Raw genomic sequence first — 144,179 nt, forward strand, 5'->3', positions numbered from 1 at the left:
ATAAGTCATGTTACATTGTTGATGAAGGTGTGACTGATGATTCTGATGAGGATCCAGCAGACAACGAATGGGTCTTTGTTGCTATAACAGAAGATCAACCGGTACCTATTGCTCCACCGGTAGAACAAGCCCTAGCAGCTAAAGTTGAATCAAAGGATGAATGGATTATTGACTCAGGATGCTCACATCACATGACTGGAGACAAAGGCAAATTCTTAAACTTTCAAGAATACAATGGAGGTTTAGTAAGATTCGGAGATGACAAAGCCTGTTCAATCAAAGGTAAGGGTTCAATATCTCTTGATGGTAAACATAACACTGACAATGTTTACTATGTTGAAGGATTAAAACATAATCTTTTAAGTGTTGGTCAATTAGTTGAGAAAGGTTTTCAGTTACAATTTAAAAATGGAAAATGCAAAATCATGAATAGAACTGGTTTGGAAATTGCAACCGGTAATCAGACTAGAGGTAATATCATTTGAATAACAGTGAAAAGGCATGCTTAATTGCTCATATAGATGAAAGTTGGCTATGGCATAAAAGACTATGTCATGTAAATTTTGATTGCATGGTAAAAATCAGTACTTCTAAGGCAGTTAGAGATCTACCTAAAATTGTGAAACCTCATAATACAATTTGCAAGGAATGTCAATTTGGAAAACAGGTTAGAGCTAGTTTCAAAAGTATTCTAGAAAAATCCAATAATGCTCTTGATTTAATTCACACTGATTTATGTGGTCCGGCTAGAACTAAAAGCTTACAAGGTGATAGATATTTCATGCTAATTATTGATGATTATTCTAGAATGTGTTGGGTTACTTTTCTCAGAGAAAAGTCAGAAGCACTTGGGAAGTTCAAACTATTCAAAGCAATGGTTGAAAATGAAACCGGTAAGAAAATTAAATGTTTAAGATCAGATCAAGGAGGAGAATTCACATTTAGAGATTTTAATACATTCTGTGAAGTGAATGGAATCAAAAGATAGTTATCAGCACCTCAGACACCACAACAGAATGGAGTTGTTGAAAGGAAAAATAGAACTATTTTGGATGCAGCAAGAAGTATGTTATCAGAAGCAAATCTACCACATGTGTACTGGAGAGAGGCAGTAAGCACTGTTGTCTATACATTCAACAAAGTTCACATCAAAGGTGAAACCGGTAAGACCCCTCATGAACTATGGTTTGGTAATACTCCTACTCTTAAGTATTTCAGAATTTTTGGAAGTAAATGTTATATTAGAAGAGATGAGTATATTGGCAAGTTTGATCCTAGAAGTGATGAAGGAATATTTCTTGGTTATTCATCTAAGAGTAAAGCTTATAGATGTTTTAATAAAAGATTACAGAAAATTATTGAGAGTACAAATGTAAAGATTGGTGAACAATTCAGAGGAACTTCAAGGTATATAGACTCTGAAGCGGTAACAGAAATTATGACAAATGAACCAACAGTAAATCCACCGGTACAAAATGATGACTCAGTTACTCCAGTATCATCAGAGGATACCACAGTAATTGAAGAACAACAACAGACCAAGACACCTCGGTATGTAATACTGAATCATTCTAAAGATCAGATAATTGGAAGCAAATTTAAAGGAGTCATGACAAGAGGAAGATTGGCAAATGAAGAGGTATGTCTTATTTCTCAAATTGAACCATTATCTATCAATGATGCATGTGAAGATAAATTTTGGATTAAAGCTATGGAAGAAGAATTAGGACAAATTGAGAAAAATAATACTTGGACATTAGTTCCCCGGCCTGAAAATAAAAATGTAATTGGAACCAAATGGGTATTTAGAAACAAACTCAATGAAGATGGTAAGGTTGTCAATAATAAAGCAAGACTAGTGTGTAAGGGATATTCTCAGAAGGAAGGAGTTGATTACAATGAAACCTTTGCACTGGTAGCCAGAATTGAAGCAGTTAGATTATTCTTAGCCTTTGCAGCTCACAAGGATTACAAAGTTTATCAAATGGATATTAAATGTGTATTTTTGAATGGAGATCTTGAAGAAGAAGTTTATATTGAACAACCTGATGGATTTTTTTGACAGATAACAATGATATGGTTTGCAGATTAAGAAAAGCTTTGTATGGACTAAAACAAGCTCCAAGAGCCTGGTATGCAAGATTGGATAAGTATCTCTTAAAAATTGGTTTTACTAAAGGAAATGCAAATAGCAATTTATATTACAAAGTAACTAATGATGACATTTTGATTGTGGAAGTATTTGTTGATGATATAATCTTTGGAGGAGAAGATGGATTATGCAAAGAATTTTCTCTTAAAATGCAGCATGAATTTGAAATGTCTATGATTGGAGAAATAAAATTCTTTTTAGGATTGCAGATTTTACAGACTGATAAAGGCATATTTTTGAGTCAATCTAAGTACTTGAAAGAACTACTCAAGAAATTTGGGATGGAGAACTCTCAACCGGTAAGCACACCTATGACTACAAATGACAAATTATCTCAAAGGGATGAATCTACACCTGTTAATCCAACTAGATACAAATCTATGACAGGAGGTTTACTGTATTTGACACAAACCAGACCTGATATTATGAATGCAGTATGTATAGTTTCTAGATTTCAGAGTAATCCCAAGGAAAATCATGAATCAGCAGTAAAAAGGATTTTCCGGTACTTACAAGGCACAGTAAATCTTGGAATATGGTATCCTAAAGATGAAAATTTTGATCTATATGCATACACAGATGCAAATTGGACAGGAGATGTGGATGATAGAAAGAGTACCACTGGAGGAGCATTCTTTCTTGGAAAGAGATTAGTTTCTTGGTTAAGTAAGAAACAGAGTTGTACATCTTTATCAACAGCAGAATCAGAATATGTTGCAGCAGCAACAAACTATACACAGGTACTTTGACTTAAGCAAATGTTGAAAGACATAAAGGTAAAATGCAAGGAACCTATTACTATATATTGTGATAACACTGCAGCAATTGATATATCTAAGAATCCAGTATTACATTCTAAAACAAAACATGTTTCTATCAAACTGAATTTTCTAAGGGAAAAAGTTGAAGAAAAGGAAATAAAACTGGTTTATGTGAATACTAAAGAACAGCTTGCAGATATTTTTACAAAACCTTTGCCTAAGGAAACTTTTGAGTATCTCAGAGATCAGCTCAGAGTATTACCTCCACCGGTAGAGACTTAGACAGTTGATGATTGTCATCAACCGGCAGAATTAAATGGACAAATATTTTATTCCAGTATTTGATGAGAAAGCTACTTCTCAGGGGAAGTAGTTGGTATATTGAATTGATTGGTATTTTATATGAACTTGACCTTTTTGTGACTTTGGCATTTGATGTCAAAGGGGGAGAGATATATGGAAAAACATTGGGGAGAGATATATGGAAAAATGCATTATCTTTTTGAGGAGAGATTGGTATGAGAGATTGATATTGAAAATAAATCTTTGGGTAAACACATATTACTCCCAGGGGGAGAATTGGTTTTTGTACTGGGCATTTCTATTTTGGCACTTTGATGGTTTTTCCATCTTGTGTTGCCATCAATGCCAAAGGGGGAAATTGTTGGTATTTTGGTATGGTTTTGTCATTGATGTCAACACCTGCTAAATACACCTACTTTGGAGATCCAGCAACATTCACCAACAATCAGTAAATTGTTCAACAATCACCGGTATATGGTTAACCGGCAGGATATAATGTACACCGGTACATGCAATGACATGGAAGACACTTGGTAATGTCGAAGACATCATGTGGACACTTTTCCTTGAAGTAATATCATTGGTATATTCTTATTTGCATATTTGCCTTTACCGGCAAATAGGTCCAGGTTATCTAGGGTTACACCGACAAGTTTATCTTTTCCAGATTAGCATGGCACGCTATGAAGATGATTTATTATTGTTGTAAATGCATTAAGCCAACATGTTCAATCGGTTATTGCATCGGATATTGTATTATTTGTAAAATGTTTTATTGTAATATCTTGTAGAGCCGACCTACTAAAATTGGTCTTAGGGTATGGTATAAATGTAAGATCTTATTTGTAAGATCAAGTGTGAAATACGAAAAAGAATTGTAAGAAGGTATATGCGAGATTAAGCAAAGGTATACACGAAGACATCATTTGAAGGTGAAGCTAGGTTTTTGTAAAAGCATATCAGCATTACACCGGTACTGAATCCAGCATATGAAGATGCTATTTTGTGTAGTACATTCTCATTGGATTTAACCATCCAACTGTAGTCAGTGTGAATCCCATTTGTGTTTGAGCAATGAGCTCTAGGCTGTTGGCCTTTCTGCATGTGCAGACCCCTCTTGTACACTTACTATCTGCAGTAGTATCATCTGATTGTGGGTAAGGTTTCCCACCGTGGTTTTTCCCCTTACAGGGTTTCCACGTACAAATATTTGTGTCATGTGTTGTGGTTGACATTGTGCTTATGTTTCATGCATTAATTCTTACCGGTACAACATTTCCTGTTAACACTGTTTACCTGCACAATTAACTGTCTTACCGGTATTAAGCAATAAGTTGGTTAATAAGATTTTGGTTTGAATTTATTAGACAACTGAGTCACCCCCCCCTCTCTCAGTTGTCCCCGGGACCTACACAACCATAACATTGCCTCTCATTATGAACAAGGACAAGCCCTTGTGTAAGGAGCCCTCGATAGATAAGGTTTGGCTGTCGATACCTTGCATTTTTGCAATTGAAGCTCCATTTGATAAAAAGGCTAGGGACCTACATTCTTTGGCGGTGTTAATTCAGGTTTGGGGTGATAACATTTTGCTCTCCAAGCTTCATCATAAGATTCATTCCCTCTGGTATGGCACGCTTTACTTTCAGGTTCTTTCTTCGAGCTCTTTCATTGTTATCTTTGATTATGTGGATGCTAAACGACGGGCTCTAGTAAAACTGTTCTTTTGGCTTGGTCGTAATTTAATTTTTGTTGAAAATTGGAAGCCATTTTTTTCTACTTTGCAAGACATTGTTAAGACTATCCCTACTTGCTTCCCGTTGCATGGGCTTCCCTATGAATTTTCTAACCCAGACATATTGCAAAGAATTGGGGATTCCTTTGGGAAATTTATTCATTCGCATGTGGTTTTTGAGGATGGAGTTTTTAGGGTTAAAATTTGTGTTTTGCTTTCTTCATCCTCTGTGGTTCCTTGTAATTATAATTTAAATCCTATTGATGGGCTTTGGCGACAAAGTATTATTCGGGACTCTGAATGGTTTGTTAAGTCTTTTGTGGTTATGGATTCTGCTTTATTTGCTTCCCTCAAGGGTTTGTCATTTGGAGATAAGGTTCGGCCTTCAAAGTCTATCAATTTAAATTTTGAAAACCTTGATTCTAATGTTGGGCAAGAAAACCGCGTTCCCATTAATCTTCATCCCGGGTGTTTGTCGAAAACACCTAATCCTCAAGGGGTTTCTACTCTGACTTCCATCCCTGTTGGGGATGCAGTTCTCCTTTTGGTAGATGAGCAGAATGTTGAGGGGATGGTGGGAGTAGGTTCTCCTTTATGGTCTCCCAATGAGGGGGGTTTGGATATGAACTCTACTAGTCTTCCTCCGAAAGATGCTCACCCTTTGGTTAATGGATTTGACACTTCATTTCTTCCTGATGAGGGTTTAATTTCCAAAGTTCAAAGGTTGGTTTCTGAACATAACATTACTTTGAATTCTGATGTTACTCATAAGGTGGTAGATGTGATTGACCAGGATTTGGTCAAACTGAACTCTTCTTTAGTTATCCCCCCGACCTGCAATCCATTTGAAATTCTCTCTTCAGACAAAGTCCAGGATTGTGAGAATGCTTTGTCTGTGGTCAATAATGTGGAATTTGACCCTGTAATTAATAAGTCATTGGTTCATTTTCCATTATCTCCTTCCTCTCCTACTCCTTCTCCTGCTAAGCAAGGTAGGAAGCCGAAGGCGTTTTATACACAGTTAGAAATAGATGTGGATCCGACCACCAGGTTTGCTAACGGGGACAATGTTCAAGATCCAAGGCGAATAGTCAATAGGACGAATAAAACCAACCTTTAAGAGATTTTCTATCTCTATCTTGACTAATAAAGCCACCTTAGGGTTCATCTTTCAAATCTTCTGCTTCACAGGTTTAGCATCAGGATTGAGTACAATATTATGTACCACAACTGACTCATCAATGTGTGACATTTCTTTATAAGACCAAGCGAAGATGTCAGGAAACTGATATAGAAGATCAAAACATTCCTTAAACTCCTCAAAAGATAAACACTTCCCAAATTTGATGACCTTGTCAGGAGTTTTATCACTCATAATGACATGAATAGTTTCTCCACTAAGGAGTGCACTATGGTCTTCCAAATGACATGTGGGTATATTCTCTTCATTATAAGATAAGGGTGCCCCCTGCTCAACGGATTCCCCAAAATATGCTTGGGTACTTAAATAATAAGGGAATTGGTGTTTATGGTGATAAGAGGGTAAATCCCCATAGGTGCCTAGAAATTCCTTCAAGGATTCTTTCGAAGGAAAAGGTCCAAGGGAATTTCATTAGGTGATGCAACATCGTCAATATGTTTTGGATGAATAAGCTTAAGAGGAAGAGGATCGACATAAACCATGTTAACAGCTAACCATGGCTTCGACCTCCGACCTATATGGTGATATCCTAATCCAGTGTTGCAGTGAGGAGGTTCGGCTTCCAAAGGAATTTGAATACCTTGTTCATTATGTCCACAACCTTTTCCATCATAACCGAATTATGATAGAAGCTTATATCCAAGACCATAAATATCATGCAACTCCTTGAAGGAAGGAGGCATTGTATAGAAAAGATGACCAGCATGATAAGCGTCACCCAACTTTATAGATGCATAATCATCTCTTGTGGCCAAGGTGAATGAAATCTTAGGGAACTTCAAGTGGATAGGATCCACCTTGTATTCACTGACATGAGAATCAATGAAATATAGGGAACCCCAATCATCACCCAAGCATCTATTCATTTTAGATGGACAAGGTGATTTGTTAGGAGTATACTCCAAGGCTTGTACCTTGGGGAGATCTATTTTTGGGGAGTCTTTTTCTAGAGAATCTCGCTCCCTAGGTAGTTTTTCCTTCATAGAATATTGCTTCTTAGAAACTTCCTCCTTTAGGACTTCTTCACTCTTCTACTCTTCCTTTTTAGGGGATAAAACAAAAATAGAAGTCGTTACCGAAGATGACAAGGTAGGCATACAATTTTGAAAATAAGGTGCAACCGAGGCTTGACCAACTACCACTATTTGACAAAGGTGCATAGCTTTGGGGTCATCCTTGATTACGACAACCTGGTTGTTAGCTACAAACTTTATAGATCCATGAAGAGTAGGATACAACTCCCAAGGCATGAAGACATGGTCTACCCAGAAAGAGATTGTAAGACAAAGAACATGGCATCACATGTACAAGGGTTGGAATAGTGACAGGTCCAACCTTCAAAGGCAATATTACTATCCCTACAACGGTTTTACCTCTGGTAAGTAGGAGGTATTTTCCACAGCAAGTCAAACTATGATATTTCTATCAGGGTTCAACAGTGTAGTTTTTGAGTCAAACTCATTGACTTGTGAAACATGGGTCAATGAGTTTGACTCAAAAACTATATAGTTGAACCCTGATAACAATATCATGGTTTTACCACTGTTATTGAATCCTAAAATAAACAGGGAAGAATTTGCCAAGGTGTTCAGATCCACCTTGATTTTTGGTAACAAATCCAAGCTACAAACATTGAGTGTCGAGCCTATATCAACAAGCGTTTGTCTAATATCAACACCATTTGCATGATCAATTATCATTAGAGGATCTACCAAATTTCTCACTTCTGGAGGTGGAAGCTCATGAGGATAAAAAGTGATATTTGATGAATCCGCACGAATATGATCCATCAACGCATTCACACCTGTTGGTCTTACAAAAGAGGGTAGTAAAATATTTTGCAAATCTTCCTGTAGCATACATTGATACATCGAAGCAATCTGAAGCAAATACCATAGTGATATCTTAGTGGGAGTAACCTTACGTTGCTCAATAAGATCATAATCACTAGTTTGCTTATCTGTCGATAAAGGTGCTTGAGGAAGACTAGGTTGAGAGGGTGGTAAAGAAACTTGTGGTTGATCAAGAGTTTATTTATTTCTCTGAGTGTTATAGGTATGAGAAATGGTATTGTAAGATAATTGTTTAGATTGCATAAACTTAGTATATAAATCAAAATTTTCTCCTCTAAAAGGTTTCCATTAATAGTTTTAACTTTCTTTGGAGAAGGACTTGTTGCAGTCACATGAATGTAAGGTCTCTTAGGCCTTTGAGGGGCCACAGAGACAACAATAACATTCAACAACTTATCATTTTCAAATGAGGATGTTGTGGAGGATGATGCTTATTTTTCATCTCTTTTGGAAAGAGGTGCTTCAAAGAAGTCATCTAAAACTTCATCCAACATATCAAAATCATCAAACTCTAAGAGAAAGAGATCCGACATTAGGCATTCACGTTGGGTTGACCAAAATGTAGAGGAGGAAATTTGTTACCTCTAAGATGACAAATCCTAGAGAACAAATCAATCCGCTGCTACCTCACTTAAACTGGTGCTAAGGGTGAGCCAAGGGATAGCAACAAAGTAAAACTATACTAATAGAGAAGTAACTAAACAGTTAAGATGTGGGAACAATGAACCATGAAAATCTGAGCTAATAAGGAGAAATAGAACTAAAAAATAAATTATACCATAGAACTAGGAAGGTCTTAGGTTTTGGACGCCAGCACAGTGCGTTGTCATCTATATGACTAGAGAACATAAAATCCAAGTAAAAACGCACATCACCTCTCTGTGACTGCACAAAACCTGTTTGCCACCTGCACACATGGAGACGGGGGAAAATTTTGGGGGTTGTATAAAGGTCTACCTCAGTCAGATCCCTACTTTGGTGTTTCCACATCCACAGACAATCGGATAGATAGATTGGATAATAGATAATAGATAAAAATGCAAATAGAAACTATACTCCGCTTAATGGAAGCAAACCCCTATTGTAAATAGATAAAAATGATTAATGATAAACTAAATGCACCTAGATAATAGATACGCTTAGAGATATGATAGATAAATTGCATGCAATGATAAAAGATAGATAAATGATAAAGAGAAGACAAGACATGTAGCCAAACCTCCCTTTTCAAGATACGAGCGTGATGAAGCTCAAGATACGTGCTTGTTGTTGCAAGATGATTACAAGAGTGTTGTAGATAGATGTAGTTTGATAATGCTTGTAGAGTATTCAAGAGAACATCAAGAGCGAGATAAGAGAGCCAAGAATAAGGAGTCACTCAAAGAGTAGAACCCTTTCAAATGAGAAAAGAAGAGGTTTTAAGGCTAGAAAGGGGCACAAAGGACCATTACGGCCGAAAGAAAGCCTAGGGACATGTGTCAGAAAGTGTCTGATTAACTATATGATGCGAGATTCTGCAAATCTAATAGGATGTTAGTGTGGCGCACAAATGTTTGCGTGACGCACTTTCGTCTTCTCAAAGATAGGCCCAAATAGGGTTTTAGGGCAAATGGGGGCACTTTGTCTTTGGGGCCCATGGTGTCAAAATGATTGGATTTTGATCATGGTCTTGCCATTAATGCATCATGCACCATGCATAAGTGTCATAAATGCACTAAGCGCAATTTAGGACATTACAATATCCCTACTAAATAATTGTAAGAATGAAGTAAAAAAAGAAAAGAGATAAAAATCTTATACCACTATAAAAGAAATGCTCACCTACCTATAGGTTTTCACTAACTTCCTAATGTAATAATTCTTGTAGCCATAACTTGCCTAAGATCTAAATCAAGAGCTCAAAAGCAAACAAAATGTTTTAAAATAAATCAAGGTTTTGCTTGTATTTATATCAATCTATATTTTGTGAATTCCATGGGATTTTTAAATGTTTTATTGAAAATTTGGCAAAATTTGTGGGATTTTTAAATGGTATAGAAATTTTTTGGTGATTCCTGCATGATTATAAAATGGTACATGTAAATTTTGGGCAAATCAAAGCTTGATAAAACACATTTATTGTGATTTTCAAGTTGATTATGGACCTACAATTAGCATGAAATTATAATAGTAGTGTTGATGTGGGTCCTCCTACACAATTAATTTTTAATGTCATTGGCGAAATGATTCCTTCAATGTATTAACCATTTAATACTTTTGGCAAAATGGGTCCTCGTACATAATAATTTTTTTATAGTATTGGTGAATGTGTGGGTGAATTAATACATGCATATGATATTCTAGGTAAAAATATTAATTACAACATTGAAAACACGTATTTGTTATTGGCAAAAATATTCAATAAATATACCTTATTAAATAAATTTAAGGTGAATTAAAATGCATTGAACTGATAATTCATAAAATTTGGGTGATTTCACCACCTTGAGCTGAGAAATGTATTTTCCAATTTCAATATGGCCAATATGAACTTGTAGTGTCATAAAATTGCGACCCCTGCAATTTTAACCACATTTGAGGCCCTCACATTGGCGACAACATCTTCTTTCCCAAACTAAGATCTCTCTCTACATCTTGCCCCATGAACCCTTTCTGTTAAAGCATTGAGATAGTCTCAGGACTTTGTTCGAGCCCCAAGATAGGGCAGGACAGGGGCATGGTGCCCATAGGGGCGTGACGCCCCTGTCCCCACCTCTTAGGGTGGCCCTAAGATGGGTCTGCCCGGTCCCTTTTGCATAATTGGTTCTTCAAGGTTTGCATTCTTCTTTGTCGGCCTTCGGTGGATGAAAATTAATCCTCTAGGCATGTATAAAAGGAGTTTCAATTCCCTCATTCAACAACAACAGGGGATATTGGAGTACAATACAGGAATTCAAGTAGAAGGTCTTCATTATTATCATCAAGCATTCAATCATTCAAGTCTTGTTCATTCATCCCTTGGAGCAACATTACAACATTCATTTGCAAGCATATGTGTGTGTTAGGGTTTTGTCATGTTACATGCCATTTCATGCAACACTTGTGATTTCATTCAAGAAGCAAAGCAATCATCATCAACAAATTGTAGATCTACAAGGTATACATTTCCATTGTTTACATTCAAGCATTTGTAATTACTTTCTTTCAAGGTTGATTCCTCAACCGAGGTTTGACTGAGGCAAACCCCTATCCACAACCCTTCTTCCCTTCTTTTCTATGTGTAGGTTGCAAGTGTGCAGCTATATTTTCAGATTTGGACTCCATTACAGAGGCGGAAAAACCCTTTTCATTTTGTGGATTTTTCAAAGGACTATGTACACTTTCAACATGGTCCTGACGACTTTTCTCCAAATTCGCAGGGCAGATCCGTGTCAGTCTAAATATCTCAGATCCAAAGTTACAACGCGATCCAGAACCGGTAGTTCCTCATTTCACTCATTTTATCTCTTTCCTACATAGTCAACAAGTTAACTTTCCCATTTACAAAAGAGGGCAAATCACACTTCAACTCTTGCAATCCACTTGGAACTCACATCTTTGGATTTGGATCTCATGGATTCAGCCTCTCTTTTGAATGTAAAGTTCCTCCAAGCAAAAATCATCCTAGTGACTTCCTTTCTCTCTCCTAGGTGGGGAGTCACTAGGGTCCAATTTTCCACTTTACATTTTGGTGAATCCGACATCTTACACATTAATTCTAAATTCTCATTATTAGATCTGAATAAGTGCAATTGAAATTTTAAAATTTCATTTCCAAGTTTGATCTATTTGCAAATTTTAGAGGTTAATTGCATCAAAACCCTAATTTTTCATTTTGAGGAAGTTAAGCTTGTGAGGTGTAAAAATTTAATTCCTTGTTTGAGATCTAATTTCTATTTCAAAATTGCAACTCAAATCTGTCTTTTTGTTCTCAAAATTCAATGGTTAAAAAGCAAAACCCTAATTTTTAAGATCCTTTTATTTTTGACCTTTGACTGCCAATTTGACCGATCTAGACATCTCCAAATCAACTATTTTTTTGGATTTTTGCAATAAAATCATAATACCTATAATCCCTGAAAAATTCAAAAAAAGTTGGTAAGATTGTATGCACTTTCAACATGGTCCCTGGGTTTTTTCCCGAAATTTCGGGAGACGGAATTGACTGTATTTTTCTGGTTAAATCCAGAAAATTGGCATACTTTATTAATTTTAACACCTCCTAAGGTCGAACACAAATTCAAATTTCATCAAATTTAAATTTTTAAATTAATTTTCATAAAAAGATCCTAATTTTAGATCTTCTTTTCCAGCAAATTAAGATTTTAATTAAGAGACTTTCAATGACAATTAATAAATTGGATTTCCTTGCTCTTTCGCATATGATTACATTGTTTTTCACATATATTTACTACAATCATGTGTCGGATAAGGATTTCTTTCATTTCATGTTACTTCTCTTCATTCATAATACTTGATCATATTGTGTTGTTAAGAACTCCAAATTATTCTATTTTCAATTAGATCTCAAAGCTTTCATGTATCATTTATGTTGCACTGTGGTGATGTTAGCAAAATGCATTTCCTATGTTAATCTCCTTAAAGATTTTGCAGATCCCAACCCTTGTATCTATCTTGGGGTATCTTGTGTGGATGAGATGAGACCTAATGCTCTCTTTAAACAAGTGCAAGCATTGGAAAGTGACAAGGACCCATATTCTTCTACACATACCCTTGAGCAAGGGGGGAAAAATCAAAACGTTAACATTCTTACATCTTTAGATCCTCCTTATTCTCCTAAGACCTATCTTCAACATCAAAGTATATGTAGGGAGGATGATGTCATGCATTTTATTCATGATATTTCCCCTTCCATAGAAATAACTAAAAATGAGCTTCTAGATGATGATGTTGTTCATCCTCAATCTCCCAAAAAGGATAAGCTTGATAAAGGAAAGGAGATTGTCATTTCACATGATACTCCTTCTTCATCTACAAATCCTTTTCTTCCCCCTTTCACATCAGATTTCAAATAAATTCATGATCATATTCCTCCATCTAGACAACTGCGACATTCTTATAGTCGTGGCTTTCATATAATAACAAAAAAAGGTTTTAAGGGACAAAGAATTGGGAAATTTGAGCATGGAATTCGTGTCCCTATAAACCCTCCTACACAAACTACTAAAGGCCTAGGAAATGATTATTCTCTTCCTGTGGATAAATTCCTTAGGCTCCAAAATTTTAAAAATTATCTTCAAAGACAACAAATCAAAATAGCTTGCAAGGATGCTTCTTCTTCAAAATATCCTTTTTGTTCATTTCATCAAACCCATGACCATAATGCTTATGATTGCTCTGATTTTCAAAAATCTATTCAAGATGGCATAGACAGTGGCAAAATTAGAGTTGTGGATAATTATCCTTCTTCTTCTAACAATCCTTCTCCTTTATGTCAAGACGATATCTATCATCTTGAAAGATTGGCTGCAATAATCTATTGGAGATTGAAGTATGATAAGAACATTTCCTTCCCTCCTCAAAATAAAAACAAAAATCTTAAGCAAGTGGAAGGAATTGAATATTTCCTTTTTCATGATTTACATTCACATTCTCTTGGGAAATATTTTTGGTTAAGGGAAAACAGGTTTTGATGGGCCCCTGAAACCCATTACAACAAAAGATCAAAAGATAGGCATTAAAGCACTACAAAAAGCCAGAGACAACAAACATAAAAAAGACGGTTGACTAGAAGACAAAAGGCCAGCAAAAAAAAGACAACAAACAACAAACAAGACTGACAGAGAAAAAGCCAAGGCTAGGTAAAGTTCTTAAGCAGCTCAACCGCTTCCAGTTCCAGTTGCTCCATGTTATCAGCAGTCCGTTTGATTTCCTCAATCTCCCTGCTTTGGCTTTTCTTTTTTTGGTGCTCGCGCAAGTTCTTCTACCATGACCGGTCTCCTTATCTTCAGGGGTGTCTTCCTTCACCTCAGTAATGTCTGCAAAGGCCTTATCCCCTTGGTCACTATCAAGCTTATTGATAAGAACCTTCATACTTGTAGAGGTGGCCTTTAAGATCTTATGACTCTGCTCCCCTATCTTCTTGAGCATGTTCTCAACCCCTTGCAGCCTTTTTCAATAGCCCCGGCTCTGTTCTCCAAGATTTGGAAGCTATTATGTTGAGCGTTAATGATCTCCTCGGAATTACTGATTTCTTTGGTAAGTTCACTTAAACAATCAAGGAGGGAGCTATATTTACCAGTGTCAATAGCCTCTAAAGTCTCAATTTTGTTGGCTTCCTGGGTTTGGTTGGCTTTTATGATTGTAATTTCCTTCTGAACCCAGAGGAAAACCTTGTTGAATCTATCCATGCCATTTTTTATGCAAAGGTCAATATCCAGATGGGAGCCTTCCTAGGTCTCATCTTTCGCAAGATCCAAATTCACTTCCAAACCCACCTCCCTCACATCTGCACTCTTAGCTTCCTTCATGGCGGTGTCCTCCCCAGCCAAACCCTTGTCCTTAGAACCAGTCGAGAAGGGAAACTGGTTCTTAGCTCCCACATCCTCATTTTTCAGAGTTTTCCTTTTTTGCTTCTGGTTAGAGAGGATTTGGACCTCCTCACTATCAGTATCCATAACATCGTTAGTCTCATCTTTCTCCTCATTCCATCTATCATCATCCTCCCCCTTCTGCTTCCTTCTGGCCGACCCTTTTCTCTAATTCTCTTGCCCTATTTTTCTTCTTCTCTTGCTCGACCCAACGATTTGGGGGTCGTTCTCAACATCAACTTTCGTGTCATAACCTTCACCAGCATCATCATCTGAGTCTTCCCATTTTCTCTTTCGACTCAGAAACCTCTGCAATGTTCAGATGGATGGTGGTATTCTTGATGTGATTGTACAAAATCACCATCAGACCCTCATGCATAGCAGGATTAGTTTTGGGGTTGGAGATAGCGTCCTTTATCCCAACATTGAGGACACAAAACAAATAATATGGGATGGAAATTTTCTCTTTATACCGAAAATGGTTGAGAATAGAAAAATGATAGTTGTAAACCCTAGTAAATCTCCCATCTAAAGTGATAAATTCCATAATAGAAAACAAGACCCGTCGCCAAATCAACTTAATTACCTTCAGCGAGTAGTAAGTATGGCTTCCCTTCACCAGTCTGGCTTTCTCCTCCTCATCCTTAGGGAATTTCTTCACTGCAGCATCAAACAACTTCCTATCCCTATAAAACTTAATGTCATCTATCGATAGACTCGTAGCCTAAGCGATCATGGTTTCATTATCTTAAGAAATGTTATGCATTTAAGAAATTTGTTCAAAACAAATATGATCTTACGTGAATTTCTCTCATGATAGATCTAGCTATCTTTCTTGACATCAAAATAGTGCCTTAGCACTTTCTTTCTCTTCATGTTGCTCCTCACCCATATCACATAAATAGTCAACTTAGGTGGGGGATTTTTATCATTTGTGGTGGTGTTGTTTCAACTTTACATACTTTGGGGCAGCAACATGAAATTCATTTTTCTTCATTCTTTCTATATATTCATCTCTTCTTCGTGCATTATTCATTATTAGATCTATTTTCTTGCATAAGAATCATTCCTATGTGAGCATACAATTATTCTTGGGTTTTCCTCTTTGCTTGAGAGCATTTTCTTTAATGAGTAGTGCACTTCTTCTCTTTCCTTCATTCTCTTGGAAAACTTACCTCATCTATGGTCTTGATTATTCGCAAGTATGATATGTCCCTCAGCATGGAATGATCTCCTTGAGAAGTATGTACCCCTTCCTTGCAAGGATTTATTCCACTAGGAAGGCATATCACTTACCAATACTCACCATTAGAAGATGTGTAATGTTTCTCCTTGTTCTCCTCACTTGGGGGGCAAGGATTTTTGCTCCTTTCTCTTTCTTTTTATCTCATGTATCACTATTTCCTTTAGGGGCTGCATTTTTCATATGTGATTAATATTTCTTTTACAATGGTATACTCTTATGATTAATTCCCCTTGGAGAATATGTGATACTCTTTCTCTCTTTGCTTAGAAGATTGCAACTTCTTGAGACGTGTATTTTACATATATGAATGTCTTTTCTTGCATGCAAGTACATTACGCATTTGATTATGTTTAATCTATCTCTAGAAGATTGTGTAAGTTCTTCTCATTGTCCCTACACTTGGGGTCAATGATCCCTCTCTCTCTCTCTCTTTCTCTAGGGATCCACTTTGCCCTATTATGTGGGTGGTGTGAGTTTTATTACTTGATGTCATTCCTTGTGCATAGTTGTTGGTTGTTGGCTCAAGGATTCTCTCTTATACAAGAGGTGTAAGTCTTTGACTACAACCTATTTCACACTTGGTAATGAACATCTATAATAAGATCACCCATCCCTCTGGGGAGCTAAAAGTGTGTCATCCTTCATCAAGACTCCCTTTCACTTAGCAAAAGGAGGAAGAATTGAATTCTTGCTCTCTTCTTTACTTTATTCTAGAATATGTTATGTTTATCTAAGACAAATCCTCTTAGGGAGTAGATGTCTTTTGAACAAAGATCTCTTATCCTCCATTGATCTCCTTTATACTTACAACAAGATATCTCTTTTCAACTATCTTATCCTGGCTTGAAGAGTATTCCCTCTCTTGCTTGGATTTATGATGTTGTTGCATAGCAGATACCTTCTTTGTGATGAAGGTAGGTATCCTTGTTCTACTTTCCTTAAGATATCGACATCAACCTATGTTGACATCTTAAGGTGGGGCACCCACACTGCTCATTTGTACTATATTTCTCTCGTGCATTGTATAGTGGGATATTCTTGGAAGTAGAGGGAAACCTCTTAGAGAAAGATGTCATCACTTTTCTTGTATAGTGGGTCATTCTCAGAACTAGAGAACAACCTCTTCGAGCGAGATGTCGCCACTTCCTGTCCCTTGTACAGTGGGTCATTCTCAGAACCAAAGCACATACACTTAGAGCGAGATGATGTTGCTTTTCTCTTGTACAATGGGTTATTCTCGGAACCAGAGCACAGACTCTTAGAGTGAGATGTCACACCTTTCTTGACATTTGTACTATACATACAGGTTGTAGCATACTCGGGCATAGACTCTTATGAGGTGCTTTGAACCTTACTTGCACACACTTGAGGTTGGGTGGAACTAACAGTGTTCTCACTCTCCTCCCTTACATGGATCACCCAGACAAACTCTGGGGGCTAGATTTCCATGTCCTTCTCTCCATGGATCACCTAGTTTTAGGGGCGAGATGTCCACGGTCTCTTTCTTGTTCGCCTTTATTCTCATGGATCACCAAAGTGTGTATTCATGCTCTCTCTCTTCTTCCTCTCATGAACCCATAGTTTTACTATCAATGGTTCATGGATGATGTCATATTTTCTCTTTTATGTGATCACTTGTATTTATGTAGTGGCATTTGTCTTTGTGTTTCAATTGGTTGTTGAGGCATATGAGTATCGAGGTCTCTTCGACTATTTGGTTTGTGGTCTTGTGTTGTGTGTCTTTTATGCTTTGTCTTGTTTTGTTTGTATTGTTCTTTCATTTTGTGTGCTCTTGCATATGTTTGAGTGAGTTAAGATCCTGAGATTGGGGGCTTGGTTCCTCGTGATTAGTGATTTATACTCCTTGTGATCTTACTTCGTATTTCTCATCTTCATCTCTCTCCTTCTTCTACTTTATCAACAGTATTGGCATAGGCCATACTCCCGCTAAAGTGGGGGCTAAATGTAGTGTCATAAAATTGTAACCCCTGTAATTTTAACCATATTTGAGGCCCTCACCTTGGCAACAACATCTTCTTTCCCAAACTAAGATCTCTCTCTACATCTTGCCCCATGAACCCTTCTTGTTTGAGCCTGAGATAGTCTCAGGACCTTGTCTGGGCCCCAAGATAGGGCAAGACAGGGGCATGGCACCCCTGTCCCCACCTCTTAGGGTGGCCCTAAGATGGGTATGCCCGGTCCATTTTGCATAATTGGTTCTTCAAGGTTTGCATTCTTCTTTGTCGACCTTCGATGGATGAAAATTAATCCTCTAGGCATGTATAAAAGGAGATTCAGTTCCCTCATTCGACAACAACAAGGGATATTGGAATACAATATAGGCATTCAAGTAGAAGGTCTTCATTATTATCATCAAGCATTCAAGCATTCAAGTCTTCTTCATTCATCCCTTGGAGCAACATTACAACATTCATTTGCAAGCATGTGTGTGTGTTAGGGTTTTGTCATGTTACATGCCATTTCATGCAACACTTGTGATTTCATTCAAGAAGCAAAGCAATCATCATCAACAAATTGCAGATCTACAAGGTAAACATTTCCATTGTTTACATTCAAGCATTTGCAATTACTTTCTTTCAAGGTTGATTCCTCAACTGAGGTTTGACCGAGGCAAACCCCTATCCACAACCCTTCTTCCCTTCTTTTCTGTGTGTAGGTTGCAAGTGCGCAATTGTATTTTCAAATTTGGACTCCATTTACAGAGGTGGAAAAACCCTTTTTGTTTCGCGTATTTTTCGGAGGACCGTCAACACGGTCCCGACGACTTTTCTCCAAATTTGCAGGGTAGATCCATGTCAGTCTAAATATCTCAGATCCAAAGTTACAATGCGATCTAGAACTGGTAGCTCCTCATTTCACTCATTTTATCTCTCTTTCCTACATAGTCAACAAGTTAATTTTCTCATTTACAAAAGAGGGCAAATCACACTTCAACTCTTGCAATCCACTTAAAATTTACATCTTTGGATTTGGATTTAGAGGATTCAAGCCCCTCTTTTGAATTTAAAGTTCCTCCAAGAAAAAATCATCCTAGTGAATTCCTTTCTCTCTCCTAGGTGGGGAGTCACTAGGGTCCAATTTTCCACTTTACAAAATTATTCACCAATTGGTGAAGATTTGCCACTAAGAAAATCCATGTGCCCAACTATCTCTCACAAGGCTAAAACCAAGGAAATTTTATTCTAATTTATAAAAAAATTTAATCTTTCTTCCATGTTTCTTTGTTTGAATCAAAATTTTAATTTTGATCTTTGATTTTCTTTGTATTACCTAGACAAGGTCCTAACAACATAAATAATGTTAGCCAAAAAGAGGGAGAATACAAACTAGATTTTTGTGCCACAAGTATTCTATATCATATTTATACCCCATACTCAACAGTAGGATAGGAATCAATAGTTAATTTAAATGCGAAATCTGACAAGGTAGAATAATTAGTTATAATCGGAAAGTAACGAAAAATCCATAACATGGTACACAACTATTGGTAGACTCCATTATATAAATATTATTTGTATTATGTTCCCATTACTCTATTTCATTTCAACCATTTATTATACATTAATTCTTTTGTAGTATTCTTCAAGTTATCTATTCTTTTCCTCTATATGCTAACACATACTCCACTACTATCTTCTACTCTACTTTGGTACGTTTTATTCTATCTTATACACATATTATCCTATTGGGATGTCTCCCTTACAAAATACATATCTTTCTTTGGGTGCCTTTTCACCTTGGAGCTCTACAACCCTTCTATGGTGGTTTTCGGTAGGATTTTCTACAGTGTACCTCTATTTTGTCATTTTCCTTGCTAACACAATAATCTTTTCCTTTGATTAGTGGCTAATTCAAGGTTGATTCTTGGATAAATTTTCCTTCATAGTAAGTTAGATTTTCTTGTATCTCAAAAACTTGTATAGCCTTAATTTTTATTTTAGCCCCTTGAGGTGATTGAAAACTGGATGCTTGAATAACCATAGAAGGCCATTCACTCTCCATTGCTATTATTTTAGATATTGTATTATATGCCACTAAATTAATATATTCATTTAATGCTTCAACTTGATTGATACTGAAAAAATCATTTTCATACCAATTTATTGAACTAAACTCCATTTGTTCCTTTTCTTGCCTTATTACTCCTTTATTCTTGGATTCAATTTGTTGTTCCAGAAGTGTTGATGCACTTTAAACCATTAGAGATTGACCAAGAAATCTGAATTTTGGTCATGGGGTTGATTATATCAGTAACACCATTCATGGTTTGAACTAAATTTTGCACTAGAACAATGAATTTGGATGAGTTACAATAGTTGGACTTTAGGTATTCAAAGGAATAACATAGATTATTTGACCTTGTCCATGAACGTTTACTTGATAAGGCATTCAATTGAGTTGATATGCTTGATTAAAAGGTCGACAAGGTCTATAATGGTAGGATTCTTGTATTTATAAAGCTACTAATTAATTCCCAAAGATTTTTAATAATGTTTTGACCTCATGCAACTAATTGGAAGGAGTATCAAGAGGGGTTGATTCGCTGATTACTATAAGAAGAGGTGTCAAACTTGGTTGAGTAGGTGGAATCGCAAGAAGTATAGGCATTGGAGGTCTCAGAGCTATATTCCTATCTTGTATTAGGTAGTTATCAACTCTTATTGCTATATCATAAGTATTAGGCAAGGTTATTCTTCTCTTTTATCGTATCATGAAAACTACATCACTATTCAAAGCCCTCAAATAGTACAAAATGCATTGTTTGGAAAAGACTTGACTAAAGGTGGAATTATGTCCCACATATTCTAAAACCTAAATTTGAAGTATTCCATGAATTTATGAGGAGTTTTCTTGATAGTAGTTAGTTGTTCCACTAGGAATAGATGATCACTCTTATATTCAAATTATATACAAAGCTTCTCACCCAATTCATCCCAAATATGTATTGAATTTGGCAACAACACATTATACCATTGTAATGCCTTACCTTTTAAAGAAGTGGAAATGAGTCTAATAGCTACACTATTTGTTATAATACTATGGACTAAACATATTTTGGCAATGTCTTGGATGTGTCCCATGGGAGTAGTAGCATTTTCACCAATGAAATAAGGGATACTTTTTAGGGTTGCTACTGGAATGTCATTACAATTAGCAAGGATAAGAGGATTTCCTCCATTAGAAGTAATATATAGTTTTATTCCTTTGAGAAACCATAAGATATATATGAAATATTCTTATGTTTGACCAAGAGAGCCTACTAGAGGGTGAATTCACAAAGCTGGTTCCCACTTTTGCCAACGAAGGAATTTGGTGAAAGTGGGAACTTCGATTTTTTAGGTGTTCGAGCGAAATAGGGGTGTTTGCTCGAACTACCCCTTGGAGTTTGAGCGAACCACGTTGCGGACCTGGGTTCACTCGAACTACGGGTGACTTTTTGGTTCGAGTGAACCCCCTAAAATATTAATATTTTAGGGGGTTCCCTCGAACCCCCCATTCGCTTGAACCCTTTTTCAGTTAGGGTTTTTTAAAACATTTATAAAAAGCGAAAGTGACAGTTAAAGGGTCATTATCAAAGTTGTCTTTTTCTATCTGGTGGGGGTTGGATCAAACCAGTCGTCAGCATCACGTCACCGAGCTTTGTCTGCAACAGCTAGCGTCTTTCATATTTCAGTTTTCAACCTTTATTATATAAGGTGCACAAAATAACCCTTTGTTTAGTTTAATAATGTGTTTTTTTATTAAATTAATAAATAATTTGTTTGTTAATTTATTTTTTAATTAAATAATTGTATATAGTTATTGTTTTTCAACATTTTAGAAAAATGTTTAATAATTTATTATTTTTCATTATTTTAGAAAAATGTTTGATAATTTAATGTTTTGACTGAAATGTGTCAATTTGTTTTTAAAATTACATAATTGTATATATGTATATTTTTTTCAACATTTTAAAAAATTGTTATGAAAAACATAGAAAACTAAGGTAGTAAATCAAGAACTTAGAAAAACATTAGCAAAAAAAGAAAATTAGAAAAATGTCGCAAACGTAAATATAATAAATTAAACTTTAGAAAAATTAATAAATTTTAATTTAAATAAACATTAGAAAATTTGGATGACAAATTTAAACAATTTAGAAAAAATAAATCCTCTACAATGTGACCCATTTTCACATCCTATTACACGCACAACATGACCCCTTAAGATCAAATATGCCCTGATGACACTATACATTCCCTTAGGAGGTCATAGAGGATCACATATAACATACTAGTGTACATATGACATTCCCTTTAGGATCACATAGTGTCCTAAGGGGTCATACGTGGTCCTAAGGGGTCACACATGTGTTATAACACATGTGTGACCCCTTAGAATTGCATATGACCCCTTATAAAATTGTAGTGTGAACGACATACCCCTTGGTCCATCAAATAGTGTCTCAACACATGCGTGACCCATTAGAACCGCATATGACCCTTTATAAAATCCTAGTGAGAACGACATACCCCTTAGTCCATCACATAGTGTCTTAAGGGGTCGTATGTGGTCCTAAGGGGTCACGCATGCATTAACACATGTGTGACCCCTTAGTAGGTCACATAGGACCCCTTATAACATCCTACTATACATATGACATTCCCCTTAGGATCACATAGTGTCCTAAGGGGTCATATGTGGTCCTGAGGGGTCATGCATGTGTTATAACATATGCATGACCCCTTAGAACCGCATATGACCCCTTATAAAATCTTAGTGTGAATGACATACCCCTTAGTCCATCACATAGTGTCTTAAGGGGTCGTATGTTGTCCTAAGGGGTCACGCATGCATTAACACATGCGTGACCCCTTAGTAGGTCACATATGACCCCTTATAACATCCTACTATACATATGACATTCCCCTTAGGATCATATAGTGTCCTAAGGGGTCATATGTGGTCCTGAGGGGTCACGCATGTGTTGTAACACATGCGTGACCCATTAGAACCGCATATGACCCCTTATAAAATCCTAGTGTGAACAACATACCCCTTAGTTCATCACATAGTGTCTTAAGGGGTCGTATGTGGTCCTAAGGGGTCACACATGCATTGACACATGCGTGACCCCTTATAACATCCTACTGTACATATGACATTTCCTATGTGTCCTAAGAGGTCATATGTGGTCTTGAGGGGTCACGCATGTGTTATAACATGTGTGACCCCTTAGTAGGTCACATATGACCCCTTATAACATCCTACTGTACATATGACATTCCCCTTAGGATCATATAGTGTCCTAAGGGGTCATATGTGGTCCTGACCCATTAGAACCGCATATGACCCCTTATAAAATCCTAGTGTGAATGACATACCCCTTAGTTCATCACATAGTGTCTTAAGGGGTCGTATGTGGTCCTAAGGGGTCACACATGCATTGACACATGCGTGACCCCTTATAACATCCTACTGTACATATGGCATTCCCCTTAGGATCATATAGTGTCCTAACATGTGCATGACCCCTTAGAACCGCATATGACCCCTTATAAAATCCTAGTATGAACGTCATACCCCTTAGTCCATCACATAGTGTCTTAAGGGGTCGTATGTGGTCCTAAGGGGTCACGCATGTGTGATGCATGCGTGACCCCTTAGTAGGTCACATATGACCCCTTATAACATCCTACTATACATATGACATTTCCTATATGTCCTAAGGGGTCATATGACACCTTATAACATCCTACTCTACATATGACATTCCCCTTAGGATTATATAGTGTCCTAACATATGCATGACCCCTTGGAACCGCATATGACCCCTTATAAAATCCTAGTGTGAACGTCATACCGCTTAGTCCATCACATAGTGTCTTAAGGGGTCGTATGTGGTCCTAAGGGGTCACACATGCATTGACACATGCGTGACCCTTCAGTAGGTCACATATGACCCCTTATAACATCCTACTGTACATATGACATTTCCTATGTGTCCTAAGGGGTCATATGACCCCTTATAACATCCTACTGTACATATGACATTCCCCTTAGGATCATATAGTGTCTTAACATATGCATATGACCCCTTAGAACTGCATATGACCACTTATAAAATCCTAGTGTGAACGACATACCCCTTAGTCCATCACATAGTGTCTTAAGGGGTCATATTACATTCCCGTTAAGATCACATATTGCAGATTTAATACTTTTATAATCATATGGGCCCAAATATAATCATATCCAAGCCCAAATGTTATATATCATGTTCTTGATTTTTTTATGTATGTCAAAGATTTAAATATACACGTGTTAGATCTCTCTATCTCTCTGAAATATATGTTATCTCTAGATCTGAAATATATGTTATCTCTCTCTCTCACTGAAATATTTGAAATTTTTACATGTATTTTTTGAAAATGAAAATGATCTCTCTCTCTCATGAAGATTTATATGTATAATCTCTCTCTCTCTCTCTCTGCTTATGTATTTATTTTAACTTTATGACATGTACCTAGATAGATGGCATCCCAGGATATACCTTCGCAGGCTCCAGATCAGGATCCACCTACGCAGGCTCCACATCAGGAGCCACACATTGATGATGTTGATCCTCCACAGCAGGATCCCCCCTTGCTCGACATTGCTACTATTTTTCAGTACAGTGATCAGGAGTTGCATAGGTTGAGGGCCATATTAGATGACCCTCGTACTGATGGCATGTACAAGAGTACATGCACGTCCATTTTTGATAGTTTGTGGACATTAAGGGACCACTTAGTTTCTCATACCTCATTCTCACCTGAGGTTATAGAGGATATATATAGACAGTTGAGGAGTGAGGTGAGGGGTCCTCATTCTTTTGCTGATGTGGTGGGGGTGGTCTCGAAGGAGACCATCAAGGAGAGATGCTTTCCACAATATTAGGAGAAGAGTAAGGTGAGGGGATATCAAGTTACCAGATGTATCGACCCACAGGTTGCATCACTGATTTACCCATGCTTCTTAGCTTCCCATGGTCGTTATCCTAATAACGACTAGATACCATTATACTTTGCACAGCAGGTATTTGCTGAGGTTCATTGTCAGATGAAACCAAACTACCTTGATATTCCAGGATATTATGGATAGGGGAGGGGCAGGATTGCTAATAGAGATGCATATCGTAGGTGTGATAGAGCTCCACCTAGACACAGGGACCTTGTTGGCCAAAGATTTCCTGCAGTAGTCCCAGCCATGGCACCCATAGCGGATCACATTGTGATTGCTTCTCAGAGAGAAGAAATTGATAGGATTGGACAGATTGCATCAATAGCAGCCACCATATCTTCTGAAAGGGTGGGCAGATATATGATGACTCGACCACGTTCACGATTATCCACAGATCATGCATCTTCTAGTCGTGGGAGGGCTTCAGATTCAGATGATCAGTATATTTCTGTTGGCATCCCCTCCCCAGATGAGGTAACAGCTATAGTCGGAGGTAGTAGACATGTACAGATGTCACAGTATTTAGCCGAGGACCTACTACATGCTTATAGTTTTATTTCATCTCGACTTGGGATACCATTGGCTGATGTTAGAAAGGAGATTCTCAGAGATGGTTAGGCTACAGTGGTATCGACGCATACCCCGAGGCAGTCACATCATTCTCATCACTCTACGCATGCTCCAGGCACTGACCCACCTACAGATCACTCTGTTGCTGCAGAGGAGGAGCTACGAGTTGATCAAGTCCATATCACAGATGAGGGCCACTTGGATTCATTTGAGGAGGAGATACGAGCTGATCAGGTCCATATCACAGATGAGGGTTTGGACTCATTTGAGGATCAACTAAGAGATTTGAGCTAGACTAGATTTATGGACATGCTACTATAGTCAGACACTTCATCCACGATGCCCACTCATCTAGTTAGCCCCTTTCACTCCTCAGTGATATGTATAGCTAGAGAGAGATATGCAGGCACAAGTGATGTTGTTGATATGATCACGGGACAAGATCAGACTATACAGCCTACTCTAGGTGATACACAGGTATGTACATGTACATGTGCGTTTAAATTTTTAGAAGATATGTATACATGTTGAAAATTTGTAGGATAAATCTATATATATATATAGATCATGTTTAATAAATAATCTAGATTTCTAAGTTTTAATTTGTAGATCATTTAAATTGCTCGTGGACTAATCCTTAAATTGATAGTTAGCTCATGTCACTCCTTCCTTGAGCTCTAAGCGTGTGCGTAGGAGAGATTCTTTAGATGTTGTTAGTGTACAGGTTAGTTATGGTTTTTGGTACATATATGTACATGTATGTATACATGCACGTTACAATTTATATTTAAACTTTTATTTAACTCTACTTGGATTTGATGTACATGCACGTCTAGAGAGATAGATATATTATATTTAATATTTAAATAAATTCTACTTTTGCAGGACTCCCCCTCATATGGTCGCTCAGTTCGTAGCCGACATGATCCCTGTTGATTTGCTCCTGACTTTATAGCTCATTTACATTTATCTTTTTATAGACTTTCATATTATATATATTCATGCACGTACATGGAGTTTAGACTAGATTATACTTTATACCTGGTTTGTGTTTGATCAGATTATACATACATTTGATTATATTAGATTTATACATACATTTGATTAGATTAGATTTATACATGTTTGATTATATTAGATTTATACTGTGTTTGATTAGATTAGATTTAAATACATGTTTGATTAGATTGTATATTTCACATGCATGTATGTAATGAAGTTTAGACTATCTATTATACTTTATATCTCCGTTGTGTTTGATCGGATTATATAGATTTATACATGTTTGATTATATTAGATTTATACATGTTTGATTATATTAGATTTATACATGTTTGATTAGATTGTATATTTCACATGCATGTACAATGAAGTTTAGACTAGATTATACTTTATATCTCTGTTGTGTTTGATACTAGGATTATATATATTTCCATTGCATCATGTGATATGAAGTTTAGACTAGAGATTATATATATTTCATGCACATGTACATGTGTTAGATTATATATTCCATGTGCACATGTACATACATGTTAGATTATATATGTACTTTATGTTCGATGGACTGGACTGGATTTTATATATATATATATATATATATATATATATATATATATATATATATATATATATATATATATATATATATATCACGTGCACATGTTAGAAATACAAGTAGATATGCATTAAAATTTAAAAGAACATGTTCAAACAAAAGAGTATGTATGAAATGAACAAACTAAACTTAATAGGTCATGTATTGAATAGTTCACATGTGGTATGTGAGCTTCTAGGTATGTATACTATAGCTAAATAGTTGACAACATGTACATGTCCTAATTACAAATGTCCTAATTCCATATTATATCAATTTTGCAAATGTACATATTACATTCTAATTTAAATATGCATTTTTTAATTAAATTATTTTAACTAGTGGTCCTTACAAATTAGATGCATTTAGAATTAGATACAGTACCTTATACATACAAATTAAACATGCATTTAAACATGTACATGTACTTGAATTAACTTTGAATACATCCTAATTTGATATAATGTATTTAAACTTAAAAAATATTTATCCTTTAGTTTCAAAACAAGTTAAGAGATCTAGAATTTATCTTGAGTATTAATTCAATTCATGTGGGCTGAACCACATGTGTACTTTGGATTACTAAATATATATATAGTTCATACCACATCAAGTGGTTCAGAATGCTCTTCAATAACACTTAATATTTTGTCATGATCTTCACTATCTAGTCTCCACTTTTGAGACCGCCCTCGACATGGAACTGTTTGAAGAATTAGGCCAACAACAATGACCAAGTGACTATACTGATATACCTTGTTGTCAATTTTAACTTGTTTGAAATATGTCCCTTGCACTACAACTGATCCTGCATGTACATGTATATAAGAAATGTGAGAAATTAAAAATTTCCACGTAAGGAATTTGTACATGTACATATTCAAATCAGAACTCAAACCTGTGGGAAATGACATTCCATCACTCATCTTAGATTTCGATAACTTCTTTCTCTCTTATGTGCAATGCAATAAATAATAACTAACACCTTCTATATTTCCATCTTCTGCTATGACTGCAAAAATATCTCCTGCATTTTGACGCAAGTTAAATAAATTCTAAGCTATATGTCATTTTTAAGGAAATATTTACATGTGTATGTCATGTATGTACCTTTTGAAGAGGGGAAAACAGATTAGAAGGTTAAATGATCAAAACATAACAAAATAAACCTGCAAAATGCTAAAATAGCATGAAAAGACCATTTCACCTTGCTATTTTACCTTCTCCTTCAGATTGAGCTTGATGAAGTGAAGGCGCCCCTTGATAATGCTCCACTTGATGTGCTCCTTTGATTGCTAGATGTGGATGGCTCTCCAATGATGTGCACAACATGAAATGGATTTCAGAAGGATGATAAGGATGAAAGTGATGAAGCTGCCAAGATGATTTCCTGAGCTCAAAAGGGCAGCATAAGCTTACTGGATTTCAAGATGTTTTGAATGAAGGGATGGAGCCCCATTTTATAGGAAGAGGAGAGGAAAACGAATGGCTAGGATGAATTCGAGATGAAGGGATAAGATTTACTTGTGAGCTCACACAAGGTCCAAGAGAGGGTGTGGAGACCAAGAAATATGCCTTAAAGACATTTCGTATCTCCACACTCCACAAGATGCATTGGAGGAATTAAAAATTCTCCAAAAAAAGATATCATGGGGATTGGAGGAATAAAAAGGAATTAAAAATTCCTTGGGAGAGGGGATGCCTAGAGGAATGTGTGATTTCAAAAATCTTACATTCACCTAGGAAAAGAGCATTTAAAGCTAGTGGTTGGATGAAAAGGACAAAGAGTTGACTTTGTGGCTAATCATGATGATTAACCATTAACGACTCATTAGGAGGGGGATTAGAGGAAATGTTAGGTGGGATTAATATTTGTAGGAGAATTTGACTAGGAGAGAGAATGAGTGGAGGGAATAAAAAATTAGAAGAATAATGTTAAGTGAGTTTAGGGAGTTTCTAGAAGAATGAATTAAGAAGATTTGTAGGAATCATGTAGGTTAACTAATTAATTGAAATTAATTATCTAAGAGGAAGATTTGTGAGGATTTGATTTTTTTAGAAGAATAAAGAAAGGGATTGATTTATTAAATAAATCAATCATATGCTATAGTGACAATATTAATTATATTTAATTAATATTGAGAGGAATTTGAATTAACATAATTAATTAATTAATTATGCGAGGAATAATTAAAATAATTATTTTTAAGTGTCTACACCTTTTTTAATCAATCCTGAAATATGATCGTAATCACCAGAAATCAAAGGAATGACTTCAAAGTTTTCATCCTCATTTGAATCCTCGTATTTGTCAGAAACATCTAGTGGCACCATTTTCCATTCACTGACATATCCAAGCTCTTGGTTCTTGCAATCAACATAGTTTTCGAAAATGCATTCAGAACAAAAACATGAATAATCCCTAGTGTATAATGTCCATGGGTGATTATCTGTACTCATGACACAATGCAAAGATCTTGTCCTCTCCACGCTCTTGCATCCATGCATTGATTTTCTATCCACATCTATAAAATGTACATGTGTACAAGAATGTACATGTAGATCAAGTTGTTAAATTGAAACATTTGAACTAGGAACATTTTTTTTTAAATTAAATGAAATACTAAAAGAGAACTTGTACCAGTTATCTCCCAAAACACTCTATATGGAATGGGTTTGTATGTTCTCGATGATGATTCCCCAGGATAATTAGGTTGCTCAAAGTGTTTCTTACACCATTAAACAACATCATGTGCATCTTCTATACGTTCTCCTGTGTACTTTATTTGATGCTTTCTTAGAGCACGTTTGATACAAGCCCCTGCACCATCATGTTCACCCTTTCCATGACCACTCCCAAAAAAACTCCAAACATGTGGTATTTTGTCATTTAGATGATATCTACATAGTACATAAAATGGCCTCGAAGATTTGAATTGTGTCACACATCCATCAGACCAAACAAAATGTTTAACTATTGTTATGCCTCTATCTTTCAAATATTCAAAAAACTTCTTAAAGCAATGTTGTACAAAAAGTGTGGCATGCTCCTTATCATCACTGATATAGAAGTGGTACTCTTTCTTAATGACACAATTTTCAAATGTACTATCAACACCATCCAAATTCATCTGTGCATGTCGATAACACACATGCACCAAAATAGTGATTTGCTTTGAAAAGTAATACTCTGATTGAATCTCTTTTTGATGTGCAAAAGAGTAATTCTCTGCGAAGTCAACTACAGATAGAATAGTTCCAAGTGGGAAAGTGTCTCTTAATCTTTTAAATTGTTTTGCTTGCCACTTGGCAAAAAAACCATGGCATATGTATGGTTTTATCAACTTACAAAAAATTTCCATAAATGTTCCAATAGGTATTTCCTCTTCTACATAATCTAGCCTTGTAGATTCCTTTCCAAATTTTGTTTCAAAATTTTTGTACTTGTAACTCTTGCAATTTACCATCTTCCTCGTGTCAGTATCTTCATCTCTCAAAGGCAATTTAGCCAAGTCCCCGCATGTTTCACAAATTCCTCTTATGCAATTTATTTGACTGGTTGCATTATCATCTGATTTATCACATAAGATGGATGCTATGAATTGACTTGTTCGTTTAGGAGGAGTATTTTCAAAACCATCACTATCTTCTCTAATCTTTTGAAACACCTGATAGTACAAGTCAAATTCGATGTGATAACGACAACAACAAGTTTCGAAAACTTTGTTTAACTTCACATAATATGGCCTTAACCGTTCAAACATGGTTTGTCCAATCTTTATATGAGGGTTTGTTTTAGTAAACAATACATACAATTCATGTTTTGTTGTGTCTATCCAATGTTTTACATGGAGATCATAACGATCAGGACCAATCCTTTGCTTGATAACATCTCTACTATTTGATGAAGGGTGAGTATTATCATTCCAAAAACTTGTCACAAAGTTCCTAACAACATCTTCAATTCTATCAGAATGAGGAGCTCTACACATAATTGCCCAATTCCCTTCTAAGGTAGTATCATCCAAAATCTTTCTCCTTTTAACATATTTAGATATTGTCCTTCTACTAAAACCAAACTCAGATGACAGTGAAGAGATTTATCTTTTTTGAGACAATCTTTCATTTACTAAAGATGTCAGCATCACTCTTCTTGAAATAGTCTTATCTAGTTTTCGAGATTTTTTACCAATGTTCACCAAACCTTTCTTAACGTTATCAACAATAGATTTTTGTAGTTGAGAAGTTTTCCTCTTTTGACTTGTTGTATCTATACCCAACAATCTCATTGGATCTATTAAGTCTTTATGAGTAAGTACAATTGATAACAATTGAGCTTTTTCTAGTGTAGTATCAAGATTGTTGAAATGAGACATTATTTATTTTCCACTTTTATTCATTGACCTCCTTTTAGTATGTCTAGGTTCTTCACTGAGACGTTTCAACTCATCCACATCCATTTCAAGTAAATGATCTAAATTTTTATAAGAAATATTTCTCTTCACCTGTTTAGCTAGATCCACAATATGCTCATCCATATCGGTGGTAGGAGGTAAGGAGCCTGACCCCTCTCCTTCAAAGGTCTCCATTGGTTCAACTTGGACAATCTCCTCCCTATGTTCATCAACTATATTGTGTTCTTCAATAGGTTCATTTGCCTCGACTCTCGCTTCATAACTCCCTTCTTCTCGAGCCCGTTCTAAACATAATTTAAGAGTTTGTGTAAGGTTCTTGAATTAATCAGAGATTATTCAATTAGGTTTAAGAATAGGGGTGAATTTGGCTTAAAGCTTTGTAACATGTTAAAATTAGCCCGTTCAATTTGGTTTATTAAATTTAATTACTTCTAGGACCTTATTATTATAACTCTAAATAAATTACCTGTTTAGGTTTAAAGTTCAATTTGTTCTCAGGTTAGGATTAAAGTTCAATCTCTAATTTTGAGCAATAATTTAACACATAAAATAAAATTTTGATAAATTAGAAATTCCAATTTTGAAAATTAAAAGTACAAATATTTTGATGCATGCATACGATAAAGGTGATCTCATATTAATTTGTTAAGGACCATAATGTAGGTGGACTATAATTTGTCACATCTGTGTATATTTAAGACCTATTATTGCATAATAGACCTCCTAATCTGAAATGTTTTTGCATGTACGTGAAGTCACATAAATAGTTCACCTAAATTATTCAACATGTTTGATAGACCTTATAAATTTATGTCACATTTAAGACCTATAATCAATGTAATAGTCCTAATAGGCCTTATTATTAGAATCAATATGACCACGTATGAAAAAATATTTCACAATTAATATACTTAACTCCCCTTAAAATAGATATATTATGTGATATTAAAGGACCTATCACATGAAATTACTTGTACATGTAGATTAAATAATCAATATATATATATATATATATATATATATATATATAAAATTTAGAACCTAGAAATTATGACATAATAGGTCTTATTAATTTTATGACTTAATAGGTCTTATCTATTATAAATGGACTTAATTCTATAGGAGAAAAATGCAATTACACAACGAGCAAGTTGATGGAATTTGAAATTTGCAAATACACATGTATTATCTCAAATTAATTATGTTTTTCAATTAAAACAAGATTATTTTTAATCCTATTATTTCCAATTAATTTAATTAAGATTTTTTAAATTAATTTTCATTAAAAATATTGAACTAATTAATTGTTACGTAATACATATTAAATTAAATAGAAATAAAATTAAAAATACATACTTGCTTCAAGATATCTTTGTCTTCTTTGTTCTCAATATCTTTCTTCCGTTTCGGGAGAATAATTCCTTGAAGTCTTATTTTGCCTTCTCTTCTTGTTCCCCATGCTTTTACAAAAAACCTTCAAATTATTGCTCTCAAAATAATTTTCAAATGTCTTCTCTCATCAAAAAATGTGAATTATTTTAATCATTTGTGTGATAAAAAATGAAAAAAATTATGGACATTTATACAACTCCGCAAATGAAAAAATAAAATAAAATGCGTCGGCTAGAGTTTGAACGAAACCCAATAGTTAAAAATGGTCGGGTTCGTTCGAACATGACCGTTACAAAAAAGTACGGGCCAAAATCAAGCCCAATGGTTCAAGCGAATGGGGGTTTGCTCGGACCCCTTATGGTTCGAGCGAACCCCATTTTCTCGAAATATTGTTCATTCGAACCCTCCAATTAGAAGTTTTTCCCAAAAAATTTCAGAGTTCGGAAGAATTAATGACTTCGGAGCTCTGGTTCAAAGCACGAATGAAATAATCTTGATAACCCAAAAATTTTAGATGGTAGTACTTGGAGCAATCTTTCCAATGAGTATAATTTTGTTATATTTTGAATTTATTATGTTCTTGTTTTTTTAATTTTATGGAAAATTGGTTTTTCACCGAACATGAACTTCTTTGTTCAATGCATTGGGAAAAATAAGAAACTAATTCAAAAAAATTCTGAAAAATATCTATGCCCCTGGTATTGATGTCTTCTTTCTAACAAAAATAAATAAATTAAATTTCGATTTATATAGAACAAGTTATGTGTTCAAACGTAAACCTATGTCTGAATTATGACTAGTCGGACTTCAAAATTTTATAAAATAAAAAATATTGAACATATCACTATAAAACCAAATGCAAGCCCTGGATATTGATGTTACAAACCAAAATTCGAAAGAATTGAGTTTTTATCATTTATAGAAAAAAAGTTATGCATTTCGGGAGGCACATCACTCTTAAAAAATGTAGTTTGTTGTAAAAAACTACTTTTCGAGGGAGATGGAAAATTTAAAAAAAAATCCTTCAAAAAAATTTGAAAAAAATGTATATAGAATCTACAAACAAAATTCTAGAAATCACTAATTTACATCATCTTCAAATTTTTAATAGTTTAAAAGTTATAGTTCTCGGAAGTTGAAGATTATTTTAAAAATGTACATCTCAGTGTCAAAAGTGGCAAAAAAGTGGGAACCATTATTGTGAGTTCACCCTAGAAGTATGTATAGGTTATACTCTTGGATGAACTCTTTAATATGGCGAGGGTTACCTATTATGTATTTTTATTTTTGATAAAGATAAAGACAATTCAAAAAAATCAAAATGCTTGTCTTTTGAAGATGATCTTGTTTATATCTTTGACATGAATAATCAACACTATCTTGAAACCAAGACACTTTGGAGTTCCTAGGTGCTTGTAGAATGTGTTCAATAATATAATATTTATAAGGATAGCACTAATTTTCTTAGCTAAATGATGTAAGGTTCATTAAAATGGTCCTACTAGGCATGCAATAATTTATTATCACTATGTGATTACAACTTGTAAGTTGAAAACACATTTGAGTTGCAAGATTGAGTTATCCTTCGGTATATGTATATAAAACATATGCATATCCTCAATTTTTGCTTCATGCACTCCATCACTACCACACTTGCACTTACATTACTATGCACGCTCCATAAAATCACTTAGTTCATGATGTACTATTAAATTCTTCATTAAATGTCTTGTGGTTTCTATCATAGCAACATTGGGCTATAACAAATTTCCATGTCATACCACAACGTCTAACTCTTACCACATACCACATTCTTACTACATAGGTTTCTAACACCATATTATTGGTCTATGATTAAACTCTTTAGTAGGAACTTGGATAATTCTATATCCTCTCTCGCTTGGATCTCCTTACTAGCGAATAGCACACCAATGTTCTAACACTTGTCATGTAATGCCCCGCCAGGAACCCTAAAGGAAAACAACACAACTAGGCAACTAAGGGGTGAAATAATTTTTTTTTTAAAGACTAAGTGCACTAACTAAAACCATTGCACGTTTAATAACACAGCGGAAGTCTGACATATGTTTTCCTAAGGGTAACCAACGGAGATTAATTTGTAGATTATATTAACACCACAGTTAATCCATTTAATTAGATAAATTGAATACTTAAATTTAAAACTACACATACATCCAACTTCCCTAATAAAGAAATAAAGGTATTCCAATGTATCCAATTTCCATAAACCATTTAAACATAAGATCAAAGCAATAACATTCATTTCACTGACATAATATTTACAATATCCACAAATACATGGCTTCCAAAAATGCCACAGATTATAAAGTTACATTATCAAGGTTACATAAAAGTCTGATACAATGACCACAAGGTTTCAACTGAACAATGATCTCGAATAAGAGCTGGTACATAAACCCACGAACCAAGAAACACCAGCGAAGCCTTTCCTCGCCTGAAGATATAATCCATAACATTTGATGGAAAGTGGCACTACCACCCGACCATGTGATCCCGAAATGGAACCACCCCACTGTGCTAGGAGATAGTAGAAAACCCTCAAGCAAGCAAAGTAAGACAAGTACGAAAGGACTACAAGACTCTGCAAACATCCATGTGACTCAACTCACAAAACACTAGTGACTCTAAGAATGAGAGTGTCATTGCATAGCTTGATGGTTACCATGGTACAACCTCCATAGGTTCCGACCCCCAACCTTGGGTTTCTCCTGGTAACCTCTCCCGAGCCTCCGGTTCCAACTAAGTCTCATGCGGACCCTACCAATCCTTTTGTGAAGACAAGGTGGTAAGTTTGCCATTCCAGGCCTTCTCGTAACATTATGAGCCCTGTACAAGCACTCACCTATGCATGAGGTACACTTATCTTAATTAATATTTATCTCACTTCCCCCCAATATATTATTATGTTATCACTTTTTAACCAACTTTCGACGGGTTACCCTGTCATCCACTTTGGGCACAACCCCCACTCGAAAGCCACTCTCTCTCATAGGACACTAACAGGAAATGTTTCTCTCTACGAGAACTCTATGGTGAAACAGACAACCATAAACAATCTTGACAAGCATAGGTGAAGGATACACAAATACCAACCCAAGATTGACCATTTGGACAAAAACACACAATGGCTCATATCAAATAGGTTATACAACAACACCTGGTCTAGGAGAAATAATAACATAGGACACAATGACAATTCAACCTGAATACCAATGAAATTTAAGCTTGACTGAAAACATCATTTACACAAGATCCTAATACAAGCAATCTTTTCTTAAAACAGCCAAAGCATAAATTAGTTGCAAAGAAAGATTTTTCCAATAATAAGAAAATACAACTATTTAATACAAAAACATCCACCTAGTCATTTGTCCAAAAAGATTTAAAATAAAAATAATTCTCCTAATGTATTTTTAACATATTTATAAAAATTATAAGCTCTATTTCTGAAACATTCCAAACTGTAATTAAATAATATTTAAAATACATTAAAAATATTATAATAACTACCATAAGAAAAACACACACACACACACACACACACACACACACACACACACATATATAAACACATATATGAATATACATATATCTATTTATATACATATATAATATAACACATAATAAATTTTATTTATCCAACCCCTGGGTACAAAACCCGAAACAGTCATACAACAATACGCACAGGAGTTAGAAATTTAATTAAAAATTAAAAAACACGTTAAAACTTGTTTATAACCCTTGGCATGGTAGCCTAAGCTACCGCCGGTAGCTAGTACTACCGTCCGGTAGCACTGCTACCGTCGGCAATACTGTGTACTACCGCCGGTAGCGGATGTTACCGTAGGTAGCATGCCCTACCTTTTTATATATATATATTTTTTATATATTTTTTTTAATATTAATTTCCAAATTCCAAAAAAATCATTTTATATAATTCCCATAGAATTTTAAAATTTCATATAAATTGAAAACTCCTTCACATAATTTTATTTCAAACACAATTTTTTTAAAATTTAGATAATCAAATAAATTTAATTCTAAGAAACCACAAGATTTATTTAAAGGACTATTAATACAAATTAATCTAGAGAGAATAAATTAATTTTCTCAATGTTTTCAAAATTACATCCTTCCCATAAACTAGAAAAACACATCAGGTATGGATTTTAAAACAAAACTTGAATTCACCAGAAGAGGGTTTATACTCGACAATAATTTTATACACACACATCAAATAGAGAAAAATAGAAATATCTACTAAAACCCACAACTAAGAATTCATCCAACCTGGTATAGCTTTCCTGGAAGAAATCTGTAGAAGTGCCCTAACTTTTTCAATAAACTTCCAATAAATTCCTTCACCTAAATTCCAGGCCTGTTCCTCTGTAACTAAAATAAAAACCTATTCCCCTATTTAAACTAAAATTCTAGGTTCAATAATTTTTTCACAAAAAACCTAAATTTAGAATAATAGTAATTTTTATTATATTTTCTAAATTTATCACAAAAGATGAGCTAACATGCAATAATTAAAAAATATTATTCTTTCTTTTCTTTTCTCATGCACATTAATTAATTTTCTAAATAAAGAATTAAAACAATATTTTAATTCTAATTAATCCTTTTATTCATTTATTTAATTATAACTTCAGAAAATAATAAATACAATTAATCTAATGTATTTTTCTATTTAAATAAAAATATATTTCTAATACAATGCAACTTAATTTAATAATTTCTTTATTTAACTAAATTTATAATCTCAATGCATAAACAATACAATAATGAGATAATTTCATAAACTTAATTAATTAATTAATTAAATCCACTAAAACACTCAAATTAAACAAATCTCAAGCAATTACCCATAAAAGATAAAATGACAAAATACGAAGACCGAACTAACTGACAAGACGACCAACTGACGACACTCATACGAGTGTAACTGAGTAAAATAGGGTCAACTACTATCTCCTCCACTTCCATCGGAAAATATAAGGCACGCTCAGACTTGTGAAGCCAAGTGGAGATGATACCCCGTACCTACTTGGTACTTGTACCTGCAATATCCTGCATCACCGAACCACGCATGCATATATATAATATAGAAAACACGACATACACACCGATGAAGGAGAATCACGATGTTCCCTGTCTCACCGAATTGAGTGAAGGAAAATCATCCCCTTGCATCCAATACACTCGTAAACACACAACATATAATTACACATTGCATAGATAAAGTAAAATGTCAGTACATAGCAATAATCCATAAAATGCCATAAATCACAAGTACTGAAATACTGCAAATAAAATATACATCTCATCTCCAGTTAAAGCATAATGTTATAAAAATCTGAATAATATATCATGGTAATGTATCCATTGAAAACAACCAGTAATAAAATATGAGTTTAATGAGTTCAAACAAGTAGGGGTACTACATTCTTCCCCCCAAAACTAGGCTTACTCTTGGAAGCCTAAAATAAATAAGAATACAACTCTCTCATCTTCGTTGCATCCTCCCAAGTCACTGAGGTCTCATCATTTGGGTCCCATAGGACCCTTACCTGGTCGATGGTACGACCCCTGAGGATCAAATCCCGACACTGAAGAATGCGCACAGGCTCAATGGAAAGTTGCCCGTCCTCGACCTGCAAAGACTTCCAATCAAGAACATGTGTCACATCTGGATGATAAGGTCAAAGAACTGAAACATGAAAGACATCGTGGATGCGGGATAGACTCGATGTCAAGGCAAGACGGTAGGCAATAGGTCCTATCCTCTCAAGGACCTCAAAAGGTCCAACAAACCAAGGTGCCAACTTAGAACCCTTTCCATAACGGATTAGACTCTTCCGCGGACACACTCTTAAGAACACACAATCGCCAACAAAAAACTGACGATCTACCCTATGAGCATTTGCATACTTCTTCTGTCTATCCTGTGCTACTACTAAATGCTCACGGATCCGATCTACCCACTGCTCCATCTCCCAAAGAATATACGGTCCTATAAGCACCTTGTCCTCTAACCGATCCCAACTCAAAGGAGTGCGACAAGGATGACCATATAATGCCTGAAAGGGGGACATACCTATGGAGCTATGATATCCATTGTTATAAGCAAACTCCACTAGATATATATAGTCCTCCCAGCATGACTGTTGGTCCATCACATACATGCGAAGCATGTCCTCTAATACCTGATTCACTCTCTCTGTCTGACCATCTGTCTCTGGATGATAAGTTGAATTGAAGTTCAACTGAGTCCCCAAAGCATGCTGAAGTGAGGTCCACAATGCTGAGGTAAAGACAGGATCTATATCAGATATGATCCGCCTCGGAATCCCATGCAATCTCACTACTTCTTCTAAGAAGACTCATGCCACCACTGCTGCTGTGTAGGAAGCTCGAATAGGAACAAAATGAGCAACCTTAGTCAATCTGTCAACTATGACCATGATGGCATCATGACGACGTGAAGTGACAGGCAAACCAACAATGAAATCCATGGAAATGATATCCCATTTCCAATTCGGTACTAGATTAGGCTGCAAAAGCCCTGCTGGGTGCTGATGCTCTGCCTTCACTCGCTGACACTCTAAACACTTCGACACAAAATCAGCAATGTCACGTTTCATACCCGCCCAATGATAAATCTGTCTAAGATCTGCGTGCATCTTCTTGACACCTGGATGTGCCGAATAAGGTGCACGATGGGCCTCGATCATGATCAAAACACAAAGACCCTCCAAAGGAGGTACATAGACCTGTCCATGGTGACGAAGAAGTCCATCTACCTCAAGGTTATACCCAAAAAATCTACCCTCTAAAGGCCTTCCGGACTCTATCACAACTCTAACATCCCGATACCAAGTATCCTAAGGAGGAACTCCAAGAATTCTCTCTCTTAAGTCTACTCCAAGGGATAATGTTGAAACTTCATGCTGCCTACGACTCAAAGCATCTGCTACTACGTTCTCTTTCCCCTGAATATAACGAACCTCAAAATCATATTCGCAGAAGAATTCCATCCATCTTCACTGTCGAGCATTCAAGTTTGGTTGTGTGAATATATACTGCAAACTGCAGTGATCACTATGCAGCTCAAACCGATGCCCTAACAAGAAATGTCGCCATCTAACCAAAGCATGAACTACAACTGCCAACTCTAAATCATGAACTGGATAGTTCAACTCGTGGTTCTTGAGTTTGCGAGATTCATAAGCAACCACACGTCCATCCTGCATAAGTACTGCACCTATACCTTCCAAAGAGGCATCTGTGCATACCATAAAATCTCCAGATGGATCAGGAACTGCCAAAATTGAAGCACTCACAAGGAGTTCCTTCAAGGTCTTAAAAGCTGCTTCACATTGTTCTGACCAAACAAACTTCTTCCCTTTTCTCTGAAGAGAAGTAATCGGGTGTCCTATTCGGGAAAAGCCTTCAACAAAGCGACGGTAATATTCGACCAAACCCATAAAACTCCTAACCTCTGAAACGTTGGTCGGTGCTGGCCAATCAACAATGGCTTGGATCTTTGAAGGATCCACTGATATACCTTTTCCCGAAACCACATGACCAAGATAGTTCACCTCAGTCTGGAAGAAGTCACACTTTGCTAAATTGGCATAGAGTTGATTTTCCCTTAAGCACTACAGTACTTGACATAAGTGACCCTCATGCTCCTCCACAGATCTAGAATAAATTAGAATGTCATCCAAGAATACAATGACGAAACGATCAAGGTAGGTGCGAAAAACCCCATTCATTAAGCTCATGAAAACTAAAGACGCGTTCATCTGAATGGCACCACTGTGAACTCATAGTGACCATATCGAGTACGAAACATTGTCTTGTGAATGTCTGCATCCTGAATGCATAACTGATGGTATCCAAATTTCAAATCAATCTTAAAGAACACCTTGGCTCCCTTAACCTGATCAAAAAGGTCATCTATATGAGGCAATGGATATCTATTTCGGATGGTTACCTTATTCAGTTGTCGATAATCAATGCATAACCAAAGAGAACCATCTTTCTTCTTAACGAAGATAACAGGCGCACCCCAAGGGGAAACACTAGGACAAATGAATCCCTTGGCCAATAATTCTTCTATCTGCAATTTCAACTCACTTAACTCCCGAGCAGTCATCCGATATGGAGCTCTCAAAATAGGTTCTGCACCGGGAACCAAATCAACACAAAAGTCTATGTCTCGCTTCAGAGGCATACCAGGAATATCCAATGGAAACACATCTGCATACTCTCTAAGAATAGGATGACTATCAAGAGTGATTTCTCGACTCTCTGACTCATCCAATTCCTCAAGAGAAATTGCAAAAAGCTAACATCCTCTACGCATACACCGCTTAAGTTGCATAGCGGAGATCATACGCAGGGATATTGGCCTCTGTACTCCAACAATCTCCACTTCTTTTCCCAGGTCATCTAAACACTCCACTGTCTTCTTGCGACAATCTACACGAGCACTATGAGATGATAGCCAATCCATCCCCAATACAACTCCATAAGAGCCCAAAGGAATAACCCGAAGGTCAACTACAGTAATTATGGTTCCTATTTTCAACTCACAACTAGGAATAAAGACATCTACAAAAACACGGACACCTGTAGCCAACTCTACTTGCCACCTATCCGCCTGCTTAGCAGACGCAAGTTCGCATCGCTCCACAATGGATGAAAAAGAATTAGAAGCTCCAGAATTGAAAAGTATAGAGATAGGGGTTCCATGCAACATACTTGCTGCCTCAATGACTGTACCCTGATGATCAGCTTGGCGGTCATCTACCACTGCAAATACTCTATGGGATCTCCCTGCATCTCCTACTGTAGGTTTCGATGCTGCTGGCCTCTGACTACCTGTGTTGTGGAAATTTTGAGGGCACTGCGCAACTCTGTGACCAAACTGCCCACATGAGAAGCAAGCTCCTCTATTACCTGTCAGTCCACTAGATTGCTGGAAACTTCCCTGGCTAGGGGCGTAAGATGCACTCTGTGAGGCCTGCCCTATAGGGCCCTATTTGCCCCTCTGCCAGTTCCTGCCCTTCTTATATTGAGAATTGCCGCCTTGTTGGCCCTGGAACTATTTTGGTTTTGACTGTTGCTGCTGTTGTTGCCCACTCTTAGCAGGTGCTTAAGGAGTTCTAAATGGTGCAGCAGACTGGGACTGATTTCCCCAAGCTTTATTTCCACTGGTAGGTGCACTTCCTATCTGCACACCTGTCTGACCACCAAGTGCATGACTAAGGTTCAACTCAACTAATCTGACCTTCGCCATGGCTATCTCCATTGAAGTTGGCTCGAATACTCTCACACCTCCACTGATACGGTTGTTCAAACCTCTTAGGAAATGTTGGACAAGCATAGCCTCGTCATTACCAATTAAAGCGTATTGTTTGAGCTCATAGAACATGTGCTCATACTGGTCTACTGTCATCCCATACTGATGCAAGGCATAAAACTCATCTGCTCGAGTCTGCCTCCACTAGGGTGAGAGAAATCGTGCCTTGAATCTCTCCAGAAATAGTTCCCATGTGATGGTGTTAATGCATACACCGATCTTCTCCTCCTCTAATCTCCACCAGATTGAAACAAATTTATTGAGACGCATAATAGCACATCTCGCCTTAGTGTTGCTACTGTATGGAAACATAGCGAAACACCGATCCCAAGCCGATAAGCCAGGTCTCTGCCTCAAGACTAATACCCATACCATCAAAGTAAGGAGGATTGGACCTCATCAAGTCCTTTATGTGACCCAAGGAAGGTGGACCTCGGACAGCTGGAATCTCCCCTCTCCTTGGTGATCTCTCTCTCTCTCTCTCTCTCTCTCTCTCTCTCTCTCTCTCTCCTTTGGAACCTATTGAAGCGACTCCTCAACCTGAGCATGAATAGGATGCTCAAACTTAGGCCTTTGGCCTAACCTAGCCAGAACCTCCTGAAACATCTGTCTCAACTCTTCCCTTTTCGAAACATGTTCTCCTGCATGCTGAGAGTTTTGATGAACAGATTGTTCCTACTCCTGATGAACTGACTATTCCGGCTCAACACTCACATGAGTGGGTGGTGGTGAAGGACTGTGATGGTCAAAACCACGACCCCGTCCTCCACCTCTGCCTCCTTTGCGACCACCCGTACGACCACCTCCTCTAGCTTTCCTAGCCATGACTTGGTACCATAAAAGAGAAAACAGTTCAGATCCATAGCAAGGATAAGACAAGAGAGATACAAACATTATGACCAAAGCAAGATGGTCAACTAAAAGGCACACTACAAACCCAAAGTACCCAGTGTTGAAACTTGGCTCTGATATCAAATGTAATGCCCCGCCAGGAACCCTAAAGGAAAACAACACAACTAGGCAACTAAGGGGTGAAATAATTTTTTTTAAAAGACTAAGTGCACTAACTAAAACCATTGCACGTTTAATAACACAACGGAAATTTGACATATGTTTTCCTAAGGGTAACCAACGAAGATTAATTCGTAGATTATATTAACACCACAGTTAATCTATTTAATTAGATAAATTGAATACTTAAATTTAAAACTACACATACATCCAAATTTCATAATAAAGAAATAAAGGTATTCCAATGTATCCAATTTCCATAAACCATTTAAACATAAGATCAAAGCAATAACATTCATTTCACTAACATAATATTTATAATATCCACAAATACATGGCTTCCAAAAATGCCACAGATTATAAAGTTACAATATCAAGGTTACATAAAAGTCTGATACAATGACCACAAGGTCTCAACTGAACAATGATCTCAAACAAGAGTTGGTACATAAACACACAAACCAAGAAACACCAGCGAAGCCTTTCCTCGCCTGAAGATACAATCCAGAACATCCGATGGGAAGTGGCACTACCACCCGACCATGTGATCCCAAAATGGAACCACCCCACCGTGCTAGGAGATAGTAGAAAACCCTCGAGCAAGCAAAGTAAGACAAATATGAAAGGACTACAAGACTCTGCAAACATCCATGTGACTCAACTCATAAAACACTAGTGACTCTAAGAATGAGAGTGTCATCGCATAGCTTGATGGTTACCATGGTACAGCCTCCATAGGTCCCAACCCCCATCCTTGGGTTTCTCCTGGTAACCTCTCCCGAGTCTCCGGTTCCAACTAAGTCTCATGCAGACCCTACCAATCCTTTCGTGAAGACAAGGTGGTAAGTTTGCCATTCTAGGCCTTCTCGTAACATTATGAGCCCTATACAAGCACTCACCTATGCACGAGGTACACTTATCTTAATTAATATTTATCTCACTTCCCCCCAATATATTATTATGTTATCACCTTTTAACCAACTTTTGACGGGTTATTCTGTCATCCACTTTGGGCACGACCCTCGCTCGAAAGCCACTCTCTCTCATAGGACACTAACAGGAAATGTTTCTCTCTATGAGAACTCTATGGCGAAACAGACACCCATAAACAATCCTGATAAGCACAGGTGAAGGATACACAAATACCAACCCAAGATTGACCATTTGGACAAAAACACACAATGGCTCATATCAAATAGGTTATACAACAACACCTGGTCTAGGAGAAATAATAACATAGGATACAATGACAATTCAACCAGAATACCAATGAAATTTAAGCTTGACTGAAAACATCATTTACACAAGATCCTAATACAAGCAATCTTTTCTTAAAACAGCCAAAGCATAAATTAGTTGCAAAGAAATATTTTTCCAATAATAAGAAAATACAACTATTTAATACAAAAACATCCATCTTGTCATTTGTCCAAAAAGATTTAAAATAAAAATAATCCTCCTAATGTATTTTCAACATATTTATAAAAATTATAAGCTCTATTTCTGAAACATTCCAAACTGTAATTAAATAATATTTAAAATACATTTAAAATATTATAATAACTACCATAAGAAAAACATATCTAATATATAAATATATATATATAAACACATATATGAATATACATATATCTATTTATATACATATATAATATAACACATAATAAATTTTATTTATCCAACCCCTGGGTACGAAACCCGAAATAGTCATACCGTAGTATGCACAGGGGTTAGAAATTTAATTAAAGATTAAAAAACACGTTAAAACTTTTTTATAACCCTTGGCACGGTAGCCTAAGCTACCGCCGATAGCTAGTACTACCGTTCGGTAGCACTGCTACCGTCAGCAGTACTGTGTACTACCGCCGGTAGTGGATGTTACCGTAGGTAGCATGCCCTACCTATATATATATATATATATATATATATATATATATATATATATATATATATATATATATATATATATATATATATATATATATATATATATATATATATATTAATATTAATTTCCAAATTCCAAAAAAATCATTTTACATAATTCCCATAGAATTTTAAAATTTCATATAAATTGAAAACTCCTTCACATAATTTTATTTCAAACACAATTGTTTTTAAATTTAGATAATCAAATAAATTTAATTCACAATTAAATTTATTTCTAAGAAACCACAAGATTTATTTAAAGGACTATCAATACAAATTAAACCAGAAAGAATAAATTAATTTTCTCAATGTTTTCAAAATTTCATCCTTCCCATAAACTAGAAAAACACATCAGGCATGGATTTTAAAACAAAACTTGAATTCACCAGAAAAGGGTTTATATTCGACAATAATTTTATACACACACATCAAACAGAGAAAAATAGAAATATCTACTAAAACCCACAACTAAGAATTCATCCAACCTGGTATAGCTTTCCTGGAAGAAATCTGTAGAAGCCCCCTAACTTTTTCAATAAGCTTCCAATAAATTCCTTCACCTAAATTCCAGACCTGTTCATCTATAACTAAAATAAAGACCTATTCCCCTATTTAAACTAAAATTCTAGGTTCAATAGCTTTTTCACAAAAAACCTAAATTTAGAATAATAGTAATTTTTATTTTATTTTCTAAATTTATCACAAAAGATAAGCTAACATGCAATAATTAGAAAACATTATTCTTTTTTTTCTTTTCTCATGCACATTAATTAATTTTCTAAATAAAGAATTAAAACAATATTTTAATTCTAATTAATCATTTTATTCATTTATTTAATTATAACTTCAGAAAATAATAAATACAATTAATCTAATGTATTTTTCTATTTAAATAAAAATATATTTCTAATACCATGCAGCTTAATTTAATAATTTCTTTAATTAACTAAATTTATAATCTCAATGCATAAACAATACAATAATGAGATAATTTCATAGACTTAATTAATTAATTAATTAAATCCACTAAAACACTCAAATTAAACAAATCTCAAGCAATTACCCATAAAAGATAAAATGACAAAATACGAAGACCGAACTAATTGACAAGACGACCAACTGACGACACTCATACGAGTGTAACTGAGTAAAATAGGGTCAACTACTATCTCCTCCACTTCCATCAAAAAATATAAGGCACGCTCAGACCTGTGAAGCCAGGTGGAGACGATACCCTGTACCTACCCAGTACTTGTACCTGCAATATCCTGCATCACTGAACCACACATGCATATATATATAATATAGAAAACATGACATACACACCGATGAAGGAGAATCGCGACGTTCCCTGTCTCATCGAAATGAGTGAAGGAAAATCGTCCCCTTGCATCCAATACACTCGTAAACACACAACATATAATTACACATTGCATAGATAAAGTAAAATGTCAGTACATAGCAATAATCCATAAAATGCCATAAATCACAAGTACTGAAATACTGCAAATAAAATATACATCTCATCTCCAGTTAAAGCATAATGTTATAAAAATCTGAATAATATATCATGGTAATGTATCCACTGAAAACAACCAGTAATAAAATATGAGTCTAATGAGTTCAAACAAGTAGGGGTACTACATGTGACATAGAATTTGAAACATCTACTTGTATGTAATGTTTTGGCATATTGCTTAGATGTGCACTTATGATATATGCAAGGGTGGATAATTTGTTTTACCTTGTTAAGAAAAAAAATAGCATGAAATTTCAGGGTTGTTATTATAGTTTTCTAATATCCAAGTAGATAGGTCATTACATATTGATATCAATCATCTTCCTCCCAATATCCTTTCCATTAATGCTACCCACATGTTTAAAATAAATATTCATAGAAGTATCAAAGTTGGGATTTGCAAAGCCTACACAAAATTAAGTTAAACATAAGCAACATAACTATTACCATTAAAGATTCACCACCAATTAAAGCATATATTTATATAGAAGATGGATGTTAATTCCTCCCAATTACACTAGGTTTTCTTTTAGTTTAAGATTACCTTTGGGCCAATTATGGGCATGCTCTCATCACCTTTGAATGGAATCAAAATATTTTATGTTAAGAAGATCGTCACAATTGTAGGCTTTACAATATGAGCAAAAATATAAGAGCATTTTTTATTTAGATGTTGGTGTATTATGAGATTTGAGACGGACTTTACTACCTCCTTAGAGAAAATCATAGTTCTCTACATGACCTAATTCATTATAAGGATCACATATATAAAATTCCATTCATCGAAAAAATGACTTGGAACACATAATCTTAAAGCCTAAAGAATTGTCAACACAATTTTTTATGTCAATGTTTGCCTTTACATTCTTTTCTTCAATCTCAATTATAAAAATATAAATAAACTCATTATAATTTTTCTCTCTCCTCTTTACAAACTTTTAAATATCTCACTAATCTAATTCATAATAGACAATAGCATATAAATTCAATTTTTTTTTCAAAATACACCAAAGTCATGGATTGAAAACCCCAAGTCCTTAGCTTCACACTTCTTTTGTTGTTACCTGACCAATACCGGTTTACTCTGAAACAGCGTGAGTCAACCTCAAGACCTATATGGGACGAACCCAAAGCCCTTAACCAACCATTCTACACTGTGGGGCTAGCTCCACACTTTGAAAATAATAATTTATAATATCAATTTTGTAAGAAAACTTGTTTTGAATAGTAAAAATGGGTGCAAGGTTGAGGAAAAAGGTATTTGGGGTCCAAATCTTCATAATCTACTTGTATTTGAGCGGAGCACGCTGCACTAAACCAATTCAAGCGGCTCTATATGGCGATTTCTAGCTTTTCGTCCACGGGCAGGTCTCTTGCACTCCTTGCTTCCAATCCTTCTCTGTCATCACCACCCACAACAAATTCAAAATTTCTTAGTAGTCTTTCTTTCGCCCGTACAACTGCTTCTTTCACCTTACAGAAAATTACTGTAAATTGTAAAGCTACAGCCCAGACTGGGCCGATAGAGGGGAAGCATGCTGTTGCAGACACACAAATTGTTCATCTCCAGCCCTCGGCAGCACAAATTGTGAAAGAATTCTACGCTAGGATTAATCGCCATGAAGTAGAATCAGTAGGAGATCTTTTAGCAGAGAGTTGCGTGTACGAGGACCTCGTTTTTCCCCAGCCTTTCGTGGGCAAGAAGGTAATTTTCTGTCCTTACTGTAATAAGTTTACTATCAGTCTGACGGGAAGCGAACATAATGAGCTGGGTTTTGATCGTAAAGTGGATTTCATGTCTCATGTATGCAATTAGCATTCTGACATATTACTTTAGGGCTTTGAAGAACTTATTTGTGGTGATGTTTTTGTAATTTACTAATTTTAGACTTTTTAGTGAACTCCAGGACTAGTGGAATTGCCTTATTCTTTCCATCGTTCCTTACTTTCAACCTCCCATCTTGTTCTATTTCCTTATACTTTATTTGTTTGAATTGCAATTCACAGCACTTAACACACTGTTCCAGTATACCTATTGCTTAGAACCATTGAAATCTATTACGAATATCTATTTCGAAGGATCTTACGTAGTTGGACGTTAGAATTTTTGCTTTTGTGAAATACAATGCTTCCCACATTGAGGAAAATAGGAGCGGGATGTCCTTTTTTAAAGCTAGAGAATAATCGTTCACAATGCTTCCCACATTGAGGAAAATAGGAGCGGGATGTCCTTTTTTAAAGCTAGAGAATAATCGCCGAATCTCTACAATTTGTAAATAGATTGTTTTAATAAAAGTTGGCTAATATTTTTGGAAATATCTACCTTTTGGCAATCGATTTATGAAAAGACCCTAAGAAGTAGCTCGCAAATTGGTGAAAGAAGATGATCTGATGTTAGGATCTATGACTGTTGCATGTGAGATGTTAACTCTTACAACAATTAAATGAAGGTCTTAAAATTACAATCAAATTGTTTAAATAAACATAATAATCAAATAACGATAGATTGAACAGAAGAGGGAAAGAAGAGAGAAGACAAAACACAAGTTGATAACGGAGTTCACCAATTGGTTACGTCTCCAGGTCCCTCCAAAGGAGTGGCCGATCCTTGATTCAGCTCCAGAAAATGGTTACAAAGCACCTCAATGGTTACAAAGATTCCTTATGTCTCCTTGGACGATAATGAATTACAAAGTCCTTCTCCCACGTACAACAAGCTTGAATTCAAGCTCCCAATGCACAAAGATGAACCATTCACTATCAAACACCCAAAAGAAATTTTCTCACCGAATCTCCAATCTTCAATTCTCTCCCAATTTCCTCACAATTCACTACCCCCTCTAGCTCACAACTTACCCCCATTTTATACAATTTTACATGCTAAAATTGGGTTAACAAACATATTCCCCATATCTCCCATTTACAACAATAAATCTCTTTATCTCCAATAGCTCCCAAATTTAAAAGTATATCTTTAAAAATACCTTATAAAATGGGGCTTATTAAGTTTAATTAGCTTACATAATTTTAGCCCCCATTCCTTCTTATCGGGTCCATTTATCTTGTTTGGTTTATGGTGAACAATAGGGGGAATCACATGGTGTAGTGGTTGAGAAGAAAAGTCGGAGGTGAGAGATTGGGGGGTTTGAATCTCTCAACCCCAATTTTGGTAAACTTAACTGAATAATCACTTCTATATCTGCTGAAACATTAACCATTTTTGGTGGAAAATTTATCCACCGGATCAATCCTCCCCACTAGAAAACTTTTGGACCTCCAAAAGTTGCATTTATTTAGAAATTAAGTGAGGGCATGGCCTCCCCACTTGTCCTGTATCATCTATCCATCTGTACACTTGGCTCATCACCACAATCAAGACTACAACAGTATTGTTGAACATGTACATCATTGTATCACTTCCATAAGCATCTACATCAGTTACTCCAACTACTAACCAATAACTATTGATTAATATCAAGATGAATAACAATGTAGATACAAAAGTGAATGAATCAACAACATGTTTGCCTTTTATAATAGGAACATTTTTTACCAAGGGAACCTCCAAACTCCCAACCATAAGCTGAGGACTTGGATCATCAATGCTTTCATTTGTTGTCTCCTCACGTTGTACCGTTGGCATATTTTGTGACATTTGAGCTTGATTAGCCTTGATTGCTTCAAGTTCATGCCTAGGATCACCTGACCTGACAGACATAAGAGACAAATCTTTACTTGCATTAATCACCCTCTTCAACTGCCCTGTGTTTGCAAAAGACTCATTAGTCTTAACCTTGTGAGAGTGTACAATATATCTGATGCCATCTTTAAACAAATGATACCGATTAAATTCCCTATAGAAAATAGCCTTCCGATCATACAAATAAGGGCTACCCAACACTATTCCACAAACATCTAGTGGAACCACATCAAACTGTACCTTATCAACATACTTACTTGAGATTGCGAACCTTAAAGTACATTGCCTTGTTACTTGCAATTTACTGTTTTCGCAAACCCAACCTAGTGGATAAGGTCTCTTATGTGGAGTAGTTTTCAATCCCAAATTTCTTACAACATCTTCTGAGGTTAAGTTAGTTTGGGATCCACTATCTATGAGTGCATCAACTTTAGTGTGTTTAGCAACAACCCTTACATGAAAAAGCTCATTTCTTTTCTTGTCTTTAGGGACATCGTTAACTTGAGAAGTAGAAGCACAACTATCAAAGGAAACACTGGCAATAGGAGGCTTACCTTCCAAACCCATTGCTGTGATCTTAGTTTCGTCTTCAGACTCTGAATCAAGATCCATAACAACATTTGCAGCCTTCTCCTCACCTTTCTGTTTCTGAGCCCACTTAGGTTTCAATTCTAGATGCAACTGCCAACAATGTTCTTCATCATGACCTTTCTTGTCACAATGCGAACATGTGAACTCTTTCTTAACAGTAGATGTCTTTTTTTCTCTTCTTGTTTCTGCAACCTTAGATGACTTTTGTACAAAATTATCATTGTCAAAATTCTTACCTCTAGACTCTAGATGTGTGGCTTGAACACTGACTTCATCCAAATTACTAGGATTCAACATCAAAATAGAATGTCTTAGGTAAGAATGCAAACCACCTATGTACTTAAGTAGTGTATCTTGAGTATACAATGGCACATTCAAAGCAATAGCCTGTTTTCTAAACTCATGGGTGTAATCTTGGACAAACTGACCCTTAGCTTGCCTAAAGGTTTGCCAGTTCATTGTCAATTGTTGCATATGTCCTAAAGGGTAGAACTGCTTCTTGAGAGCAGCAACAAATTCCATCCAAGTAATACCGACATTACCATGGCGAGCACTTTCTGCCCTAGACCTACTCTCCCACCAGGTGAGAGCTGTTCCTCCCAACTGGAGAGTGGCTAATTGGATCCTAGAGGCATCTTCTACTAGGCCTTGTATCCTACAATACACCTCTACCTGTTGGACCCAATCATCTAACTTTTCAGCATCTAACTCCCCACAGTACTTAGGTAATTCAAATTTTACATCCAGTTTAATTATAGGCTTAGATGTGCTCTTGAAAGGATTAACAGAAGTAGAAGAAGAAGAAGAAGGGGAAGAAGGAGGAGAAGGAGATGGAGGAGTTTTTGGTGGTGAATCACCACCTCTCGATCGCTTTTCTTTATCCTCTCGATCTCCATGGTCCTTCGATGACTTTCCTTTTTCATGCTTCATCCGTTCTTGCCTCTCTTTGTAGAGCACTTCTACCATAGCCTTCATTTCAAAAAAAGCTTTCCGAAATTCTCTTTCACTGAGCTCAGGGTATTCCTGTTCAGTTGGAATTTCTGACATCTTTAGTGGAAAGGTCCTTCGTTTACTGATCTCAGGATTATACTCTTCAAATGTGCCTTCACCGCGTTGGCTCTTCTTAGATTGCGTTAACATCCACCTCTGCAAACACTAGTCAAACAAGCTCTGATACCACTTGATCTGATGTTAGGATCTATGACTGTTGCACGTGAGATGTTAACTCTTACAACAATTAAATGAAGGTCTTAAAATTACAATCAAATTGTTTAAATAAACATAATAATCAAATAACGATAGATTGAACAGAAGAGGGAAAGAAGAGAGAAGACAAAACACAAGTTGATAACGGAGTTCACCAATTGGCTACGTCTCCGGGTCCCTCCAATGGAGTGGCCGATCCTTGATTCAGCTCCAGAAAATGGTTACAAAGATTCCTTATGTCTCCTTGGACGATAATGAATTACAAAGTCCTTCTCCCACGTACAACAAGCTTGAATTCAAGCTCCCAATGCACAAAGATGAACCATTCACTATCAAACACCCAAAAGAAATTTTCTCACCGAATCTCCAATCTTCAATTCTCTCCCAATTTCCTCACAATTCACTACCCCCTCTAGCTCACAACTTACCCCCATTTTATACAATTTTACATGCTAAAATTGGGTTAACAAACATATTCCCCATATCTCCCATTTACAACAATAAATCTCCTTATCTCCAATATCTCCCAAATTTAAAAGTATATCTTTAAAAATACCTTATAAAATGGGGCTTATTAAGTTTAATTAGCTTACATAATTTTAGCCCCCATTCCTTCTTATCGGGTCCATTTATCTTGTTTGGTTTATGGTGAATAATAGGGGGAATCACATGGTGTAGTGGTTGAGAGGAAAAGTCGGAGGTGAGAGATTGGGGGGTTTGAATCTCTCAACCCCAATTTTGGTAAACTTAACTGAATAATCACTTCTGTATCTGCTGAAACATTAACCATTTTTGGTGGAAAACTTATCCACCGGATCAGAAGAAACCAGTAATCTCTTATTCCTTCACAATGGTAGTGTTTGAGAAAACAAGCCGCTAGTTAGCAATGACAATAAGTCTTGTGCAGTGTGCCATCTGAATATCCTCCTTTGGGATAACTTTGCTTCACAGGGGCAGTGTTTGAGATAGAAAGCTGCTAGTAAGCAAATAAATTTATAGTGTTAAATATTAATTTGCAAAGTCTTGTGGAGTGGGTCACCTGGAAATTCTCCTTTATGATTTTGATGCATGAGCATTCTTGGTGAGATGGCAATCTTGCATCGCAGAAAAAACACGAAACAACCAATAATCAAAATAAAAAGACAATTTTACTCTTTCTTTTTGTTTCTTTCATCCTTGATTTGGACCTGTGAGTTTATGAGAAGTCAATTCAAGTCTTCTATGATCACCACTACTTTAGCAATCAAGAAGCCTCCCTTTTGAAGACATTTGTTAAACACTTGGTGAGCCACTTTTCCCGTGCTGACATTTTGTCAAACAATTGGCCTAGCCAAGTCAAGGTTAGAAGCTGAGAGGAAGTTGTTATGGAGTCCGAGAGCATCATCCACGCTGCTTGGATACCTTCAACTCGTCATCAACAAGTAAATACATTCCCATTACCAAACCCCATGTGCAAAATGTATTTGAAAGCGTACAGGACATTTTGGCTGTGATGAAGTAGGAAAAAGGGGGAAGTAATTTTCTTGGAGTTACTCTCGTTGGGAAGCAGAAAATGGGGAAGAGAAAAATGGAGGGCATATAGAAGAGTAGTTACAGGCTGTTTTTGGGTGGGAATGGAGGAAAAAATCCCCAGAAAAGGGAACTGTTAGCATTCTTAAAAAGAAGAGGGCTATTGTAGAGGAGGATGGTTAGGAGGTACGAGGAGGAGCCTATGATCAGTTTTCAGTTGAAAAACCATGAATTGTTGTACTGAAAACGAAGGAAAAATTGCAAATTTTTCTTCACAAGGTTGTTCTATGACAAATTATGGCATCAGGAAGGATTCAGAGTTTGGTAAGCATCCAGAAAAAATAGAGAGTAGATTCCATCTGAGTTTTTTCTTTTATAGGAGAATCAAATGCTTCCTCCTCCAAACCCCAAAGTGATTGAATAATAAGAAGTAATATAGATATTGTCTATTTTATTGATTTGAGATTATTACATGATATCATCTAACTTTAATGATTGAAAAGTATATATGTATATATCCTTGGTCATGGTTGTAGGGTTTAAATCAAGGTTCATCTTGTTAAAAAGGATATTTTACTTGGTAAAGATTTAACCTTAACCCTATTTCATCTCTTGCTTTATTGTATTACATGAGATTATTACATGATATCATCTAACCTTAATGATTGAAAAGTATATATGTCTAACCTTAATGGTTGTAAAGGATATTTTACTTGGTAAAGATATAACCCTAACCCTATTTCTTCTCTTGCTTTATTGTATTTGTGATTCTAGGGAAAATTCTAGGGTAAAATCCAGAAGGGGACATTACAATTGGTAATAGAGCTTTAATCCTGCCAGCCTGTGGAACAAACCTACTTTAACTGCCATTCAATTAGGGTTAACTATTAGTCCTCTTCTTAAATAAGTCAAAAATAAAATCAACATGTAAGAAACATCATTAGTGCAGAATTTTCAATTCATAAGTTATATTAGAGAAACGCAGCAAAACCTAATCACAAGGAGGAACTAAGGATTACAATCTCCAAAGATTGATTTAAGATTCTTTATATTGGCAAAAAAATTCAATTGATAAGATTAAAACCGATATTGCTTGAGGACAAGCAATCTTGGACAGGGTGGACTGTAATGTCCCCATTTTAAAATAGGATTTAATACTAAATACAAATAATAAAATTAAAATATAAAAGAATAAAATTAAAATAATTAAAATCTAGTTAAATGAATGGTCAAAAGGCATGAAATGAAAAGTTGTGACTCCCTCAAACATGAGGTATAAAAAGGGAGAAGATAATTTCATTTGAGGAGGCATTTTTAATGAATAATGGGAAATGCAGATCTGATTTAAATAATAAGACAGCAATGAGGAGATGTGACCCTTAAAATGGATGTCTCTTTTGTAAGAACCTCAAAGGCCCTCAACTTTGATAACTCTGGTTTAGTTGAACCTGTTGCATTTTAAGTTTGTTCTGTGCAAATTTTTGAACAAGAAGTATACTTTTGACTATTTTTAAGCTCAAAAAGCAACTATGGGAAATTGCTAGAAATCAATTACAATTTGATAGTAAACTGACCAAACCCTTATTACATTTATTCAACATTCAATTATCCTCAATACATAAACAAGCAATGCTAAAAAGGAAGTTGATAAATACCACGAAATTCTGAAACCTCTTATTTCCTTCTTGCTGGCCATACACAGTCCCTTATGACAGCACGCTGTAATTTATTCCAGACTGGCCCAAACAGCTTGCATGATGGCTCAATGGAAAAATCAAGGCTAGGCGCACCCTCTACCTTTTTTTTAAAATATTTTTTGCAACCCTCCAATATGCAGATCGCAGCCTCCTTCAGATGATTGGTGCAACTCCCAGGCAGCCGTACCAGACCCCACAGGTGCCCAATAATATTCCCTTCTATTCTGCCTTTGTTTCCCTCTCACTGCTGCAATCAAATCAATGACTCTCTGATCAATTAGCACAAACTTGGTCTCTGAATGAAACCAACTGGATAAGCAAGATCAACTGATATTTCACAGCCTCTGATGTTGCTGTACAAAAATCCCACGTTTTCTTGCACCGATACCTCTGATCACTGCAAAAGAAGCTTCTGCTGAAAAACTTGGTCAAAACTCCTTCTAGAGCTCAAATTCCAAAATATCAAAACTCAGCATAATGAAAAGAAGACCAAAAATCTTCTTTTATCTCCTCCTCTTAGGGTTTGGCACAATTTCCAAGAAAGATACGATTTTGGCATTAAATGAAATTCTTAACTTTTATTATTTATTTTTGACTATTGAAGTATCAAAAATAAATCACTTTCAATTTAATATAAAAATTGGCCCCATCTGATGAGAAATAGACCCTCACTTAAGTTATAACTTAAAGTGACTTTTAAAACATTAAAACATTAAAGTTCGCGATTTAATATTTAATTAAAGTATTTAAATATTAATATCTCTCTAAGTATCCGTCAGAATTGCCCGCCGTCAGAACTGGAGACTGCCAAACCATACTCTGCCCTTGCCCAACCCACTGGCTATAAATAGCAGGACTGCTAAAAATAGAAAGTATCTCAACCGGAGTCCTGGAGACCCCAAACAAAAGCCAGTCCTGGAGTGCCTACTCTGAAGATGAAGAACAAACTTCGAAGGACCCTCTAACCAACCTCATTAGCCTACGAGGGTCAGTGATAGGCTAATCTACTCAGCTAACAGATGTCAACTAGAAGGGGACATCACATCTTTCCAAAGAGATGTATCTCCTCAATAAAATAAGAAAGTATAAAAGGATATGGAAGGAAATCAAGCAATCATTTTTGGGAGAAGAACATGCACAAATTCAAACATTTACAGCAGTCATCCAAATAGGGCAAAGATGATTGTGACCAGCAAATACAAACAAAGATCAGACCTGTAATGGATCAGATCCAGATTTCTCATACCAAACATCTAATAGCATTAATAACTATCTTTGTGGTATATGTTCAGTCTATGCACTATAAGTTAGTATTTATGATATAATCTCTTATTACGTTGAATGTAAAATACATATGGATCTGTTTGTAACCTCCAGACAATCACGTAGGGAAAGGAAGGTGGCGTAAGGAAAGGGAGTAATTATAAGATCTCCATCTAAGTAGGCCACCCCGAGTGGATGTCCAATGCGCTTGGCATTAAAGCCAAGAGGGCAAAGATCTGCTCTTGGGCTTAGATATGAAGATTATGAGTACGACCTCCTCTCCCAACTTTACAATGATTGATTGTTGAGCCAGAGGGATGAGGCATGGATAGGGAAAGCAAATACAAGCACTCCGCTAGGTAGACCACCCCGAGTGGATGTCCAATGTGCCTGCCATTGGGGCCAAGAGGGTGAGTGTTGACTCTTGGGCTTAGTACGGGGATGACTTTGCTAGACCTATCATGCTTCCTCCAAATCCTAATGTGATTGAATAATAAGATGTAATATAGATATTGTCTATTTTATTGATTTGAGATTATGACATGATATCATCTAACCTTAATGATTGAAAAGTATATATGTATATATCCTTGATTATGGTTGCAGGGTTTAAATCAAACTCACTAATTACCCTATATTACCCTATTTCACACATGTAATGCAGTCCTCAAAACCCAAAATTCACTTGTTGAGTTTGCTTTAACCCTATTTCATCTCTTGCTTTATTGTATTACATGAGATTCTAGAGTAAATCCAAAAGGAGACATTACAATTGCTATCATGGTTTTAACCTACCAGCCTACGGGACAAACCTACTTTAATTGCCATTCAATTAGGGTTAACTATTTATGCCTCTGTAAAAAAAATAATCAACATGTAAGAAACATCCTGAGTGCAGAATCTTCAATTCATAAGTTATATCAGAGTAACGCAGCGAAACCTAATTACCAAGAGGAACTAAGGATTACAATCTCAAAAGGTTGATTTAAGATTCTTCATATTGGCAAAAAATTCTAGTTGATAAGATTAAACTGACATTGCTTGAGGACATGCAATCTTGGGCAGGGTGGACTGTAATGTTTCCATTTAAAATAGGATTTAATAATAATACTAATAATTAAATTAAAATATAAAAGAATAAAATTAAAATATAAAAGGATAAAATTAAAATTACTAAAATTTAGTCAAGTTAAATGAATGGTCAAAAGGCATGAAATGGAAAGTTGCGACTTTCTCAAACTTGAGGTATAAAAAGGGAGAAGGGAACTTCATTTGAGGGGGTAGTTTTAATGAATAATGGGAAGCGTGTTGGCATTCTACACTCTAGTGAGAAATGATGGTGTAGTCATTGATGGCAACCTATCGGCAACCTACTGGCAACCTTCAAGCAACCACCCGACATTCATCTGGTAAACAACCGGCAGGCACCGACACCGGCAGACACTTCACCGACAGCGGCAACAATGCATACCAACACCCCAGCCGACAGGAATAAACTTTTGTTTATTGTAATTGTAAATATCTTTTTGTAAAGCCGACATGGCATATTGTAATAGACTCATATATGTATGAGATCTTGTAAATTATTTTGATATAGGATGATATAGCGGATGGAATAGGAGATGAGACAGGAATAAGCGAATAATAAGGGCAGATTTTGTATAAGGTTTATGGTTATAGTATGAGCTTAAACCGGTACTGAACTTGGCATTGTTGATGCTGATTTGAAGCAGTACATTGTATTGAATTTTCATAATCCATTTTGTAAGTCAGTGAGACTTCTATTTTGTAGATTGAGCAGTGAGCTCTAGGCAGTTGGCCTTCCTGCATGTGCAGGCCCCTCATTGTAAGTAATATTTATTCATTGGCCAGTGAGTGAATATTGTGGGTCACAAATCCCACCGAGTTTTTTCCCACACCAGGTTTCCTCGTTAAACATATTGTGTTATGGTGTGTTTTATATGCTATCTTTATTGTTCCTGTTTATTGCATTAATTCTTATTTACCGGTACACTGTTTTGGAAAGCAAAATACTTAATAAGGTTAAACATTCTGTTAACCGGTTAGATATTGATTCACCCCCCCCTCTCAGTATCTTTAGGACTATCATTAATCCTAACAATTGGTATCAGAGCTCGGTCCTCTATTTTCGAAAGTCTAACAGCTTGAGGAAGTCTCTGACATCGGTACAGATGGAGAACTTAAGAAAGCAATTGGAAGGAGCTCTTGTAGACTATGATTCAGAGAAGTTGAAGAATATTAAACTTGAAGATGATCTGAGGACTGCATAGGAATTCATTTAAGGACTTCAGGAGAATCTTACTATTGCTAGAAATAAAAGAAAAGAACTTCATGAGAAGATGCAGAATGACAATGATGAAAAGGAAACTCTTAATGAGCTTGTGAACAAGATGAGACAAGAAAACATGACTATGAGGAATGAAATGCAAGATATGATTATGAGATTTTGTAGAGACATTGAAGATAGAAAGAAGAATGAAGATGACTTGACTAGGAGACTAAATGATGCTGGTAATGAAAATCTAAGACTCAGTCATGAAAATGATATGTTAAAAACAGATCTTATTCACATGCAACATGATAAAACTGAACTTATGAGACAGATGGGAATTCTGGAAAATGAGTTGGCTACTACAAATCAACACAAAGAGAAATTCAAGAAAAGTTCAGAAGAACTTGATGATGTGCTGAAAAGTCAGGAACCTAATGGAGATACTAATGGACTTGGATTTGAAATTGGTGAAAGTTTCGGTGCTGCAAACAATCATGATCACAGTAAATCGGTAAGACAACCTAATGCTTACAAATTTAATGGGAAATGCTTTAACTGTAACAAGTATGGTCATAGAGCAAATTAGTGTAGATCTAGAAACAATCAGAACATTAATGCACCCACCGGTCAATGTTCCAAATGCAACAAAGTTGGTCATAATTCAAAAAACTGCAGAATGAATGTAAGATGTTATGTTTGTGGAAGATTTGGGCACTTATCTAATCAATGCAGAACACAAACCGACATAGGATATGGAAAGGCTATTCAGAAGAATAATGTGACTTGTTATGCTTATAACAAAATTGGACATATTGCAAAATTTTGTAGAAGCAAGACTTCACCGGCAAACAATAAAGGACCCAGCTTGAAAGGCAAAGAAAAGGTTGATGAGGTAAAGCAAGAATTTTCAAGACAGTGGATTAGAAAGACAGATCAGAATGTTGATGAGACTATTCCTTCACTGGTAGAACAGAGTATTACTCCACCGGCAGGAAATTCTTCATCCAACTGAGAAGTAACCCTTTGGGGGTATTGCAGCAAGTTGAATATCATGCAAATTACTCTCGGTAGATGGTGAGAAGATAGATTTCTTCTTTGCCGGCAAATGTGTTAAGTTTTCACTTAACCGGCGAACATTTATTGCGGTTGTTGAATGAAATTTCATTATAAATCATAGGTTTTCCCTCTTTTTCGACTCACCAAGCATTCAAACTAGTAGAGAGCACGAAAATCTGAGCGAAGGCATTCAAGGCGAAGAAGTGAAGCAATTTCTTTCAAGCACTCAAACATTATTAGGTAGCTTAAGGTATTTTTCAAATGGCTTCCTCTTCTGCTCCCAAATTTATTGCAAACCCTACTGTTGTGGAAATTGTAAAACGCCCTAGGCTCGTTTTCAAAATTATTCCCGAGATAGCTAAGCAAGATGATTCCATAGGCGCATTCTCAAAAATTCCTAAAGGTGTAGCTTATGTTGAAGACCCTAGAATTTATATTCACTGCAATATCGAAGAATTAGGTTCTGTGGAAATATTAAAGATGTTTAATACCGTAATTTGTGATGAAAATGGAAATGTCAAACCCAAGCACAAGGTTATTGAGACCTTAGGTTTTGTAGAAATCTCGAACATCCCTGAATTTCCAGCAGAGGTAGTGAGAATTGTCCTAAGTAGGGCACATGGAGAATTTCTTTGGTTAGACTTAGTCTGCAAATTGACCCGGCAAGCAATTAGGACAGTGACAGGTTTACCCTCTATCGACAGCAGACCAGACAAAACAAAGATGGTACCCAACAACATAGTCATGACCTTAACAGGAGCAACATCTGATAGTAGATCTCTGAGAGTAAATGACATCAAGGATATCAATGTGAGATTCATAAGTATGATTTTAGGCTACAAGACCACACATGCAAACCGACTTAACTCAGTTTCTAGTCTTTGCATTAAAAGTGCTTATGATATGGTAAATAATGATGCAAAAATAGATGTGTGTGAATGGCTGAAGGATGAACTAGTTGATAATTTGAAAAAGATAAAAGGAGACAAGAAAGGGACATTTCGTTTTGGTAATCTTTTGGTATGCCTTATGTTGTATTTCTCAAAACAATTTCTCGGTATTGGGCACAAAGATTTTGGATATGACATACCGGCAGGCAAACAATTGCAAGAAGCCTTCACTGGCATGGGTACTGCTAGGGAAAACAATATAACTGAATATTTCAAAGTCTTCCAAGCCAAAATGAGAACAAGAGAGAGACTACCACAAAATATAGTAGACAAATATGATAAGGAAATCTGTTTTGTGATTAAGAAGGATGAAATATGGATGGAAGCAGTTCTTCCTAGAATTGTATGGGTAACTGAAATGGGGTATGAGGCTGATGTAAATATTATTGAGACTTATGCTAAAGCCCTGTTAGAAGCACCTAGAAAACCAACGGAAAAAATGTTTGGTAGTGCAAAAACAATTGAGAGTGATGTACAAACAATGAAACAAAGGAAGAAAAGAGAAAAGTACATAAGGAGTGCATCAAAACAAGTAAAGGAAATAAAAAAAAAAATGTCATGAACCTTACTGGAATAAAGGAAAGTGAACTGGAAGGATTACAACTGGAGGCACATATCTCACCGGTTGGCACATCATCTGACAGTGAAATACTTGCTGAATTTAAGAGAGTTGATAGGAAGAGAAAACCTTCACCGGTACCCTCTCCTCCACCCAAGAAAACAAGAACTCTGAGAAAGAAGCAACAAGCGGTAAGACAACCGACAAAGAAGTTGACACCCAAGAAGAAACAGAAACAGGTGATACCACCTTTGGATAACTTACTGAATGAAATCACTGATGACGTTAACTTGGTTAATGTGAGCAAGTTGTATAACACATTCACTGATTTTGAAAAGGAAAGTGTTGAAAACAACATTATTCTACATCTGGACATTTACAAGAAAGTGCTAATTGAAGTTGTAGATGACTTGCCAAATGATCTGTACAGAAGATTAGATGCAAAAAGGATTGCAGTAATGGAGTTAGACAAGAAACTTAAGGTTGAAAAACTTCTGGCTGTTCATCCAGTTAACTTGAAAGAGGAGATTGATGAATTAATTTGTGAAGCTAACATATCAGTTTTTGCTAGTGGTCACTGGCAAGTGAGCTTAATGGCTGGCAGAGTAAATGGAATTGTAGAGGAAACGACTGACAAATGGGATATCTTTTTCGTAGAAAAAGAAAAATAGGAAGAATTGAACCGACCCAAGAAAACATTCAAAGTATATCAAAAGGACAAGGACAAAGGGAAAGGTAAAGTTGGTGGAATACCAAACATCAAAATAACTGACAACTTACCACCACCCTTGGATACCACACTGACACATATTGTTGATACATCGGCTACTGATAATGTGGACATAACACATGATGACACTAACCCTGAATCAGAAATTCTATTCACTATGAATGTTGATACTCAGGAAGTGAACATTATTGTGGACAAGGACAACACAGAGGTACTGGATGATATTGCCGGCAGTGGAAACATTGCTGAGCGACCGGCATAAAATGTAGAGGTTGAAATGCATCCAGAGAAAACAGAGAACACAGAGCAACCTTTGGACAGTGGAATGAATACTGGTAGTTTAGATGCTGGCACTGAGAAACCGATAGAGACAGAGATACTGACAGCTGATAACACAGAGAAACCGACAGAGGCACAAGTACATGTTGAGATAGCAAAACCGGTAATCACTGAGAAACCCAAACCACTACAGGTTGAAACACAAACTCAGACTGATCCACCAGAGGTTGATACAAGCAAATTGGTTACTAAAACTGGAAGTACTGAAATAATAAAGGCAGTTAGTCAGACATCCGAATTTAGACCCACTAATGTGACAGAGGTACTTCTGGACTCAATTAAGAAGATAACTAATTGTAATGCATTGGCCTATAAGGCAATTGATGATACAATACCTATTCTTAAGATGATTGCACCAAAATGCAATGTAGATAATGTAAAGGATTCTTTAGGACAGTTAGACACATTGTCTAAATTTATTGTTGAAAATGTAATAACAGTGGATAAGGTAAATGAGGATACATTCAAAGAGAAAATGAAAAAAGAAAAGGAAAAATTCTTTGAGGAGACAATAAAGAAGTGCATTGAACATATTAACACACTTTTACCGGCACTGAATACAACAATTTTGGAGTATAAGGAATTGTACAGAGAAACATGCAAGCCACATCTGTTGACCCAGGACATTGAAAAAGAAATAAGCAGAGTACAGAAAGAAATTGATGATATAGCTGATAACATCATTGGTTCATCCGAACCTATATCTGTTATTGAGCAAGAAATAGCAGGATTTGAGGAAAAGTTGGAGAAATTTGAGAAGGAAAAAGCAAGGATCAAGGCAAATGCCAGAGAGCTGAAGTATAAACTTAGTCCTAAATTGGATAACCTTATCTCTCTGAGAAATGAGATCTCTGAGGCATTAATTCGAGGAGAAAGATCAGCGGAGGAGCATATGCATCATCTCACCGGCACGATCCAATGAACTGAGGCAACCATGAATGACAACAACAGATTCATGCAGAGTTTAAATTTGGTTTTGGCTGATATATTTCAGATTGTAACCAACCGGTTACAAACCTTAAGGTGAAATTTTGCACTCGTTTGACAATTTTTGACAACCTTTGTCATTGATGTCAAAAGAGGAGTAGTGGACAGAGAAAAATGGCTATTCAGAGGAGATCATCTGCTCAGGGGGAGCACATATTTTTGGCAAATTTTTGGACTTCATTTTTGGAAACAGTTTTTGGATTTTTCTCATGAGTGTTGCCATCAATGCCAAAGGGGGAGATTGTTGGAATTCTACACTCTAGTGAGAAATGATGGTGTTGTCATTAATGGCAACCTACCGGCAACCTACTGGCAACCTTCAGGCAACCACCCGACATTCATCTGGTAAACCACCGACAGGCACCGGCACCGACAGACACTTCACCGACAGCGGCAACAATGCATACCGGCACCCCAGCCGACAGGAATAAACTTCTGTTTATTGTATTTAATTGTAAATATCTTTTTGTAAAGCCGACATGGCATATTGTAATAGACTCATATATGTATGAGATCTTGTAAATCATTTTGATATAGGATGATATAGTGGATGGAATAGGAGATGAGACAGGAATAAGCGAATAATAAGGGCAGATTTTGTATAAGGTTTATGGTTATAGTATGAGCTTAAACCGGTACTGAACCTGGCATAGTTGATACTGATTTGAAGCAGTACATTGTATTGGATTTTCATAATCCATTTTGTAAGTCAGTGAGACTTCTATTTTGTAGATTGAGCAGTGAGCTCTAGGCAGTTGGCCTTCCTGCATGTGCAGGCCCGCCATTGTAAGTAATATTTATTCATTGGCCAGTGAGTGAATATTGTGGGTCACAAATCCCACTGAGGTTTTTCCCACACTTGGTTTCCTCATTAAACATCTTGTGTTATGGTGTGTTTTCTATTCTATCTTTATTGTTCCTATTTACTGCATTAATTCTTATTTACCAGTACACTGTTTTGGAAAGCAAAATACTTAATAAGGTTAAATATTCTGTTAACCAGTTAGATACTGATTCACCCCCCCCCTCAATATCTTTGTGACTATCATTAATCCTAACAAAGCGTAGATCTGATTTAAAGAAGAAGACAACAATGAGGAGACGTTACCCTTTAAATGGATGTCTGTTTCCAAAGAGATGTGTCTCCTCAATAAAATAAGAAAGTATAAAAGTGTTGGTTGAAAATTTTGTACAATTGGGAAGATGTGCAAAATTGTGGTTTCAGCCACAGTGTGCGAGTATAAAACTCTTATAATTTAGGGAAGGCTCCCCCTTTTCTACTAACTAATACTTAATCTAATTTGGGTGGGATGACATCTTATTCTCTTTCTTCAAAACAGATGATTTTCTTTCTCTTATTTCAAGAAAGAAGTTACAGATATAACAGTAAATACAGAAATGAAACTTTTGTAGGATTTTTAGAACATAAAGGGAAGCAAAGTTTCCATGAAAGCACAAAGACTTTTGTCACTTCCCGGGACGGGAAAATAGAAATGAAAGCACAAAGTCTTTAGCACTCCTATTGTCCTATCAACCTTCTCAAAATGATAACAATGTACAACACACAGCAACTCAAAGTCTGCCTATATGATGTACTTCACCTTACATGCACAAGTCTTAAAAATAAAAGCAGCACAAAGTCTACAAGTTATCTCCTTACTTAAGCTTTTTACACTAGCTTTAAACGTGATAAGCAGCTCAAAGTCTGCAAGACCAAGTTTGAAAACCTAACCTATAACTCTAAATACAATTAGCAGTTCAAAGTCTGCAATATTGAATTTAAATCCCTTTTGAACAATAGAACAAAAATTCCAATCAATTCCAGAAAATGTCGTCACATAACAACTTGAATTGGCACAAAGTCTCAACACAACTTGCCTCTTTTATTGAAAGCAATTTGATTTACATCTAAGCTCAAAGTCTTAGAGTGCACATACAAACTGACAAAATTTTGTTGCATTGCCAAAAGATGATCCTTACAAAGAGCACCCTTGTTTATATATAGGAGAGGGGTTGAGAGCAAAATGTGGGAGAAGTCTAACCAAGTGAGACTTATTTTACAACTAACTAACTATGACTTATTCAACATTGCAAGTCCTATTGCATTTCGACTTGCAATGTGATTACATGTAATTACAAATTACAACTTTGCAAGTGATATGATCTCCTGCAATCACAATTTCTAACATTACATGTAATTTGTCAAAATGAAATTACAAATGCATAATTGAAACTAAGTGTCCAGAGACATGACTCTATTTACATCATCCTCTGTTTGATCTTCATGCTATTATAAGACACTCTATGATTGAAGTACTCGGGTTTGGGAATGGCATCTTGAACCAGAACAAGAACTTGCACCCTTTATATTCTTTGTGTCCTTGACCAACAAACTTCAACCTTATCACGTGCTTGGGGTAGTACCATTTCTTCAGGAGGGAAATCCTTCTCTTTGTTGTGTTCTTTCTCCATGCTTGATTCACTTTGTCACTGGATGACTTCATGATGATTATTGACCCTTGGGCTGCCCCATGAATTACTGTTGTATCTCTTCTTCTTTTGTTCATTGATGAAGAACCCATAACACCTTATTCAAGATGAAATTGTTATAAAACAATGCCCATGCCTTGATTTGTTGGTTTGATATATCGTGTGTGCAAACAAGATTGACAAGGGAAGGGATAAATTGATGCAAAAATGGGCTCACAAGTGAATTTCGGGTTTTGAGGACTGCATTACATGTGTGAAAAACAAGAGCATTGACTTGCAATTGTGGAGAACAAACATGCAACTTCATATGTGTAATGGGAATATACAAGTTTGCACTTGTAATTGGATCCTAGAGACTCATTTTCAAGTGTTTTTGAGTGCATTTTGGACCAATTTCGGGTTTTGGGAGATGGAATGCGAGTGCAATGTAGGGAAAAACTTCTACACTTCCACTTGTAATTGGGTCTTGAAGACCCGATTGCAAGTGAGCATTTTGATTGGGTATGAGCTTGCAATCTTGTGGGAAAGCCTTCATAATATGTCTTTAGAACATAGGAATTTTGTGGAGGAGAGCAATGTTTTAAAACTTTGAAATCACTTGCAATCACCCCCTCGAAACCCGAAATGAAACACGAGGGCATAATAATGAGGAAACATAACAATAGGCATTTGCAATTCGGGTCTCTAGGACCCGATTGCAAGTAACCAAGATTGCAAAGGGAAGAACAAATTTGCAATCGGGTGCAAGTGAAGTTCCTGATCACTTGTATATTTACCAAAGTCTTCAATGTGTATGAAAGGCAATGATGGCAAAATTTGTAGGCAAACCCTCAAGATCCGATTCTAACTATCAATAAATAATTAATGATGAATGAACTAAGGAAAACACGTGAAGTGATATGCAAAGGGGAAGCAACAAGCTTGCAATCGGGTCTCTAGGACCCGACTGCAAGTAATCAATCTTGCAATATGAAAAGAGGACTTGCAGTCGGGGTTTAGAGATCCGATTGCAAGTAATGACAACTTGCAAAAAGAAAGACAAAACACCCACATAGTTGCAATTTAGACTTAAAATTTGACTTGACATTGACAAAAATACACCACCAAAGAGACTTCAGTTGCAGTCGGGTCTTAAAGACCTGATTGCAAGTGTTATAATACAACTTGTAATGATGCTTAAAAAACCTGACTTGACAAGTAACTTGACAATTAAAACAATGAACTAATTTGTAATCGGGTCTTAGAGGCCTGATTACAAGTAAGTACATTTACTTGTAATGTCATCCAAAAGTTCCTACTACTTGTAGTGAGTTTACTTGCAATGACATACAAAAGTTCCTACTTGCAATGACTGATCTGAAACCCGAAACTGCATAGAAAGCTAAGAAACTGAAACCCAAAACTAACCAAAACTTGGAATAAGAAGGCAAAAAAGTCTATGCATGATTAGATGCTGACTGTTGTCATTTTATGACACCCTTGGTCCATCAGTAAGAACCGATCAGAGATACGATCCATGGACCAACGTTGCCCTAGTTGATCAAGGAGAAAGCAGAAGAATCATGAAGTGTGAAGTGTTGCCTTGTCCGGAGGAAGTTCCTCCCTTGGCCTTTTCTTCCTTCCCTGGAACCTCGGAACCCCGAGGTTTCGAGGTTCTTTCCCTTTGCCTTCTCTCGCTTTTCCTTCTCCGGAACTCCGGAACCTCGAGGTTGCGAAGTTCCTTCCCTTTGCTGCCTCTCTTTTCTTTTCCTGGAACCCTGGAAACCCGAGTTTCCGAAGTTCCTCTCTTTCTTTCTCTTTCTCTTCCGTTCCTCAGAACTCCAGAACCTTGAGGTTCCGAAGTTCCTTTCTTTGCTCAGTTCCCTGGAACTCCTCCGGAACCTCGAGGTTCCGAAGTTACTTTGCTCAGTTCCCTGGAACTCAACTGGAACCCCGAGGTTTCGAAGTTCCTTTCCCTTGCCTTCTCTGAAACTCCGGAACCCCGAGGTTCCGAAGTTCCTTTCCCTTGCCTTCTCCGGAACCGAGGTTCCAAAGTTCCCTCCTAGCCTTTCTTCCTTCCTTTCTCTGGAACTCCGGAACCTTGAGGTTCTGAAGTTCTCTTCCTTTGCTTCCCTTCTTCCTTCCCAAAACTCCGGAACCTCGAGGTTCCGAAGTTCCGTCTTTAGCCCCTTTTTACAGTTTTCCGGAACCTCGAGGTGTTGGTGTTGGAAATAAGCCACACCCGGACTGACGATGGACTGGTCCAAGAGGGGCCAATAGCTCAGTGGTAGAACACTCCAGTAGCGTTAGGGAAGGTCCTAGGTTCGAGTCCTAGCTGGTCCATGTCTCAACATGGTATCAGAGCCAGGTCCAGGCTAGGAGCCCCAAGCACACGAGAGGTGTGGCTTAAGGGGGGGTATTGGTGTTGGAAATAAGCTACATTCGGACCGACGATGGACTGGTCCAAGAGGGGCTAGTAGCTCAATGGTAGAGCACTCTAGTATCGTTATGGAAGGTCCTAGGTTCGAGTCCTAGCTGGTCCATGTCTCAACACGAGGTTCCGAAGTTCCCTCCTGCTTTCCTTTCTCCTTCCCGGAACCCCGAGGTTCCGAAGTTCTTTCCTTGCCTTCCCCACTTCGGGAACCTGAGTTTCCGAAGTCCTTGGACTTCCTTCCGACTGACGACACTTCCGGATGGCGTGATTGACACTCAAGGCTTTAAATGCTCCGACAGTTTTGGTGACTTATGCACCTTCTTTTGTGGAGCCACAGGGGTGCATTTAATGTTTTTGGCAGGATTTCCATCAAGGGAGGTACGGGGCCATGCTTGTTGTGGTGACTTATGTCACGTCTGCATACTTTGACTTTGGAAGGTCAGTCAATCCACCTTCTTAGGGTTGCCTTTTGTGGGTATGGTTAGGTTGCTTGCATGTACAGAAGTCAAGTGCATGCATTTCCTTGCACTCCCAGACTGACATGCAGGGGTCATGATCACTCTTGTAACCATTTTTCTATGTAAGGCTATTAAGCCTCATTGTAAAGGGTTCTCTCCCTGCTGCCTTGAGCTTCCCTATGCTCTTTCTCTTCTCTTGAAGACTTGTAATTTTTTGCATTTCTGCAACTGTAAGTTTGGCCTTTGGCCTTTGAATGAATTGAAATTACATTCTTGCCTTCCTTCAACTTATGCATGCTGTGTATGTTTCCTTACCTTCATAATAAGTGTATGTTTTGTGGCTCTTCTCTCCATATATGCCGTGTTAACTTGTTTTTCTGAGTGTGACTTGTGGGAATCCTTCTCCCCTCTTGACACCGAGCAAATTCTAACCTCCATACATGCGTTTGGTTCACTCATACAACTGAAGTTTGTGCATTTCTTGGGTATTTTAGTTGATTCTTTGTGCCATTTCGTGCGGGGAGAGGAACAATCTCTTATCTTGGTGCATCACCTCCTTTCATTTTAAGCATTTCTCTCTTCCCTTTTCTTCTGCAATTTGTTAGGATAGCCCTAGGAGTTAGTTTTGCAGTGTTGAGTTGGTTCAACACCTGCACCTGGATTGAGAAGGAATCCGACCTTCTCCGGAGATTCAACCCCCTTGCACAAGGTCCCACACTTCAGGGTTGTTTCCATGTTTCACAAGGTTGCTGAGTTGATAGCTCAGTAAGGGTGCGAGCTTTTGTGATAACACTAACCAATATGCGTTTTTTACCTCATAAAACACACCTTAGAGACAAAAACAACACTTTTTGAGCAAAAAATTGTAGGGGTTGTCAGTTTTTTGAAAGAATATGAAAAGAAATCAAGCAATCATTTTTGGGAGAAGAACATCCACAGATTTGAACATCTACAACAGTCATCCAAATCAGGCAAAGATCATTGTGACCAGCAAATACAAGCAAAGTTCAGACCTATAATAGATCAGATCCAGATTTCTCATACCAAACATCTAATAGCTTAATAATTATCATTGTGGTATATGTTCAGCCTATGCACTATAAATTATATTTATGATATAATCTCTTATATATGTTGAATGCAAAATACATATGGATCTGTTTGTAACCTCCAAACATCACGTAGGGAAAGGAAGGCGGTGTAAGGAAAGGGAGTAATTATAAGATCTCCATCTAAGTAGGCCACACCAAATGGATGTCCAATGTGCTTGCCACTGGGGCCAAGAGGGCAAAGATCCGCTCTTGGGCTTAGATAGGAAGATTACAAGCCCCCTATTATGACCTCCTCTCCCAACTTTACGATGATTAATTGTTGACCTAGAGGTATGAGGCATGGATAGGGAAAGCAGATACAAGTGCCCCGCTAGGTAGACCACCCGGAGTGGATGTCCAATGTGCCTGCCACTGGGACCAAGAGGGTGAGTGTCCTCTCTTGGGCTTAGTACGGTGATGGCTTCTTCTGACCTATCATGCTTCCTCCTCCAAACCCTAATGTGATTGAATAATACGAAGTAATATAGATATTGTATATTTTATTGATTTGAGATTATTACATGATATCATCTAACTTTAATGATTGAAAAGTGTATATATATATATATATATATATATATATATATATACATCCTTGGTTATGGTTGCAGGGTTTAAATCAAGGTTCATCTTGTTAAAAAGGATATTTTACTTGGTAAAGATATAACCCTAACCCTATTTCATCTCTTTATTATATTTTTGATTTTAGAGAAAATTCTAGGGTAAATCTAGAAGGGGAGATTACAGTAGGTCAATAGAGATTATTGGACTCATCATACTTTGGGTGAGACAGAAGAATATGCCAGCACATTAATAATCTAAGTGCTTAGCCGTTAGTCTTTAGCATGCAACCAAATTATGGCTAACATTTTGGTTCTATTTTTAGGACCCTTTCAATCGTTGCACAATACTATCTTAGAGAAAACCAATAGAGTTTGAGTCAATGTTCTTGAAAAGTGCTATTTTTCAAGAACTATTCGTGCAAACCAAGAAAACATCGTTTGCAAGAAAAGATGATATTAGAAAAAGATTGTTTTTGGTCTTTAAGTATGAAGGATTTACCTCTAACGTGAAAGGATGTGCAGTGAAAGGAATGTCAATTTTCCATCCCATAAGCAAATAAAGAACAAGCAAGGAGGACAATAGTTTGAATGCATAATTAATGGAGCACAAAAAGAAGTGGAATGAAAGCAAAGGAGTCGCTCTCGTGACCTTTTTGGAAGAACAATCCTAGTGGGCATAGAGCACATGCACAAAGTGACACATAGTTAGTAGTGTGGATGGAGAAGACAACATGTTCATGTTAAAATTTGAGTTTGGAGATCTGTTGAATTAGGCACAAGAGGATGACACAATAGAAGTGAGAGATGAAGTACCTTGTGCACCAATGGTTTGACACTAAGTTTTTAGTGCTCTTGAAAGGGGATGAGGCAATCTTGGACTTGCCACTACCATTTGGTGTGGATCTTTTATCTAGAACATAGTTTAGCAATACTCAAGAAGCAGTGTCATTTGAAAGAAGTAGATTTAGATAAGAAATAAAAGAAATAAAGGTAGAGGTGGTTCCATTGTATGCACATTTGGTGAACCCAAAACTTGGTAAAGTTTAGTTTTGAGTTGAGACTATTTGTTGCTTTTTATACAGCCTATGTAGATAGACACATTGCACAGTTACATTAGAGTGTACTAGTGCCAAGGTATACTATGTCACATATAGTCGAAGTGGAGCCCAATCTTATTATAGTGAAAATATTTATAGTGGAGGAAGATGTCCCTCGGCATTGAAAAGTTTGTTAAAGAGCATGGTGCACAAAGAATGTTACATAACTTGCACTAAAGATTAGCCTATTTGCCACCTCTGTTGCAGGGTGTGCACAAGATTGGTTTGCTAGATTTGATTTAAACAACAATAAGGATAATCTAGATAAGTAAAGAAGAATTTTTACCAGAATTTGGGCACCTAGAGCTTGAACAAGCTATCATAGTGACATGGAAAGAACTAAAGCAATAGCTAGGAGATAGAATTCAAAAATATGACTAGTGATTCAAAGAATTGGTAGCTAAGATACCTTAGGATATTGATGTCACGCTCCAACATAAGTGGCTTATTGGAGGGCAAATTCTGTATATATAGAGGTTGGTTTAGCTCAACTTCACTACACAAAGAAACTGTCATGTCCCCACCATAACGAATCAATCAATACATTAGAAAATTGTCTTATTCTTAAGACTTCATGAGTTTCTATGACCTCAAATCAAAGAAGTTAATGCACCAGGTGGTAATTATCTCCATTAAGCAGAGATGAAGGCCACAATCCTATTACATCGAAAACTAAGCCTTCTACATCTGCATCAATGCACAAACTTAAGTATCTACTGCGATTCATATATAATAACAATACTGTGAGTAGATTGAGAGACATGTAGAGCTTTAGGCTTAGAGTAATACAATTGAAAATCATTCACAAGTGAAGAAACAGATTTAAGATTATGTGTCAGGAGTTATGGGTGGATACGAAGAATATTATCATGTCCTCATCTCAAAAGAGATCCTTATCGTAAACAGAAGAATTGGATCAAAGAAGTAAGCTCTAATTGGCGATCACAAGAAATGTATAATCAGCAATCATTAGCATCAGCAGACATTGTTGATCACGTTGTCGAGGAAGGGGAATAATCAATGATTAATGAAAAGAGGTGATCAAGAAGGAACAAATAATTAGTTAGCAAAGAGGTATAACCCCTCACAAGAGTCACCTCTCCCTAAGGGGGGTAATAAGATATAAATGGCAGAAGACGGCGATGCAAGGAGGGCATCAGCAAATCATCAACAAATGTTAAATCCATCCAGCAGATCTAACCCTTGGAAACAGGTCAAATTCACTAAGCAGATCACACAACATAGATGAAGCTTTTTCCCATAAGATAGAGAAGATTCAAACATTAACAAGCCAACTCAGCATACAGAAATTATAAATTCTCTGTGAACTGCATCCACATAAGAAGATCCACTAAGATAACAATCTCCTCATTGTTTACTAAGTAGGGGTTTCCATATCTACAAATGAGGCGATTAAAAAGGATCAACCACTAGTCTTATTTAAGGGGACATTTTGAATTTAATTAAGATAACAATGGTCATCGTTGGCAAGAGGTAAAGGTCACCAAGTAATGCGAGTAAGGAATAACTAATAACAGTGATTGGAAATCAGAAGGCACCATCCAAGTTAGAAAAAGGTATGACCATTTCTGAATAAGCAACAACCCTCCCAAAAGACGTCACCCTTCAGAAGGACACTAAGTTATAAAAGGAGGAAAGGTAAGAAATGAAGAGGGGATGAAGTGAAGAAATATAAGCAGAGAATCTGCAGGTCTGATCACAGCGATCACATTAAGAAACAAGGAAGCAGCCAGACAGGTATGCTGTATCATTTCAATGCAACTTTTCTGTTCATATTAGTAGCATATCAAGAATGCATTTCTTTATAGCAGCAATCCATACTATTCCTTTCATAGCAGTCTTGAGGATATCATGTGTTTAGGAAAAAGACTACGCTTATCAGATTTAAATTAATCATATCTTATTGAGCATCAATCATGATTAAGTATTAATAATATATCAAATTATGCATCAGTCATTATAAATATATTATTTGTTTCTTTAGATAATGTTTGCATCATAAGAATACACCCTTGTAGAGAAGGGGTATGGATTGTGATGGAGGGATAACGAGGGGCTCGTAAGTAGGCCATCCCAGGATGACCAAAGTGGCATCAAGAGCTTGGATGGCCCTTACACAAAGGCGTCAAGGAACCCGGCTGCACTCTGTATCCAATCCCCCACAAGGCATGATAATTTGGGAGAAGCGGACTTGATAGGCAAGCAAGTGCGAGCCGCCAAGTGGAGAAAGAAGGTTGTAGAAGGTAACCTTTCTTGGGCTTGGTGTAGAAATGGCTCCAAGCAAACCTTAATGTCTCTTTCTCTCCAATTCTTATGTATTTATAAATCTAGTATTTAATCTAACTCTAATGATAAGATGAATATGTATTTGTATTTGTTCTTATGCTGTATATCCATGTTATACATACAAGAGTGCATTTTGTTTAAAGAGTTGATTGATTGGTAAGTCAAAACCCTAACCCTAATTTGTGTAGTTTATGCTTATAGGTAGAGTTAGTGCAATCTGGGAAGGGGACATTACAACTTTGAAAGCTGCTCTACACTTAGTTGTTGACGAATCACGTGGTTTTCGTGCACCAACTTGATTGGAGGAGAAGATGGGCTTAATGGCTATGTGCATGGAGTAGTTTGTGGCAGTGCAAGATGCTAAGCAAGGATTATGGTGCTCAAGTGTCATACTTAAGGCCATATAGTAGTCAATTGCTCATTGGTGAGAGTTTGAGCGATTAGTGCTAATCAATGCCTTGTGCACATCTTCAAATGTGTAATTTGTCATGAGCCCACAACACCTTTTCTTGTGTTTTTCCATAAAGAATTCATGGCGCTACACTAAATTTTTGGTGCAAAGTTTTTTGAGAATGGAACCAATTATACCAATTTGTTTCACCTGTCCAAAGCTAGAGTCAAGCATGTTCGTAAGGCAAGTATACACCTTATACTAGTTCAACAATAGTATGCATAACCACAATATGTTATGTAGAACCAATACACACCCCAATCATAATATGGACAATGCCCACCATATATGTGACCAAATGTGCCTAAATGACAATGATGGGTGGAGGCCAACCAAGTTGCGAAGTGGGTAAAGGTGGTCAAGGTTGTGAATTTAATTGTTTTAAGTGTGGAGAAGAAAGATGTCATTGTAACAAATGTACCAAGTTTCCTACTTGTGGGAATTTTTATGCATCTCACAAAACAAAAGTTTGTCCAACATTTAATCTTTTGAATCATGTAAGAAGGTTGCATAGATTATCTAGATAGTAAAAAACAGTAAGGCATGGAGCAATTGTTGGTAGTTGTTGTCATTGATGACTAAGTGTTGTCATTGATGTCAACCCTTAGTGTCGTGGAAGATATTGGAGATTGTTGTCAGTGCAGTTATGGTGTTGTCCATTGGTGTCAACCCTCTGTTTGTATGTTGTCATTTGATGATATGTTGATGGAAGCATATGTTGTTGATGTGTTGTGCTGTGTTTGTTGGAGATTGTTTTTAGTATGTGATCATTGATGTATAGTGCAGATGGTTGGTGATTGAAGATGATTTATGTTCACCTACTTGGTGTTGATGTCTATGCTTGGTATGATGTGTTATGATGGTGCTGATGCTCATGGTTGGATGGCAAAAATGTTATCATGATGATATCATATTCATATGAGGATTAGATGTATTGAGATGAGGATTAGAAGCATGATGATAGAATGGATATGTTACTATTGATGCTGATGGTCTTGTACTTGCTACAAGCTATTGTGATGTCTTTCTTGTTGCTCTTGAGTGAACAATTGGTGCTACAAAGTGTTTTGGTCTTTGGAAGTTGATGAAGTGTATGAGTGTAGGAAAGTATGCTAAAGACAATCTGGAAGAATGCTCTGCATTCCTTCACATTTGGTGCTATGGTCTTGCAGTTCTGGATATAATGTATGCTGTGTGGATGTTGCACTCCTATCTTTTCAGGCCCCTGGTGTTGCAGCTGATGTTTCTTGTTAAGGCAGTAGTTGGCAACTTGATAGCTAGTTAGGATTGGTTCGGAGAATGCTCCGCATATGTGTTTTTGTTGTTGTGGCTTGGAGGACATGCTAATAATGTTTGTGCAGTGTCTCACTTTAGTTTTTAGGTGATGAAGTGTACCACAAGTATGTTTGTGATGTTATGTTTCATGACTGTTTCTTGACATTCCGGTAATGAAGAACTATGTGTCAGATTGGTTTTGCCATCTTGTCTTGGCTTGACAGTATGAAATATATATTTGGGAATGTTGTTGGATGTTCAAGGAATGTCCCTAGTGGTTTGCATGATGTTGGTTGATTTCTTTGGTGCCACATTGTGTCTGGAGTTGGTTTTCAGGGTAATTTTCAGTTATCTAGCCAATAGGGCTTGTTCCTTTGCTTGCACTTTGCTTATGGGGGTCTGCACCAGCATTGGAAGATGTGATGAGTTGTATTTGGGTCCTACTATGCCTTGTGGGAATCCGCATTGAGTTAATTCATTTGAAAGATGTGTTAATTCATGGGTTTCAATCTGAACCCTACATTCAGACTTCCTAGGTATCCTACCGACAGAATGATATTGTTGGAAGTGGTGAGACAGCTTCTAGAGTTCGATGTTATCCAAAGAGAGAAGCACAGGATAGGAATGACATTCCCTATTTGAGTTGGGAAGACATCAGAGGTTTGCCAGTCCGCCATAGCCGCCAGCACTGTGAGTGAGGAGCTTGCATTCTATTGATTTGCTACATACAAGAAAAGAGAAAGATTCGATCCAGACAAGAAGGTCAGAAAGATCAGGGGAGAGAAGTTCACTCATAAGATTGACATAGAAGATTATTGGGCTAACCTGATGGACGAGCAAGCAGTGAAGAGAAGAATGTGGTCCAGAATCTCAGTGGATTTCATGAGGAAGTGTGGACTTTTCCTCATTCTTGATCAAGTATTAGATGATAGAGATCATACACATCCACAGTATGAGAGTGAAATGAAGAAGGCAATTCTATTGCCAAATTGGTCAGAGTTAGAAGAGATTGACTTGAATATATTGATGAGAGAGGTCTTGAATTTCTCCTGCCTATGGGTGGATATACAAATGAATAAGTTAGTTGACATGGGTGTTCCCTTCACTTATGAAAGGATGAAGCCGGAAGAGTCTACTTTCGAGGATGATCAGAGGACTGTCAGTGATGTCAGGATTCATGCAGACGAAGAGAGTCAAGCTCCCAAGAGAAGGAAGAACACGCCAGGAGAAGTCAAGGCCAGAGGGAAGAAGATTGATGAGATAAAGAAGAAACATAAGACTATCATTCCACCTATCATTCCTTCACCCCCTCCCAGTGTCTCATCAATCGAAGTGATTGAAGTAACAGAACAGAACAAGGAGACTCAGCAGTGTTCCAACACAGTGATACTGCCAGAGAATATTCAAGAGTTCCATGCCACATCGACATTTGCACCTCCTGATGGGAATAATGATCAGCCGGAATCCCCTATTGTCCTTTTGGAAGTTAGTTTGGGAAATGAGGTATATGATTGGACCAAGAATAATCTTGATGATAATGATGATGTTATCTCGGCATTGAGAGGACTTGATCGAGAAATATGTCTTGATGATGGTATGGAGATGGCCGCTATTCTTGAATGGTTGATGAGAAGTATGGAGAAAAGTAAACAAATAATAGAGGTACAGCCTATTGATGACATTGATGACTACCTAGCTAGGAATGCTAAGGAGAAGGAGCCCAAGAGAGCGGAGATTTTGTCGCATATAGTTAGAGATGAAACAGGAATGCGGATTGCGCAGATTGTTGTTCCTATTGCAGGCGTGACAATAGACATTGCTACTCCTATGGATTTCTAGATCACTTCAGTTACCCTTGGTCGTACATCCAGAAAGCAGGAATTCCAGGAGATTGGTGAAAAGCTCCAGGCAATCGATGCGAGGTTAGGCAGAGAGGTTGCGGAGAAAGAAAGGTACAAAGAAGAGAATATTAGACTCAAAGAGTATATTGCAGGGACAAGGCGTGGAAATCCCACCCTTATTTCCCCTATTGCAGTTGACCATGGAATACATTCACACTGTGAGGTAGCGAGAGGTACACACTCGTAGGTGGAAAAGTGGATTGAGAGCACAAGAAAGCAGGCAAATGATTTCCTCACTCAGTTTGTCCATGCATATGATAGGACAACATGGCTCGTATTCAGAATCCAGTATTTGGAGGGAGTTTGGGAAGAATTCCGGCCTATCCAAGAGAAGACTATTCCACGCCTCCAGGCTTTGAAGAAGATTCCTAATTCCACCTTGGTCAGCGAGAACATTGTGCACAGTGGAAACAGATATGATTTCCATGGCTGGTATTGTTCACTAGCCATGAAGAAATCAACTTATGAGAACGCGCAGTCGAGTTGTATGGAGATGGAAGGATTAATTCAGGACATTCAGATGAAGATCCTTGCCTCGATTGAGGAATTATTGGGCGTTGATGTTAGTGATGCTAGTGGTTTACACTTAGCCGAATTAAGAGACAAGATGAAATTTATGTATTTTTGTCAGTTGGACTCTTTGAAGAAAAGTCAGATAGATGACTTGGTCTCTTTATTGATTCATGTTCATAGTTCGCAGAAGCTCATGCCAGAATAGGAGAACACTTTGAATGCTTGCTCGGACTCACTGGATGTAATTGATTTACAGCAGGATACCTTGCCTAGCATTTCCATGGAGGAGTTAGATTCAGTATTGGCTAGATTCTTGGAGTATGCTAGGAGAGAGAGAGATGCAAGGAGGAATCTTCTAAAGATTCCCTATTTGATGACTAGGTACCTTTTCATTGGGCCATATGTTGGTGGCACCATTTTTGGTGTAACCCTAATTAGGGCAATTCTAGGGTTTTGTTGGCATGATCTCGGTCGTTGATCTTAGATCAATCTGGGCCATCCATTTTGTAAGAGACTCTATATATGCCTCCTTGTCTCATTTGTAAGAGAGAGTTTTTGTAGAATTGTTGGTATATGCTGTAGCTATTTGAATCCTAATCATTGTTCAATTGTTGGTGATTTTGCTCTTCAAGTGTTGTATTTGCATTCATTGTTCTCAATTCCTCCAAGTTAGATTAGAATTTATTTTCATGTATGTTAGATTGAGTGAAAGATTTGTTGAATTCATTTGTGTGGAATCCTTAGTCCGTACCACTAGCCTCTTGCCGCTGGTAAGTGCACCTTGTGTGGTCAATTGGAATTTAAGTAAGCATAACTTCAACTATTAGGCGTCCTTTGACAAGCGTCAACTTGGATGGTGTCAACGTTTGATGGTGGTAGCTTGAAAATCTTTAAGTATACCTTAGACGATTGCACTAAGCTTGTGTCAATACCTTATTGTGAGACCTTGCCTGGTTTGATTCCATTAAATCCATTCATCATTTCCTACATTCTTAGGCTTAGAATAGACTTCCTGAACCCTATTCCTTTTGCCCATTTTTTAGTAAGAAGTAAATCCAGAGCCATATTGATAAACCTCAAGTTGTCAGCACACCTATTCTGCATCATTCATGATAATCCAAACATTTGCGTAAGCCCCCAAGTGAAACACAACAATTCACATCAACCATTGAGTTACCCACTCATCAAGACTTGACATGTAGAAACCTTGGAATCATTTTAGTTGATCTCATTCTTAGCATCTGAGGTGATTTTGTTCAAGAGAGGGTAAATTATCTTGGTAATTTATTCTGTATTGTTATGTGCGTAAAACACACATCAACAAGCAGTAAGCCCTAAAACAAATTGTAATATTGTTCATATAGTGTGAGTTAACACTCATCGTGGTTTTTCCCTTCTTGGGTTTTCCACATAAATCTAGTGTTCTCTTGTGCATGTGTTCATTACTTTATCTTTTATTGCTATTGATGAGATTAAGGGTTTGCGGAATTGAATTGTGCCTTAAGTTTTAAAGTATTATTCAAGATTGATTCACCCCCCTGCCCCTCTCAATCTTGGGGTATGTTCAACAATAATAACGTAACTTTTCTCATGGGCCATTAGAGCCCAAGGAAAGATGCACACACAAAGACAACATCTTGAGAAGGGATGAAATCCTCCTCTGTCAAATGCATGTCAAGGGTTGATCTTGTGGAATGTCTCTGACTCCCCAAGATGTCTATATAAGAGATGATGCAAATGTAGACAAAAGAGGAGATACTACTGTATAAATTGCCATTTTGCTTCTCTTTTGACAAGGAAGTGTACTTCCCTAATTGAAACAATTCTTGGAGAAGCTCACTTGATATAGAACTAGATCCATATAAGGTTTTGTGCACACTTGAGACAAGGTATGGTGTTAAATTACTACTAAGTTTAAAAATGAATGGGTATCAATTACACAATGTGATTACTAATATAGGATTTGAAGTCAATGTGTTTACATGAGATGCTTGGGTAGCCATGGGGCAACCTACCTTAACATCTTCATCACATATACTTTACTTAGCATATAACATAAGTGAGACATCTTTGGGCATGTTGATAGATGTTGAGGTCAATATCAAATGAGCTGGCTTTCGGTTAGATTGTGACTTTCTTGACATGGAAGAAGCAAAGCAAAACTTTGCATTATTGGGACAACTGGTTTGTCTCCAAGCAAGTGCAGATGTATATCTAATCAACACACAATGGGCCTTGAGAAGGGAGAAAAGTGAGTGATTGTTTTGTTAGTGTGTGAGTCTGTCCATATAGAAGAATGGGATCTTGAGGATTTATATTAAATTACTTCTAGCACCTAGAACATACTAGAAAAAGCACTTAAATGAATCTTGGATTGGGAAAGTGCATCGGAAGTAGAATTTAAGGTAATCATAGATAGATGGCTGGTTGGTGTATAGGACTTGATAGGAAGGGCATTTACAACTGTATGAAATGCACCTTGATTTATAGTCAATTAGAAGGTTTGTTGAGATGCATGCCAAACCTAGAAATCTCAAGAATGGGTGTGCAAATTCAAACCTAATGTTCCAACCAAGCCTAGGGTTGCATTGTTACTCAAATCTATGAAGATCATATTTGGACATGTCCCCATTAATAAATCTCCTATTGCATGTATATTTTTCAAATTTGCAAGCATCAAGCTTGTGTAGAGATGCAACTTATGGAGAATATAGACTCCTTGACACATGACAACTCCACCACAAAGACACCATTGCAGATTTCACTTCAATTTGTTAGCTTTACAAATGTGTTATGATTGATACTTTTTATTTATTTTCTCACAAGCATTAGAGATCTGCACATGGAGAATATAGATTAATGGTCGATAGACAACCTTACATGGAACTTTGCAAAGTAGAAGGAAACATGTTTCAAAAGAGGATGTCAAGGCAAGGGCACACAGAACAAGATATACCATTTGCACAATCTTGCCTCAATGGTAGACAATTTTGCCAGGAAAGGATTTCTCAAGAGCAATTGATACACATTTGGTTGCATCATGATTAGAATGTGTTATCTCAACACATTGCAGTTTGGGGACAAATGTAGTACCATGTATGCCAAAGGGTACTATGCAATTTAGGCGGTGTGTGTGTCAAATTCGCAAACACTAGAGGTTTTCTGTAATGGATCTTTGTAGGAGGATAATAGATGGTTTATATCCCAACTTGTAAGACTCATGGCCGTGGTATGCACTAGTAATTGGCTTCCCCTAGTAGAATGACATTGACCAAAATTCGATGTTAACATGCAAGTGGTCATCCTTGGATAGCACCATGCAAAGCAATGATATTGTGTCATTTTGCAAGGTTGGAACATGGTAGGTGGCCTATGCCAAGCTACACTTGGCTGATTTCTTATTATTTCTTTCTCATTCTAAGCAATAAGGTCATTTTGACCAATAGGTTATTGTAGGTTCTTACTTTCTTGTTATTTTCTTTAATGTATATTATTTCTTTGAATATCTTTTAATTTAATCTCTTCGAAAGGTTTAATGACATAATCTTTCCACATGATCACAAGAATTCCATTTCATGTGTAGGAACATTCTTACCAAAGGCATTGTCTCTAGTTATAGGAATCATCCATTGAAAAAAGTAGAATTTTTTATTTGCACTTTTTGGAGAATAGTACAATTGTGCAATGTGTCTAGCATGTGCAGAAAGTAATTTCACCACATCTCATATTCTCAAGTTGCTATATAAGAGTATACATTACAATGATACACAATTTATCCCTTTGTGTCGTCAATTGGGAGTGATTGGGGTAGATGTACACTACACAATTGCACATTGAATTGAAAGGATTTTTAATCATTGCCTATGATTAGGTGCAACTCTTGATAATATGTGTTTCCATATACAGGGTATACATTGTGCACATTAGGAGAGAATCTCCTCTTACATGCATAAGCAATTAAGCTCAAAGCGCAAGAGATTGCGCTTCTTTTATTTTTGAGGAAGGCACCGTAGTAGCTCAAAAGAATGCACAAGGAATGAGAAGTGACAAACAAAAGGCCATGTAGGAAGCCAAATCTACACATGGGGATGCTCATAGTGCTATAGGTTAGTGGAGAGTTTTAATTGGATGATGACTTAGTGATGAGAAGACAAATGTTTGAGTATAGTTGGTGGATAAGTGATGACCTAAGATCTCTTTGGGAACCAAAAAATCAATTCAATGGAACTTGTGCCATCAAGAGAAGTGGTCGAGGCATAGGAAGAAATTTGTCATCAATAAGCACAATTGATATCACAAGGTGTTGGACACTTTTATAAAAGAGGCAATTTGTCCTTTGCAAATTTACCAAACTTGTAAGCTTTTTGTTGAAGATAAAACTTGTTTGAGAGCACATTGAGTGCATTTAGTTTTGATGTATTTTTGTAGAGCAGCTAGCAAGGAGTTACAAAGTAGTTGTAGGGCATAACAATGGCAATGCAATGACAAACCATTTGAGAAAGCACTAGTAGGTCCTAGTAGCAACTATAAAAATGTGGAGACAACACAAGAAAACATCACTCGAATGAATAATTTAGGAGGAGCTATGGTTGCAACTTTGGAGCTCAAATTAATGTGAGTAATAGACCCTAACCGATGTGAATAGAAGGAAGATCTAGAGCACATTTTTATGTTTAAAATTGGAGAGAAAAATCTCACCTGTAGAAAAGGTGATGGGCACACAATGGTGAGTATGTATATGAAGTATAGAGGCCAAACAATACTAAGAAGCACAAGGGGAATGCACAAGGGCAGTCCTTGATAAAAATTGGTGTGCATAGGTTATAGAAATTGCCATTTCTTGGTAATGCAAAAAAATTGGTGCAGTTTTTGGTTGGTAGGTTCCTGTTGATGTGTTTTTTATGCACATGCGAACACAAAATAAAATACCAAGGTATCTTGTCCTCTCTTGAACAAAGTTATTCGAATGCTGGAGATTTGCCTAAGGATCAATTGAAATAACTCCAAGGTTCATATATGTAGGGTCTCTACGTGTGGATAAGCTCAATTTGGTCTGATGTGATTATGCTGGAATCACAAGGGGACTTATGTTTGAATGACGTTTGAATGCCTGAGCGTTTGATTTGCTGGATCTCAAGTCCTATCTACTCATTGGGAAATAAAGAAATAGCAAAAGGTGAAAGGCTCAGAAAGTCTACTCTAAGACCTAGAATGCGAGAAGATAGATGAACAACTAGGTGGAGTCCTACTGGGTTGGGTCTCACCATCAGGTTGCAATCTGACACCAACTTAGTGCGATCTTCTAAGGGATGCTTTGAATATATTCAAATCGTTACACCATTAGACACTGATCACCATTCAAGTTAATGCATGAACAATAGACGCGTAACGACTCGAGATTAAGCTCATTCTATGCCAGTTGACCACGCAGGGCGCACTTACAATCAGTAAGAGGCTAGTGGTTTGGTCTAGGCGGATTCCACGTGAGTACATTCAGTAACTTCTTTCATTCAATCTAATCATTTACCATCTAAAAATGAAGATTCAACAAGAAACCATGCATATTGCAAAGAAACAACACACTTCACCATAACTTCAATGAAAATGGAGTTCATTTACAATTTAGGCAACAATTTCTTGCCTTTTCCTCCTATTCTATTCTAATTGCTATTCTATTTGCTATTCTATTTTATTGACTATTAGCTATTCTAACCTCTATTAACCCACTATTAACCTTTACAAATGAAGAGCCAGAGCTTTATATAGAGAGATCTTTACATTTCAATGGCTCTGATTGATTTACAATCAATGGCTAGGATTACAAGATGAAAACCCTAATTAGGGTTTGTTACAACAAACTTATCTTTAGCCAATGAGAAAATCACATTCAATGCTTGTGAACCAATAGGAAACTGGGATAGGTGCCTCAAAGTTTGTGCCATCACTGGTGAGTCAGGTACATTGAATCTAGACATGCTAATGTGGACCTATCTGACTGGAGGAACAGTGACTGGGATGCCACCTTGTCTTGCATTTGTACTTGGTTAATCAAGGAACGTTGTATTTTTTGATATTCAATGTGATGATGATGAGAAGCTAACTTTGATTAACTCTTCAGAAACTATCTGCTTCTTCAACGTATGCTTGCACTGACCTTGGTCGATCTTCCTTCGTCCTCGATGTACTCGACGACTGATGTACCTCTCCTTGACTCTTTTGTGCTTGATGAAGCCTCTTCACGGTCGAGTCACTCCTCCTCTAGTAGCTCACTTCGCCTTGAAGTGTTTGTAAGATCCTTCTTTTTGACATCCTATGGTTTCTCCATGCGGTAGAATGAGGTTCCTGAGGATGGTCAACTTTACTATTTGCAACTCCTTGAACACTTGAAGAGGTCGCCCTTGTCTTGGCTTGATCTCCCTCGAACTTGATTTTGTTGATCTGCAAAACAAACAAAAGATGATTAAGTATACATAATATATTCATTCTAACATAGCATTTCTTACCTTAAATCATCAACAAGAAGGCATTAGGATTAATTTCGCTTTAGACCCTTTGGAAGGTAGGCCCTATACTGAAATTCGTTTCGGACCCTCTCCAGGGACAAGACCTATAATGAGATTTTCGCTCTGGACCCTCTGGAAGGTACAGGAGCGAATTTAGCAATTTCACTTAATTCCCTAATCATAACTCATTCTTTAAGGCATTAGACTTCATAATTGTGTTCCCTCTAGGCATAGACAAGTCATTTGCTCTCAAAAATTGCCATGGAATGGGGTCGTTTAGGAGCTAAGGCAAGGTTCAGGGTCCATTGAAGAAGTTCGCTCTGGACCCTTTGGAAGGGTCAGGAGCGAATTTCTTCCTAAGGTTGAATTTTTCCTTCCTAGAACTTCATCTCTCACCCTTACCTTATCAAGATCAAGTCACTTGCCTTCAAAAATGCCTAGGAATGGGTTGGTTCAAACTTCAAAGGTTTGAGCAAGGTACAAGGCTTCTTGAAGAAATTCGCTCTGGACCCTTTGGAAGGGTCAGGAGCGAAATAACTACTTGCACTCAAATTCTCATACTTCGTTCAACCTTGCTCTTAGTCTTAGCTTTAGGTCCTCCTTCCATCTCAATCAAGTTCATTTTCCCTCAAAATGACGTCCACTCAATGCTTTTGGTGACAAATTAGGCCCTTCTAAGGATTACCCTTTGGAAGGGTCAGGAGCTTAGATGAATTTCGCTCTAGACCCTTTGGAAGGGTCAGGAGCGAAATTTGCATTTTAGTTCAAATTTCATCATTTCCTTTGCCCCAATCCACTTCTCAAGGCAAATATACATCAAGCTTTTCTCAACCATGCCTTAGGAACCAAGATTTTGACCCCAAACAAGGAGCAAATAGAGGTTTTAGGAAATTTTGCTTTGGACCCTTCAGAAGGGTCAGGAGCGAAATTTGTCTTTTGGCACCATTCATTTTCCATTCATCATCACTTTGCCTTGAACTTAACTTATCAAACCTCCTCCTATCATGATCAAGTCAATTTGCCATCAATTTAGCTTAAAGCAAGGTTCTTTTAGTGCATTAGGCAAAATAGAGAGTCTTTCTAGGAATTTCGCTTTGGACCCTTTGGAAGGGTTAGGAGCTTAGATGAATTTCGCTCTGGACCCTTTGGAAGGGTTTGGAGCAAAATTTTCTTTTCTAGACTCTATTCACACTCAACTTGCCTAGGACTTGTCTTTTCCACCCTTACCTTATCATACTTAAGCCAATTTGCTCTCAAAGTGATGTCCACTCGATGCTTTTGGTGAGGAATTAAGTCTTTTGGAGGATTTCGCTCTGGACCCTTTGGAAGGGTCAGGAGCGAAATTGGCAATTATGTTCGAATCCCTTACTTTTCATCACTTCACTTCGTTGTACACATCGAATCTCTCTCAATAACGCCATAGGGACAAGGTTTATGATGCAAATGGACCAAGAAGAGAGATCCAAGGAAATTTGCTCTGGACCCTTTGGAAGGGTTAGGAGCGAAATTTGCTTCTTTGCACAAATTCTTCACTTTTCCTCATCTCACTTGCTTGCAACTCACTTCCAAAGGCATGGATAGATCATTTCTCACTCAGTCAAGGCGTAGGAGCAAGCTTTGAGGTCTTAACTGGGGGGAAGAGAAGAGTCTGGAGCGAATTTTGCAATAATGCTCAAATTCTTGACGTTCTCTCCAAATTTCCAAGTCTCTGTTTGATTAAAGGCATCCAAAAGGTTAATTCAAGCTAGTTTCCTCCCCATCCACGCCTTAAAGTGAAGGTTTTGTCCAAAATAGGAGTCAAAAGGGAGCTAAGGAAGATTTCGCTCCTGTCCCTTTGGAAGGGTTAGGAGCAAATTTTGCATTTGTGCTCAAATTCTTATTCAACTCTCAAATTTTCAAGTCTAGGCTTGGTCGTTAGGCCTTTTCCAAGGATAAATAGGTCAGTTTCACATCAATCAATGCCTAGAAGTAAAAGAACTTCATCATTCATCAATTGGACCAATCTCAAACCCTCAAAGGGAAGAATCCTTGAGAACACCTGCTCACATACCTCCATTCACTTCCTTAACTCAATGACATAGGTCAAGATTCCTAGCATGATACAAAGACTTCCTCAAACTCAATCAAGACTCAACCCTAGAAGCAAGACCCAGGCCTAACTAAGAGGAAACTTTCAATAGAGACCTTGACCTGGACCACCTATTGACCCATTTGAGCCTAAGCAGACCATCCTATCCTAACGAGCTCACTGGCAACTCTCCAATGCAAAGATTAATAGCCAAGAACCTAAAAGACCAAGAAAACCAACCCTAGAAAGCAAAAAGTAGGGGTCCCCATTTGCAATGGGGCGATGTGTGAATACGTCACAACAGTTCCATAATGGCATTTTGCATTTGTGAGAGGATGTGTAGATCGCTGTTAATCCAAAGACCATCTTTGAGTTAACAAGTTTAAATTGCAATGAAATGAAGGACCTCAAGGAGGAGTCATATGAAGACCAAGAATGTGCTATGAAGAACTTGCCTAAAGAGGAACAAGGATCAATAGCTAGTAGAAAGAAATTGGGGAATGCGAGTGTTAGTGGTGGACATTAGGCCTGAGTTCGTTTGTTTCTTGGGGTGAAAGCACATTTTTATTTTGGGTCTTTACTCATCCTTCATGTATTGTATTTCCATACCTCCATTATAGTCAAGAGAGTGGGAAAACCCCACCTACTTCCTATCAGGGGATTCAAATGCCTAATGTGCTTATCCCATGATGCATTTGAAGTGGTTGTGCAATCAAATGTAATGCAAGTATGGGCAAAGGCCCTTAAATTTACAGTACATACATCAATGGAGATGTCACCTATAAGTGCTAAAATTGTTTCAAATAGCCATGTTTGAATTCTATTGGCATTTCACAAAGGTCCACTTTGTTTACAGCCCATCCAAACATGAGACCAACACTTTGCCATATGTTATTACAATGGATGATGTGGAAGGTTAGAGGAAGTATTTGTTGATAGGAGTTTTTGTTCCCGTTGTGCACACATCTATGGTGATGTTTCCAATTTAGGAAAAGAAAGTTGAAGGCTTTGACAATGAGAATGAGAATTGATTGTTAGGCCAAGCATCCCCTCTTGAAGAAAAAGAAGGTGCAAAACCTGCTTAAACTATAGTTGACAAGGGTAAGTGCATGATGCTTGTTTTCTCTCCAAAAAAAGGAAAGAGACAAAGCACTACAAGCATTGATATTTGAGAGCAAGGAGAAGAGCAAAAATGAGCCCCTCCATAATATGTGCCTCCAATTGTCCCTAAAAAGATCCACAAGAAGATGCACATCCATAAGCCAGTTGTTTAGTCTCTAGTCTAGACATGTTATACGAGAAAATTGCCACATCAGCAAGCGGTTGTACCCAATATGTCTGCATCTCGACCGTTGTTTCCAATTTTTGAAGCACTAGAAGTGGTTGGGTACAATCAATGCGAACTACAATAAGTGTTAGTGCAATTACCACCTATTGTGGTAGTAAAGAATGTGGAGGCCCAATGGTTCACACATGTGGTGGCCAATACAAATCAAATAAGAACTAGGCAGCCGGATGTCCCTCAATTAGAGTTACACATAGATAAGGCACACATGGAGCTTCTGGCTAGCGAGCAGCATATCAGTGACACATTGTAGATATCAGCATTGAGTCCTAGAGTGATCTTTGAAACTAAATTTGTTGAATTTGTCAAGATTCTATTTTCACATGAGAAATTGTTAGAATGATGATACCACATGGATGCAACTACATGGTATGTTTGCCTTGTTAAAGACAATTAAGAATTTGTGCTACTCTATTGCTAGCAATGACACATAGTTTAGGTAGTAGGTGAAAGAGATGGGTCAATTGCAGGAAGAATCAACTAAGGCTAACAAGGATCAATAAGCTGCCATTGCCGAGGCTGATGCCTTGAACTGAAAGATATTAAAATATGCTGCCCATTCGACAACCCAATTGTGAACAACTGAAGCATTAACATAACCTTACAAAGAAGTCACTCAGCATATGCTTCAAGCAAGTTAGTGTTTGCATAGGTTGCAGTATGAGATCATCATGGCTTGACCTAACGCGTTGATGGTAATGACACTTAAAAAGCAGATTGGATGACTAGATGAAGTTTTGGAGGAGCACATTTGTGCTGTTGAGTGACTAGTCAAGCCATTGTTAGTTCCGTTGCTCATGCACAAAGATTTGGAACAATGGTTGAAGGAGCTGGATGAGGAAGATTGTTGCATCATAGATAAACAAGAATGAAAGAGAAAGGCAAATGAAGAGAAGGCTTCCAAGGAGGTACTAATTTTGACAAGACGAGGTGTTTCACAAACAACAAGATGCTGAGTTGCCTGAGACCAAAGTAGAATTTGATGCATGCACATTTGAGGTCAAGTAGCTATTAGTGCCATTTAGCAATTAAGTGAAGAGTATGTTGAAGCCATTACATCCACATGTAATTTGGTGGCAGCACTTGCAGATTGGCCTAATTGGTTAATAGAGCGCCTAGCACCATTGGCTATTGACTGCAATTTGTTTAAGATTCAATTGGGTTGTGAATACCTATTAGATGCTTGATTTGAGATCCTTAATTAACAAAATGATGCATTTCTCCAACACTTGGCAACTACTCACACCATAGCTACTATGATACTTAGGTAAATACTAAAGTGCATACCCAATTTTCTTTGATGATAAGAACCTCTATTTTGCATAAAGACACACTATAACAATGACAATTGCTTGCACCATAGCTACTGTGCTACTTAGGTAAATATTTTACCGCGTGCCCAACTCCCTTTGATAATAAGAACCTCTATTGGGCATAAAGACACATTGAAACAACGGACAAAATACATTACTTAATTGGTAGTAGTCGATACTAATGGTCTTTAGGTAGTAATCATGACACACTTATTAGCAAATGAGTGCTTTGCACACTATAATAATGAGTCTGTACAATATATTTTTGCAAATATGCTAGTCATAGTTACTCACCCAAACTTGGTGAAACTTAAGCTTAAGGAGTCTTGAAGCAATTTAGTTGATCCATGGTTGCAAGACTTGGGACTTAAGTACTTGGTGAGGATGGTCAAATTTGTCAAACCTAGCAAGTTTCATCATGCAGATTCAACCACTAGTAAAGGTTCATGCAATTTATTTTTTTAAAACCTTGTTTATGTTTTCGAGGTGTGCATTACTATTTATTAATCATGATTTCAACAACTAAAACCTTAACATCTGTTTCCAATAGCATGCAATAGTGTCATAAAGACTTTTAAAACATTTCTAGTCAACTTCTATGATGAAACAACCATCTATTGACCTATAGATTTTAAAATTCATAAATTTGCTATGCCATTCCAAGGTGCTTGATAGTCCATATGGCAACCATGATTGATTTTCATTTTGAAAATTTTGTTTCCGTCTAATGGTGCGCGCCATACTATTGCCTCGCAGTGTTACCTTTGTAAGTTGGGCATTCTAATTATAGGGCATGTGCCCTACCAATGACACAATTTTCTCATTGTCAAATTTTGATCCTTTTTGGTGTGGCTTTGCCTATATTCATGATGGATATTCTACATCTACTTCATGAGAAATGATAAAAACTAGTCTTCCCTAATGCTTAGTGTGATGGTACTCATTTGCTGATAACTTGTTTCCTTCAGCTCAAACCTGCTTTTGTACTCATTGGGTTGATGCATACTTGTGTATGCACTCAAAATATCTTCTATTTGATTAGTTAATTATGTCTTTAAAGTTGATTTATTGAAGGGTTCATGAAACAAATTTGAATCCTTAAAAATCTCTATATTTTTTGTTTTCAATTTGGTAAGCCTTAGTCAAAAATCAACTTGCCAAGTTTGAGTCAATTATGAATCTTGTAACAATGGCTAGAGATAGTGCGCTTGTCTAAACAAACACCAATGCCAGTTGATGGTTCAGTGTATGAATTTTCATTTTGACTATTTATTTGTTTTGTATCATTTCATGTTTTGAGGATAGAACACATGATTGCATTGGGAGAATGGTGGTGCCAAAATGTAGCAATTTGTTCCTGCATTATATTTAGTGCTTGACTATAGATAGGAATGCAAGACTTTGTGATCATGCATAAGAATAGTTATTGATAATCAGGCATAAGATAGTTATTGATAATCGTGCATAAGATGTATGTAGGATAGAATAAATATGTAACTTGTAGTTTGGTTTAAAGCAAGGTTGTTTTACTTATAAATTATGCATGACTCTATATATGGTTTTGTTGGCACTAGGGGACAGGTGCCTATATATACTGCTGTAGTTGTATATGAAGTAGAGAGTAGTTATAAATATAGAGATCCTAGAGTGTAGAGGGTGGTTGCATAGAGATATGCTAAGATAGAGTACATGCATGCGGAGATATTTGATCGATAGATGTTCATGCTATTTGTGTATGGTTGATATATATATGTGTGTAGTGCAGGTCAACAGAATATGGAGTTGACACACAAAAATATGCCAGCATGTTAGTAATCTAAGTGTTTAGCCATTGGTCTTTAGCATACAACTAGATTATGAATGACATAATTCAATTATTCAAGCTATAGATAGATAAGGTGGTGGAAACTTGAATAATGCTGCTTTGTGTTGTCATTGATGTCAAACTTGTCTAGTCTTTGTCATAATCAGTTGATGTAGTTGATCAGTTTCACAGATGTTGAATATGATCTACCTGCTTGGTGTGTGTCCAGTTTTAGATCCAATTGATGATTTGTATGATGTTCAGTTGATGTACTTTAGTCGATGATTTGCCTAGTGATCGGTTGATGGTCTGATGATGTTCAGTTTATGGTTTGTTTGGTGATCAATTGATGTGGTTGTCCAGTTCTTCAGTTGTTGATCATTTGTTCGGTGCTCAGTTGATGATTAGTCATACAGACTACATGGTTCGGAAATATTAGTGCAGATGTTGCTAATTATGGGTTTAGATGTTGATGTTTTGTCTGATGGTGTTGTTGTTGTTTATGTTCAGATGTTGATGCTTTGTTTGATGGTGGTGTTGCGGTTCATGTTTAGATGTTGATGCTTTGTCTGATGGTGGTGTTGGCTTTCTTGACATCTACAGTTTGTTGGAGATGCAACATATATTCAATTATGACAGGGGTGTATGAAATCTTGGAGATGATGGTTGCTGATGCATTGTGTTGTCACGGATATCAACCTTATATGGTTGCTCTTTGCCTTTGATTGCAAATGTTCAGTAAAGATCCAGGATTAGATGTTCAGATGTTTTCGTGTTTCCTAGTACTTATGTCCTATGTGCAAAAAATGGTACCTTGTCTGGTTTGTCACAATCAGTTTGTGCAAAATATGCAACATATATTCAATTATGATAGGGATGTATGGAAACTTGGAGATGATGGTTGCTGATGCATTGTGTTGTCACAGATATCAATCTTATATGGTTGCCATTTGTCTTTGATTGCAAGTGTTCAGTAAAGATCTAGAATTAGATATTTTGATGTTGTCATGTTGCCTAGTATTGATGTTTTGCATACATAAGTTGGATCTGGAAGGTTACAATACAAAAAGTCTCAATATGTAGGAAAGAGTATTTGATGTTCTAGTGGAAGAATGATTTGCATTCTTTCGGATTATGAAGATCATGATGTGTAGAGTTGGATACAATGTTTATGTTTTGTGAATGATGTACTATTAGGTGTGTAGGTCCTTTGATTGCTCAGATGATGAGGTTAGTTGTTGTTGTTTTATGATAATTGTTGGCAAATGCACACTCTAATGAGAAATTGTAGGTGATTGAAGGTATTGTCATTGATGGCAACCTTACAATCCTATAGCACTGTCAGGCACCGGCACCAGCAGACTCTACACCGGCATACAGTTCACCGGCAGCGAAAAGATGATTACCGGCACCCTGGCCAACAAGATTTTGTTTATTACATAATGCATTTTATTGTAATATATTTTTGTAAAGCCAACATGGCATATTGTAATAAGGCTCATATATAAGTATGAGATCTTGTAGAACATTTGTAATAGGGAATATGCATAGATGGATATTATGTGCGAATATTGAGGCAGATTGTGGAATAAGGTTTATGATTATTGCAAGAGCTTAAACCGGTATTGAACCTGGCATAGCAGATGCTGAACCGAAGCAGTACATGATATTGGATTTACATAATCCATTTTTGTAAGTCAATGAGACTTCCTTTTGTAATTGAGCAGTGAGCTCTAGGCAGTTGGCCTTCCTGCATGTGCAGAGCCCTATTGTATCAGTAATATTCACTTATTGGCTAGTAAGTGAATACTGTGGGTCACAAATCCCACCGAGGTTTTTCCCACACCGGGTTTCCTCGTTAAAAATATTGTGTTATGGTGTGCTTTCTATGTTGTGTTTATTGTTCTTATTTACTGCTTTAATTCTGGTTTACCGGTACATTGTTTTGGAATGCAATTCATTTAATAAGTTCAGAAAATCCATTAACCGGTTAGATATTGATTCACCCCCCCCTCTCAGTATCTTTGGGAATCCTAACAATAGTAAGGTTGTTTGTCAGACTGGTCTGAAAATTACTTGATGACTTCCGGATATGTGGATTCAAGGGTTACGACTTGAAGGACATGTTCATTTGGTTTGTGCAATATTCCAGTTCAACTTTCAAGTGTTGGTTTTGTTCTGCAAGTCAGTTATGTTGGTATGTGCTCGACATGCTCTGTTGTGTTGAGTCTCAATTGTTTTGGTTGATCTATCTTGTTTGGATTATGCTCTTTTGGTCTGGATAAGCTTTGGAGGATGAGTTAGATTGTTGATATGGATCTCATCATGGCATGTGGTGATCCACACTTAGTAACTTGCATTGGAAGATGATTTTGGGCTGACCGGTTGATGTGTTTCATTATCTTTCTACATATTTCGTTTGGCATTGATCTTGGGAAATGTGGTAGCATGTGTGGTTCTTTGGAATCTACTTGAATGAATGTATTATGATGTGTTTGGGTCCCCTTTTTCTCCTAGAGAGGACCGGAGTGATTGTTTTAGGTTCAGATGGCCTAATCTATGTAATATTGCTTATTCTGTCTTTGGCCGACCTAATTGAGGGTTTTGATGAACAACTTTGTATATAAGAATGTATGGTTGTATGTGTTGAGGTATGGAATGAGCATGAATCATTGTGAAGTGGATGAGAATAGTATTCAAGCAGTATTGTGTTGGTGATGTGCGAAAGTCAGTTGAGAAGTGCCTTGATAGCAATATCTTCAGAGTGACAATGATCAAAGACAATATTTATGATCAGATCTGCTTGCCATGATATTGGTCACTTGGCACCAAGGTTCAAGGTCAATTTCATGATTAGGAGATCCCACTCATTTCAGTTTTAGCTATTTCCCTTGTCTGTCAGTGGACAATGAGTCTCTTGGTAGACTTTTGTATCTTGCCTTGAGATAGTGCATCTCAATTCTACAAGTCTCTTTGTATCTTGCCCTAAGGTTGTGTACCTTAGCATTGCAAGTCCACCAAGTGCATATTGCTTCTTGGCAGTGAGCCGAAAACCTTGTAATTAGTTTTATTATATTGTGTGATTCTCATCGTGGTTTATCCCTTATAGGTTTTCCACATAAATCTGGTGTTCATGTGTTGAATCAATGTGCTTTGTGCTTTCATGCTTTGCAATTATAGTAGAAGATTAATAGTTATATAGATCTGAAAAAGAATTGATTTGGATTGATTCACCCCCTCTCAATCTTGCGGTGTGTTCAACATAAGGGACCTAGGCCAAGCCCAACACATAATTGTAGATTGGGTTAAGGAGCTTGAGAGATAACTTGATATGGAAAATTTGGAAAAAGATGAAAAAGCGAACAGCAGTAATAAAGTGTTATTTGTCTCACATAAACAATTCATGAAGAGAAGAAGGCAAAGGAATGTTGTGCCCTTTTTCCAAAACCAAAGGGAGTTGGGGCAGCAAAGAAGTCAAGTGAAATACCAAAGGAGGTGAATGAACTTCTAAAGGAGTACAAGGAGTTCATTTCTCATGACCTTCCTAAAGCTTTCCTGACAATAATAAGCATAAGCCATCTCATGGACTTGATACCAGGTTGATACCAGGTTCTAGACTTCCAAACAAAGCAAAATATGGGTCTGCCACTTGTGGAGAATGAAAAAGTTAGTAACCAGGTTCAGGAGTTGTTGAAGGGGCTGATAAGAGAGAGCTTGAGCCCAATTGTTGTACCAACAGTGTCAGCACCGACAAAGAATGGCGAGCAGAGATTTTGTATTGACTCTTGAGCCATCAACAAGTTAACAATCAAGTACTAGGTTTCATTACCTAGAATGGATGACCTTATGGATTGTTTGAGTGGAGCCAAGTACTTCTATACAATGTACTTGGAGAGTGGATACCATTAGATAAGAATTCAAGAGGGAATGGATGGAAAACTCATTTGAAATGAAGGACTTGGGTTTTCCAATGCACCAAGTACTTTCTTCAGGTTCATGAACAAATTATTGAAACCTTGCTAAGTTAAGTTTGTTGTTAATTGCCTTGGTGGTATTTTAAATTTCAATAATACAAAAGGAGAACACACGTTGCATTCAAGACAAATATCAGAGAATTTGAAAGTGGAGCAAACACTTATGAATTTGAAGAAATGTAATTTTATATGAAATGAGTTGATTATTTAGGATTTAGTGTCTCACAATGAATTGAGAATGGATGTAGAAAAGGTGAAGGCTATCTTGGAGTGGCCTACACAAAGAAGTATGTTTGAAACTAGGAGTTTCTATGGATTGGCTAGTTTCTATTGCAAGTTCATTGAAAAATTCGGTGGAATTTTTTTCTAATAACCAAACCATGAGAGGTGAAAGAAAATAGTTCAATGGACTGCTGCAACTGAGAAAGTTATTGATATTTTAAAGAAGGTAATTGAAAAACCAGTGTTAGCATTGGACTTCAACAAGTAGTTCCAAGTTGATTGTGATGCTACTTAGACAACAAAGGAGGTTGTTTTGAGTTAAGATGGCAGACCCATAGTGTGCTTAGTGAGAAGCTAAATGATGCAAAGAGGATGTACTCTGTGTAATATCAAGAGTTTTGTGCAATTGCACAAGCTCTTATTAAGTGGATACATTACTTGTTACCAAAAGAGATTGTCTTGTCTTAAACCATCAAACATTGCAGTACATCAATAGTTAAGTTGAATTGAATCAAAATCATCTGAAATAGGTTGAGTTCTTTTAGAGTTACTCATTTGTACTAAATCATAGTAGTAGAAGGTCTGATGGGTTGTTGATTCCATAAGAGAATTGTAGAAAGATGATGCAGATTTTAAAGAAGCTTGGGAAGTGTGTAAGAATACACTTTGAATGGATGGTGAAAGGATGAAGTTGCATATGACCATTTCTACATAACCCAAAGAGAGAAATTCATGCAAACAAGTATTTAGAATTCACATGCAAAAGAATAGACAACATACAATCAAAGATAACACAAGATATACCCTGAGAAAACCCTTGAGAGGCAAAAACTCAAGCTTCAAAGTATCCAGCTCTCATGTATTATTCAGCAATAAAGATTACAATACATTTGTAGAGTCTCCATGAATACCTTTCAAGCATCAAGCTCTCTACATGTACTCCATGTGAACAAGCAAATGAGAATCATATAACCAAACATCCCAATCCATGCTTCAAACCCTCACATGTGAAGCCTACAAGAAATGCTCACACAAGCCAACCCCAAACTAGCCAACCTTAAACAACTACTTATGTGCTTGCTTTTATAGACATAAGCTTGCACAAAACCACCAAGTGGTATTACATAAACCATGTGACTAATACAATGAGCTTAAAAAACCATTTCCCCCACATTTACTTTTTGGTCCTAAGTTTTTCCAATATTAAATATTTTCCCAATGTGCAAACCCACATTGAATATTTATCCCAATGTTACATACAACACATAAAGTGACCCCAAATATGTTTAACCCATGTGATGCACACATCCTTAGATCCCTTAGGCGCACAACAAATAATATTAATTTACATTATAACATTATGCAAGGTGTACAACACACCTTTTCCTAATAGATAGGAGTCAAATCCCATGGTTGGATGACTTCTTACAAACAGGTTTGCTATTTGGAGGACAGTAGCTGTGTATATAAGGTTCAACAAGAAAAAAGTTTGATCAAAGAGATGCATAATGGCAGATTGGTAGACTTTTTGGGATTGACAAAACTTTCACAACTGAAGGAATAGTATTATTGGCCTAAGATGGAAACAAAGGTGAAGAGGTATGTGAAATGTTGTAGATTAAGTCATCTTATAAAAGGGAAGATCAAGAACAACGGTTTGTACAAGCCACTGCCTTTTTTAGAGTGACCTTGGGAGCATATTAGTATGGACTCTGTCTTGGGCTTGCTTAGGACACAAAAAGGGAATGATTCCATTTTTGTCACAGTTGATAGAATTTTCAAAATGGCTCATTTGGTTGCATGTAAGAGGACTAATGATGACAAATTTTTCAAAGGATGTAGTCTGCCTGGATGGATTATCAAGGAATGTAGTGTTGGATACAAACACAAAATTAAATGGTCATTTCTGAAGGACTTTGTGGAAGAATTTAACACCAAATTAGTTCAGTTCAACTTTACCATGCACAATGTGACGGCCAGACAAAACTGGTGAATAGAAAGCCTTGGAAATTCATTTCTATGTCTTGTAGTAGACAAAGTCTGAATTTGCCCCTTACAATTGATTAACAGGAGCATAAGAAAGACACCTTTTTAGATCGTGTATGGGCATGTTTAAAGAGTTGTGTATGAGTTGCGAGGTATGGTGGACATGAGCATGCATAGTGCAAAGTAGAAGACTTTGCAGAATACATGAATGGAGTGCAAGGGCAAAAGCAAAAACAGCTCAAACGAAACACTCTCAAATAGAAAGAGCATGCTGATTTGAAAAGAAGAGAAGTGAATTTTTAGGTTGGTGACTTGGTCCTTGCCCATCTAAGGAAAGAGTGGTTTCTGAAAAGGACCTTAGGACCTACAAGGTGAAGTGGAAAATGATTGGGCTGTGCAAGGAACTTAAACGATTTCTAACAAATGCACATGAGATATAGTTGCTGGATATAGTAGATATTTTCCCCTATCTTCAATTTTTTGTGGATTTGTACCTCTTCCATGAAGGTCAACTAAGTGAAGACAGTGCTGGTTCAGATGTGTGACTTCCAAATTGGAGGTAGTTGTTACTTGAAGAAGAAAGGCAAGAAGCTGAATCAATCATCAACCCTCGAGTCATTAAACAAACACATGGCAAAGAGTTATTAGATTATTTAGTCAAATGGAAAGGCGAAACTATTGAAGAATGGACATGGATGAGTCCATCCAAGATTAGTCATCAATGCTGGTCATTGGAAATTTGGAAGAACTCAGACAAAATTCTTGAGCCAAAACTCGTCTTTTCCTACTCGGGTTGTTTGATGTAGGAGCATCCTTGTTGAAATGGCAATCTTGCATGACCAAAAAAATCATGTTATTTCTTGTTGTTCTAGTTTTCTTTTTCTATTTTACTGGGTCCTTCCCTTGCACCCCTCAGGTCCTAGTCCAGTTCTTACTAGGTTTTGGTCTTGGTCCGGTCCTCTTTGGGTTCGGCCAGGTTCCTGTCCACAGCCTGTGGGTTTTGCCTTGCTGAACCCGGACAAACCCGGGGAGAATTTTGCCGTCTTTCAAGGAATTGAAGCAGAATTTGACCAAAATGCATTTTTTTTTACCTTTTTAATGTGTTTTTATTTCATGTATGCACATTTGTGTAAAATAAAAATAAAATTTGCTTATGTGATTTTATTTTCATCCATACAACAAATTATTTAACTCCTAATTGTGGATAATTTGTAAATTGGAGTCTAGAAAATAGTCATAAATCAGATTTTTGAAAATGTGTGCCAATTTCAAAATAAACTAGTAACTTTAGAGTTTATATTGCACATCACAAAGAAAAAAATCTAATTAGGTTAGCAATAGAAAAATGATTAGCCAGAGGACCAGAAAGTTACCTAGAAATAAAAGGCCAACAGGGATTGAAAGGGATAAGAATTTAAAATATATTTTCATGCTGTACTTCAAAAGATGTATATATTCTTTTGAAAATTGCCCTTCCATCCCATGTTTGATCCAAAAACAAGTAAAGCTATCATATTTATCAATTTCGGAATGCAAATAAATTAGAATTTGAAACCAAAAGGTCATATATGAATTTGCAACTTTGGGTTAGATATATGACTACTATAATTGCAATACTAAGGGATACTCAGTGTGTGAATCCCTCATATCCTTATGACATACTCTTAAATACTGATCGAGAGGCTTTAGCAATTAAACATTAGATACTATTCAGGAAATTGGACTATTGATTGAGCCATGAATGCTGTCTCGTGACCAAGCAAATACTAATTGAAGATGGCATTAATATACTGTGTATGTAGAATTTTAGAGAAAAAATAAATACTCTCAGAAATGCTTTCCAACTTGGTCTTGGATCTCTTTGTTTTGTGAGTTTGTGACAGCTTGCATTTTCACATATATGCAGCAGTAGTTAATTTCAAAATACACCTAAATTTTGGGGGAGAGAGGAGAGAGGAGAGAGTGAGAGATAGGTAGAGAGAGGGGATAGAGTAAGAGAGGTAGAGAGAGGCCTAAATTTTGGGGGAGAGAGGAGAGAGAGATAGAGAGAGGTAGAGAGAGGGAATAGAGTAAGAGTGATAGAGAGAGAGATAGGTCTAGAGTTCAAGGCAGATAAAGTGAGAGATAGCGAGAGTAAGAGAATGCTGCTAGGAGCCTGCTGATTACTAAAATTTGACTGTCTGTAAATTTATGATATCTTTTAAAACCTAGAATTTGCATTATAACTCCTAGAGATCTGAAACCACTCTCAAACATCCTGCCAATATATATATGAAAAATAACTTAAAGAATAAGTCAATACTTAAATGTTATATTTTATGTATATATTCTGATGAAGAGAATGAGACTGACTTGAAAACAAAGATGGAGAGCTAAATTATGTTATATTTCATGTATAATTTGAGGGCATGTCATAAACCAAAAAGGGATTAAATTTGAGATTTAAAAAATAAATAAAATTTGAGTTTGGCCAAGTCCAAGAGATGGGACTCGCTCGAACTCAGCGGGTCCGCGAGACTTAGTGAGTCTTGCCTAGACTTGGCCGAGTCCGAGTTTGAGCCCCCGGGACTCGCCGAGGGTCACCTGGCTCGAGACTCGCAAAGTCCTGGTGAGTCTTGTTTCTTTGCTAAGAACTCTCATTTTATGAACTGGGTCACAAAGAATTCTTGTTTGCATGCACTCTTTGCATGGGATGTGAGTTTCAGGTTTTGGGGAGGTCATCTCTAACCAGAGGATTTGGTAGGAGTTAAAATCTGCCATTACTGTTCTTGAGATTTAAGATATAAATTGTCCAAATGCCCATCATCTCCAAGTATGCTCCTTGACAATGTGAGGATCTATAAATCTGTTATTAATCAATGTATGAGGAGAATTTTTAAGCAGGCTGCCTGTGTATTAATATCCTGGAAGAGAAACCCTTACAAGTGCATCACATCAGAACTTGTTTATTAATTATTATTTTGGTTTTATATCTTCTCTGACAGTCAATGCAGTTCTGTGCAATTTGTAAAGCATCATATCTTGATTATGTATCCAAGAAACTGTTGTTTTTCACTAATTCCTTATTGCATTTTATTCAATAATTTAAGAGCATTGAAAGGCTTGTTTCCCTTGTATTATCTGTAGTTTATAAGCACTACATCTGTGCTACATTACTCAGTTATTTCTTTAGTACTTTTGTGCTAATTTTCTCATCCATTCTTGAGTTGCAAATGCAAGCTCCTTCTTTAGGATGAGATGTTTAATACTATTGCAGGATATTCTCGACTTTTTTAAGAGGTTCACTGATGCTGTGAGTACAGACTTGCAATTTGTGATTGATGATATCACCAGTCAGGATGCATCTGCTGTTGGGGTAACATGGCACCTTGGTAGGTAATAAGAAGTAATTCTAAAATTTATAAGGAACTTGAAGAATCACAATGATTTTCCTTAACGAGATATGTTTGAATTTTGGATTTTGTATATTTCTCTTCATTCTCTTTTTGCTCATAAAAATTAGGTCAAGTGTCTAATTTACCTTGAAACTTGGTGAAGTTGATCTACTTTTGGTTTATAATTGATACTACATAGTATTACTTACTTTTTTGCCCTCAGAGTGGAGAGGAAAAACTTTTCCATTCAGCAAAGGGTGCAGTTTTTATCGTTGTGAAATATTTGAAGGAAAACGGCAAATAATGTAAGTCTAGACCGTTTCAATTTTTGTTCTTGCAGTTGAATGTTGATGAATCTGTAGATTTAAATGGTGTTCTATAATTTGTTAGTCATTTTTAATCTGTCTTCCAAAATTTCTTCTGAGCATTATCTGTTGGAGCTTGTGTGTTTATAGCAGAGACGTTATTTAAGAAGAGTTACCTATTCTCAAGCAACTTTTGTATTTGCAGTTATGGAAGAGATAGTGTCGAGCCTGCTACAAAGCCTGGTGATATGGCACTGGTACATACAGATCTTTTTACATTCTTTTTGCTATAGCATTTAAAACCAAATAACGAAAAATAAGAACAACTCAAAAGAGTACGTATTGGTTCTGTGTTCCAATCTTTTTCTTTAAGTCCCAACTCATTCTTAAAGTTAATACCTGTGGCAGGTTGCTATTAAAGCAGTAACATCATTGTTGGAGCGATTTCCTTTGCTAGCTGAAAGGTTTTAACCGCATTCTTGGAAGCCTCCCTAATGAAGTTCTTGCTGACGACCTATTCTATGTCTCTATTTTAGCTCTTTGTTTATAACTTTGAAAAAATACTTATGAGAAATCTTAAGTGGTCTGTGGATGTTTTTAACTATTCACAATGTGTAAAAGCTTGTTCTAGGATTACATCAGAGTTTCAGTCTGTGTACGAGAATTTATGGACCAGCTAATGTTAATCCATTTATGTCTACAACAATTGTGACTGATCATGGCAAGTGATAAAATGAATTCATCGTTCCTCACACCCCCCTGCCTGCCACCTCCAAAAAAATTACAGTAGAAAGGAGAAGTAAATCATATTCTGTGGCCGGCATAAGCAATTTGTTTACATCCCTAAAATGCTCATTTTCAATCTCAAATTGCTTTCAGAATTTTATTCTCTGTTCTGCCCCTACGTTGGTCAAAAAGGTATATAAGATCCATAACATTCTCAGTTCCTATAGATGTTTTTTTAGACCAAATAATGAATTTATAAATGCATTTTAATTTAAAAAAAATCAATCTAATTATCTTTGATATGAAGTTTTTTATTCGCCACTTTCACAACAATTTGAAAACATAAAGTAATTTATGAAGCAACTATCGCTACTATACTATGATTATAGCAGGTTCGTGGGACTGGGATTGATAAAATAGTGAGACAAGTTTCAAGGGCACGCAAATACCACCTAAAGACATACTCACCTCCACCATATATTAGGTAGTGACCACTTGGTGAATGCTGAAAGAAAGAAATATTTATCATATAACAATTATGCAGAAGCCATCAAGACTCATCTATCTTTACAGTGCCATCCTTTTGTAGTTCTGGGTAAGATACGCATGCTTATCTTACCCATGCTTATCTTACTCATGCTTCAACAACAATATATTTGCGGGGCTGTTTTCTAATAATCCCCTAGTGTATGTGCCACAAATTTGGAACATGCACCATTACAAGCTATGGCAGTAACAATGAATAACAAACCATTTTTATTTAGGATTGTGTATGTAGAGAGGATATATAGTGTTTCCAGCCAAAGATATCTATAGCTAAGTATTTAATTATCTTGAAAATCAATATTTTAGATTTTCCAATAAATGTGTTTTCTTGAAAATCAATCCAATAAATGTGTTTCACCTTTAACGACTAGAAGAATGATTGGATAGTCAAGAGTAGAAGAGCGATATAACAAAAAATAATGTGGACGTGGATAGCCCAAAAGGATGATTTTAAACATTCAACCTTGTAGGGAAAAATGGGTGTGAATCCCACATTTTTCTTGATCATTAGAAAGTTGTTTAGAAGAAAACAAAATTTAACAATGATATGTATATCTCAAATTACATAACACTTAAAGATAATGTAGGTATTGTTGGTGTATGTTTTATCATATACCGAACATTAGAATAAAATATTCAAGGATACTTTATCCTCTCTTGAACAAAATCACTATTTGTGCCAAGATTGTGAGAAAGACCTATTGTGACCTTTTTCACACATCGCCCCATTGCAAATGGGGACCCTCTGATTTTCTTCCTTTCTAGGGTTTTGTTGGTACCCTGTGACCTTTTGCTGCAGTTTCACCAAGCCTTGTCTAGTTTAGAGCATTTCAGGTCTTGACGATTGAAAGTTAGTTTTTGCAAGTTGTGTGATTTTCTTGCTTTCTAGGGTTTTGTTGGTACCCTGTGACCTTTTGCTGCAGTTTCACCAAGCCTTGTCTAGTTTAGAGCATTTCAAGCCTTGACGATTGAAAGTTAGTTTTTGCAAGTTATGTGATTCCGAAGTGTGAACACCACCAGAGTGCTTAGAGAGGCCCAAGGACGAAGATCGCAATTGATTTGGACGAATTTGGACAACTTTCTATTTTTAGAAAGCTTGCTTTTTTGCTTTTTCCTATTTTTTAGGAAGTTTCATTTTTGGCATTTCCAGCGTGATCCCCAGTATGGCTATTTTTAGAAAGTTTTTCCTATTTTTTTAGGGATGTCTGCTTTTTGCTTTTTCGGGATGCAAACCTAGGGTTGACCTGCTTCGACTGGAACTTGAAAATTCCAAGTTTTGACCTAAAAAAAGCTAAATCCCTAGATTTTAGGCTTTTTGCTTTTTCGGATGCAAACCTAGGGTTTACACTTGCACCATTGACCTGCTTCGACCAGAACTCGAAAATTCCAAGTTTTGACCTTAAAAAGCTAAATCCCTAGATTTTAGGCTTTTTGCTTTTTTGGGATGCAAACCTAGGGTTTACACTTGCACCACTGACCAGCTTCGACCGGAACTCGAAAAATCCAAGTTTTGACCAAAAAAGCCAAATCCCTAGATTTTAGGGGGTGTGATGCCTCAGATGATCCACCTAAGCATGGATTTCAAATTTCAAGTTAATCCGGTTAAATTAGATTAAACTGTGAAATTTTGAAATTTCTCTGAAAATTATTCTAAGTTTGGCTAACAAGGGTTTTGAAGTATTTTTGCAGGTTCAAACCCCACCACGATGCAAGAGAGGCCATGAAGGAGCCTTGCCTGAAGTCCGCCATGCCTTAGGAGGCTGTGTGGGTGCTCACCCTGAAGTCCGCCATGTTTGGGGAGGTCACATGGGAGCACAACCTAAAGTTCGCCATAGGTTGAAGGGCTCATGAAGGAGCTCTCATCAAAGTCCTCCATGAGTTTGAAGGAGGCCATGTTGGAGCAAAGGCCAAAGTCCGCCCAAGGTGGAGCACTCACCAAAGTCCGCTAGGGGCTAAAGGGGTCATGTGGGAGCTAAGCCTAAAGTTCGCCCCAATGCCTTAGCCAAATAACATCAATAATGGAGGCCATGAAGGAGCTCTCATCAAAGTTCGCCATGAGTTTGAAGGAGGCCATGTTGGAGCAAAGGCCAAAGTCCGCCCAAGGTGGAGCACTCACCAAAGTCCGCCAAGGGCTAAAGGGGTCATGTGGGAGCTAAGCCTAAAGTCCGCCCCAATGCCTTAGCCAAATAACATCAATAATGGAGGCCATGAAGGAGCTCTCATCAAAGTTCGCCATGAGTTTGAAGGAGGCCATGTTGGAGTGAAGACCAAAGTCCGCCCAAGGTGGAGCACTCACCAAAGTCTGCTAGGGGCTAAAGGGGTCATGTGGGAGCTAAGCCTAAAGTCCACCCCAATGCCTTAGCCAAATAACATCAATAATGGAGGCCATGAAGGTGCCTTAGCCAAAGTCCGCCATGCATTTGGAGGCCATGTGGGAGCACTCTCCAAAGTCCACCCAAGGTTGGGAGGCTAAGGAGGAGGAGTGATCAAAGTCCGCCCAAGGTGGGAGCACTTTTCAAAGTCCGCCCAAGCATGTGGGAGCACTCTCCAAAGTCCGCCCAATGAGGATAAGTGCTAGAAGTCCGCCCAAGGTGGAGAAGCCACCAAAGTCCGCCATAGTCATGTGGAAACCTTGCTAGAAGTCCGCCCAAGATGCTAAGTCATGGAAGAAGAGCCTTGCTAGAAGTCCGCTCTAGGGGATGTTGCTTGAAGTCCGCCCTAGGAGGTGTCTCTAAACTCCGCCCATGGAGATATTGCTTGAAGTCTGCCATGATTTGGAAGAGGCCATGATAACCAACACACCAAAGTCTGCCTAGGCCATGAAGGAAACTTGCCTGAAGTCCGCCCTATGCCTTAGCCTTCAAAGTTCGCCTTGATGGAGTCCTTCCTAAAGTCCGCCCAAGATGAAAACAACCCATTAAAGGTCCGCCTACACATGGAAGGTCAAACAAAGTCAACATGATGTCACAAAATCCATAGAGATTTCAAATTCAAAATTAAATCCAAAATGAAGAAAATATCTAGGGATTATTAAATATCTTCAAAATAAATCCAAAGTGGAAAGTATTTTTTGAGGAAAAGAATATTGAAAGATTATTGAGATATTAAATCAAAACAGAAAGTTTTTTTTGAAAGGGAATATTGGAGAATCGATAAATATCTTCAAACTTAAATTAAAATGGAATGTTTTTTTTGAGATATTGTCTTAAAACTGGGAAACATGAAGTTAAAATTAGAATTATGGGTTGGATGATTTTAAGGGTTTCTACTTGAAGATTTAACCTTGTCTACAAATACTCCATTATCAACTTCATTATTACACCAAGAAGTTCAAAGTTACTAAGGAGAGCTTAGTATAGTATGTCAGTTTGAAGATCATTTGGAGAAAATTCTAGATATTGCTGGAAGGAATCATCCAAACTTTTCTAAATTTTCTGAATATTTCGGAGAAAATTCTAGCCTTACTTTTATCCAAGTCAGAGGTGAAATTAAAATTGTGAATTTTTTGAATATTTTCCAGAATTTAATAAATGATTTTTTTGAAAATTTTGGAGGAAGAAAATCATTTTTTTGGCTAAGTATGAATTTTTTTGAAAGTTTTGACACTTGGTGGTAACCAAAACCAACCTTAAGACTGAGGGTTTTAAGGTGAAAATTCGATTTTTATGGCTAAGTATGAGAATAAAAAAGGGAAAATTTTCCAACACTTAGCCATTTCGCAGCCCTGTTATTTTCAAAACTTTGCAAATCGTTTTCTAACTTTAAAATTTCCATTGTTTGCCTGCAGGCCTTATACATTATGAAATTCCAGGTAGACAAAGATGCTCCTCCAGAGTCGAGGATGACTTCAAAGTGGAAGAACATCAGCGACACCAACCCGGACACATCAATCTGAGGGAGTTTAAGAAGCAAATGTTTGGTCTGGACAACCTTGTGCCTACCACCATTGCGCGAAAAATGATGAAGAGTGGTATTGTGCACGCTGCCGGCTTCTTCCCCACCATGCAGTGCAATGAACTAGTAGTTGAATGTGCCAAACACTACAACCCCATCAGTAAGGATATTGTTGCACCTGATGGAAGAGTGTTGGCGAATGTTAGCGATGAGGCCATTAGAGAGGCCTTCAGGATCCCTGAGTACCACAACGCAGTATATATGACAAAGGACGAAGTTGACAGTCTATACCACGACCACCTAGAGGAATATGATGCCATAGTTAACCATTCCTGGCTAGACAAGTCGAGGAAGGGCACCTCCAAACTCCAGAGAAAGAGCCGAGTGCGAGCATACTTCAAGGAGGACATTGGGGACATGATTGTCCTGCTCAATAGAATAATAGGAAATCCTCAGGGAGCTCCATTCGAACCCTGGATGTATTATTTCATTAATGAAATAATCAATGGAGTAAAAATGATAGACTGGGCCCGGATGATCAACGACAACCTAGATAACCAGCTAAGGAACCTGGAGGCGAATAGGACTTTCTTCATGAGTTCTTACTTGTTTTATTCTTTGGCCAGGACCTACAGGTACAAATGTCTCACTTGTAGAGGAGAAGTTGGGAACAAGGAGAACCAATTTCCAGTATATTATTGCTATCCCCAGCTCCACATGGAGGAGAAGTTCCATTTCAAAAGGGTGAATGATACCTTCCTGATGCACATTACCCGGACACTTGAAGGTGGCCTGCATTAGAGGCTCTCTCAAGAGTCTATGGACTTCATCAGTCGGTTCGGGTGTTGGTACATCCAATATCCAAAGTTCACTTACCTCCGAATTCAAGGATTCTCTGGGCCTCCATACAAGCTTCCAACTTACCCTACCAACCGAGTGGTGTTGCTCGAGGTTGTGAGACAATTGGAGGAGTATATAGTGATTCAAATGGATAAGCATAAGAAGGCAGGGACGTCCTCACTTACAATTGGTAATGGGCTGGAAACATGTCCATAATCACAGGCTGCAGCCACCGCTGAGAAAGAACTGTCCTAGTATCCGTTCTATCAATACAAGGCAAGAAAAGATTTCAATCCATTCCATAGGATAAAGAAGATCGAAGGGACAACATTTGAGCACATACTAGATCTAGAAGACTACTGGGCTAATGCAGCTGATAGTTTCGAGATCCGGAAGAGGTTCTGGTCAAGAATTCCTTTGAGTATGGTGAGAGCAACAGAAGTATTCAGAGTTGCTGATCAGGTAGAAGAAAGCCTAGAACTTCAACAGCCGGGCTTTGAAAAGATGAAGAATGAACCCTTAGTTTTAATAGATTGGATAGAGGGAGAGAAATCGGATCTAGCGGACCTCATGAGGTCGGTGGTTGAGTACTCAAGGTGGTGGGGGTCTGAAAAGACAAAACAGTCGAAGGGCAAAGGTATGACTTTGACTTATGAATTAATGGGAGTAGATGATACTCTGTCCGTCGACCTTTGTACCTTTGTCGGTGATGCTCGAAATCCAGAAAGTGTTGAGTCTCGAAAGAGGAAGGAGTTGGGTGGAAGCTCAACAAAGGTCATAGGGAAAAGGGCTATAGGTGAGAGAAGAGAATCTAGTGAAAGTCACTCCATCCTAAGTGTTGCTTCCATTCGCCTGATCAGAGTGCAATTGGGGAGCAAGAGATGAACATCTGTGTGATTGATGATGAAGTAAGAGTGTTTTCCCAGCCAGTTGAGGAAGTGGTGGAAAAGGTCTTCTGAAGTCCAGACAGGGGGCAAATTGAAGCACCTACAATCTTCTTGGATGGCATACCAGCGAACCCAGGAGAGGCAGATGATGAGTTTGATCGGAACACTGTAGAACAATCAACCATTCCGGATTGGCTGAGAGCAAGGATAAAGGCCAAGGTTCCCAAGGAGGCCCACTCAACCGAGGAGGTCACCGCAACATTCCTGGAGAAGGTGAATGAACCCGCTATAGCTAAACTGCCCAAACCAGCCAGGAAGTTTTCCTTGATAGAGAGAGACAGTGCCGGATTCAGGACAGTCCAGATAGCGGTGCCCAAAGAAGGGAAGACTAGGGACAATGTCACCGCAGATGATTACAAGGTTACCACCATAGAGATGGGTAAGCCTACCCAGGACCAAGAGATCCAATATTTTGATGACTCCTGCAACGTTCTAAAGACGAGGTTGGCTCATGAGAAGGAAAAGAGGAAGAAAGTGGAAGAAGAAAACCAATAGTGGAAGAAGTATGTTCTCCATCTTACCAGCCCGCTCAACCATGAAGTCCCGGCTACTCCACCACAGCCTCTTCAACAGGGATCAATGAAGGACTATGATGATATGAAGGGCTCGTACACTCAAGAAAAGGAATGGATTTCAGACGCTTCGGTGCGTGCTGACAGCCTGGTGGAAAACTTAGTATCGGCACATGAGGCAACTTCTTTGTTGATTGATCGTATCTAAGATCTAGCATCCAATTGGGAAGAAGTGGATGAAATTTAGAATGAAATACTCCCTCACTTGAAGGTTATCCGAGGCATGTCAAAGAGGAGCTTAGTGGATGCATGCGTCATACAGACAGGAGACAGGGACGACTTCGACACGTGGTACTATACTTTGGTCACTCAGATTGAGGTTTTGAAGAAATCCGAGACCAAGTGTTTTGAGACAGAGACAAGTGTTAGAGAGATCCTGGGTAAGGTATTCCGTGTGGCGTCAGAGATCTGGAAGAAGGAAAGCCTAAGGGAGAAGCATTTACAAGTAGAGAACCTGAGAGCCAGGATTCAGGCAAGCTTCTTCTGGGATTCAGGGATGATTGACAAAGGTGATCTTTCAAAGATTGCAAACTTCCTCTCCATCAATGACAACTTCCTCACCCAAGCACTGGAGTGGGAAGGCATCCTTGCCACATGCGTCGACGATGTGGACCTCATCGACTTCCAGATTGGCGGTTTGCCAAGTGTCACCATGGAGGAGGTCAAGCTCATTGTGTCCAGATACGTTGAATCTCTGAAAGAGGAAAGTGGCCACTCACCTCAGTGAAATTAGCAGCTGTGCCACTTGTCACTCTTTCATTTGTTTGAACTGATAGTATTTCAGGAAACCCTAATTAGGGTTTAGGACTTTCAATCTTGGCCCTTGATCACTGTTTGATCTCGGCCATTCATTTATTTTTGAGAAACTATATAAGGTTGCCTCCTCTCATTTGAAAAGGGTGAGGTTTTTGATGTATTGTTGCTTAAGGTCATTTCTAGATAATATATTGCATGTGCGCTGCTTTGTAATCTCTATTATTTGAATGATTTGCATGGTTTCAATTGCCTCAACACTTAGTTAGAATTAATTTAGATTTGCTTTCATTATTGTTAATTTGAATGAAGGATTTGATAAGTGTCAATTGATGGTGTATCTCTGCTCATACTTTTGGTAAATGGATGATTTCCATTTTACCGTGCAAAGTTAGTCTGAGCCCATCCCCTGTGCATCCCAACATCTTGATCATAAGCACAACCCATTGAAGATTGCACGGGCCTTGTGTAGTTGTCCCTAGTGTGGCGAAGCAAGGTTTGGTTTCTCGAGAGCACCCAGTTGATACCGTCTCCCAAATTCGTAGGATTAGATTAGCCTTCCTAAACCCTATCTCTTTTTCCCTTTCTTTTGAAAGTCTAAATCCCAGAAAATTCCCAAAGAAAAAGAAGAGCCTAAAATTGCTAAATCCATCTAAGTCCAGCAGTTCAAGATACTTGTCAAACGTAAGTCCCCCTTGAAAATTTCAGCATACACTACCCAAGAAGCTATTCCACTAAAGTCACTTGTTCGCACATATAGACCTTGGAATCAGTAGTGATTTTTCAGGAGAGGATAAAATGCCTTTGGGCATCCTATCCTAACGTTTGGTAGATGATAAAACAGACACCAACAAGAGCACAAGGCGACTCCAAGGTCTATATGTGTGAACGAGCGACTTTATGTGGATAGCTTCTTGGGTAGTGTGTGCTGAAATACAAGGGAGACTTACACTTGACAACTGATATCATCCACTAGATAAGTATAAGGGAATTGTTGCAGACAACACCACATATACTCTACCTCCTTAAAGAGAAATCAGTCATTGCATAGACCTTATACCAGGTGCTACCCTACCTAACAAGGCAGCCTATAAACTGACCCCTGAACAAAATGCAGAAGTTGCCAGACGGATCCAAGAGTTACTTGAGAAAGGGTTCATTAGAAAGAGTATAAGTCGATGTGCAGTCCCAACAATGCTAGCTCCTAAGAAAGAAGGGACATGGAGGCTGTGTACAAACTCTAGGACTATCAACAAGATAACAATAAGATATAGGTTCCCAATGCCGAGAATAAAGGATTTGATGGATTGTCTAGGAGGGGCAAAGTACTACTCCAAAATAGACTTGAAAAGTGGTTATCACCAAATTAGGATCAGAGATGGAGACCAATGGAAGACAACATTTAAGACCAATGAAGGCTTGTTTCAATGGATGGTAATACCATTTGGGCTTTCCAATGCCCCTAGTACTTTTATGAGGTTAATGAATGAGGTTCTTAAACCCTTTATCAATCATTTTGTGGTAGTATACTTGGATGATATACTGATTTTCAGTAAAGATAAACATGAACATCTGATGCACTTGGATTTGGTATTGAAAAGGTTGCATGAGGAGCAGTTTAAGGTCAACTTGGACAAGTGTGTTTTCTTACAGGAGGAATTGGTGTTTCTTGGATTTGTTGTTTCCAAAGGTAATCTAAGAATGGATCCATCTAAGGTGGAGGCAATCCTCAATTGGCCCACACCTAGATCTGCAAGTGAGGTAAAAAGTTTCCTTGGCTTAGCAAGCTTTTATAGGAAGTTTATAAGAAATTTCAGTGGGGTTAGTGCTCCTATGATAGATACCATCAAGGGTGGAAGAAAGTGTCAATTTGCTTGGAATGATGAAGCTAACAAGTCTTTTGAGTATTTGAAAACAAAGATTGCAGAGCAACCCATCTTAGTCCTTCTTGATTTTCATAAGGTGTTCACTATTGAATGTGATGCATTTAAGAAAGCTATAGGAGGAGTCTTGAGTCAGGAGGGTAGGCCTATGGCCTTTTTCAGTGAGAAGTTAAATGAAGCAAAACAAAAATATTCAACCTATGATCTAGAGATGTATTCTTTGGTACAATCTCTTAGGAAATGGAGACACTATCTATTACCTATGGAATTTGTTGTTTACACTAACAACCATGCTTTAAGCTTTTTGAGCAGGCAGGGGAAACTAAATCACAAACACATGAAATGGATGGAGTACCTTCAAGCTTTCACATTCACTATCAAGCATAAGAAGGGAGTGGCCAACAAAGTTGCAGATGCCCTTAGTAGGAGGAACTTGGTAATCCAAGAGATTCAATTAGAAAGCATGGGGATCATTGCTATGAAGGACATGTACCAAGAAGATGCAGATTTCAAGGAAGCTTATGAGGTTTTTCAAGCTATGAATGAAAGGTATCATACTGATTTTTCTGAGTATATGCTTCAAGAAGGTTTACTTTTCAAGGGCAGTCAGCTTTGTATTCCTAATTGCTCAATGAGGGAGAATATTATCAAGGAAAACCATTGTGGGAGTTTATTAGGACACTTTGGACTTGATAAGACACTTGAGTTAGTTAGAAGGTTTTATTTTTGGCCAAGAATGCAATCAGATGTGAGGAAATTTGTTTTAGAGTGTGTGGTGTGTTAGAGAGCTAAAGGTACAAGTTCAAATGAAGGCCTCTATACTCCTTTACCCATCCCTACCAAACCTTGGGATTCGGTCAGTATGAATTTTGTCTTAGGCCTTCCTAGAACTAAATCAGGTTATGACAGTGTCTATGTTGTGGTAGACCGGTTTTCAAAGATGGCATAATTCTTACCATGCAAAGTTACACATGATGCTTCTAATATTGCAAGATATACACCAACAAGTCAGAGATAAATTGATTCATACCTTTGATAAATACAAACAAGCAACAGATCTAAAAAGGAGAGATGTTCAATTTAAGGTGGGAGATATGGTGATGATTCATCTCAACAAAGCAAGACTCCCTAAGGAGAAATACACCAAGCTACTCATGAAGAAGATAGGTCCTTTCAAGGTCCTCACAAGATGTGGGAACAATGCATACACAATAGATCTACCCCCGGATGTGGGACTGCCACCTATATTTAATGTTTCTAATGTATATGCATATAAGGGTGCTGTTGATGATGTTTGTGATGCAGGTCAATCTGATTCCTCTATTACAGACATGATATAAGGACTTCCCACACAACCCAAACCAAAAATTGAGTGTATTTTGGATCAAAGGGTCAGCAAGAAAACACAAAGGAAGACTTATTTGGAATACTTGGTCAAATGGAGGAATCAACCTTTAGAAGATGCTACATGGATGACCTCAGAAGCCATTGAGAGGACAAGAACTAAAATTGCAGACATACCCACTCAAGGGACTTTCTTTAGCCCGGGGAGTATGGTGCAGGGCACCTCTTCTTTTCATGGTGTTTTCATGCCATTAGGGGTGTCTAGTGTTTGTTTTGTGCTTACTTATGTTGCCATAATGGGTTGGATCTCAAGGATCACCCTAGATGTAATAAAATGCCTTTGTGTGGTCAATAATCTCTTAGGTGCACATATAAGCCTAGAGGTCTATTAGACCATGTGGTCTTGAATCATGAAATTTTGTGTTTATGATTCTAGAATGTTGTCTTAAGTGTTTTAAAGGTTAATGATGTCCTTAGATATGTTTGGTAAGGTTTAGGTGCTTAGGAATTCAAAGTTGCAGAAAAGTTGTCATTGTTGTCAAAGCAACTTTTGAAAAGTTGCCGGTTGGAATGTAACCTCTTTCCAACGGTCACAACCATTTCAAAGTTGGTTGTGGTCATTGAGAGGAGCCTATTTGTTCTTGTACAACCGATGAGAAAGGTTGGTTGAATGCACAAAATGATTTGGAGAAGTTTGGTGGAGAGTATGAAATGAAACAAATCGATTTTGCCTAAATTTTGTTACTTTTTCGTGTTGTCCGTACAAAACATTGAATGATTTTGCAAAAAATTGGCTTGGTACAGTAGAACACCAAATAATCTTTCATATGAATCTAGTCTGACTCCTTGAAGTGGTGTTTGGGAGGAGATATCGACAATTTGCTTCGACAGGTCTGAAAACCCTTAATTTCCCTAGGGTGTTGCAAAGACGAGGCCCTAACTTGCAATCTAGTCATTGGCTCTCAACGACCTTTGGTAGGATGCAAGTTAGGAGGGTGTATTATGAGATTCCAAAGGGGAGAGATCAGGGGAGTTGGATTGGTATTTTTACCACCAAGCCCTAGCCTAAACTTTGTAAGGATTTAGACTAGTACAGTAAAAAATTGATGGATTGCATGATGCCAGACATTAGAAGGAGTTAGATGGTTGAATTGGTACATTCAGTCATTAGACAATCCCTTTGAAGCATTGGATCTTCTTTTTGGTCCAATTCCTATACACTTCGTTTGTAACCCAAGCCTAATTTGATCAACTAGGTCTGTGACCCAAATAGGTGTCTAGGTGTGCTAGAGCAAGTTGGAGATCTGGTTCTTTGGATTCTGAGAGAAGTTCCAAAAGAGTATTTGAAACTACAATTATAATTTACATTACAATTCATTTCGCATAAACAATATTTATTGTCAAGTCGGCTTGGAATGCCGGTATAATCTTCTACCGGTGTAAACTGGATGCCAGTGTGAATGAGCCTTGTTGTATCTGCCGGTGCCGGTAGGTGAAGTCTATGGCTGGTTGATCCTGTGGAACCTTGTTGCCATCAATAATAAGAAGGTTGTGGAAGGTCTTGTGAGACCCTAAGGGCATAGTGAAGGTGTTTGCCAACCCTTGTGAGGGATAAAGTTCAAGTTTTGGTTTTGGTGTGAGTTGAGGCCTTCATAGACTTGAGATTGTGAGAGTGAAAGGTGAGAGAGTGTGTGGGGTTTGCCACACTACTGCTGAAGACCTCTGCATCAATTCCCAAGACAAAGGTTTAGTGAAGATGTCTGCTATCTGCTCTTTAGTGTTCACATAAACCAATCTGACTTCTTTTGATTCCACCTTTTCTTTCAGAAAGTTATACTTGATTGATATGTGCTTAGTCTTGGAGTGAAATATCAGATTCTTTGATATGTCAATAGCTACAGATTTATCACAATGGATAACTACCGGATCATTACAACTCACTTGTATATCCTTCAACATCTGTTTCATCCATAGAACTTGAGTATAATTGGTTGCGGGTGCATCATATTCAACTTCAACAGTAGATAAGGAAATGCATGACTGCTTCTTGCTGATCCATGAAACTAAAGTAGATAAGGAAATGCATGACTGCTTCTTGCTGATCCATGAAACTAACTTCTTCCCAAGGAAGAATGCTCCACCGGAAGTGCTCTTCCAGTCATCAACATCACCTGCCCAATCTGCATTTGTATATGCACATAAAGTAAAGTCATCATCTTGAGGGCACCATAAATCATATTTAGTTGTTCCTTGCAAATACCAAAATATCCTTTTTATTGGACTTTCATGATTTTCTCTTGGATTACTTTGAAATCTTGATACAATACTGACTCCATTCATTATATCCGGTCTAGTATGAGTTAAATATGGAAAACCACCAATCATGGATTTATATCTTGTAGAATTTACTGAATGGGATACATTCTTAAGTGATAATTTTTCACTTGTAACCACAGGAGTACTAACCGGTTTAGAATTTTCCATACCAAATTTCTTCAACAATTCCCTTAGATACTTAGTTTGATAGATAAGGATGCCTTTGTCAGTCTGAGTAATCTACAAACCTAGAAAAAATCTTATTTCTCTAGTCATAGACATTTCAAATTCATTCTGCATATTATTAGAAAATTCCATGCACAATTTTTCTTCACCTCCAAAAATGATATCATCAACAAATACTTCAATAAGCAGAATATCATCATTAGTGATCTTATAATATAGGTTACTGTTAGAATTACCTTTTATAAAATCAAGCTTCAAAAGATACTTATCCAACCTTGCATACCAAGCTCTAGGAGCATGTTTTAGTCCATATAGGGTTTTCCTTAATCTACAAACCATATTTTTTTCATCTGTCAGTAAACATCTATCCGGTTGCTCAATAAAGACTTCTTCTTCAAGTTCTCCATTTAGAGATGCACACTTAACATCCATCTGATAGACCTTGTAGTTCTTATAAGCTGCATAAGCAAGAAATAGTCTAACAACTTCAATTCTAGCTACCGGTGCAAAAGTTTCACCATAATAAATTCCTTCCTTATGAGAATATCCTTTGCAAACCAATCTAGCCTTGTTTCTTACAACTTGTCCATCCTCATTCAGTTTGTTTCTAAAAACCCATTTAGTTCCAATAACATTCTTATTTTTAGGTTGGGGAATTAAAGTCCAAGTATTGTTCTTTTCAGTCTGATCTAATTCATTTTCCATAGCTTTAAAGATCTTGAATTTCTCAAAGGCTTCAGATTTCTCCCTTAGAAAAGAAACCCACATCATTCTAGAATAGTCATCAATGATTAACATGAAATATATATTACCTTGAAAGCTTCTTGTATTAGCAGGACCACATAGGTCAGTATGAATCAAATCCATTAAATCATTAGATTTGTCAGGTATGCTCTTAAAAGAAGTTTTGATTTGCTTACCCATTTGACATTCTTTACATACCGGAGTGTGAAGCTTCACAATCTTAGGTAAATCTTTAACTACCTTAGTTGAACTGATCTTTACAATGCAATCACAATTTACATGACACAACCTTTAATGCCATAGCCAACTTTCATCAATATGTGCAATTAAACATGTCTTTTCACCGGAGTTCAAATGAAAGATGTTCCTTTTTTATGTGTACCGGTTACAATCTCCAAACCTGATTCGCTAATGATTTTGCACTTTCCATCCTTGAATTGTAATTGAAATCCTCTGTCTACCAACTGTCCTACGCTCAAAAGATTATGCTTCAGAACTTCAACATAATAGACATTATCAGTGTTATGCTTACCATCCAATGAAATGGTTCCTCTTCCTTTTATCATGCATGCCTTGTTATTACCAAATCTGACTTGACCACCATCAAATTCTTGCAAGGTTGGGAACTTTCCTTTGTCACCTGTCATATGATGAGAACATCCACTATTTATTACCCATTCATCTGTGTCTTCAACTTTTGTTGCAAGGGCCTTTTCCTCATTCTTGATAACTAGTTCTGATAATCTTCTTTCATAGCATAAAATACCCAGTCTTTTCCATTGTTAGATCCACTAGCTGAATCTCCTGCTGGTTCTTCTTCTGAGTCATCAATTACTCCTTCCTCATCAACATAGTAACATGATTTGTTTTTGTATTTCCTGTACTTATGCTTGATCTGATATTCAGGGTTAGTCTTAAAAGATCTTCTTGCTCTTTCTTCCAATTTTGAATTAAATTCAGGACATCTAGATGCAAAATGACCTATCTTATTACATGCAAAACATTTGAAAGGAGATTTTCCTTCATACTTACTTCCTGACGGACCTCTAGGTATCCTTCTAGAAAATAGGGCTTCAAGTTGCTCAAGCTCTTCATCTTCTTTTTTGATCTCTTCCAATTCCTTTGCATACAACACTTTCCAATCTTGTTTGAAGTAGATATCTTCCCAACAAGAGTATCTCTATTGACAAAAGAATTAGGCATGGTTCTTAGCTCATTAATTGTAGTAACCTTCATCTTATATGCCGGTGGCAAAACCCTTAATACTTTTGAAACAATCTCTTCCTCCCTTAGTGATCCACCACAACACTGAATTCCTAATACAATTTCATACAACTCTTTTCATGAATGCAAAAATTCTTTCATCTTCTTCCATCTTGAAGCTTTCATATCTTACCCGGTAACATTCAAATTTTGCAATTTTAATAGTAAGATCACCTTCATTTAGAGTCTCCAACTTGTCTCACATAGCTTTTTCCGAAGATTTGTTTGATAGTCCCATGATTTGCTGATCTGATAGGGCACTTAAGAGGGCTTCTCTAGCTTTGCAATCATTCTCTATGTTCTTATCCAAGTCTGCCAGTGCAGGAAGGCCAGATGCCGGATTATGAGGAGTGTAACCATTTTGAGTTATTTCCCAAATTTCCTTTCCAATGCATCTTAAATGAGTCTCCATCCGAATCTTCCATACTCCATAGTTTGTTCCATCAAGCCTAGGGATGTCCTTTCGGAAAACATGAGTTGAACTATTAGTTGCCATAGGACCTTCCTCAAGCGATTAAGCTTCTACAAAAAGAGGACCAGGTTCTGATACAAATTGTTAGGATAACCGTTGAACAATTGGGAGGGGCGGGGGTGAATCAGTTGTTAACAGATTATGTGAATTAAAGCATTTAAAACCTTATACCGGTATAACTGATTAAGCATTAAAGCATAAATGAAAAACAAAGAATCAATACCATGCAACCATAACACATAACACCATGATTTGTATGTGGAAAACCTCAATGAGGAAAAACCACGGTGGGAAACCCTACCCACAATTAGAAGATACTTCAGCAACAAGTATATGATTACAATAGGAGCCTACACATGTAGGAAGGCACACTGCTCATCATAATGGAGTCTCACTGACTACATAGATGTCAACCACCTCAAGATGTTTGGACTACAATCCAAAGAGAAGAACTGCCGATAATAGCATCAAACATACCAGATTATAGTTCCGGTTAAGCTCAATACCAGAGGTCTAAAACATCTTACATAAACCCAATTCGATCACCTATGATCGACCAAATCCTTTGCACAAATGATTATTACATTATTCGCTCCTTGCCATGATACCTGTGTTGAACAATAGATGTCACTGAGAGGGGGGGGGGGGTGAGTCAGTGATTTCCAAATTTAGCCCTTTTCTGACCCGTGTGTAAACTGTTTAAGAGATCTAACATAAAGTAGACATACCGGTTAGATGAGAGACTAACACAAATGCAACCACACATCAAAGAGACATCACATAACAACATATGTACGAGGAAAACCCAAGATGGGAAAAACCTCGTTGAGAAATGCTACTGGAGACTACTGTTCCAATCCAACCTCACAATGAAACATTCAGTTACAACATTTAGGGCACCAACCCAAGGAATACCACTCCTCCTTTAGGACACCAACCCAAGGAGAACCAACCCCTACACCAAGCTCCAACTCACTAATCTATAATAAACATATATCACATACAAAAGTAATATCTTTGTTGCAAAATAACTTTGTTAACTCTCATGTATGTCTCTTCTCCGATTCTCTCCTCACCCTTTCTCTGCAGCAACCTTAGCTCCTGCTGCAATCCACTCATTGTTGTACCTTACTCTCTGCTATACCCTTGTCAGTTCAACCTCTTATTCTTCTTTGCCGGTTCTGCTCTCTGTCGGTTCTGATCTCTGCCACACTGCTGCTATCCACCACCAGTCTTGATAACTTAGTCTGATGTCTATCATCTGATTCCTGCTGGTTCTCAGCTTGCCTTCTCTGTAATCTTCTGTTACTCTTCTTTGCCGGTTTAGTCACCAACTGGTGTACTCCTCTCTCAGACTCAATGACCGGCTAAAAGGTTCGTCACTATTGCCAGTTGAACTCTTCAACCCACTTCTCACTCACACACTCCGTCTCTTCTTTGATAGTTGTTGAGTGCTTGACTGATTTTATCTCAAATGAAGTAGCAACACTCTTTTATTCAACAACATCAAACAATATCTTTGGCTCACATACTTATAGCCAGATTTTCCCGCCTAAACGTGAGTTTAAACATTGGCACGCTAGGGTTTCCACCATGCACCGAATCTGAATCTAATCTGATCTTTGATCATTGTGACATATCAAATCCAATCTGATATCATGTCCTCGATCGATGTTCAACACTCAATCAATGAGCATCGCCCATCTGTTTACCTTGTGAAACACATCTTCTCTCTTTAGCTGTTTGTAGCATGTTTTTCCGCCTTTTGTCTGATCGATCACGTGAGTGATGCAGTTTCCTTTATCCTCTTCGATCTGCAAGATCAGTCTTTTTTGAATCTCTGCTGTTTCCTTCATCTCGAGCCGCAATCCTCTGCTTTCATTCCTCGAGCTTCACAACTGTCATAAATGTTGGACCAATCGCCAACGACTTCACCGACTCACCACACCGACCTGTGCATGCATGCCACTTCAACTCCACGTGGCCCCTTTGTCTATATCCACCTTTTCTATGTCGGTTATGTCAGTCCAGACAAGATCATCGACCAACCACTCAACCGTGTTCATTTACCGGTTCACAGACCCTATCAAGTATACCCTAATCGGTCTGCCTTCACCCTTTCACTCTACTTCTGTTCGGTAAAGCACCTAAACCGCTCAACGCACATGCCAACCTACCTCATGCACATCTTCATCAAATGGGAGCCTTTTGCATCTTCACTTTGTCAGCATTACCGGTGGACATACTTACCGATAAACACCTTGATGATAGCATGCCAACAACCTTCAACATGCTCCATCTGTTTGCAACTGCTCAACCTTGCCTACTTCATTCAATAGACCAGTTATGCTATTAACATGTGTAGACACATAAAAAATTCCATTAATTTGTCCTCATTTAATTTCAAATTTCTCTGAGGCGAATCCTTATTATCACACTATTATTTCTCCACAATTCATTATTCATAATTTTCATCTTTTATTCTATTATTATTAATATCTCATCATTTATCTGTTAAATTTATTAAATAAAACACTATGTCATATTCATTTATACGCCTTCATGCATTCACGTTATATACATTTCTCTATTTATTTAATAAAACCCTTTAATATCCCCTCCTACCACTTACCATTTTCCATTTACCACTCATCTTCCCTATATCACTCATCTTGCATTATCCCATATTCATCCCACAACATGAACTCGCCCGGAGAAAATCTATTTAAACAAGCCCCCCTCTCTTATTTGAGGATCTCATCTTTATGTGTCGAACTTATGTCAATTTGCATTCTTCACCATCTTTGCATTTGGAGCACTCATCCACAACTTTTGCATTCAAAATTCATTGCTTGCATCTTTTGAGATCTTTCATGCATTCTTGCATTTCATTTTCTTGATCAAATCACACATCTTTATTTTAAAATTATCTCCATTCACCATAGCCTCTTGTGCACAATGCTCTGAGAGCGAAATCTTAAAAATACAAGACCTTGGTTGATAGGAGAGCAATGGAGGCAAATTCCTGTTAATGCATGTGTGTTTCTTTGTTCATTTTGGCTTTGCATATGTGTGTTTTGCAGGTACTTCATTGTTGGATGTTGGGAGATTGAATCTCGTATTCAATCCATTTCCTCCACTACAATTGACATGCCCGGTGGGATAATCATTGTCCTTTTGTTATCTTGTTTTCACTTGGTACAAACTTGACATCCTCTCATACAAGAAGTTTTCTTGAAAATCTTTGTTTGTAGATTTGCTTGAAAATTTTTAATGGTTTGTTTGCAGGTCATTTGAGAGTTACATTTCATGTTATTATATGAGTGTCTCATATCATTTCGATTACAGAGCATTATAGCATTTCATCTGCTCTTTACCACGTGCTTGTTGTCTTAAATGTTTTTGGGACAGTCATATCTGGAATATTTGTGTGGCTAATATAGCATACTCTTGCCTGCCAAATATAATGTTTTAAACCATCTCAGTTGCTTAATAACGTTTATGTTTGTGACTGTCTTCAATGTCATCTTCTGTTTGTATTCCCCATGCTTTTGTCTGGTTAAGATAATGATTTTGTAGTATGGATGATCATTACATTTTTTTTTACAACGTTTTTCTTCCCTAGTAAAAAAAAACGTTTTTGCCTTGGAAGAGGTCGGTTTGGCTAATGTTATAACCTCTCTTGCTATTCATGATAGCCACGTTTTGCATCATATGCCTGTACATTATGTTTTGACAGCTCCCACGCCTTGTGATTTGCATGAATGCAGATTAAAACATGTCAACAACACAAAATACTTTTTAGGCATATTTGAAACAATTTCGTAATGTGCATGCAAAATCTGACAGGGCATTTCTAACATATTTGTATTTGAAAAGAAAAGAATAAATAAAAGAAATCTGCACCACGTCTTTGTAGAAAGCCAGTGAAACTGCCCCCCATTTTGCAAAATGTTTTAAATACGCTTCAATATTCTGGCGTGGCAGACTTAAAAGAGAAAAAACAAGGCGTTTCATTTGTTCTTGCTATTTTCTGCATGCCTCGTCATTACTTTTGACATAATCACAAAAACGGTTCATTTAGGTTAAATACTCCACTTCTTTCTGCAAAAAGAAAATAGTTCTCGTGCCTTGTTTATATTATTACATCTCCATGCATATTTACAAGAAAAATCTGAAAAAAATGTGAGGGTTCATGTTTTAGTTTTTGGTCGTAGGCTTTTAGTTTTAGGTATCTCATTTTAGATTTTAGTTTCAATTTGTAAGTAGTTTTTAGTTTAGAATTTTTAATTAGTATTTAGATTAATTTAGTTTTTTAATTAGTATTTAGATTAATTTAGATTTTAAAATTAGTATTTAGATTAATTTAGATTTTTAAATTAGTATTTAGATTAGTTTAGATTTTTGTTAGATTTTTGTTTTGTTAGTTTTTTTTTTTTTGGCTAATTAGATTTTTGTTTTTGTTAATTAGATTTTTAATTTTTTTAATTTTAAAATAGATTTTTGTTTTTTGATTAGATTTTTGTTAAATTAGATTTTATTTTTGTTAGATTTGTTAGCTTACTTTGTTAGTGTGTTCTTAGTATGGATAGCGTTTGTATTTTTTATTGACTTTTGATTTCGAAGGCTAATCTTTGTTGCTTTGTGTGCTTGTGCAGGTTCTCTCTTATGGCATCTAATCTTGTGTGTCGAAGATAATCTCTTGAAACTACTAATGTCATTTGATGCAGGACATCTATCAAAGAACTTGTGATTTGAAATAGATTGTCTGATTTTTTTAGCTTAGATCACACTTCGAATTGGTGCTTTAAAATTAACTAGTGTCTTTGTGTCTTGAGCAATAGGCTCTTTTTGTTTTACCTTTTAGAGGGCCTGCCTCCCGAGAAGCCCTTAAGGCTCGGTGAGAGGGAACTACCCAAGTGGTAACGGGCTAAAGCCAAGCTCTTCCGAACCACTATAAATAAATGTGTTTGTGACAAAAGTTGCAAGCAACAAGTGCTAATTAGTTCATATCGACGACATGTCTCCCCATAAACCTTATAGAGCACAACCTCTATAGGTTGGGAGCCTTCCTTAATGGAGCGTACGCCACCACATGTATGGCCACTCGAACATATGCCCTTACTAGACACCTTTTGTGTTAGAAGCCAGAAACCTTCTAGTTGTTGACGCAGGAGGTTGGACCTCTGAAGCTATGATGGATAGACACAAGGATAAGTGATAATAATTTCTCCACAATTGGTCTTAGGTCATTTCATCATTGGTCCTAGCATTTCATTATTATTTGCATACCAAAATCCAAAAAAATAAAAAATCCAATCAAACCCCCCCCAAAAAAACATTGCTTGCACTTAGGATTTCTCGTCTTAGGTTTGACATCAACTTTCAATCATTAATCACCCTTATGACTTGAGGTGCACCTTCCTTGAGTTAGGGAACCTTTCAGTGTCTTTGAGTTGGTATTCTGCTTGGAGTTCATCATCTCCTATCATAGCATGCCCTCTCTTTGATCACTTATCCTTGTGTCTATCCATCATAGCACATCCTCATATCTCATTTAGGGTTTAGCTGCACATCACTTTCCTATCATATAGATCCCATTTTGCATCAACCCTTTAGCACATTCCCATCTCAATCATGTCACATAGATTACATTTTTTCATTGATCCTTATCACATCCTAATCTCACTCATATCATATAGTTCTCCCTTTGCACTTTAGGGTTTGCATCATACCTAGAGTCTCATACATTGTCCTAGGTCAAAGATCAGAACTATCATAAATATCCATGGCTACTTTGGCCCAACAAATTCAAGATCTCAAGAGAGAAATATATGACATTCAAGTCCAACAAAAGGATTCAATGACCCCTCTTGAGATACAATTTCATAACATCAGGAACAACAAACTTCAAGGAATGCTTAAACGATTACATACGGTGGAACAACAAGTAATTGGAAATCAAAAGCTAAATCTTGAACAAGATCCCATGACTCCTTCACTAAGACAACAAGACATTTCTTCTAAGTATCTCCTAGATAGACAATTTACAACATTGGGCCAATATATTGAGTCATCTTTGGAAGAGCTTCTTGAGAACAATCTTATCATATTGCCTAACAAGACCACATGGGGATGTTAATTTTTGAGTAATTATTGTGCATATCATAGACATAACAAACATAAGACTTCGGATTGCATGGAATTAAAACATAAGATTCAAGACCTCCTTGATAATGGTATCATTGAAATTGAAGATCCTAATGACTCATCTATAGAGAAACAAGGCAATACTCCTAAGCATGATCAAAATAATACACCTATGTCTAGCAAGGCTCCATATGTGGCCTCCATCTCTTCCACGATGCCTTCATCTCCTAAAACTTCTCAGAAACAATCCATACCATCTCCTTCTAACAATGAACCTAATGGTGAAACTTCTCATGTTGACCCTCAAGGTCTATCCACAGTACAAATTCAAGCTAATCTTTTTTTTTTCATACAAATCCTTTATACAATTTAGATATCTTAGATCCTATGCCATCATACCCTCCAATTCCAATCATACCCACTCTAGAAGGCCCCATCCAAAATGCTTCCCCATCATGCAAAAACATGAACACCTTCCAAGAATCTCCCATGCATATCGCAAACACTACCCCTTCCTTAGAAGTGGCTTCATGTCAAGAGGATAATCTGAATAATGAAGAAACATGTCCTATCATAAATCAAGATCAAGACACCAAAACTCTCCAATCCCATCCAATGGTTAAAAAAGATCCTACCTCCTAGAATCCCATGATGTTCCCCTTATACCTTTCCATTTCTTCCAAGATGACCCCCTTCCATCTCAAGAGAAAAGCATCCTTCCAAATCCTATTCCTAATCCACTTCCTAAGCAAGATCATGATGCCTCGTCCACCTTTTCAAATGATCCTATTCAAAATGAAGTGTCAAACACCCTTCGTACTCTATCCAATGGTCCTCTTCTATGTCAAGATCAAAGTATCCCTTTATTCCCTTGTCATAATTCTCCATGTTGTACTCAAGATTCCATCATGCCCATAAATCACTCTCATGATCCTATCATTCCTTGCAAGCCACCTCCACCTCAAAATGGACTTGCCTCTGGCATCAAAAGTAAGAAGAAACCCTTTGTTAAAAAGATCTTCAAAAGCATGCATTATCAAATAAAAGGGTTAGACATTCATGAACATGGTATAGTAGAACCCCATGATATAAAAGAAAATCTTGATTATCCTGGGTACATTGCTCACTCTCAAGATGTTGGTAAACCTCACAAATCCTACATTTCTCTAGTTAAATCCAAATACACGCCTTCCCCTTCACCCCTTCCATCTATTTTAGGTCCCTATATCCCTCCATCCCTTATGAGAGATCAACAAAGGCACATATCTTCGAGCACCTTCCATCCATCCAAAATACCTTCATATCATTCCTATCTATCTATGCATTCTTTTCCTTCTCCAAGCAATTTGGATGCCAAGCATAAAAGTCACGAGTCAAACAATCCACATGCATTTAAGGATCATCATGCCCCATCTAATCGACATGTAAAAACAAATCAAAATGTGATCCAAAAAGAAAAAGAGATATACAAAAAGCCACAAAGGCCCATTGAGCAAAAGAAAGAAATTTCAAAAACCATATGGGTTCCTAAGGTGCTTGTAGAAGCAATGCATTCCAAGGGACTACAGAAGAAAGAAATGTCCAAAAGGCCACAAAGGCCCACAAAGAAAGAAGAAAAGTCAAAATTTGTATGGCTTCCTAAGTCTTACATCGAAGAAATTTGTTCTAAAGTATCACAAAAAAAATGAAAAATCAAGAACCATGTGGATTCCCAAGTCGCTCATACAGGACTTGCACACTAAAGAAAAATCAAAATTGGCATTCAAGTTTCCTACTCCAACTTCTCCCACATCTAATATCCTAAAACCTCTGTCACCTCCTTCATCTATTTTGGCTCCTTGTGTCCTAAAATCCACATCAACCTTTCCATCAAAATCACAAACTCCAAACTCCACTATTCCTCCCTCATTCCATCACCCTTCAAGGTGTGTGCCAATGTTGACCTTGCCAATATTTCCATCCACTCCTACACAAATCTTACGACATCCCATCCATTATCCAACACCTATTTTCTATCCTCCCATCCCTCTTATCCAATCCTTTGCATAAATCCTTATAACCTTTTCGTCTTATCATCCATTTCATCTCCCTTTACCATCACCCTATCGACATCTTTGAGCATACCTTCAATAGCCATGGATCATTATAGAACATATTTCAGGGATATTATCTAGAGAACAACTTGATTCCTGAGTCATATCTCCTATCAAGTATCCATCATCTTCCAACAGTTTGAAAAAAGTCAAAAAAAAAAAATGAAAGAAAGATGTCAAAATGAGAAAAAAGGGAAAAAGAAAAAAAAAAAAGTGACAAATAAAATAAAATATTTTTTTTTCGTCCATTGGTGAAAAACTAGCAAACAGGCACCTTGGGCAAGTACCATGATGAAAACCTGACAAATATGCGTCATGTGTAATTCATTGTCCTCTTGCACTATATTCATTGGGGGCAAGTTCCATCCGTGTGCATCCATCTATTATCCCTCATCCTCCATTATCCCTTATTCACTCTATATCCATCCATATCCCTTTTTCCACCTTTGATCTTGACAAGGGTAAGGATCTTTACAGGCTTTTGTGTGTCCTATCTATTGCACTTGATCCACACCTTTAAGCTCCCATCCATTATTTTGTCCATTGCTTGCTTCCATCCATCATTACCCCCTTTCGATCTTGCTTATCATATCTGCCTCCTATCCAAATCTATCTCTCGATCTTGATCAAAATTAAGGATATAAAATGCAAAAAAAAATCTCTTGACATGTCCATTCCTTTGGATCACATGACATTCGTTACACCTATCCTAGCTTTACATTGCTATATCTGGTCCCTATGCTTGGATTAAACATGTTATCCTATTGTGGTATAGTCCTTGAAAATTGCATAAGCTTCCTCCATCATTCACTTATTCATTTCTATCCCATTCGTTCATTCACTCGCTCAAAATCCCCTTTACCTTGCTAAACACTAGGGGCAAACGCTAAAAAAATAATAATCATAAAATGTCCTAAAAATAAAATAAAAAAATAATCAAATGTCTTGAAAAAAATCTTAAAAATCATAAAATGTCCTTAAAAAATCTTAAAAATCATAAAATGTCCTTAAAAAATCTTAAAAATCATAAAATGTCCTGAAAAAATCTTAAAAATCATAAAATGTCCTGAACAAATCTTAAAAATCATAAAATGTCTTGAAAAAAATCATAAAATGTCCTGAAAAAATTCTAAAAAATCATAAAATGTCTTGAAAAAATTCTAAAAAGTCATAAAATGTCCTAAAAAAATTCTAAAAATCATAAAATGTCTTGAAAAAAACATAAAAAATTCTAAATCATGAAAAAACAAAACCTAAAAAAATCATAAAAATCCAAAAACATGTAATAAACATTGCGATGACACAAACACTTCGGACAAGCATGCAGCTTTGGAACTTCAACGAACTCATGATAGGACGAGACTTAAATTGAGCAAACAGAACAACATCTGATCAACTTATGCACCCAAACCCATCAACTGTGAACAAAAAAATCATTCAACATGAAACATATTGTTTTCTTATTTTTTTTTGATTGTTTCTGATTTTCCTTTTTGGTGACATGTCTTTTAGCTTTTCCAGGATGTCTTTGACTAGAAATTTTACCTCCAAGATGTGTTTGACTAGAAAGGTGAGGATGGGGCATCTTCACCTATTTGCTGCTTGTGGATTGTTCCTTAGTAATATGATGACTCGTCTTAGGACATGATCATCTAAGATCATCAAGGACATATGGGTCTCCTATGAACTGGGGCATTCCTTGACTGTTTGGTGTGTTTTCCTACTCACAATTGGTATGACGATTCATTTGGGCCTAATTCATATCTAGATGATGTTTTGCCTTTTGCTATAATAAGCTCGATGATGATACAAGCCCTTAAAAAGCACACGAATTCTCATCACCTTTCATATCCTCTTTCTCATCACTCATTTTTTTTTCCATCACCTCTCTCTTCTCATCCTCCTTTTCATCTATCTTTTTCATCATTTCTTTCATCATTTCTTTCATCATCTTCTTCATTCTTCTTATTGCAACAAGATCAATCAAACACTTTATCCAACTGATGCATGTCTTTGAATCTTTAATCTCTTTATCAACCACCTTGCTTCTTGCAATCTCAATGCCCTGAGTCAATCAATCAATCATTGGATTACCTTATCTTGTGCTAGCATGAATCCCTATCAGCTTAATCATCTCAATTAGCTTAATCAACTTATCAATTTGGCTATACTGTTCATTTTCATCAATTGTTCAGTTACGCCTCATCAACTGTGCATTTCTATCAAATGTGCATTTCAACCTAATCACTGGCGCAATATCAATCATCCAATCTTCTCTCCCGCGATCTATCGAGAGATCAATCTCCATCATTCTGTTCGATCAATCTCTTGAGGGGGCATAACCAATCAATCATCATCCTTACCAGGACACCTCTGGGGCATATCTCAGTTGATCATTTTCTTTGAAACAACACGACAGGCTGCATTGTCTCAAAGAGGGGCAAAATGTAGACACATGAAAAATTCCATTAATTTGTCCTCATTTAATTTCAAATTTCTCTGAGGCGAATCCTTATTATTACACTATTATTTCTCCACAATTCATTATTCATAATTTCCATCTTTTATTATATTATTATTAATATCTCATCATTTATCTGTTAAATTTATTAAATAAAACACTATGTCATATTCATTTATACGCCTTCATGTATTCACGTTATATACATTTCTTTATTTATTTAATAAAACCCTTTAATATCCCCTCCTACCACTTACCATTTCCCATTTACCACTCATCTTCCCTATACCACTAATCTTGCATTATCCCATATTCATCCCACAACATGAACTCGCCGAGAGAAAATCTATTTAAACAAGCCCCGCTCTCTTATTTGAGGATCTTATCTTTATGCGTCGAACTTATGTCAATTTGCATTCTTCACCATCTTTGCATTTTGAGCACTCATCCACAACTTTTGCATTCAAAATTCATTGCTTGCATCTTTTGAGATCTTTCATGCATTCTTGCATTTCATTTTTTTGATCAAATTGCACATCTTTATTTTAAAATTATCTTCATTCACCATAGCCTCTTGTGCACAATGCTCTGAGAGCGAAATCTTAAAAATACAAGACCTTGGTTGATAGGAGAGCAATGGAGGCAAATTCCTGTTAATGCATGTGTGTTTCTTTGTTCATTTTGGCTTTGCATATGTGTGTTTTGCAGGTAATTCATTGTTGGATATTGGGAGATTCAATCTCGTATTCAATGCATTTCCTCCATCTACAACATGTTTGTCAAAGTGACAACCATATCCGTCAATATCTGTACCAACAACTCATCATTGTCTATTCGGCTGATTCGGTGCATATCTCTGATCTCATGCACCTAAGGCAGCTTAGTGTTTCACCAGTTATCTGGTGTAAGCCTTCAAACACTTGCCTTCTACTCTTTTGTCTTATCTTGGAGGACTATGATACATTCCATGCATAATAGGAGATAAGCTCTTACCGGTGGAAGTGGAACGTTGTCATTTGCATCCTGCAATGCACCAATGTGGCTTCCCTGTTTGAGCATACATATCTTCAAAACAAGCACATGTAATTCGGTTGGGCACATTCACTGTTAGTCATCTCTGCAAGTATTGACAACATCTTTATATGGTGGGAGTCTTGCTATTTGACATCTACACAGCATACCAGTGGCCTGCACATACTTCTCCTCCGGTGTCGATGTGATTTAGGTAACATTCCCTCTCTTCATCACAATCAGCCGCCCAACATCATGCTCTCTTGTTGGTTGACATCTATGCACTGCCAACATGTCACTTACCAGTCTGCGTCCTTATGTCTTCAACACTAGTCAAGACTAACTTGTGTACCCGTGACTCCAATGGCCATTATGCTAGATGACACACTCTTCGTTATCGGTTACCGGCTATGCTAGATGACATCAATGACACCATTTCTGGTATTCATCAATGACAACACTGCTCATCAATCTCCTATACTGGTTGACATCAATGACAACACAATGCCAACAATCTCCCCCTTTGGCTTTGATGTCAACACATGTATTATCCGATATACTACAAATTCTTTTTCTTCCCCTTTGTGTGATCTATGGTTTCTCACACATTTAGTATGCGATATACTACAGAGTCTCTCTCCCTCTTTGACAACAATGGCAAAGGGCACTGATAGGGTTTCTCTCCTCCTTGTGTCTACCGGGTATTGACAATTTTCTAAACCCCTTTTTCTCAACTGGATGCTCCTCCTCCTTTGACCATCATACATTTCATCCTCTCAAATCACACTATTTGAGATGGAGAGCACAACTTCCGACTGACACCAATTGCTCAGCAACAAAGGGTATATGCAAACCGGAAACACAAACATATACAAGTTTGAAACCAATTGAAGGCACATGTGTATGTGAATACAACATACCTGCCAATCAGACTGCATCGTCTCCCTTTGATATGTAGTAGTTATTCTAACCTTAATTTGTTAATATCAACTGTTGAAGCTAACACTGATACCAATTATATCTTCTCTGATACCCAATACATGTTCTCATGTGCAAGTAACTCTCCCTCTTTTTTAGGTAACTCTCTCGGGGGTGCAGTTGTGATTTCAATTGAATAGGCATTGAAATACCTCACAACCCCAGATACCTCCAAACACACCATCACGCCGGTACAACCTTAAACACTTGCACACCCTCTATGTCCAGCAAGTCTTATACTAGTCAAAAGACATGACTGTCAACTCCCCCTGAGTCATACATCTCAGGTTCCCATTTCCTACCCGGTTCAAAACTGGAACTCCAATCTGCACCATATACTGGTTGATCTGTGCATATGTGATCAATCTAATGATCCATCAACTCCATTATATCTACCACAACCTATGACATGATCCTGGATGTACACAATGCCATACAATATCATCATCATGCCATAAATCAAACCGGTTATCCCACAAAGAATGCATGCATACATAATCAACAACCGGACCAACATCTGTCATTCAGGTCATCTCCAATACCACTTGAGACATAAACTCCTCATTCCATGCTACTGGGGCTAATGCAATGATCTTGAACCTCATTGTCTTTCATAACCTGCAAGTACCTGTTAGCATTCATACTGGTAACATCCTAGACATATCAATTTCGTGTACCGATCTATCATCACTACCGAAGCACCTTCCTCTAACTCCTGTCTTCTTGTGTCAATTTGTATCTTATCCCAATTGCAAATTTGCCATCCATTGACACATGCAGTAGTGATCCATCTTTCATATGTAGGTGTGTTGCTTAGGCAACCACTACACACACTTGCCATATGATTTTGTTCTTTCTTACCGACAACATCCTGTTCTTCCATGTGTCCTCTTCCACTGAGGGGGTGAATGATAAGGTCAGTGTCCTACTCCCCCTAAGGTCTTGCATCTCCTTTAAGCCTTAGGAGATATCACCTGTGCTTTGAATGCACAATGCCGATCCATGGTTGCATCTTCTTGCTTCTTCCTTCATACCTGCTTGATCTCATTCTTCTTCCCATTTTTAGTCTTGGGAGTAGGTGTTACCTTCTTTTTCTGATTGGTCCTTGTTTTGCCGGATTCTGCCACATTACTGGAAACATTGCTGTAGAAGCAAACAACATTCATGTCACACGCATGATTGAGGGACCTTTTGTGAAATCGGTTTGACCATATTCTTCTGGTCATGTCATTCTAATCGGCTACCGGAATCGGTGGACCACTTGATCTTGTCGGAACAAAACCTCTTCTTCTTTTGTTCCATGCAACATTTTGTCTCTCATATGCTCTATATCCATTTCCATGTTGAGCATAGCTGCTATACCGGCTGTCATATGATAGAACTTTTCTGTATCTACATTCATGACTTCTATGCCCAAATCCATTGCAATTATAACATACATAATTTGCATTTCTTGAGGCAGCAAATGGACTTCTTATTGTGCATAGGAGCAAATCTATGCATGTTTCTACAACTTGACATACTATGGTCATATGTATTACTTCTTGGACAGACAACATTCTTATTTCTAGACCTCTTTATGCATTTATCTTCCCTATGACCATAATATTTTCAAGAGAAGCAGTAGCTGGTAAATGATGGCATATGACTTATAAATTTATTTTGCCATGCATGAGGAGATCTTACCGGTTTAGTATTTCCATTTTTGCTTATGCAGGGATGGATCTTGGATTGTCCATGCTTTGCAACTCTTCCATATGATCTCTTATTTTCCCACACTTGCCTTGTCTTGTGGGTCGTAGCATTTCCTTGTCTTCTAACCGTAGGATGTCTTCTTTGTTGTCTTCTCACGTTCTTGCTTCCAGTGAAGCTGCCTTCTCCCATCTTCCCTTTTCCTTTGGAATATGTATTGTTGCTCCTTATTTCAACACCGATCTTCATCCTTAGCTTCATGTCTTCACCGATTGTGGTTGCATCAACCTTCTTTCGGGGAGAGTTCCAGACAGTTAAGGTCTATCCCTTGTTATCTCCATTTGAGAAGACAAACAAAATGTCATTGTGGGGGGCATTCTTGCTGGTGGAGCATTCACTGGCACCACTTCCTAATCCTCTGGTGTCCTTGGAATGTTTTTGCTTCTTCAACATTTTGTTCAAGGCATCACTGCTGCCATCAAACCAGATTCTTACCTTGAGCTCATCCTAACGTTTCTCAAGGTCATTTTGGAGACTCTCCATATCTCCTACTAGCTATTGATATTCTTTCTTCTTGGTCTCTAGCTCAGATGATAGATCATTCCATCGACACTCCTTGGTGTCTTCTTGTTGAGTCTTTAACTCTGAGATGCATTTCTTAGATTCTTCAAGGCATCTAATCAACTGGTTGTGCTCCACAACTGCAATATTCTAAAAATCACTTGTATTCATTCCTCACTCTACTAAGTTATTCGAGTGTACTTACAAGTTCTCCTTCAAGATCAACTTCGGCTTCATCTTATTCTTCACCTTCACTATCACTGAAAAACACATCTCGCCAGTGGGAATGATATACATGATCATTCTCAGATGTGTGTCTCTCATCTTCTGATTCTTGTGCCATGAAGAGGTGGGTTCCTTCTTCATCATTGCTGTGGCTACTAAAAAATTTTCCTTCATCATCTGTAGATACAAGAGATGCATTTCTCATCTTGTCTTTACCAACCGGTTCTACAGTGGTAGGCTCATTTCCATAGAGCTTCTTTAATCTATCCCATAGGCTTTTTTCCATCTACATCTATCCACCTATGAGGAGACATCATCTAAAAACCCACCAAGTATAGCTTTCATTGCTACATCATCACACTGGTTTCTTCTTTCTGCATCTGAATTAGTGAGAGGACTGAATTTACTAGGGAAGCCATTTACAACCGACATCCACACATCAAACCACAAAGAGGATAGGTAGACTTCCATCCTACAACTCCAAACAAGAAAATTTGAACCATGAAATACAGGAGTAGGGATTGACACAAAACAAACTATTATGTTCAAATAGAAGAATCTAACCAAGATAGATAAATCTTATCAACAGAAAACCCAGGGTTTGATACCAATTATTGAACACTAGATGTCACCGAGAGGGGGGGGTGTGAATCAATGATTCCCAAACTTAGCCCTTTACTGACCTATGTATAAACCGGTTAATAGATCTAGCATAAAATAGATATACCAGTTAGATGGGAGACTAACACAAATGCAACCACACATCAAAGTGACATCACATAACACCATATGTACGAGGAAAACCCAAGATGGGAAAAACCTCGGTGAAAAATGCTGTTGGAGATTAATGCTCCAATCCAATCTTACAATGAAACATTTGGTTACAACATTTAGGGCACCAACCCAAGGAATACCACTCCTTATTTAGGGTACCAACCCAAGGAGCACCAACCCCTGATTTTAGGGCACCAACCCAAGGAGCACCAACCCCTGCACTGAGCTCCAACTCAGTGATCTACAATAAACATATATAAGATATAAAAATAATATCTTTGTTACAAAATAACTTTGTAACTCTCATGTATGTCTCTTCTCCAGTTCTCCTCTCTTCAATCCTTTGCCGGTTCTCTCCACACCCTTTCTCTGCAGCAACCTTATCTCTTGCTGGAATCCACTCACTGCTGTAGCTTACTCTCTTTTGTACTCTTGCCGGTTCAACCTCTTCTTCTTTTTTGCTGGTTCTTTGTCAGATTTCTATCATCTGATTCCTGCCGGTTCTTAGTTTGCCTGCTCTACAATATTCTGTTACTCTTCTCTACTGGTTTAGTCACCAAATGGTGTACTCCTCCGTTAGACTCAATGGCCAGCTACCAGTTTCCTCACTGTTGCCAATTGAACTTTTCAACCCACTTTTCACTCACTTACTCAATCTCTTATTTGATTGTCACTGAGTGCTTGACTGATTTTTTCTCACATGCAACATTGTTGGTTAACAAATTTGCCTTTTCTTTAATTTTTATATATTTTAAAATGATGACTCATGCATACCCTTCATGAAAAAAAAGAGCAAATGAACCAACAGTTGGGTGAACCGAGTTTAGGTTTACCCTCTGCATAATAGTGCAACTCCTCGTAAGATATTTGATAAATTTTTATGCAGATAACTTAGAAAGAAACACACTTTTCACCAGAAAGCGAGAACGGTTTACACATTCATTTGCCAACACAAAAGAACACTACAAGATGATTATCAATAAATGTAAAGCTCACAGACTTTACCATGCACATATCCATTCAATATAAAAATGTATTCCACCAAGAATACTCAATGTAGCATAAATATTGATCGATACTCGCTCATACCTCACAGGACAAGGGGATCAGAGTTATTTAAACAACAATGTAGCACCTTTTTTTAACAAAAAGAAAATCAATGAATTCATAGACTTAGAAAGAACTGGTAATGAAATAAAGTATTCCGCACATATGCATACATCCTAACAGAGATTGCTCTATCTTTCAAACACACAGATTTAAATACTGTATCAAAATATCATTCCATTCATGTACCAGAAATGTCTACATTGAAATTTAAAGAAAAATAAGTCTGTTCCTTTAAATCAAAGTTTTTTGGTTCATTAAAAAGACTTCTAGAACCATATAAATATCGGCTAGGCTATAATAGTCTATTATAAATAAACCAAAGTCAAACGATTAACTCCACATGAGAGTTAAAGGAGTTTAGTTTTAAAACTAAAAATCAATAACTAAACTCGAAAAGTGGCATAAGCCGCGAGCAACAAAGGCACGACTCCTGCAGATGACGTGGCTTCAACCTATTTGCCATGCGATATAAGGGTGCTTTGAATATTTTGCCATTCTAGGTGAGCTAACGTCTGATTTGATGTATAACTGAAATGCATTTAATTTCGGGTCATTTCATCACACGACTCAGGAATTATCATGATTGCTTGCGATGATTTAGAAACTAACCTTTTGAAATTATGAGAATATTCTCTTTTCCCGCCACCATATTAGCTTCATGATGCATGTGTCAATTATACATGGAACTTCAGACCTTAAGACTTCGAACTTTGAACCTTGAACCTTGAACCAAAAGGTTCAAAGGTTCAAGTTCAATATTGAGAAATAATACAAAGCACACATAAAACAATCTATGTGGCAACACAAAGGACAAAAAACGAGCCAACACATAACCGACGCATGATCGATTTTGAACCTTGAGCCAAAAAGGTTCAAAGGTTCAAGTCCAATACAAATTTTAACAAAGCACTCACTTTTACCATAAAACAAAGCCACAAAGAAAACTCTTTAAAACGTGCTTTGAACTTTGAACTTTGAACTTAGAAAAGGTTTAATGACTCAGGTTCAAAGGGGAAGAAATTACATGACTGAAGAGAAAATAAACATCAAAAAGGTGACCTTCAAAATTGAAATTTTTAATGAAAGTAGGGAGGACTAACATTGGCTCTAACTGGGGATTGGGATAGTAAGGGACCAAGACATGAACCTCAGTATCTCTGGTTTCACAAATGAGCCTTAAATCAAAAGGACCAAAACAAACACAAAAACGGAACCAAAACAACAAACCAAACACCACAAAACTTATGTAGAAGACTTGCAGGGGACTCCTACTTACAATTGATATAACTTCATATCTTGCCCATTATAGGTCAATGGAAGAACAGTACCATCCTGATATGCTATCTTGAAATAATTAGGGCCTTTTACCTCTTGAATTATAACCGGTGCTTTCCATAATTATTCGAACTTCGCATGTGCACCTTTTGGTTCCCTTCTTCTATCCCAAAGCAGAACATGATCACCCAACATGAATTTTTGTGGTCTGACTCTCCTGTCAAATATTTTCTTGACCCTCATTTGATGTTCTGTAATCCGATCAACCAATTTATCTCCTTCTTCATCAATCCTCATCAAATGCATAATCCTCTTCTCGAGAGAATCTTAAAAATATACATCTTCAATAAAAGTCTGTAACTTTGAAGCTGCAAGTTCTAAGGGAAGTGACACTTGAGCCCCCATGCCGTACACAATTTCAAAAGGTGACATCCCTATAGCTCTTTTTGGAGATGTGCGATCCACCCAAAGAGCTTCGTACAATATTTTGTGCCACTCTTTGAAATTTTCACTCACCAACTTCATAATATTTATCAAATTTTTATTACTCGACTCCGTTTGTCCATTACCCTGAGGATAATAATATGAAGTGTGGGCAAGAGATATCCCATGATCATAAAAAAATAATGAAATCTTGGCAAAAGAGAAGTTGGTTGCATTATCAGCCACAATATTCTGAGGAACGAGAATATTTTCTTTAATAAAATTAAAAAAAACCTCAGAAGTTGTCTTCCGCACTGGAATAGCTTCAACCCATTTGGTGAACTAATATGTGGCTATAAGTATGTGTGTATGTACATCACTTGAGGTACGTGACAATGGACCTATAAAATCTAAACCCCACTGTTTAAACGGTTCATTAATAACTATTGGTCTAAGAGGTAATGCTGCAAGTTGTGGCTTCCCTATGAATAACCTACATTTTTCATAGTTAGCTACCCAAGCGTATGCATCCTTAAATATACTTGGCCAATAATAGCAATTTCTCAAGATTTTATAGGCAGTTATTGTTGATGAAAAATGAACACCACATGCTTAATCATGAAAGGTTTTCAATAGTGACTCATGAAGTGACTTGTCCACACAGCATAAGAAAGTTCCATCCAAACCCTTTTTGTATAATACATCATCAAAAATAACATAATTTGACAACCTTTAGTCTCAGATTCTATTTTTGTCTTGGAGAGAGATGCACTAGATAGTCCCCATAAGTTAAGTAATATATAACGTCTACAAACCAGGAATCTTGAAGTCCAACAAATAAGACAAAGGGCAGTTCCTCAGTCACTTAATTCTTACTTTCTACAATTAACTTACACAGGCCTTGTCCCCTCACTAATTTTGTTAGTTTAATGTCCAAATTAAATTCCCATATCTTAGACACCCATGAGGCTCTATTGTTCATTCCTATATCCCGTTGTGTTAAAATGCTCTTAACAGCAGAATGTGGCACATAGACTATTGCATGAGAATGAAGAATATAGTACCCGAATTGTTTTACAACTTTCACAACTACAAATGCTTGTTTTTCCATCAGTGAATATTTCAATTCATGTTTCTTAAGAGGGACACTCATGAAGGATATTGGAACTTCTTCATTTTCTTCATTCTTTTGTAACAAAATCCCTGACATAGTATGTTATGAGGCATAACAATAGATAATAAGATCTTTCTTGAAATCTGGATTAACAAGAATAGGTGCTTGAGCTATAGCTTCTTTTATTGATTCAAATGATTTCTTTCCCTCTTCATTCCATTTAAATGCTTGCTTTTCACTCATCAGATTTACAATGAACCTTGTGGTCTCTCCAAAACCCAGGACAAATCTTCTTAAAAAATTTACCTGTCCAAAGAAGGATCTGACTGCATTTCTATTTGATGGTAAACTTAACTACTAAATTACCTTTACTCTCTCGGGATCCACTTTTACTCCCTCTTTAGAGACGACGTGACCAAGTAATTTGCCTTCTGTGACCCCAAACACTGACTTCTTCGGGTTCAATGATACTCCATGTTCCCCACATCTTTTTAATACTTGCCTCAAATCTCTTAGGTGATGCTTTCTCCTCTTCATGAAGACAGTTAGGTCATCAAGATATACAACAATTATTTTATCTTTTAGATGACCGAAAGACAAGTCCATAGCCCTCTGGAAATTCGCTCCTGCATTTATCAGACCGAATGACATCCTGTTATAAGAGAAGGTACTCCAGGGAGTGATGAAAGCAGTTTTATGCTGATCACTTTCTGAAACACTAATCTGATTATAACCATAAAATCCATCGAGCATAGACATCATTTCTGAACTGGAGATTGTCTACATAATATGATCCATGGCAAGTAATGGGTAATTATCTCCGAGACTGACGTAATTCAAATACCTAAAGTCCATGCAAATTCTTATCTCTCCATTTTTCTTACGAACTGGGAAAATATTGGCTATCTAGGTAGAATGGTTAATATGATATATGATTCTAGCTTTCAACATTTTGTCTACCTCCTGAAATATAGCTTCAGCTACTTTAGGGTTAAAATTTCTAAGTATTTGCCGGAAAGGACTCATTCCAGGCTTCAGAGGAATGTGATGTTGAAATTTTCCTTCCCTGAAGTTCTTCAGGTCATCATAACACCAAGAAAAAATGTCTTCGTATTCTAACAAGAGAGTGATGAACCTTTCTTTCTCTGCAGGTGTGAAACAATTTCCTAGATTTACATATACTTAGGATCTTCCTCAGTTCCAATATTAACGATTTCATAACCACCAACATCTTCGACTGTAGGAATCTATTTATATTTTCTCTTCTTATATGAATCATGATGCTCAAAGAGACATTCTAAAGAGACCAACCCTTTAGGAATCTTATTCCCTTTTAATTGTATTGCCCCATCATTCATTTCTTGACCCTGCTTTGGTGAAAACTCTTTACATCGAGCATCTGATCCTTCGAAGAAGGTGACAATGAATGATTCTATGCAATGCAAGAAGTTGTTGATTTGTTTGTCATTCTCAAAGACCTACCAAAATTCAGAATTATCAGGTACACTAGGTCGGTATATCAATTCCACTCGATAGGTATCATTTGTAAACTCAAGATGAGGAATCAATAGAGGCCGATACTGCTAAAGAATTAGCTTTAGAGTTTTGTTCTCTAAGAATGGCTTCAATAGAAAATGCATCAAAACCATCAATTTCATCCCAGACTCTATTTCGATAATGCTTCAATCTCTCATTCTTCATATTGAACAATCCTTTGATCCATTTTATAATCAACTCTGCATATCCCTTAACTTGTAGAAGCTTTACTCCCAATTTTTTCGCTTAAGCGAATCCCAACAACAAGGCCTCATACTCGGAAGTATTCTTTGTGTTCTTGAATTTCAGTTTAAAAGAAAAAGGAATGTATCTGCCAGATGGAGGAATGAGAACTACCCCAGCCGGAGAACCTGATGCTGCACAGCTTCCATCGAATTCCATCAACCATAAATTCTCTTCTGCCTCCGATTGTGACAAATTCCCTGCAACTTCATTATTAGATAAGATCATATAATTTCCAAATCGATGCTCATAGTACAATATTTGAGCCTTTGGATCATTAGAGAGAAAAACGGTGAGCTTATATTTGGGTTTAGGTTGTAAAATGACTCGCTATTTCCCTATGGGAATGGTGGCTTGAGACCAATCCATCTTTATCTCACCCCCTAGGTCTCTACAAAATGTGTGACTTAATGACAAGCCATAATTTGTAGGGATATCAGCTATTAAAATGGTTAACTTAATTATTTTATTTGGATGAGCAACAATGACCACTTGAGAATCTTTGATCTATCCTAATAAGCGTATTTGTTTGGAGTCCATTAAATAACATCTACCAAAGGTTTTTTTTTAAGGATATTACCAAATCTTTAGCTACTACAGATGGCATGCTATTATCTGAGGCACCTGAGTCTATAATACAATTTTTTAATTTGTGACCATTTATGAACAAATATATAAAAAGGCTCGGGCGTTGATTCAAGAACATATAGTGTATCATCAGTTTGATGGGCTATTATTTAAGGGATAACTTCATGAGTAGTAGGATGGGTTGACACATCACCTTGAGAAGACAATGTAGCATTAACTGACTGTTGTATCATGTTGGCTTGTACATATGCATTATTTCCTTTTATAAACTTAGCTAGCCTATCAAGTTCTTTGAGATTTAATTTAAGGTATTCTGCTGGTGTAATTTGAATCTTAGAGGATTTACAAAACTCTAAAATATCAAATGAATCTCTAGTCTCTACAGATTTCAACCATTGGGGCTCTTGAGGCCTATAATCATTATTATGAAGCCTAGAAGCAATGCCCTTACCTTTAGGATTCACAATAGAAGATAAGGGTTCACCCTCAGGTTTTACATTCTGTTGATTTCATGTCAGTACAACACAGGAAGTATCCTCCAAGCTAACCAAAATATCACCTCCTCTTTCTGAATCTGACTCATACTCCAAGAAGTGGATTTTAGAGTCGCTAGGTTGCGTAAAAGATTCTTCTTCAATTAGTTCATTTAAAACCTCTTTAGAACCAATCAACTAAGCATAAGATACCATCTCTGGACAAGAATTACCATCATGATCATTACTCAGATGAAAAACACGCATATTCCCCTTTAGTGGTGGAGCTTCAATTAGCAATCTTTGTTGGGTCGACAGTTGTAAGGCTTTATTCTTAGTTCCCATAGACTAATTTGTAGTCCTCCTTGGTATGTCTTGGTAAGGTTGTGAATAAGATGTACTAGCCTTGGGTAATTGTCTTTTGAGTGTTATTATATCATTCATCACACTTTGAATTATAGGGTCTGAAGAAGTAGAGGGTTGCACTTTGGCCACTCGTACTTCTCTCTTCCATTTTCCGGTAGTGATCAAGTCATTCTCTAATTAACTAGTAGTTGTTTTAACATCATTCAGAGTTGCAACTCTTTGTCTACATATTAAGAAACTTATCTCTAAGGTCATAAATTTATAAAAAAACATTTCAAGTTATCGTCTGAAGGTTTTTGATTTGCAGGAATTTAATGAACAATTTTATCAAGTTTACCCATGAAATCTGTCATAGATTCGAGGATTTTTTTTTTTAATTGAGCTAACTGAGCCAAAGGGGAATGCTCGTCCTCTGCTACCTTGAAACTAGCTTCAAACCTAGTTTTCAAATCTTTCTAGTTTGTTAATACACTATTTGGCAAATGATAAAACCAATCTGCAGCTACTTCAGTTAATGTTTGTACAAACAACCTTACTGCAACATCTTCATGCTGGACAACTATTACACAACATGCAACATCAGATGCATTCAAATTTTCATCAACTATGACCTTATCATCACCACTAAATTCATGCAAGCGATCTCTCCCTCCTTTGGGTAAAGCATTCAAATTTAGACCAAGATTCAACGGACCTATTGCAGCCTCCCAAGGATTGTTGGCTGCCATTGGAAGAATGATATTGAGAGGTGTTGGATTGATTACACTGGGTAAGGCAACACCATGCAAGGTTAAAGATTAACAAACTAAGGATACAAGGAGTGAAGGGGATGGAGAAGGAGGTCTACTTCTTTCTTGTCTCTTAGGTGAAAAAGACAGCTAAAAATTTAGGATTTGCAATTCTTGAAAAACAGAGTCAACTATTCCTTCATGCCTCTGACACCTAGTATATCTTCTTGGCTCCAACCTGTTTACAATGCAAAATTTTAATGGCACCGACTAGACTCTTAAATATTGACAAGCCAATTCTTTGTATCCTGTCACCAAGCGACCAATCTTATTATTCGACTCCCCAGTAGAGTCGCCAAAAATTCATTGGTTAACAGATTTGCCTTTTCTTTAATTTTTATATATTTTAAAATGATGACTCATGCATACCCTTCATGAAAAAGAAAACAAATGAACCAACAGTTGGGTGAACCGAGTTTAGGTTTACCCTCTGCATAATAGTGCAGCTCCTCGTAAGATATTCAATAAATTTTTATGTAGATAACTTACAAAGACACACTTTTTTCACCAAAAAATGAGAAATGCTTTCACATTCATTTGTCAACACAAAAGAACGCTACAAGATGATTATCAATAAATCTATAGCTCAGGGACTTTACTCCTGCACATATCCATTCAATATAAAAACATATTCCACCAAGAATACTCAATGTAGCATAAATGTTGATTGATACTCGCTCATGCGTCACAGGACAAGGGGGATCAGAGTCATTTAAATAACAATGTAGAACCTTTTTTTTAACAAAAAGAAAATCAATGAATTCATAGACTTAGAAAGAACTGGTAATGAAATAAAGTATTCCGCACATATGCATACATCCCAACAGAGATTGTTCTATCTTTCATACACATAGATTTGAAGATCATATCAAAATATCATTCCATTCATGTACCAGAAATGTCTACACTAAAATTCAAAGAAAATTAAGTCTGTTCCTTTAAATCAAAGTTTTTCGGACCATTAAAAAGACTTCTAGAACCATATAAATAGGCGTTAGGCTATAATAGTCTGTTTCAAATAAATCAGAGTCAAATGATTAACTCCACATGAGAGGTAGAGAAGTTTAATTTTTAAAACTGAAAAACAATAACTAAACTCGAAAAGCGGCATAAGCCACGAGCAACAGAGGTATTATCAGACTCCTGCAGATGATGTGGCTTCAACCTATTTGTCTTGCGATATAGGGGTGCTTCGAATATTTTGCCATTCTAGGTGAGATGACGCCTGATTTGATGTATAAACAACATGCATTTAATTTTGGGTCATTCCATCACACGACTCATGAATGATCATGATTGCTTGCCATAATTTAGAAACTAACATTTTGAAATTCCCAGAATATTCTCTTTTATCGCTGCCACATTAGCTTCATGATGCATGTGTCAATTCTATATGGAACTTCATACCTTAAGAATTCAAACTTTGAACCTTGAACCAAGAACCAAAAGGTTCAAAAGTTCAAGTTCAATATTGATATATTACACAAAGCACACATAAAACAATCTACGCGACAACACAAAAGACAAAAAACGAGCCAAGACATAACCGACACATGATCGACTTTGAAACTTGAACAAAAAAGGTTCAAAGGTTCAAGTTCAATACAAATTTCAATAAAGTGCTTGATTTTACCATAAAACAAAGCCGCGAAGAAAACTCTTTAAAGCATTCTTTGAACTTTGAACTTAGAAAAGGTTCAATGACTCAGGTTCAAAGGGGAAGAAATTACATGACCAAAGAGAAAATAAACATAAAAAAGGCGACCTTCAAAATTAATTTTTTTAATGAAAGTAGAGAGGACTAACATTGGCTTTGACTAGGGACTAGGATAGTAAGGGACCAAGACATGAACCTTAGGATCTCTGGTTTCGCAAACGAGCCTTAAATCAAAAGGACCAAAACAGACACAAAAACAGAACTGAAACAACAAACCAAACACAAAAAAATTTATGTAGAAGACTTGTAGGGGACTCCTACTTACAATTGATATAAATTCATATCTCACCCATTATAGGTCAGGGAAAGAACAGTACAATCCTGATATGCTATCTTGAAATAATTAGGGCCTTTTACCTCTTGGATTGCAAACGGTTCTTTCCATAATGATTTGAACTTCGCATGTGCACCTTTTGTTTCTCTTCTTCTGTCCCAAAGCAGAACCTGATCACCCAATATGAATTTCCATGGTCTGGCTCTCCTGTCAAATGTTTTCTTGACCCTCATTTGATGTCTTGTAATTCGATCAACCAATTTATCTCTTTCTTCATCAATCCTCAACAAATACATAATCCTCTTGTCGAGAGAATCTTGAAAATATACATCTTCAATAACAGTCTGTAACTTTGAAGTTGCAAGTTCTAAGGGAAGTGACACTTGAACCCCCATGCCGTACACCAGTTCAAAAGGTGACATCCCTATAGCTCTTTTTGGAGATGTGCTATCCGCCCAAAGAGCTTAATACAATCTTTTGTGCTAGTCTTTGAAATTTTCACTCACCAACTTCTTCATAATATTTATGAGATTTTTATTACTGGACTTTGCCTGGATGTTACCCTGAGGATAATAATCTGAAGAGTGGGCAAGAGATATCCCATGATCATAACAAAAAAATGAAATCTAGGCACAAGAGAAGTTGGTTGCATTATTGGCCATAGCTTTCTGAAGAACCAGAATATTTTCTTTTAAAAAATTACAAACAACCTCAGAAGTTGTCTTCCACACTGGAATAGCTTCAACCCATTTGGTGAAGTAATCTGTGGCTTTTAGTATGTGTGTGTGTCCAGCACTTGAGGTAGCTGACAATGGACCTATAAAACCTAAACCACA

The 144,179-nt window shown here is 37.1% G+C and overlaps 1 protein-coding gene across 1 annotated transcript; it reads left to right on the forward strand.

The window, feature by feature from the left end:
- The first annotated feature begins 47,926 nt into the window (after window positions 1-47,926).
- LOC131072468 (uncharacterized) lies at window positions 47,927-101,719 on the forward strand. Its single transcript, XM_058008633.2, has 5 exons — window positions 47,927-48,377; window positions 100,583-100,697; window positions 100,924-101,005; window positions 101,211-101,262; window positions 101,414-101,719. Exons 1-5 carry the CDS (start codon window positions 48,009-48,011, stop codon window positions 101,474-101,476), a joined length of 681 nt encoding a protein of 226 aa, XP_057864616.1. The 5' UTR covers window positions 47,927-48,008; the 3' UTR covers window positions 101,477-101,719.
- The last annotated feature ends 42,460 nt before the right edge of the window (window positions 101,720-144,179 follow it).

The sequence above is a fragment of the Cryptomeria japonica genome, chromosome 6 (genome assembly GCF_030272615.1).
Source record: "Cryptomeria japonica chromosome 6, Sugi_1.0, whole genome shotgun sequence".
Taxonomy (NCBI): Eukaryota; Viridiplantae; Streptophyta; class Pinopsida; order Cupressales; family Cupressaceae; genus Cryptomeria; species Cryptomeria japonica.

Excerpts from the sequence above, each read along its gene's own strand:
- LOC131072468 (XM_058008633.2), top strand. The coding sequence starts at position 48,009 with ATGGCGATTTCTAGCTTTTCGTCCACGGGCAGGTCTCTTGCACTCCTT. Across the intron at positions 48,378-100,582 it reads AGCCTTTCGTGGGCAAGAAG|GATATTCTCGACTTTTTTAA; the intron begins GTAATTTTCTGT and ends ATACTATTGCAG. Across the intron at positions 100,698-100,923 it reads TGGGGTAACATGGCACCTTG|AGTGGAGAGGAAAAACTTTT; the intron begins GTAGGTAATAAG and ends TTTTGCCCTCAG.